The 144179-nt window shown below is 36.4% G+C and overlaps 1 protein-coding gene across 1 annotated transcript; it reads right to left on the bottom strand.

The window, feature by feature from the left end:
* Positions 1–31112: 31112 nt before the first annotated feature.
* LOC104259492 (heparan sulfate glucosamine 3-O-sulfotransferase 1) lies at positions 31113–32129 on the bottom strand. Its single transcript, XM_009814898.2, has one exon. The coding sequence runs from the start codon at positions 32040–32042 to the stop codon at positions 31113–31115; it is 930 nt and encodes a 309-aa protein (XP_009813200.1). The 5' UTR covers positions 32043–32129.
* Positions 32130–144179: the final 112050 nt, after the last annotated feature.

Raw genomic sequence — 144179 nt, 5'->3', positions numbered from 1 at the left:
AAGCACCTGTCTGATTTCCTTTGCTAGCTCTAGCAAGTTACAGGATTTGACAACAAGAATTCTCAGTATAAGCATGATTTCCACTTTCTATCCTTGCTTTGATTGCTGACACTAGCAGATGGCTTCTTAAAAAGATAATTCAAAATGCATTCTTTTCTATCACTTGAAGACATATCTTGCTTTAGATGTGATGTTTAACTCAGTGGCTCACGAAATAGTGTAACTTAGAATTGCTCGTGGTCCATCAACTTAAGTTACTTTGACAATGATCCGGTGAATGCAAAAAGTCATAGATGTGCTCAACAGCATAATATGTGTATTTAATTAACAATGCCAAAATCTCTCTGATTTCGGAAGCAGCATTTTCTTCCCGTTTACTTAAGTGGTTGGCAATATGTATATTGAATCTCTGACTGTAATATGGTAGACTGTATATTTATTAATAGTATCTAAATCTGAAGAGATTCCAGGAAGAATGGAAAACCACAGTACAGAATACAATGTCTGATTTGCATTTTCTTCTTTTGAATTTGCATAGTTAAATATTATCAGAGGTGCTTTTGCCTGATTGTATTGTTACAATGAGATTTATCTAGGACCAAAAAACTGAAAATCTAAGAATGAAGCTGTCTGGGATTTTGGAGCTGATTAGAATTAAGTGAGCTAGAACTGAGGTTGCTTCTATATGTGACAATAGGATTACCTTTGTGCTAAATTTTCAGGGTTTATTTTGTACAGAGAATTAAGTCCAAACTCAGAATTAAATGTACGTGTTTTTTTTAACATTGAGAACTGGAAAATACAGGAAGACATTTGGTATTTGGAAATATTCAAACAGACTATTCATCAGCTCATAATGATAGTCAAAGTGCTTATTATACAAGTTTCTGCTAGAATAAAGGACCCAAGCGTTATTAAAGAATGTCAACATTCCACAGGCTGTGTGCTTAACATATATAGGCTAAATACTCTGCTAAATCAATGTTCATGGACACAGGTTCTTCAAGAAAGTGCGTATATAATCTGTTCTGTGGCCTTGTTATTCAGGTCCCCGTATCACAGACTTTGAAGCAGATCATGTAGAGTTTGGTCAGCTGAGCTGAAGAAAGACTTGCAGAAAGGTTTTTCTGTGACAGAGCTAGGGAAAATACCAAGGAGAGATGCCAAAACGAGTATAAAGGCATGCCCTAGAGGCCTGTAGCACACTTGGAGAAACATAAAGATCAACCTGTGAAGAAGAAGTTAATAGAGCTCACTGTGACTGAACCATCAGCGTTTGGTCTGTGACCCAGGCACCTATGATAAACTATGGTGAAAGTCTGAACTGTCCCATGGTAGAATTGGGTGGGAAGGCTCTCCATGTGCAGTTCAGTTAACAATTGAAACCAAATTTGAATATGGTTGATGTGACTATGTCAAGTTGGAGATTCTTAGATATTGGGTTTGGTTTTTTGTGTTTGTATCTCTTTATGTTCAATCCATAAATGGATTTAAACTCAGGAGCACTATGAATTTGATGACCATGCAGGAAAGTGAGATAATATGACTAAAAAAAAAATATAAAATTTAAATGCATATAACGAAAGAAAATCACTAAGTAGTTTGCTATTTAGGAAGTAAACCCAGATGATTATAAAACCTCATCTTTTCATATGAATTAAATTGACAATTTTGAGCTCTAGCGAATTCTTCAGAATGATTTATCTTGATTTAAAGACATCAAATCACAGACAAATAATAAATGTTTCTAACAGGCAATTTACCTTCATGATTAAGATTGTGTGCCTTATTCTCATTTGAACTTCAGCCTCCAGTAATATCCTAGGAGTCAGTTTTCACTCTTAAGTGTTTTCTCACTTCATGGTCTCATGTTAGGTAGGTAAGAGATTTGGGAAGTGATTACTTCTAAAACAAAGATTGGACACTTCCTGCTCACTGAAAAGAGGAAGAGATTAGCTCCCTTTACTTGACCATAATTATTTTCATAATTTATATTCATATAAATCATTATGAATAATTTACTAACAACCACTGCAGCCATAAATAATAGGGCCTGTTCAAGGGAAATTTGCCAGAAAAGGAGCTGAATTACATTATAAACTACTACTATGGCTCTGAACAGTTTTCTTCTTAGGCAAGTATCTGGGTCTTCAAGTGCATGATTATAGGGAAGACAATAAAAATACTAACTTTCAAAACTGAATATATAAATAATTGCATACCAGCATGGGGCATTACATTAGCAAGTAAATGAAGCATAGATTTTAAAATATGTCCTGCACCTTTCCAAATACATCTGATGCAATATAATTTCTAAATGGAAATGTTTGAAGATTGTAAAATACATCACTAGATGGCAGTAATAGCCAAGTGAAATGAAATAGCCATCTAAAGCATCTCAGGGTTTTATTTTTAATTTAATCTTTTAATATCCAATCTAGATATAAACGTTAGGCATGACATTCTGCTATGTCCAAATCCAGGTCAGATGTAAATTATGATAATTCATAGTTCTGTTAACAGGATATAAGATACTACAAAAGGCCATTTGCAATGCTTTCTAGGGCTTTGAGGATCCTATTAGAATCTTCAAATTGTTCTATCTGGTTGGTGTTTTAAAAAAACCAACAAAACAAAACCCAAACCAAACAACGTAAACAGCCAGGAAGTTAGGTGCCCAATGTCCAAAGTGGCTGTTTCTGATGTAGTAAGACTCAGATCCTAGAAGACAGGAAATGAACCAGTGAATATAAACTGTTATAAGCAGGAGGCAGATGCTGTTCCAGAATCTTATTGGATAATATATAAATTGAAACATCTAAAATAGTGTCCATTTGTAGGATTCAAATAAGCTTAAACCAAGAAAATTTTAGAAAAAGTTTTGATGGCATGGAGGAAACAAATACAGTAATTATGAAATCAAGATCATAATTTAAGTCATTAGCTGATTTAACAGCAAGTCTAGTTTTCTGTGTATTTCTTGATCAATAACTGTGCTATGTCACCACTGTTACATGGCACAGATATGACATATAGCCACTGGAAAAGGAAAATAATCCATCACAAATATGCTGTATAGGTCCTTTGTGACACTGGAAAAGGAGAAATAATTTGGCCACAACTTCCTAGCGGAGTTCCCCTGGGTTAGACAAACCACTGGTTGCATGTAGGTTCAGAAGCATAGCCAGTACCTCAAAGGCAGTGATTATCCCCTCTCTACTCAGTAGACAGTTTTGTGGTCCCCCAGTACAAGACAGACATTGATAAACTGGAGCAAGTTCAGTAGATGGCCACTAAGATGGTCAGAAATGGGTTGGAGCTCATTCCCTATGAGGACAGGCTGAGAGAACTCAGCTTCTTCACTTCAGAAAAGAGAAAGCTTCATGGGGGCCTAACAGCAGCTTCCCAATACGAGGTTACCAAGCTGGACCCAGGCCCTTCACAGTGGTCCATGGTAGGTGGATGAGAGGCAATGGACATGAGTTGAAAGAAGAGAGGTTCTGACTTGATATAAGGAAAAGCTTTTGACCGTGAGGACTGCCAAGTGTTGGGAGATTGTGCAGCCTCATCCTTGGAGGTTTTAACAGCCCAACTGGATAAAGCCCTGAGTAACCTGGTCTGAGAGCCTCAGCTAGTCAAAGCTTACCTTGCTTTGAGCTGGAGATTGGTCTAGAGACCTCCTGAGAAGCTTTCCAACCTAAATTACCCTATAATCCTATATTAACCAGCCAGATGCAGGTTTATGAACATGGAGTGAAACAAGGTCAGAGAAGGCACACTGTCACACTATAGCAATAAGGTGAATAGCAGATGATATCCTAAAGTAGGATATATAAAATTGTTAAAAATTTACCATACTTGGTTTGTTTATTTGTTTCCAACTTTCAGTGTGTTAAATGCAATCCCATACATATTCTGGGTCTCTTTTCTAATGTTCTTTGGTCTCTTCTGCTCTCCTTTTGTTCTCACTTAAACACCCCCCAAAAAGCTTTCCTTATCTTCTCTACTTTGTCCACTACGCTGGTTTTTCTTCCAGTGAGAAGAGATGGTATCGCCTGAACAAGAAAATGGAAAAGCTGCATATCTTTATTTGGAAAGGAAAAAAAAAATCTAGATGATTTTAGCTATTCTGAGGCAGCCAAGAAGATACTGAATCTAAATCAACATCCTGATTTGTAACAACTTTTAATTGGATAGCCTACAGGCTGGAGAATTTTTAAAGCAAACGCTCCATTTCATCTCTTCATTTCCAGTCTCCATTAGACTGTGTGCTCAGCCACAGGCAACATCTCACTTTTTGTGTTATTTACAATGAATTAACACTGACATAGCACCCTTTCTTCCCAGATCTCAGGTGCTATGGACAGTATCTCTGCGTGCATGAGGGGTGAAATAATATTACCACTACCTTTTTCATATATACTTTAATAGCAGTAAAGATTATGTAATACTCAGCGTCTGTCTCCCTTGCTTGTATCTCAATAGTGCTTTCTTCCACAAGCAGCAATTTGAAAGGAATTAATCAGCCTGAGTACAGGTAGTAAAATCAGCCCTTGAACTTAAGAGGATGGCTCTTTTGCTGCCTCCAATGACTGCACCAGGAGCAGGTAAGTAAGAGCTGTTTTAACAGCCAAGCAGGACAGGGCTAAGATTCAGTCCCAAGTAAATCTAGAATCAACAAAGATAAATTCTGGGCTTTCCTGTGAGTTTTCTTTTAACAACATACAGACACCTGAGAGATCTACTGAGTTTTTTTGTTGTTGTTGGTGTTTTTTTTCCTTAAAAGAAGTCAGAAATACACTAACTAGTTCTGCTGGAAAATGTACATTCCCAGATCCAAGCTGAACTTCTTGAGAAGAGCTGAACTCAGGGAATGAACCTGCTTTCATATGAACATAATGACCTTAACAAAAATGAAAGTGCAGCAAAGTAAGCCTTTGAGTGGACTTTTAATAGCAGAAGGGAGGCATTCTGCCAAGTTTAGGTAAGAAGGCTCTATGCAGATATTCCTCCCCTCCCCCTATAAAAAACAGTACGTAATTACCAGCACTGAATCTAGCAGCAGGAAGTAACATTTCAGAGTTTCAAAATGCAACTTGATTAGCCTTTCAGTGTTAAAATTAAAGCTGTGAGAGCTCAGGAAGGTTTGCCAGCTCAGCAGACTCCCAGGTTTGTTTGCTTAAAAAAATGTTTTTGCTATTCCTTTTGCTATCATTAAGGTGGACTTAGTTAAAACAATGAAAAAATAGAACAGATTTAGGATGGCTTGAGGTCACTATAAATTAGAACAGCAAGAGATTACTGAGAATAAAAAACAGGCTGGAGGAGAGGTTCATTTGTTTTTGGTATTTAACATCTATAAACAAAACTGTCCTTACACAAGAAGCTGGATGTCTGAGCCCCAGAACCTGTACTGTAATTCTGATTTGCATTGACACTGCAATTTACTTTGAGAAGGAGATAATTTTGTTTATATTTAAATATTATAATCTTGTCATGCATCTGTCACCATAGGGTCTTCATTTCTTTTGCTCTTTACACAATCTTTGTTGTAAATTTTAAGGTTCACGCTTAAAGATGAATGGTCTGTTTCCTGTCTATCCTAATTTGAGTTATACCTTGCACTATCTTTTACTTTCCCATGACAGGGATATGAAGAGTTTTGCACTATTTGTTCAACTGTTGAATTTCCCCCTGGCATGGGTCTGATACTGCGAACCGTAATTAGTAAGATGAAGCCAGTCTGTATTACCTCTTATGTAGAAATTATCAGTATGCATGTGCATTAGTTCCAGAGAAGCTGTAGAAAAAATGATGGCATGGCATATTTTCGTGAATGTTTTCACCATCAACACTGCATGAGTGGTTCTAGTCCCTGACCTATTCCTATAATGAATTTGTAATTGCCTGAGATGGACAGTGTATATACACTGTTAGTATATATTGTCCAGAGAGAGAAAGAAGTATCTTTTGTAGTATCTTTTATCTTCATGCTAGATGTTACTTGTATACTGTATTAATTAGAAAAACTGAAACATGTATTGTTTTACTATAAGCACTGGCTCTCGAACCTAAAGTAATGGACAAAACCAGTATCTAGCATACAGTCAGAAGAAAATTTTTGTGTTGAGACTTTACTTTTTACATCCATTGATTACAGTTTTTTTGCATTGCTCAAAGACCCAAAACCCTGTAGCAACGAACTTCAGGGTTCAAAAGACATGGGCTATTTAAGATTGGCTGGGTGCTAAATTTTAGGGTAGAGAACTCACTCCTTCCTCCAGTGGCATTTCCTGGATACAGTCACATCTTTTACAGTCATATAAAAGACAAACTGAACATACAAATAAAGAAAAATGGTCATCCAAAATATAAGTTTCATTTGCAGTAAAATTAGATTGTACAATCTTTCTCCTAGCAGTCCTGTACAGCATGCAATCTGTGATAAATGACGGGGAAGTAGCAGAGAGGCTGTAAAATTTCCCCATCTATTGCCATTCAGCTGCAACCATTCATAGGCATACATACATAACTAAACTGAGATATTAGTTGTCGTAATCTTCCCATTTCTTTTCCTTTCTTCTCCTCAGTCATTTCTGGTGTGTGTTCAACCAATCAATTCTCGCTTATATTTTGGTCCAAACCGGAGAAGTCAGCCTAGAAGACTGACCTCCATATTTTCACATAAATTCAGCTATTGGCAAGTGTTGACATAGCACAATGCAGTACTACGTACTTGCTTAGATCTCAAAAGCACTATAGCTTTAGAAGTTCAATGTTTTCTTAGGCTAGTTGCTTTGCTGATAAAGCAGAGTAAGTTGCCCAGGGCAGAACAATGCAGTAATTAATCTCCAAATTGCATTTGGAACCTGAGTTAGCATGGATATATCAGCACAATCTTGCATTCTTCCATGTAGCCTGCCTCTCCTGATGTGGAAACAACTCCTGAGAATTTTCACGTTATTCTGCAATGAATAAGTGAAATCCTGGCAAGGAAGAAATCAATAGCAAAAATTCCTGGAGGTTGTTGCTGTCAGGGTGCTGCCTCTAGATGCCAATTCCATTTTGTTAGTGAGAAAAAATAAAGTGATGTCAGGTGCATGCCTTTTGAAGCAGAGGTATGGTCAAAAGCATAGCCTTCTGTTTTCTTTGCAGGAAAGCACAAAGGAAATTAACACTTGGGTGTTATATTCCAGGAAGATTCTGTGTTTCTGCGTAGAAACTTGGTTTCTTGGTTTAGGCACCCAAATTAGGTGTTTCATATTAGAGCATATAATCACTCCTGTTGGTGTGGAAACTGCAAATTAGTTTTATGTCTGTTTAGCTTTTTGCTGGCCTCATGATTACACACACCAGCTATTTGCTATCTATCCTGTTACTTTACACTGTCTTCTAGACTACGTAAAATGTTCTTTCCCTTTATGGAAAGGCCTTCACTTTTTCTGAGGTTAAAATTTCTTTAAATCAATCTAGCTGCAAGATAGCCTTTTAGCTCTGGTTCAGCATCCTACAGGATCTTCCTATAGCTTTCAGGTTTGAAGTCAAGTCCTTTATGACCCTGTTACCTTGGAATCTGCCTGCTGCGGCTCATACTGTGCTTGCAGCAAATTTGCATGACAACTTTTTTTCTAGGGACTTTACTGTTTCGGTACTTCAAAGAAGGCCAAAAAAATTGAGAAGCCTTGTGCCGATATAGTCTTCCCAGGAGAAAGCTTCCTTATTCCCTACAAGTACTGGTGTCTGGATGTTCCTGTAACACAAATGTCTTCCTGCTGTTATCTTTGTTCATTGTTCACGTGCCTCATTTTCCTGGCCCAGGAAATAGGTTGCAGAAAGAAACCATTACAAACTTGATGCCAACCTCCTGCACTGCCCGTCACCTCACTGAGGGAATTGGGATGGACAGAACATAAGCCATGGTGAAAATAAAGGAAGTTGGGACTTGCAAGTGGGAGAGGGTAGGAGTTTGGCTTGAGCTGAGCGTGGGGAAGGGAGAAGAAAGATGTTTCCATAAGTGTTTGTTTAATTACTTATGTTTTCTTTTTCCCAATTCCTGAATCAGTGATTAGAAGTTTGTGTTAATTGGCACTAAATTAAATTAAGCAAAAAAAATTCCCTGAGTGTTAAGAATGCTTTGCTTGTGACAGTATTTAATTTCTTCAGATCTGGAGGCAAAGTCCACAAGGAAACTTGGGCTCGTAAGTTTTGCTATACTTTGTTTTTGCTGCCTGGTTTCCCTAGGACATGTCAGTGGTACAGAGTTGGAGACAGCTGGGAACAGCTGTATCTGGACATTCATCCGGGAATAACTCCTATCTAGTTTACATCCTTGGGCTAACCCAAACCTCTGTCCTCTTGCCAGGTGACAAGACTAAGAGTTTCAAATATACTTCATGTGTACTCTTAGGAATTGCCTCAGATGAACTTTCATTCTGTAAGTGTATTATGAAATTTTAATCACCAGACAATAATTTTCTACCTTGAATCCTAATTCTCCCCTGTTTTGCACCTAGTGTATTAATTTGCACATATGCAGAGTGAAATTAGGTGTTAAATGAAACCAGTCCAGTTTGGTAACAAATTGCATAACCTTTAAACAGGTGTAAATTATTGTGATGAAATGTAAAGGAGTGGGGAATTGAACCCTTTGTGGCAAAATGAAGAGATTTTTTCAATTGCTTTCCCATGATGTGGAAAATATAAAACATGTTTTTGCCTGTCTTTATAACTATTAAAACATCTATGTGTATCAACAGACGATACCAGCCAATAATCAACATTTAGGGCCTGAAAATGTCATCTTTCTCTTTCTTAAGATATTAACAACCAGCACAGCAATAGTTCTTCAAAGAAAATATTTTCATTTAAATGACGATAGTTCAGTGTAAGCACCAAAATTTTGTCAAAATAACTTTTTTTCTGAGATAATGACTATTGATTCCTAAGTGGAAGTGGTATCCTGTGGCTTCCAAAACTAATATTGACTGTGTTCTGATGAGTAAATTGCACTAAAAACCAATCTTGGTATGTACTGCTTTTAATGTAACATTTAGTATCAGTTTAGAAATTGATACTTAGTGAAAATAAGTATTCACAGAATCATAGAAATATTGGTTAGAACGGACCTTTGAGGGTCATCTAGTCCAACCTCTTCCTCAAAACAAGACTATTGCCAACACTAGATAGTCAGCTATGGTGTCTTAATGCAAAAAGAGGGCATATAGGAAGAGGAAACTAGAATAGGTGCCAAAGGAAGATGCTATAAAAACATTGCTTGAGCACTTAGGGATGAGAGCTCTAAGGCCAGGCTTAGCTGGAGCTAAAACTAGGTAAGAACATAACGAGTAGCCATAAGTGATGCTACCAGTATGCCAGTAACAAAAGGAAAACTTAGGTCTGTTGATGAAAGGGTCTAGTCCTGTATTATGCTATTTTTGAAGCTTTTCTTTTGCCTGCAGTTGACTAAGCAACAGCATAAGCATTCTTGATGGCTAGATTCACAATGCAGGATTGTATTAATGAATCAAATACAACTACATTATTGTATTTAGTTGTTTTACAACCTGCTTTTAATTTGCAGTATCAAGTTCTGTGTATGTCACTAGGACCAGAAATGGATTTTAAAAGTTCTGCTTTTCCTTATTCCTTCTTCATGACTTATACCTCAAGTTATATTAGGACTCCACATCAGAGAAGAAAAAGTAATTTGTTATCATCATGGCAGGCATTGCAGTTATAAAAGTTGTATGTTTCCTGTTGACACTAGGCTATAGCTCATGAAACTTCAGCTGGTTACAGCTAAGTCAGTGGAACTATGTGAATTTCCATCAGGTAAGGATCTGACCCTCAAAAAATAAAATAAACCTAAGACAAGCCTCAAGTTGCTAGGTGATAATGCCTTAACAGATTTTTATTTAGACCTTTGGATGTTTTCTTATTAAAACAATTAAATCAAAACAAAGTAATTCTGATGTTGACAAAATACTTAGCATTCAAAATGATTGCTTCAGTAACTTATTTTTATCCCGTTGTCTCAACTTCTCTAATTTATTTCTTCTTCTTTTCTGCCAGTAAAGGTCCTTCCCCATGCTTAAAAAAGAAGGTATCCAAACATCTTGTTTGATACTCAGACCACATTCTCTTTCTCAGTATTTTCTGTGCCAAAAGAAAATGAGGAAGCAAATTCTCTTGGAATTGGAAAGAAACCATCTCTCTCTGGCTTTATGCTGAATGCTGCATTACAGTCCCTTTGTTCCTTTGTTCCTGTACTTGGAAAAGTTTGAATTTCCCAGTAATGTCAGTATTGGCAAACATGCTGAATTATTGTTAAAAAGGAACCCCAATAGAGATTCTTAAGTAGCTACAGTTTTTTATTGTGAGATTGTTTCTATCATTATAGCTCAAGCCTATGGGAAATGACTTTCAGCAGTTTTTGTGCTCACACGTGCTCTCGCTCTTTCTCTTCCTGTGCTTGCTCATGCTCTCTCTCTGACACTTACACACTATTAGCCTTAATTTAGAGAAAAAACCTGAAAGCTTTGAAAAATAAATTACGGAAATTGGAACACATATCTGACAACAATAAGAACAGGTTTCCTAATTGATTATATCTGTCGTTTATCAAGAAATAAGATGTCCTATCTATCTTTTAGGTTTTGTGGTGTGACTATTTAATGCTTATAGCTATTTATCAGATACTGTTTGAAGTACTGTGTATAAAGTGCTTTAGATGAGTGCCCCATGTTTCCATTCTCCAACAGTGTTCTATAGCCAATGACACAATGATGTCAGTTGGTTAGCGCTTAATTCTGTATTCTTTGTTTTCAGTCTATGACTCAAATAGGGGCATGATTTCTTATCTGTGCATCATGACAATCAAATATGCTTTCAAAGGTTATAGTTCACTCTCTAGTTTGTCCTAAAAGTGAAAGGCCAAAAATATTCTGAACAAAGAAAAGCAAAGAAGTCATGAACAAATATCCCTTTGATCTTGCAGCTAGGAAAGAAAATTAATTGGTAGAGCTACCAAAGGTGGCCATAAAAAGGGAATACCACTAGAAAAAGCCAACTGAACTAACTACTTCAGCTAAACACTTGGCCAGTTACTTGTAAAATTAAGCTGCTAGCAATAGTTTGAAGTCTTCAAAGGGATAATGGCCTGAACTTTACAGATGCTTGGATTTGCAGTGTTTTACTAAAAGTAAGTACTTTAAAAATTCAAAAATAAAGTATTAAAAATGTTAGGACCACAAGTTTATTCCTGTTAAGACTCATGCATTTTGCTGTGACTTTCAGTGAAAACAGAATCAAGCATTTGTGTTGCCTCTGGTTATTACTAAGTTGCTGGTACTGTAACACTGGTTAAAATAATCGTGATAATGCCTACAACCCTAGTGCTCTCATTGTTCTAAAACTACTTTCAATATGAATAAATAATTGGAGCAAAAAAATGCATAGATATTTAGAGGACAAATACTTTCAAAAAATGTGTATTATACCTAGTACCATAAAATTACAGATTAAATGCAGCAGGTTTTCTGTCATCTAAAAGAAGTATATTATTTCCAGAATAGGCCATGACTAAGAGCTGTCATTCCTCATCAAGTCCAGCTCTGAAACTCCAAAGCTCAGACAAAATAAGGTGACTGTCTTGTTAGAAAAGTCCCTGAGGGTGTTTGGGTGATTATCAGACTCTGAAGGGCAGCCTAGTTCTTCAAGACGAGTAGCTTCCTTAAGGCCTGCTTTTCTAGGAATTAGCACAGATCTGCTTACTGTGGGCTTCATAGCAGATAAAAACGTCTTTCCAAGAGTCAATCAGAGCTTTTAAATAAAAACATAACAACATAACTTAGAGGAACTCTTGGCAGAACTCGACAGCTTGGTGTCATTTAGTACTTGAATGAAGATGTTAGTTGACATGCAAGCAGAGTAGAAACTGCTGCCAAGACAAGGTTTGGACAAAACTCCTGTAGGTATATTTTGCAAGGCATCTTCAGAGTGGTTAATCTTTTCAAGAACATTTAGACTGGGAGAAAAGGAAAGAACAAAAGGAATGTGGAAGACTTTTAGCCATCAATAAAATCATGTGGGACATCGGGAGAGCAAGACAAAGAATGGAAATAGATACCTTGAAAATTGACATCTGTTTAGGACAATAGATAGTGGGGCGGGTTGAGATTTGGGGTTCTTTTTTTACTAACTCCTTGAGGAAAGAAGGCTTACTTGGTAATGCTGTCTCTTTGTTTCTCTCCATCTGGTCATTGCACCCATAATGTTTGAAATGATAGCTACTTTCAAGCAAATTTGAAATATACTTAAATTCCTATAAGATCTGTGGAAACTGGCACTTAGATGCAGGAGATTTATTCAAAATAATGTCCCACTAAAGGAAAAGCAGGCAGAAAACACCTGGTTCTTTGGGATAAAGGTGAGGTTCTTGTGGTGAGTAAAGCTTGGTAGGGGGATCAAAGGATACAAATTAACAGGAAGGTTCCATTACTTCTGCTATTTATAAATGTTTTTTTTTTCTTTGGGAAGACTTTCTTAAATTCTGTGCAACAGTTAGGAAAGAAACATGTAAACTTTTAAGATCACATTCTTCATGTTGGAAAGATATTTTCTTATAAATACTCTTAGATATTTGGTTGTCTGCAAATTGAGTTTTAGTCTATAGTCCTTACTGCCATGTTTGAAGATGGACATTTCTTGGAATAAAACTTTGAGAAATATAAACTGTAGTGAATCATATTATTAATAAAGTCAAAAGGTGCTTGAAATGTTTATCCATTAACTAGTTCTAAACTGGTTATTGTATTTTTATAGCCTTAATGCAAGCTTATCAGAAACTACAGCTGTTACTTGTCTAGAATATAGAACCATAGCATAGTCCAGGTTGGAAGGGACCTTGAAAGATCATCTGGTCCAACTTTTCATGGGAAAGGGGGCCTAGGTGAGATTATTTAGCACTCTGTCCAACCGCATCTTGAAAACCTCCAGTAATGGGCCTCTCCCATGTCACTGGGGAGGTTGTTCCAGTGAATGATTGTTCTCACTGTATTAAGCTGTGAAATTTCTTTCAATTATTAACAATCTGCCTTTCACACCAAGAAGATATTTCAAGGTATTAGATGCATTTCTTTCCCTTTAGTTAAAGTCTGACTAGCCAAACCTAATTATTCCAGTTATTACAAAGTTTAATAAACCTGTTATAGCCAAAGAAATCTCTATTTCTGATTTCCTGAATTGAAAGGTATTAGATGAAAAAGAGATTTATTTCATGAGTTGGAAGGTTTCTAGGTTTATTATTTCTGGAAAGAGGCTTGAGGAAAGCACAGAGGACTTGAAATTAAGACACGCAAAAATTGAATTTAAAATAGAGGCAGTTGTTGGTAATACAATTATGTTTACACAGTAGGAATAGTTTATTAAGGAGATGTCACAAAGATTGTTTCCAGCAAGTGTGGAGTAATTGGCTTGAGTAGCCACTTGACGTCATCCTGGTGCTATAAAATTTGTCTAAGAATCATTTAAAAACCTTTGGTTCAAAGAGAATCATTGTTTCAGAGAACTTGGCTCATCTATATTCCTAAAGTTTTTCTCAGTTCTGTGCAAACCTTGGCTTTTTTTTTTTCCTGCAGTCATGCAAAATCTGTTTAAGAAGCTTTCTGATGGAATGCTTAGTTTCTTTTTTCTTTGACTTGAAATAGCTGCAAATTTTTCAAGAAAATGTGACTCACACTTATCCCTTATGTAACTAGGTTGATATCAACAGTTAATTTTGCCCAAATACACTATCAATGCTACATGAAAAATGTGTAGGAAATCTTTGAAGAGTTTGAGTGATGGTTTTACTTCCAAGACCATTCAGCTGTGTTATGCCACCTCCATCCTTTTTTCTGACCAACAATAAAACTTTACAAAGGCAGTTAAATTTTTGTCCAGGAAAGGTTGTTCTTTAATGTTTTCTCCTTGGCATCCAACTTTTTATACAAAGAACTAAAAGGTCTTATTTGATCATTGTGCATTTCTTTGACAGGAAGGGGAGAGGGTGGAAACCATGTCTGTCTCTTAGACAAATTTCATGGGATTCAGAACAAAATTTTATATGGGCTTTGTGGGAATTAATTTTCTCTGATACTTTTGCCAGAGTAAAATATCCCTGATCTCTTGAAGTATCTTTCTCTTACCACTCTTCCTCCTTCCACCTGGGCAGATTCCCTAAATCAACTAATTTTCTACTGTTTTTTTTAATTTCCTATGACTTGTTCTTTTCTCTTAACTCATTCTGTTCTTTATACATGTTCTCGGTTCTGTGACTGTTTGGCCTGTATTTTCTATCATACGATTCGCAATATTTTCCCACAGTACTCCCCTGGAGTTGTAGAATGGTTGCTTTGGCAGACTGCCACTTTGTTTTCATGACTACATTATATTTACAAGAGATTACAAGTTCGTGTTGTCATTTGAAACTTTCACAAATTCTACCTCATATTATTGTGTAATCTAGAAGATCATTTACAGTCTATAAACTGATACACGAACATCTTTTTTTTTTTAAGTTCAAGGAATAAACAAGTAAGTGCACAGGCTCACTGGCAACCTGAGAAACCCTATGTAAGAAACTGGTACTCGTATTTCTGTACACGTTCGTGATCCCAGTGCCTTCTCTGACAGCTGCCTAAGACTGCTGCTGAGACTGAAAGAGTCCACATAGGTGTTAAGAAAGTGATTAAAGGTATAGTAGTACTTCTATAGGAACAAAGAGAGATTGAAAAGAACCAGGATAATTCAGTCTGAATAAGGTGAATAATAGAGATTTGACTGAGGTGAGATCAGTAAGAAATGACTAGTGTCTTCTTTTTAGCTCTATCTCAAAGTATGAAGTAAGGAGATAAAGTGAAATGAAAGGACAAAGGGACTTTTTTTCCTGGAGTATAATCATCCATTGGCATTTGCTGTTTCAGGACATCATTGAGACAAGTCAGGAGCTGATTGTAGCCACCTTTTAAGCGTTTATTAACAGCAATTAGCAGAAAATTCTACCTTTGAGTACTTTGCAGAACACTACTGAATAAATCAGATACAGGTTCAAAACCAAGGACCTAGAGCACAATGGCATATAAAAAATAGGAGGTATATGAATTAAAGAGAATATCTCTACTTGAACTCCCACAATTATTTATGACCACAACAGCTTTTTTGGTTGCCAGAGTAGGGATGAATATGGTTGTTTTCATCCAGGTTTATAGATAAATACTTTTCGTTTGCTCTTCTCATTGACAGCAATTTGGGTAAGATTCATCTGTTCAAACTTGAACACTTACAGTGTAAATATTTGCAAATGTTAAATCTTCTGAAGATTTCAGTGAATGGAAATAGATACTTTTAGGGCATAATTTGTATTATCTTGCATAGATGTCTAAAATAGGTCAGATGAACTGTGTTCTAGAAGTGACTATATCTTACCCTGCTGCATATTACTTCTTATTGAACAAATCTAGACAATAAACTTAGATGCTGGTAGCTACAATGTAAGCATCTAAAGTTAGGTGAGATGAATCTTATATTGATCATTGCTCACAGTTGCTCTCAACTGCCTTTTATAGTTGCAGTCTTACAAGATGTTGAGAGATTATCTACAGCCTCCTCTGCTTCTACTTGGTGTCTCTGTTCCATAAATTCTTCTCTATTGACTCCTGCAAAAGTGCTATTACAAAATCATATAGCTTTTATTATTCTCGGTGATGGGTTTCATCAGATATTTATGGAATCAGTCCTCTGTTTATATTACAAACTATTTTGGATCTGCTAAAACCATTGTGCACAAGAGTTGGCTTTTGTGATTTTCAAAATTCAGACAATAATATGTTTAACTGACATAAAGTCTTAATGACCTTCCAGTTGCTGCTAATCCACATGGAGTTCTCATCTATCTAATGATAGTCTGCATACTGTAACTGAATTTTGTAAAATATACTTCTGTTCCTGCAGGCAATATCTGGTGTCTTAAGATAGAATCTTATTTATGCAGTAGCTCTTTACTGTCACCCTAGCCCTTTTCAGGGAAAACTCAGAAAAGCTGTAGATGCAATTTATTACTATGTATTTTGCCTGAATGTAAGTGCAGATGAGAACCTGGCTTCTAACGGAGGCAGATGGCTAGCTACCAAAAGCATTTTTGCTATCACTTTGATCATATTATTTCAGACATGCATGGTTACTTATCTGTCTGTTTTAGCTTTTGTGTGTGTCTGATTGCCTTATAATCTTGAATGATTCATCTTTACTACACTTCCATGAAACAGGAACCCTGCATTTTCTAAGTGGGGGCAACCTGTAGTTTTTCCATAGTGCCTTATATATGTTGGAAGGAGAGTGTTTACTTAGGGCACTATTCCATTCTTCTGACTGATGTCCTACAGAAAAGCTCTGAGATTCAGAGAGGCTTAAGTAACTTGTCCAAGACTGCACAGAAAACAGAAGTCTTGCTATCTCAACACTGTTAGTGCTGTTAAAGCTAAATGGTTCGTAGCTGTGCGTAGATGGTAATTAATCTGTTATTGCAAGATTTTGCCAGCATTGAAGAATCTTAAATTTAACCTTTTCTATACTTCAATAGTTTAGAATATTTTTTATCTATCAAGCAAAAAGGGCTTAAAAATTTGGCATACGTAAACTTAGCTAATTTAAGCATTTAGATGACTTTAAATAGTTAAAATTTATGTGCCCTGGATTAATAGAAATTTGAAATGAGATAAGATTTTCTTAGTTCATACGAAGGAGAATGAAAGCAGAGAAATGACAAACTGATGTATGAGAAGCAATATATGAGATGTGACTGATAAATTATCTTCTGATATGTTAATGAATCCCAGATAGAGAAGTTGGCAATATGATGATTTATTGAGATTTTAATAAAGTAAATTAAAAATTGAAAGGTGATCTGAGTGAAAGAATCCCCAGGACTCTTTTGAAAAAATAATTAGGAGTTTGAACATTTAAGGTGGCTTTTTATAGACATAGACCTTGATATTCACATATACACACATTTGCATTTTAAATAGACACATCTGAAAAATCTACTGAGCCTCCAGTCAGTACCAGTTGTCCTTATACTTACATAGAAATAACGAATTTTAAAATAATTATTTAGAAATACGTACTGCAATCTTGCATGCACTAAAAAAATCCATATTTAGTGCCAGACTCTTTTTGGCCACCCAGAAAATCCTGAATGCCTGTTTGACACTGATGTGTAAAGATAATACACAGACAGACATGAAAATACTTGAACAAATTAGATACTTCTGATTAAAACTTAGCTTTAGTCAAAAGGTAACAGGTAGGACTTTTTCAAGGAAGTGCTATTTTTCCTGTTTTGCTTTCCCACAAGAAACATAAGCAACTACCTGTAGAAAAAAATAATAAACTGTTGCTGTGGCAGGAAAAAACGTAATTGTAGCCGTCAGCTCAGACTGCTAGTCATTCTAATTAACTGGGTGAAACTTAATACAGCGAAGATGTATCTTTAAAATCCAAGAACAGCCACCATGGCATTAGTTTGTCTGAAAAATGTTCTTATTGGCTCAGCATCTGATTCAACATGTTTGACTGTTAATGTTCATACTGTCATTTTCTATCATTAGACGCACATTATATAAAATAAGTTTAATTGAGAGATAATTCTCAGAATATTTCTAAAACCATCTGTATTCTATTTATGCTACAGTGAGTATTCAAACATCATGGATTAATCTTGAGAGGAAAAAAATTAATCTGATATATCTAAAATAACGACTTAATGGATGAGATTCAACACACTCAAATAACGTATTTACATAAAATAAATGAGAAACAGTACCCCACTTAATTTTATCTATCTAATGTTCTCCTTATACGATACATCAATTTTTTCTTTACTGTTTCACTCATTATTTCTTTTCTCTTTTAAAATAAAGATCTATTTAGCATTTGTTGACCCCCCCCACCATCTAAGTAAATATGCATCTTACCACAATAAATTTTAACTTTTTCCACATGAAATATGGGCACTGTTTTATATGCCCCATGTATGACAGGAGTGCTTTTAGTGTTGACTTCTACTGTGGGGTTTGAAATCTCTCTCAGTACAGAAGCTCTGTGGAATGTCTGCTTTTGGAGTAAATAAATGCATGTCTCTCTCTTTCTCTCTTCTCAGACATTCCCAGTAGTTTTATCCCCCCCCCCCCCTTATTGAAAGACATGGATCCATTGCATTTAAGACATTTGGAAGATAATTTATTTTCTGATCCATTTTTCTTTGTCAAGGTTTATCAGTATATCAGACTGAGAAACTACAACTGATAACACCACTACAGAGAACAGGCTACCTGTCCTGGGGATGTTTTGCCCATAGCAGAGGTATAGGCACAGTATGGCTGTGTTCTGTAATGTACGTAAAGGATGCTAAGAGTGATTCACATCAATAGAGGCATTTTCAGCAAAGGGAGTGTGGCTTTTTTATTTAAAATTCTATAGCATCACATAAAGAAATTGTCCCAACAGCACTTCCCTTTCCGTTTTGCAAAATTTTCCCTGGTTAAACACGCATCCAATTTAACTACTGCTGAAGGAAGTCACAATAAATTAACAGCTGGCCGGTAAGCCTGGAGCTTTGAAGAGAAAACTGCTCCTTCCTCTTTACAAAAAGCTTTGAAACAATTCAGTTTCTCTTCAGTTATTTTGTTACAGTGACTGAGGTATGAATAAACTGAAATAGATGTGAATTGGATGCAGGAGAGATTAGAATCTACCAGCATACACTGCTGGCTTCGAAAGACTAGAAGGAATTTTCATATTGTAATTTTTCACAAAGTTCCAGAGTACAGGTATTTGATTGAGGATAAACTAAAAGATTATTGTGAAATTGTTGCTTCCCAGCAATTTAAAAAAACCTGATTTTGCATTTGTTACTGGGTTTATAAATGCAAACTTGATGTCATTCCCATCCATAACAGACTTACTAACTTCTAGGTATAATTCATCAAGAAAACACAGGTATGTTAGCTATTAAATCAGACATTTATTAAATTATGTAATTTATACCTCATTCTCATAGGCAGAATGCCTGACAGTATTGGAGCGTGAATATAGCTCTAATCTGATTTAACTTCTTTCTTGCCTAAACATATAGAAAAGCTTCATGACTGAGTAATAGCAAAATCCACATGAAATATGGATAATCTAAGTAAGCTAAAGAATACTATAGGGCAGAGATTGAAAATGTGGAGTTTCTGTTTAAAACATGTTGCACAAATCTTTTTAAAGAATAGCACATCTCGCTGTAAGGAAAAAGAGAATGTAAAGAATATGTATCACTGATTATTATCAACAAAAGGATATATCCCCCAGATTAACAAAAGTGATTGTTCATAGAATTTGATCTAAATGTTACAAGTTCCTTCCACGAGGCAAATTCAGATTAAAGTAGCAGAAGAATTTGGCTTTGAATTATGCCATTTAGTGTAAAACTAAATGAGGATCTGATGAGTAGATATTGGCCCCTGCAATTCATAACTTTACCTTAGCACCTTTTTGCATTGTCTTCTCTCTGATACTGCAGATCCAGATAGTTTTCCAGCTAATCAGCTAGAAAGAGGAAGTGTGTGATGAATCTCTCTCCAACTTTGCCAGCTCCCATGTTTGAAGTGCAAGTCTCAAGGTAATTGTTCTTTTTTCCCCAAAAGTTTCAGCTATTGGAAATTTGGGAATATATTAGTGTAAGTATCTTGGCTTATTATTTTTTAATTAAAGAAAATGTTTATGTTTTCTGGTTGTAGAGAAAAGCATTCATATATGACACTAGAACACCCTGAAGGCTTAAAAATGGAAGGTAAAATCAAACTGAATAGTATAAAGAAACCTGTGATTTCTCTTTCAATCTTCCAGTTCTTTGGGACTGCCTTGTTTTTCTAAGCCACCTGGGATGGCAGATGGTGCCAGCATGCTTTTGAACCTAGTTATTTTCTTGCCTGTTTTTGCCTAGCACTGTGTCTCACAAAGGTCTGGTTTGGTTCCTACACTTATGTGTAAAGCATAATCTGATTTATCGAGAGTTTGAGAGCAAGATGGCCTGAGCTATCATTAGGATAATTTATATCTAGTTGCAACTAAAGAAGACATGCAATTGTTTTCCATTTATCTGACTGAAGTACATGATAAAAAGATGAGATTTGCTAAGACAGAGTCCCTGCAGATTTAAATTATCGTGATTGGTTCAGGCGGGAGGTCTGAAGAAAGTGTTATTTCCCTAGGCCTTTTGAATTGTGATGAGGTACCATTCCTGCAGGGCAGCAGGTTGTGCGGTCTACGTGCTGTTATTGACCAGAGGCTGCAATTCAAGGACCTGAAGCCACTGTTAACTTTATTGCCGTGAAAATGAGATCAAGCTCTGTTTGAATTCCCTGATGATAATCACGATGCATATCTTTGTGAAATGGCAGACAGGTTAAAGACATACATGGAGTACTTTGGGCAACTTGCATGGACGATCTGTTGCCAGCAGCTGGTTCACTATGTAGTTGTGTGTTATTGTTGCAAGAAGAGATTAGCAGAAGGGAGTGACTCTTCACAATGTTTCGCTATCTGTCTCAGCTGCCTGGTAGCCCAAGGTTTAAGATTTTTCATGTTAATATTTAAAGACTCAAGAGGATTTCATCCCAAGTGCATTTTTGAGCTTCTGATGCCCTGTATTCCATTTCAATCTTGATGGTTAGGAGAGAGAGATTTTGGGCCTGAGGGCTTTCTGAAATGGAATAAGCTGAGAGTGTACAGTATCTTTTCCTCTGGAGTACTGGGTGTGTGGAATGTTTTCCCTCCAGAGCTCAAATGTGTCACAAATTTAGTATATTTAAAAATATGTTTTCCACATATAACCAGAAAGCTTTGTGCAACAATACTTTTAGTTTAATTATTTCACTGTTGGTAGTTATGATTTAAAGTAGCAGACTAAGGAAGAAAGGCTGCGGAAATCTTCTAATCTTATTAAAGAGTCATCACTCTCTGCCATGGACATTGCTTATGAAAAATTATTAATTTTACTTTTTCAGCTTAATTCCCGGTGTTTTTGAGAATCATTGAGAGGCTATTATGCTTTCTTATTTTAAATCATAAGATATTAAATACTTCAGACAAATAAGATTTTTATGCTCTTCACTTGTAAAATGCACAAAGGGTAAGCTACTATAAACATGCCGAGACTCTTTTGCTAAAGGTATCTTTATTACTTTCTCTGTATTTCGTCTGCCTGTCATGACTACAAGGCAAGTAAATCCGAATTCATCCTCACATCCAGTGAAGTTCTGACAGGCTTACTTACGTTGAGTAGGATATAACTGTATCTGGGGTCCTACTTGAAGACACAGGTAGTGTGAATAAAATATCAGAATACAGCACATTCAAATCAATGGTCCAGATCTGCAGCCTTAGCTCAAGCATTATGTCTGTTACAGGTAGGATTTTTTTCTGGTCAAAGGCTACAGAATCAGTCTCCCATTTGTTTTGCTTATTTTGATCTTCCTATCAATAAGGTACTGTAAACGCCAAAATGTTTATTCAGACTTTTATATTGCTCTTATTTTTGGCACTGTATTATATTTTGTATAAATGGGTTAGATATAGTCTTACAAAATTTTTCAACCAGTACTACACTTAAGTCAATTATGAAAAGTTTGGCAGTTTTTCTTGCCCAGCCTATTAACACTTAAAAAAATACTGCTGCACTGTCATTCATTGATATTCAAAAAGATCTAAATGATCATCAGTGAAAAACAAAGAAATGGTCAGTGAACACAACTTTGAATCAGCAGCAATAAAAAAAAAAGTTCAGATAAAATGTTTTATAAAGTAAACCAAAACTAATTAAAATAATTTCTTTGTGTTACTGTAAGCATTGAAAATATTATATTTATATTTATTTTATGAACTGCTGGCTTAAGCAGCACTGAAGGCCTACTGGAAAGTGTTAGAATATATTCTGTCATTTGGCTCAGCTTTAGGCAATTATACATGTAAGCATAATTACTGTGGTACTCTTTTTTAAAACATATTGGTCTCAAGTTTGTGATGAATGAATCTGCAATGTGTTTTCCTGACACCTGAATTGAATTAATCCAATGTTAATTTATTTTAGATGTGCCAGAAGCATCATCCTATTACTAATAAGTTGAAATAGACAGCAGGAAATGCAGGTCCCTTCCTAGCATTGCCAGAATGCATCTCTGTGTGTATCCAGCAATCTGGGTGATATGTTGACAGAATGAGGCCAGCGATGCAAATAAAGGAATTTTTCCCCCTCTCTCCTTGCAGTAAATACACTCATCTATATATGAAGTTAGAGAATGTAGTTTATTGCTCGTCATTGACTAACTCACTGACTAGAATTTCTACAGAAAAATAAAATTAAGAGAGAAAGAGCTTCTATACTAGCATTAATACCAAATGTTTAATTTGTGTATTAAGTGATAAGTGTATTTATATTTCAGAAAGTACAGTTATATCATTTGACTTATCAGCCACCTAAGACTGAAGTAGCATTCTCTATGTATATACATTTTGGGCTAGATCCTTAGCTACGAATTAGAGTAGTTTTACTGCAGTCACTGTAGCTGACTGAAGTCAGTGCCACTTTACATTAGTGGAACACATGAATCCAAATGCTTCTGTTAAATATCAAACAAATACTTCTTTTTTAAAATGGAAAGTGAATTTTTTTCCTAACGTTCAAAAAGTATCCTCTATCATTATGCTTGCTATGTGTGTCAGGATTAGGTATTTTGTCTTAATTGCTTGCAAGTTTGTACTCTGATTCCCTGACATACTAACACAGCACAGAGACAAAATTTATTTATTTTTGAAAGCCATATATTTTTCTTAGATCAGGAAAGCTCTATTTAAGATCAAAACTATTTATTCCATGAAAGAGAAAAGCCAGAATTCATTAATAAATAAAAAAACACAGAGAAGAATTTATAAGTAGAGAAGAAAATCAAAGATAGTGGGTGACTGGCAGTGAAGTTGCGTTTATGTGAAATAAACATCCCGGGCTTTAGTATTTAAAATGAGCTAACATAATCCTGTTCCCTTTGATCACAATATACAGATGACCAGGATGGAGAGTCATACAAGTATATATAACTGTACCCAATACTTATTTGATAAAGAGGAATTATGGACAAAGGACCCTAAGAAGATAACAAGATTCTGTATTTTCTGGTTCATTGTATCTAGTAGCTACAGAAAGCTGGATAAGTGTATTTTATTCATACTTTTCTGGGTGGCTCTATTTGCCTAGAATAATTGCCATCTGTGACAACTGGGGTTTTGGACAAAAATAATGGAGGACCCAGCACCTAGTACAAGAAATTAAATGGGGCTTCCAAAGTCAGTTTGCTGTTACCAATGGAATACATACTGCAGTTTGGCAAAAATCTGTCCTGTGGGTAATCTGAGGGGAAAAAAGGCACCTAACCCCTCATTTCCACACAAGCACCCTAAGAACTGGAAAAAAGATTTTTCTCAGATTGAAGCCTGAATGTCTGCTTGATAGAAGGAGGAAACCACTCTTCCCAAACTCACAGAAGATGTTGCAAGCCATCATTTGGATGGCTGAAGCACCCCTGCTCTCTCTCTACATAATCTGGAGCACACAATACTCAGTATGATTCAGCAGGCACCTATTTTAAGTGACTATACTTTTACTTCATGTGCCATTTTTTTTACTCATGTGGAAATGTAAGACTTAGCAATCACCCTACCTAATCTTTGTATTTTTAACGCAAGTGATTAATATTATGAACTCTGCCCATATACCACTGAAATCAGCTGGCAAAAAGGACATTTGCTATGAAAATATTTTTTAGAGGGAGAGGCGGGAGGGTGCAACACAAGGAATAAAAGAACTAAAAAGAAAGTGAAGAGTTTTCTAATGCTACTAAAAATGTAGTTGCTTTTGAATGGTAATTTCTTATTTAAGACACTGAAACCAAAATATTTTTAACTTCTCAGATGAATTTGAATTTTAAAATCCCAAGTTTGTTATCAAACAATGTAGAGGAGACTTTCCCCCCATAAATTAAAGCAAATGAAAACACACAGAAAGTTTATTTTTGAAAAGTATGAAAGGCAGTTTACTTGAACCCTGTTCTGTTACGCTTACCGTACATAAAGAGACCCTAAGTATATGACCCATTAGACTTTTTTTCCCAGAGAATCTGTTCATCTATTTTATTAATTTTGTCGTATGTACACTTGACAAAGAACTTCAATCACATAAACATGGGTTGTCTGGCAAACACATAATGGATCTGAGAATACAATACCCATTGTCTGCAAGGTAAAAAATATTAGGAGCAGTATATGGTGCTAGCTCACAGAAGATGCCTAGAGCATGGCCTAAACAGACTCCAGTTTATCAATACAACAAATAATTAGTTACAGATAGCTCATACTGGAACTGTTGCCCCTGGTTCAGTATGCCTTCAACAGGATCACTTTAGTGCACAGCTGTAGATTCTGCTTGGTTTTGGTTTAGACTGAGTGTATTTTGCAAGCTGTGTATGATGCATGCGTGTGTGTGTAACTATAGCATATGTTGTTTATGAGCCTTTAATCTTTCTTCACTCAAGGCAGCAATGCACCCCCTGCAGTTTACAGTGTTCCATCTGTGTCACTTGTCGAGTTGCAGATTTGTGTCTTGGCAGAGTATAGAGAAGGTATCGTCAATCTTCTCATGACAGTTGCACAGCATTTTTCTAGGCTGACAGTCCTTGTCAAATCAACAACAAACCCACTGCATGTAGTGCTTCTAATTTTCCATAAGGAATTTAAAAATGCCCAACACTTAGTGTAGAGAATTGTTACTTCCCATCCTATTTGCCTTAGTAGCACTGCAGCATTTCACCCAAGGATAGACATAACGTATTCAACCTGTCCTACAGATGGTAGTATTCTCTCAGAAGATGAAATACAATGTTTTGAAGACGTATTTTCACATATGTCCCTAATAGCTTAATGATTGTAAAATTAATTCAGGCATGTAGAATACCTAGATAAATCCCTGGAGTAGCATGTTACGTAGTCCTTGCATTGTCTTATCAGGCCAATTGTAAATTTAATTTGTAACTGTGCCATGTTATGTCAACAAATACTTAACAGAAGAGGGCCTTCAGCTCAGGTTTTATTGTATTCTAGTTGCCCTTGCCTTATTTTTTCCTGTTGCAAGTTTGGCTGATATTCCTAATAGTAAGTTTACGATGGATCAAAATGTTCAAAACAAAAGAGTTAAAAAATAAGAAAATCTTAGCCCGTCCGAGTGGCAAAGGGGTTGGATTCTTAATTACCTGTGCTTCCCTTTTATTACTGCCATCTGATTTAAATCTGTAAGTCAGTGCTTTAGAGTAACAATGTAAGAGTTCAGAGTAACGTTCTTCAGAAAAAGAAAAACTATAACATAGTTGTATTATCTAATGAAGAGAGAGAAAATACAAAGAGATCGTTAAACTGTTATCAGTCCCTCTATAAAAATGTTCTTCACTGAGAACTGTAATGAACAGAAGTAATATTCTTAATTCTGGTATGATAACTCTCTCCTTTTATTGCAGTGTGACTCAAACCACCTTTTTATCTTAGAGGAAACAATCCAAGACCAGAGAAATGTCCTTTGAGAGAAAAACTGTACCACTGGTAAAGAGTTTACATTAAGATGTTTTTCTTTAAATGCTTACTGAGAGGTTATTGTAATGGAACTAAAAGAACATACAATGTCAAAGGGTAAGACCATTTTGCATCAGAAAATAGACTTCATAGTACTTGTTCCATGGGCTAATGCATGAGATACTGCACATTTTACATCACATCTATTTTACCAGGAAAGTATATGATTTATGTCAGTCTGTTTTAATCTGCTGTATTTTCCCTAAGTAGCAGATTCAACTTCAAGTGTTAATTTATACTTTGCAGTTCCATTAGTATCTTGGCTTCCAAAAGTTTTTCAGGAATTGTGGTAAGCTCATGTCACTGTTAATTAACCTTAAAGACATGACAATTCCTCTATAATCACAGAATGATACTACAGTCTTTTTACCCACTGTTGGTTCTAACTTTTAAATTTGTTTTATAAAATAGCAGAACAGTTTAGTAAGTCACATTGAAACTTGAAATAATTCAAGTGGAAATTATTTGGCCAATAACTAAATATTGGCCATTAATTGCTGGTAATAATTAAAGTGCTAGGCACATTATTACTGATTTTAATTCCAGTGTGTCTTGTTCATTTCCTCAATAAAATTCAAGCTTTTGAAGGAAATGAAGGATCAAATCCACAAGTATGGAAAATAGTAATCTCCAGGAGTGTAATCTTTACTTAAATAATTTAAATGTTCCTTTCTCTTCAAGGAAATGTTATTGTGAGTATTGTTATTGTACAACTCTTACTATGAATCAAGGTATTGTGGGGTGTGTCTCTTTCTTTTTCTTTTTAAACTGTGCTCCTATAAAGCAAAGTGATAACCCATATTTTTGTTTTTGACCACATAAATTAAACAAGAAATTGTAGGGATTATGACAGTATTAAAATTTTTGTCCAACTCATGAAAGCTTCTGAATTGACAAAGGCAATAAGCAGTCAAATTTGCTGGAAGCAACCCAATCTTTAAATCTACTTTTGATGCGCTCTTGAAATGTGCATGAAGACTGAAAACTCTGGATGTGGATGCGCTTTCCTACAGTAGTCAATGTAATCTTTCTTCAATGCATTTTATAGGATTATCTATTGGCTCTGTATCAAAAGGATACTGAAGGAGTTGATGTTGTGTAGCAGCATCCAATGCATGCCCTCTGTAAGTTCTCCACAATACTGCCTATGGATATTCCGAAAATGTCTCTTGCTTTAACAGGTATTCTTTAAGAGGAACTGTAAATGCTCTATCAAGGCTAAGCTGTGAAAGAAAAGACCAGAAGTCAGCCCAAGGCCTTTGAGAAGCTAGATACAGAGGATACAATGAAAAAATACAACCTTCTTCCTGGTAGAATAATGGGGGTGAGTGCAATAGAGGAACCTCTTTGTTTTCTTCCCATTAGCTAAGTACTAGGAGCTTTTTTGAGTAAAAACCTAGCTCTTAAGTTTCCCAATGCTTTTTCTTTAGGTACTATAGGTAATATATATAGCTCGTATAAAAAAAATACTAATATTAGACTCATCTAGGTACTAAGCGTGACTGTGCTCCTTATTGTGGCAAAGGCTAAACTGATCCAGTTATAGCTGCAGTTGCTTGATATTGCTAATTCTCAGTGATACCGGATCAAAGCAACTATAACTGTGGGATTTTAACTAAAAAAGGAAAGGAACAGTATTTAAAGTGAAAGCTTAATATTTGTGGAATGCAAAACAACATCAAAGGGCTGCTGAAATCATCATAAATTCTGCAGTAGTCTTATACATGTGACCATATCATCTGTTTCAGATGCTCCAAACAGCCTTTGAAACAAACTGCATGATGTCTTTAAGCAACCTTCCCACATGAAATTTACTTCTGCAAACACCTCTTGAACATCAGATAATGAGATAAAAGTCCTTTGATGACCAATTTTGAGAAGAATAGTTTGTGGTTTGCTATCAGTTGTGGAAATTTATAAGAGATATTTGTAATTTCTTAAATTGAGAACTGTCTTATTAATAACATCTTTAAACTGATTGTGAGCCTCTGATTCTTTACAAAATTTGACTAGCTTTGAATTCCAAGTGCTAAAAATTGAGTACTTTTTATTTCAGCATTACTAAAATATGGCTCAGTGGATCTTCTATTAAGTTGATCTGATCCCCCCCTCCTGAGGATGAAGGAAGGAGGGTTATCTTTTGAAGACAGTAAGAATGGAGAATGTCAGGACTGCATGAGATAGTATTTTTCAGATCACAAAATGAGAAACCCATTGAAACAGGTTGTAATGTTAAATTATAGACTACTATATTTATTGAATTCTGTTATGCAGAGGTTAAGTTGCATCTTTGTAGACCATTTACTGAAAAAAAACTTCAGATGAGAATCTTGATTTATGTAAAACCAAACCAACCAACCCCTCACCCAAATTATACTATGCATAATATATTTCTTCTGGTATTAGTAAACTCTAAAATGATCATTGAATTCATTCCATCAACTCTGTCCTTCCCAAAAATGCTGAGCAGGAATGAAGAGTGCTAACAAATCAAGTAGATATAAGCAACACTAATCCATACAGATCAGCTCTCCTTGAAATGTAAATTCCAGAAAGGGACATGCATTTTCAAAGATGCATACAGCTTCTGCCAACTGGTGATCCTGCATTCAACTCATTTAAAGATTAGCTGTAAACTTCAGAGAAGAAAGAGAAAGACTTGATGCCTGCAAGCATAAATACAGAAAAACATTAGAATTTTTTTCTTTTTTTTTCTTGGAAGCGTATGAAATTGAATGTGACATATAGACATGTGAACTCTTCAATTATTGGCAACTACCTGAAATCTTTGCTAAAGTATTTTTTTTTTTCAAATCAGCTTCTTGCCAAAAAAAAAAAAAAAAAAAAAAGAGAGAGAGAGAGAAAACAACCTTATTTAAAACTATTACATGGAATAATGATTTAAAAGAAGCAAAGCAAGAAGAATATAGGAAGTTTTGGAATGTGTAAGAAACAGAAATCAATGCTGAAAGAAAAACTACAATCTGTGATACAAACTGCTGGTATCTTGCTACCTTCAGTACTGTATTTCTGAAATTAGTGGGCTGGAATGAGTTTCGTTCATCACGGAGATTGCATTGGTCAGACAGAACAGGCTATGCTAAACAATATAGGGAATCTGGATTTGGGGCTTCTGTTATCAGATAAAAATGCTGTGCCCACAAAATACAAAGTGTTGGTCTAATATAAAATCACCCTGCTCATTCAGAGTTCAGAATTTTTCTGGGTTAACTTTTTACTTGACAAATGACAAAGAAGGTATTGTTAGACTACACAACTGTAATTATTACAGTTTGCCTGTCCAATGTCCTTGTAGAGTTGGTATAAGACCAGCATAAACATCCTGTTCTTTGGCTAGTTTGAAAGAAATACGTTTGTATTTCCACACCTGATTCAGATCAACTTTGTACTTTTGAGTAGTGCCCAGATCTGATCAATATTAATGACTAAGAAGCCACAATCTCAGAAAAGGTGGAAGAAGTAAATAACAATTCGGGCCATCTGTAAAAATCAGAAATGTAGTAAATAATCATACTTCAGAAAGATAACTTCAGAGGTTAATTATATGCTAATGACAAATGAATTTAATTTTCTCTCATATATACACATACAAGTAGCGGAAGAGATAAAGAATAATATTTATTATATTATTTTTACCATTTTACATTTATTGAGGGAATATCTGATGAAGCCTATTTCCACATAATCTGGCTGGGTCTGATTCTGTCCAGCTTCAGTGGAATACTGCTACCTGCCTAACATCTAAGTAGCCCCCTCATAGAGTATTAGAAGCCTAAAAATTAGCGCTGCAACACATACCTTTTAGCCTCTGGAGTGGAAGACTGAATCCCACATTAGGAACATATACTCACCAGGGTTAGGTGGAGTTTGATGCTGCAATGCTCAGAGTGGGCCCACACAACTACAGCTCACCAGTGTTTGGAGAAGCTTAAAAAGGAATGCACCTAATGAATGCTTCTACTAGGGGGGTGCACCAGCATTTCTGGATTGCAAGGTACAATGTCAAACAAGCACACCTGCATCTGTAGTTCTATCTGGCACCATATTTAACATTTCAAGTTGATTTTCTTCTTTGGTATTGATGTATAATAAAATGTTTACATGAAAAAGGAGAACAGACCAGCACAATACTGTCGAACAAAAAAAATACTAAAAAAAAAAATTCCTAATGCAGGAGTATAGATGGGTGTGTTTTTTGTATATAATCTGAGTATGTCACACTTAGCATATTGAACACTGTGTCTGAGATATACAGTATAACAAGGTGTTATTTTAACTTTGAGAACATCCCATGGTCTGCATTAGAAATGACAAAATAAAAATACTCCATGCTTTGGAGGGCAAGCAAATATATATATATATTTTTTTTTAAATGAGAATCAGTGTGCCAATGGAGTTATGTAAACTAAAGCCAGGAGAGCAACAGAATAACTAGTCACAGAATACAAAGATGATTAACATGATAGTACTATTCAAGAGCTTTTCCATTCAAGAGCAAAGTGACATAATTTATATAATCAAGTATTTGTACAGTTGCTGATATTAATAATTTTTTTGCATTAGGTGGGGTTTTTTTTGTTTTGTTGTGTAGAATAACGGTGTAATTTGAGGTTGCCTGGGATATTTTAATTTCTTTACATTCAGAACTCCCACTTAAAGCTTCTTCAAACAGTTCATATTCTTACTTTGGAGATTATTTTTTTTTTTGCAAACCCAAGATAGTAAGAGTGTGGTTTAATACTAATGATATACACACGGGGAGCTTCTAGTTCACCTATTCAAAATCATAGGTGAAATAGATTCCTTTTATTATTAATTGATTAAGAACTTCAGCATATTAACAGAGGATGAATTATTTATTGGCGCCACTACGTATGCCCTTGTTTTAACATACAATTTAACTTATTGTATGAAAAATTCTAAAATCAACGCCACTATCATTGTGCGTGATATAAAAAATACTAACAACAAAAAATACAGAACAGTTAGAATAATACCATTTCAAATATTTACATTTTTTACACTGTTAGAAGCAGTCATTTTTCCAGAACAGCACAAATATTGTAACAGATACATATCTGAAATAAGTCCACTGAAGTTAATATATTTGCAAGATGAGAGAAAGAAGAGCAGAATATGACTCACAGTAATCATACAAATACGTGAAACTTATTTTTCCCAACATAAAGAGTGCCATTTCAATGACTTAACAGATGTGTTATTCCAATGAAGCATATAACCAGTATGTTAAGTTCTCATAATACGAATCTCTACAGTTTAGAAAGCTATGTTTGAAAGAGTTTGTTTCAGGCCCTTTTTAAGAAACATTGATTCCAAATGCATTAATGCCAGTCAAAGGAATGATTAACCATTCTGTAAAATTTTGCATTGTGCTCTCTGAAGTAGGAATACAGTTGCTCTAAAACAGTGTTGTTAACAAGAGGATGGGGGCGCCCTTTAGATTCGTGTAAACATCTCTCCCTTCCATCACTTCTAATGCAGTAGAATCCCTTGGTTTGGTTAAAATAAAAATTAGAAGACATAATTCGGGAAGGAAGATTTAAAAATCTTTCAACTTTTTGTAATTCAGGAAGAGGGTCCTTGATTAAAGTATTGCCATCTACTATGTGAATCTGATCCAAACTGAAATGCTTAAGCCACTTTTCCATATGAACATCATATAGACTTCTCTGAATAGCTTTGTATTTGGTATTAAGCGCTCCATTCTTAATAACAATATCTTCAAAAAGCTGAACAGGCTTGTGGCTTTCTACTCTGTTGTAATATACTTGGGTATAGTCAGATATCACTCTCTCAGTGGGATCTCTCAGAATGAGCAGCAGTTTAATGGAGCTATTCATGTCATGAATTCTTTCTGGAGCCTGTGGTGATGTAAAATAGCCTGGTGTTTTCTCAATTGTAATTTGATTTCCATAAGAAAATGGCATCAGACTTCTATACCAGTCTATTCCTTTCACATAATTTTCATCCCAGTCAAAGAAGTGGACTTCTGTAGCTGCTACCACAATATTAGGATGAATATCCAACATTTCCAGCAAAGCCCTTGTCCCTCCTTTACGAACTCCTATGATGATTGTCTGAGGTATTTGTCGGCTTGTGCCAGGAGGTTTCACCTGTGCTGAATAGTGTTCACTTTTATTGCTGAATAATCCTACTTGTGACTTCATTTTTTCCAACAGTGCCCCGTTTTCAACAGGAGCACCCTGAGCATGAGTCAGCAGAAGACAAGCTGACACTAGTAGGAAGGCCATGTGGAGAGGAATAATTAGTTCAAGATAATGTTACGCTCGACTAATGAGAGAATAGGTAAGTCCCCTCTCGAGTTGGTTGGCAGAACCCGTGGTAAACGCACAGCCAGTTTCTGAAGCATCTACAAAATAAAATAAGACAAATCAGTATTTCTAAACCCATCACCATTTGGAGATTCAACTCACAATTCAATTCACAAATTTAATCTGTGATCACAACAGAGAATTTATACTGAAGTTATTTGTTTCCCCTGACTTTATTTCAGAAGAAAAAAAAAAAAAAAGCCATGTGTTTTTTTCTTAACCATAGCTGACCAATAATGGATACTAAGCCTTCAACAGCTTTTATTTCCTCTAAGCAGAACATTAGAATTGTTTACCTGATTTTAAATTCCTGACCATTATTTGTTTGCTTTGATTTTCCTAGTTTTCTTCCATATATACTGTATACTTCTCTTGCCATATGATATTAATAATAATTCCAAAGCATTTTTGAATGTCAATACCTTTCCCCATATTCCCTGCTAGGATAGTATATCCTAATCTGAATAACAGCACTGGATGGTCGTGCATGCATTTGGTTTCCAGTGAGCTATGGATCATATGAAAAAAAGTTCTGTTTACTTAGACACAGAAAACAAAGCACAGATATAGGCAAAATTTTGGAATCTGAGCCCTTTAGAGCAGTGTGGCAAAGCAAGAGTGAAGTGTCTGAGTTGGATCAGTGTGGAAAAAATAGATGAGACAGGGTGGATGCTTTGCAACTATCCAGGTGTTGTGAAGCATAGTCACTTAAGTTTTTGGACAATCTTGGCAAAATCAAATCTTCAGATAATATTCTGCAGTTCCTCCAAAGCTCCGTAGAGGAGATGCCTAGGTGCTTTCTGGGCACCTAAAGACTTTTGCAGGGAAGCAAGTCTGGTTGGCGTTGGATACCTCCTTTTTCTTAATCCACATAGCATATGATCATTTTAAGGAAGTGGTGAATGTTAAATATCTTAACAACTGAAAAAAGTTTTAGGCTTGCAGGTATCTGCATGTGCACATGTAAGTGAAAAAAAATGTGACTCTAACTGTGTTGCTAACATTTGAAATCTCTTGGGTAACTCTTGTATATACTATTTGAAACAGATTGCTAACAGATCTGTCATCACAATAGCAGTGATAAAAAAATTCAGATCAATGCAACATCTGCTCTGGAACCACTATGCTTCGATTGCCTTTTTATATGTCTGAAAATCTTACAGGACAAATCCTTATTGAGAGGACATCACATTTCTGAGCAATTATAACATTTTAAGGTTTGTAGGATAGATCTATATTCTTAACTTGTTTTGTTTTCAATGTAGAGTGTGGAGGCAAGTTAACGCAGTGAAGCAGCAGTCATTTTAAAAACAATAACTGTTTTTGGAATCTATTTGAATAATGGCTCATACGTTAAAGTAGTCTCAAAAATACTACAACTTTAGCTCCTTCTTCAGTTCCACTGTCAGTTAGTCTCTTTCTGTTTCTGAATATATTGGTCACAGTACTTTGCATCTTAGAAACAACCTTAGAAAACACAGCCAATTCCCATTTGTCATGGCTCTGAGCAGCACTCAGTATTTCTATTTAAAAATTGTTTACTTTGAGGCTTACTTTACAGACTTAAACATTTAACATAAGAACATTTTTGATAATAACAGTCTAGGCAATGTAGCGGATTCATTAAATCTATTTCTAAATTTTATTAAAACCTACTCCAGATTCTTGGATATCTAGGGAATGACTCTTGTTAGCCTGAATGAGCTCTAAACTCACAGATAGATAGCAAATATTAACCCTAAAATTGCTATTTAAAAAATAAACTATGACCTTTAGCAAGTAAATCTGTGGCGAGCATTCCCTGTTACATCCAAGCAAGACCTAAAGAGCAACTGCTTCTTCAAAAAGAGCACAGCTTCAACCAGGTGAAGTGCGTGAGCATATACCTATCAAATATTGGAAAAGTCCAAGCGCAAATTGGCCTTCTAGACAGAGACTGGAGAAAATACTGTTCTCCTTTACAAACCTGAAAGGAAGTTTCATTTTAAAGGTCACAACTTTTACTAACTTCATATGGAAGTTCTATTTAAAGTTCTAAAGAGCAGGGAATGCAAGCATTTCCATGCCAATTACAGGATGGAAGAACATATATGGTTATACCAAAACCATTTGTAGTTATGTTTTTCAGAATGACTACTCTTTGGATGACAAATTTGGGAAATGGTAAACATGCTATTTAGTACTGCTGAGGAACCAAAATGCATTCTGCTATAACGGTAGCTAATGCGTTTTGAAAGCTCCCTAGAATGTACAACACTGACCATGCAATTTGAGGCATCACACCCCAGATGACTCCTGAAATACTGGCCTTCAAATGTTAAGCATGTTTGTAGGCAGTGACTCTGCTTTAATAATTTCAAGCCAAATGTTTGGTGATTCACAAGGTTCCTAAACAGTCCATTCTCAGTAAAGATAGAGCTACACGTAAGAGGGTTTTGAAAACACTTCCTCTCTTCTCTGAGGTAGGAATATATGGCAGTATGGCTGCTTTTGACATCTGTGATGCCAGTAGGCTGGGATTTGGGAGGAGGGGGCAAGGGAGCAGGGGGCAGGGAGCAGTTAATATTTCTTTTAACCTCTTTTGAAACCCCAGTGTTAATTTACATCCTATTCATCTTTATTTTTAAATTAAAATTCTTTCAGGAAGATTGAGGAATTGTTTTTGTAAACAGCTTACAATTTTTTTCAATTTACTTTTTTGTGCTGAAAGACACAGCACATTATACATTATAATGCGTATACACGTGTACATTAGATTACAAGCACTTTAAAACTAAGGCAAGACCAGCCTGAATGTCTGCCAAGCAAGGAATGCCTTGCAAATACCAAGGTGGAGACATATAGTTCATTATCTAATTTAAATTCCGAAACTATCCCAACTTGAAACAGTTTTAGGAACTGGTTCATGACAGATATTTTGGGCATCTTTATTTAACCAGAAAGAGAATTATTTTTAGAGTTTTTGAGAAGAAGTATTCTTGAGAGTAACTAGGTTAATAGCTTAAAAAATAGAAGGGGGAGAGAAGAAAGAAGGAATTTCTCTGAAATAACCTAAAGCCAGTGTAAAAAAAAGATACAAAAATATTTGAGACTGGGGATGCTGCAGTAGTGTAGACAGAGGTGTGTTCTTCCTATGTCTGGCGATAGATGAAAAAAAAAAGTTAATTTGAGCATTTATTTTAAGAAACCCAACACACTAATATTGTTTTATCCCTAATTAACTGATAGTTATCTGGTTTCAGGCACCTAAGAATCAGGTGCAAATACTGTCATTCAAAGAAGCCTGGAAGGTGAATGAGAAATTAATACTTAGACCTAGGGAAAGATTGGTCTTCCAAAATATTCTCAGGTTCACATGTGATATGAGTGAGAGCCTGTTTAATTTACCATCTGAAATCAGCAGTTCTCTATAAAACACGCTTAGAAAGCAAGTAACAGAAGAGATTCTGCATTTTCTATGGACTAAAGTATTAGTAGCATTTTTGAAAACAATTATGGTAGTTTAACCAGTTTGCAATTGTTGTTTTATATAGTGGAAATTTCTTAGAGTCATTGCTAGGAAAAAACCTTACCCAAGAAATACAACCAGAAATAATCAAATTCAGAATGTGCTGTAAAACTGATGCCTAAATAGATCAAAATTGCCTTTGGGAGCAATTCCATCAGAACAACATTCCAGCTTTGGCCTAAGATATTTGATTGATTTTGATGAAGCTCTAAGATGTTAGATCCTGTGGCTAGGTTATAATTGCTACATAAATGTAAAGGTTTTAAGTACGATTTATCAAATATAATTAGAATGTTATTTGAATAATTTTTGTGTTGTTTTTCTGCCTTTATGCAATTAAATGTACATTTTTAGAAGATATGAACTGCTTTTTATAATGAAAACAATATATTTTACATTGCTGCACTGCACACTCTTTGAATCTCGGAGTATTCCTAAGAAATTAACCCCATGATACATGATCAGAATTATAGTGCCTTATTACATGTTTTTTTTTCCTATTATTTGGTAGTGTTGTTGTTTAGTAACACGAGGAACATCAACAGATATACTTATTAAGCAGAAATGAAGTTCAGAAAGAAATTAGTGCTGCAGAGAGGACTAATTAAGTAAATAATACCTTAGGCTTTTGTTTGTTTTACTTTTTTAAAGCCTTAGACTAGACTGAAGAAGCTAATAAGCTGGCTGAAAAGCCATTTTAATATTGCAGAAATGTTGTAAAGACCCTTAACTGCTGCACTCTAATGTAAAAAAAAAAACCCTTCTAAGCAGCTTATGATTTATCTTGCTTCAGGGTAAAGTACAACATCATAGGGTAAACCTAACTATAATATTATTACTAATTTATAATATTATTAATTCCTAATAATAGTTTCCACTGCCTGTAATGCTTTTAATTGGAGAATTTCACAACACTTTGTGTTAATGTACTGTCTGCACCCTATTAAGGCACCATTCTCACCTTACAGGAAATTGCAACTGACCAACCTATAGATCCAATTCAGGAGCGCAAATGCTTTGGAAAGCCAGGGTTAATGTGATCTGCTCAAGGTCATGTAACAGGTTTATAGTCCAACCAAGAATAAAAACCCCAGGGTTTCCAATTCCCCTTCCAATTCCAACTTTGTGCCATTTCATGGCAGCCACTCACATCTGTTATGGTAACTTTTACTTGGGTTACATGCTGAACTGAAAAGCAAAGAGATTCCTCAATGCTTCAGCAAGAGTCGAGTATTTTGTGGAATATGGCAGTTTCTTCCCACTTGCTCCTCCCAAAATTGAAACAAAGTATGAACTCAGGATTTTGTTGTTTCAAGTATTTGTGCAGAAATACTCCTGTTAGCTACTGAAAACTACAAAAAGGGGAGACGGTCAGAACAAGTATAACAAAGCACCAATATTTGTCTTGATTTTTAAAAATATATTTGGGTTGAAAAAAGTGTACTGCTTTTCCTGTTTATTCCTACTAGATATCAACTCATTCCAACACAGAGATCAGCCACTGAGAAGAGTACAATTTGAAGGTTTTAAGGCTTACTGGCACACAAATTTGTAACAGTTCAATTGTATCTCTGTAATTAAGAACATCTCTAATGCTGACAATATAAAAAAGTTATAGCAGCCCAACTATATTCATAATCAAAGGTCATATAAGGTGAACTGTTTCAGGAATTTTTTAAAATAAAATCATACTGTGATGACAGTTATGCCAGTGTAAAGTATCCACATACAGACTGGCTTTATGTAATAAATAATTCTAAATAACAACAACAATAATACAACTCTAAAAGTTTTCAAATACTTGAAATTAGGCTGTTTTTTTTCCTTTGGTAAAAGCAGAGCTAGTTACATAGCATAATACATGCAAATCTGCTCTCAGTATGGCTTATACCTTTTTGAAAAACAGGCAAATGAACAATCCAGTGCATATGGGACACATTGCTTAATACAATCCAGTATCAATTTATTCAAATCCAATAAAGCAATGACTAATTCTATTAATTCTTAGCATTACATGTTAGAAGTAATACAGCCATCAGAAGTCCTCTTCATAATACCTTAGTTCTGCTTTATAGAATCATTTGTGAAATAATGGATATTTAAAAATACTTGGCACATGTCCAACAGTTGACCAAAACCTATCCTCTTTAATATGAAGTGAAAGGGAACAAAATTCAGCTACTTCTATCCACACAGGTCAGATATGCCTAGACTGAGTTCAGGAGACAATGACAGCACATTTCCAAGTGTGAAAAATATTTAAAATTTTGAAAAATTTTCCTACATAGAAACAATTGTGAGTAGACCTTGATTTTATTACAAGCAGTGCAATTACTTTAGGTTTATGTTAGAACGAGATCAATCAGAAATAGGTGCAATTGAATATGTTTAAGAGCTGTGTCCTAAAAGTTTCAGTGAGATCTGATTCAGAAGAATCCCAAATTAGCTATTCCATGAAACTAAAGACTATGTGTGAAAGTACAGTTATCCCAGCACATTTCCCAGCCCTTTATCTACAGATAGGGCATGAAACTATTTTGCTGCACATTTACTCTACACTCTGTTGCCAGATTAAGTGTAATAACTAAATAACACTTCTGTGATGTCATTACTGGGCTTTATCAAAGTCTGTTAGGAGAGGTTAGTCACTTTCCATGAATATACATGGATTGGACATGAAGAATACCCCCCACCTGCAATCGTGGAAAATGTCTGATGCAAACTGGAGAAAGAAAGAACAGGTGAGTGTGAGTAAAATATGACATTGGAGTTTCCTAACAGAGCTTCAAGTTGAGTTCCTCTGGTTATACAAGGAGTAGAGGACTAAGAAAGTACAGAAAGGACCACAGATCCCAGAGTGAAGCAAATATCACAGCAGTTCATATTGCTGATAAAGAACATTAACATTCTTGTATGCACTTAAGAATTTTATTCACTTTCATTTTATTCAAACTATGGACATATTTTTAATAGGGAGATGTACTACGAATTCTTAAATGACACACTACGTAAAAAAACATGATCCTACAGATTGTCCCAAAATGTTGTCTTGTTATTGTAACAACTCTTCTGGAAATGAAAGAGTCTAAAGGTGTCTCTTTAAGCATCAATATAAAAACATATGTTATCCCAAAGAACAACAAAGTCATTAACATTTTAAAGTCCTTATATCAGCAGTGAATTTATTTGGATGAACCTTTGCTAATGATATTGCAGTTTTATAACAGCCAACAGTTACTACCTTACAGGAATAAAAAAGAGAATAAAAAAGAAAATAGCTATTTGGTGAGTAAAGATAGGAGCGGCAAAGTATCAGCAATCGGCTGCAGGCTTCCCTTCTACCAGGTACACAGACTATAATGGATAAAAAGGAAAGCTAAGAAAGGTTAGCATAAACTATAAACACATTAAATCATTGGCAGGTGATATTAGCAGATAGGAGTTTTGAAAAAAGTTTGCTTCCCTAAGGCTAGCATTATATTTTCTAATTCCCTTTTCTGATAACTCAAGACAGAAAACTGCCTGATGATAATATGACTGCGAATATATAGCAGTACCTTATAACGGTAATATATACAGTATAAATACACTAATATATTTCTGAGCTAAATAAACCTTCTACAGCTGTAGCCTACGTGTTTATATTTTATGGTATCTTTGAAAAATATCATACTCAAACCATCCACATAAAAGTTACTGAATTACTATTTCATAAAGGTCCTTAATACATTTAGTCCACAAAGCCAGGTACATTCTAAGCATACCTCTAAATAGATATAAAAAAAAATTTCTGCTCCTATTAAGATGTAAATCATAGAGAGTGGTCAGATTAATACAGATTACAAGGCCAATTTTATATGTCTAATCACTCTATATATCACATTGGCATATTTCAAATGGAATCACATTATCATTTTGTTGAATTAAACTCACCCCTCTAATTGTTAATTATGCATCAGGACTAATACAAATTGAAGTAACAGAGATGCCATGACAGATCTTCAGCCAAATAAGCAGTAACTGTGTAATTATAAAGGTGCAAGATGTAATGATGTGCGGCTGATAACTAGCTTTTGTGTTTATTTCTACAGATCTTACTAAGGTAAAATTTCAACCTCTGTGCCTCTGGTATAATTAATTGAATATTATACATTTGCCCACAATCATTGTCACAAAGAACACCTTAATACTCACAGATGTTTAGGAATTAACATTAGAATTTGCTGCAGAGGATTTACAAGAGACCTGCCTTTCAAAGGAAAAGATTTCTCAGAGGGTCAGAGATGGCAACAGAAGCATTCAATAGGGATGAGGACAGGTTAGCTCTCTGTTGTACAAAACAGCAAATTCCTACAGGACATCCATGTCAAATAGGTGACCCTACAACCTGCTATGCTCTCGTGTAAAGAGCACAGCTTCCTGGCATTAAAAAAAAAAACCCAACAAAAACATAAACCCCTGCTAATCTGAAGTGGTGGAGATTCTAAAGCATCACAACTTCAAAGACTCCAAAAAGGGAAGACTGTCTCACAGGAGAGTTTTTCTGGGCAGAACTTGTCAATATTATACCTTACGTTTTCAGCACTGCCCCAATGCAGGGTGAGAGCTCTCCAAGCAGAGCTCATCAGACATTGGCAGCTGCATAGGGAGCTACCTAAGACAGCCAGGAGTGACATGTGAGGAGCTGGCCAGAGAAAGAAGCCACCAAGCAGAAGTCTTGCAGGCAAAGAGGCTCCTTTGTCCCCCACCTTGAATGCTCTCCCACAGTTAGGCACTTCGGCCAAGTCTGCTGAGACAAGCTCAGTATCTTACATTCTGTTTATAATTTCTTTTCGGAGAACTTTTCCAAAGCTCTGGCATTAGTCTCTGGGAAGTAGTTACATGATGCTGACTGATGAGATTGCTGTATATCCCCATTATACAAGGCATGAAATCCTTCCTTTGGTAGTAAGTCCTACTATCCAACAATCAGCAGACTGGAGACCTTCTAATGTCAAATTCAGACACTAAGAGAAGGAGCCAACTTCTTGGCTCAGAAATACACTGAAAAGCACAGGCATAAAGTGAGCTGAGAATTCACCCACAATAAACCAAAGCAGCTGAAAAGCCCATTAGAGTTGAAATGATCTTGCCTTGTAAAGGATGACTGAACAGTTTAAGCAGTACTTCATTACTGGTTGCAATCAAAGGACATACTTATTTTTCTGACTACAGTTACTTCTTAAGTACTTGATATTTTTCATAGGTTTTAGTTAACTCAGGATTGTGAAAAATACTGCAGAGAAAAATAAAAAACAGCTCAGGAGCAATTTTTTTTTTTTTTTAAAGAGTGACTATAAAACAGAAGATGTGAGTGAATATAAAGAAGCTGAAAACATAAGTCATCTAGACAATTGATTTAAGGCTGAAAACCTAATTTTGAAATTTTGGATACTGGCATAGGCGCTGATAAGAGACAAGATCAAGATAAGGATCAGAAACAAAAGGCCTGAGTGAGTATGAGTGTTTGATGAAATAATAGGATTTGCAAAACTAAGAAACATACCCAGTTCACACTGAGTTTAGGCATGCTGAGAGATTTTGGGCATCAAAGAATCCAAAATTATACAAAAAACCCCTCATAGTGTACCTTTCCTCAGAGTAAATAGACATGCAGATCTTGAAGTCAGAGACCACAGAAAGCAACTGCCTAGCAATTCTTAAAACTGATTAATACAGAAAATAGTAAAAAAAAGGCAAAACTCTATCTTACACTGGTAAACAAATCCTTGCTAACAAAGAAGGTAAATATAATACTATAATACAGAACAGGCAAACACATTAGAATAGAAACAAATATATAATGCTCTTCTTGAATAAAAACTCAGTCAATGCCTTCAACACATATCCATTATCGAGTTACATGCGTGTTCAACCCAGCAGGCAGCTGCAGAGACCCAGGAATGAAAGCAATTGAGGAAACATTTGAAAATGCCTAATAACCAGAGTACAACACAGAAAATAGCCCAGTGTGCCAAACTCATGCCTCTTTGGCACTGCTCCTCGGGCTAAAACAGAGTCAAAGATGACATTCCAAAAACACAGAGTAAGTGAAAGACAGTTTATTTTCTGGATATCATAGAAAAAGTAGAAATCAGATCCTTTGCTCCCTACTAGTGTTCCTACTGCCAAAGTAATATGTTAAAGTACAGTGAAAGAATACTTACCACTCTGAAAAGTCTGAGAGCAGGCAGCTAATACCAAACACTTCTTACGCTTCTCTCCAGGATTTCTGAGATTTAGTAGGGGTCCTATCTGATTGTCTTTTGCACTACTTAGTTAGGAAAGACAGAACTTACTTAGAAAAGTTCTGCTGCAGTCCCAATCTTTCAAACTTTGATGTACAGCCTGAACCTGTAGGCATGTCAGTAGTCCAACCAAAGTCAAAGATATACAAACATACATCAAAACCTCTCAACCTTCATTGGAAAACAAAGCAACTCCTTCTCCTCTTTCCCCCAGTCCAGCCAGTTATTATGACAACTTCTCTGTGCAAAACCAATCTCTGCATCTACAAGCTTAAGGTCTCCCCACAAAACACTTTCTGTGGTTGTGCTCTAAACCTGAAAAGCCAGGGGCAAAATACCTGCAGTACCACTGCATCAAATAGCATGGTTAAATGAAGCAGAACATGTTCCCTGCCATACAGCATCACTTGTCCCCTGTAGCTCAGTGCTACTTTGCACCCAAATAAGCCTTCTGCACTATCCATTTAATGCCGCTTCACTTCAGTTACAACTTCTCAGAAAGGCTCTTTGACGGCTGAGAGTGCCTACAGCAATTCTTTGAAACCTTTAAGGTCTGTCTGTTAATTTTCACCTAGGTCTTTAAGGTAAAATCATATTTAGGAGCCATCACATACATTCAGGATCTGGAGGTTAAGACTTCAAATTTGTGAGACTTGTGACAAATTGTAAGGGTTTGTCACATTAGAAACTCTGACCAGGAGCAGCCACAATACATGTGGTCAGAGACTGAACCAGAGCGTGGTAAGATTCCTTCCCAGATTCAAATATTGTGTTTGCTTGCTATGATGATAAAATTTATAATTAGTACTTTTTTATTTGAAATTGTAGTATCAATTTGGAAAACGTCTGTTGCACCTAGATATCTTATAATGACCTTTGAATATTTTTCTCCTTATGTGTGAACAGTGTTATCAGTATTCCGGTAGTTGGCAAGGTGTTAGAAACTCCTGTAACAGAGGAGAAAGAGGCAGAGGTAGGGAGGTGTTCTGATATATTTTCATAATTAACTGCATATTAATTAAAGCAATAAAGCGTTAGAATGTTCAAAGTCATTCTCTTACCAGTGGGTAGGTTGTACAGCGCATGTACTTTGATTGTAAAACCCCTGATTTCAGCTACTCAAAAAGATACCGTCTGATGGCAGACAGGTCTTATATTGCCACAACTGGATATTTCCCCAAGGATCAATACATAGCATAAAGGCAAAAGGTACTTCCATTATCATGCATTCTCTGTCTCCCTCTCAGTCTCCTTCCCTCCCAAATAAAAGAGACAAAAAAACCCAAGCACAAAATTTTGTTATTTCAGTTCCAGGCTGGCAAAAGACCTTTACTTTCTGTAAGAGGAGGAGCTCGATTTTGTGATCTATCATTGCCATTGTCTAGCCACAATTAAATTTTTTTTCTTACTATATAGCTTACAACCCACACATTCCGTCCTGTTCTTGTCCATTTGATTTTTTCCTCAGGAAATTTAAAAAAAGAAAAGTTGAGGGTCAGCCCTCATTTCTCTTTTACCTGTTCTCCATTACCATTAAAGCACTGTTGTATAAAGCAAGGATGTAGGTGTTTGTATGTGATGGTTTTAAACACAAAATACCCATCTTGTGCATCCTGATCCTTGTTTCTCTTGCCCCATAATCACACTCAGCAGTCTCTATGCATGGTGCAATTTAAAAAAAAATATTATCTCACTGTACATTTTACTTCTAAGTACATTATTTTTTATATTTTCAATGCATTCTGAGTTTTTCTGGAGTGTTAACAGAAGTATTTTCAGCAGGTTTTCTGTGGCATCCTTCATCAGTAGCTTAGCAGTAACTTTAAACCTTTTGACGAACAAATGTCAACACCTGAATACCAGTTAATTTGCAAGTCCAGTGGGATTCATAGAAAAAAACAGAAAGTGAAGCACCAAACCAACACTTTCAAATCAGACTGCCTAAAAGCACATAAAATCAGAAAGACAGTCTGGTGACATTACTCACAGTGAATAGTATTTACTCCATTAATAAAATGAACTTGGATAGTGCTGAATGTAAGACTAGATAATCTTAATTCCCTACATAAATGGTGGTGTAATCTTTCAAGATGTTGAGCAACTGAAGCTTTTGTATCTCTAGGATGGTTGAGAACTCCACTGAAGGTCGCCTGTTCTCAGACACTGATAAAACCATTTTCCAATTCAGTAAGACAGAAGAAACATACTCAAGTATGTGTAACCATTTGCAGACTATTTGCAGCTGATGACATGTGTCCAACCCTTGCATCATTTCAGAAGAACTTTAAATTTAAAAAAAACCCTCACAAACACATAGTAATTCAGAAAGACTAACATGAAATTGAGCTAAGGAAAGAGGATCTCTGCTGCAATCCCAGAATTACTTGTCACAACCTATCCATCCTCCTACTCTCAGCTTTTAGTGTCTCACTGTTTGGTCATTGATACATAAAGTGGTTTGCAAAGCATAGTTATAATACTATTTCCTCCCACTCCAGTTTGTGAAAAATGTATACTTCTATTTAAAGCAACATCATATTTAATTTTGCATCAATAAAGAATTTTTTCTGCATTCTGATTATGAATGTTCAGTCCTCTTACCTTAAATATGTGCCCACAGGGGAAAATAAATCTGGATTTTAAATTTAATTTGTAACTATAAAATACGGAGTAGTTATTTGTGTTTATAGCATGCTAAAAAAGGTAATGCAGGTAAGCAGTGTAAGCTACCGGTTATTGATGCCAGCTCTGTTTTAAAGCAATGGTAATAGCTTCTTCTCTCAAGGGAGAACAGTATTTCTTCTAGAAACTATAAATTGTATACATTATTTTACATTTTCAATGCTGACTTTTCATCTCAGATTTGTAGTTTGACATTTCTTAGTGAAAATATTTTCACACTCATGTCCCACTTATTCTTTATGACATCTATCAATTTAAATATATTTCAAGCAAAAAGAACATTAATATTAAGGGCGGATTAAATTTCTTCCAGTGCCTTTCTTTCCAGAGCCTTTCTGTCCAGGGGGGAAAGTCTGACAAGGATGTGCTTGAAAGCTGTCACACCTACTGATGCCTTAAAGGGAATTATAATCAAAAGAAAAAGTCACTAACTCTGAGTTTATAGATAACAAACAGTTCAGAGCAAATTTCTGAGATCAGAATCAAGATATTACAATCAGTCAACTCTGAAGTGTCAGTGTGTGAGAAATAAGAGGTTCAATTATTGAGTGCGAAAGAGCCTTAATTCCTATACTATGAAGCTTACCAAAATTATATAAGAAATTACAGAGTAGCACATCAAAAACATTCATAAAATGAAGCTATTTCCCCTGACATTTAAAAAAAATAACAGATATAATTGTCATTCACAGTCTAAGAATGTTTCAGAAATGAAACTTCAGTCAAATTTAAAAGTAGCAGGAGAAATAAATCATTAAGTCCAACCTATTTCATAAAACATTTTGGATCTGCTGTGTTCTTAAGTATGCAAGAGAAATTGAATATGAAGTATTTTAAATTATAACATGTAACCAGCATCTACTAAAAATACCACAAAGCTGGTAGTGAAGAGGAAAGGTGTGAAGAAAGCAATGGAAGTTAAAAAAAGCAAAAAATTAAGCATCTGTAGGCAAAACCATGTTATTAATAATTTCAGTGACCAGAGTTAGGTTCTATATTTGTGCAAATACACACACACACATATATAGCACACAGAGAAGTAAAGAACAGGCAGTAATAGAAAATAATATAGTCAGATTCAAGAATTTAAATTACTTGGGTTCACGAGCAATGCAGCTGATGCTGATAAATGTAGATTATAAAAGTTTATTGCAAACAGATAAATGTGTCTACACTGGAAACATGAACAGCTGTTCAAACACAGAGGAAGTTAGATTTGTTATGACAAATCAAACCTTAGGAAAATTTAGATTCTACTATAGTGCAGGCATGTAGGAAGGCAAAAGTGGTAAGGATGGTATCATGGTTGTGATTGGAGTGGAGACTGAATGAACCTGAGTTCAATTTCCACATTTTCCTGTGGGGGGCTGGAGCAAACATACCTTGCGCAGTAATGCCGTAACAAAGTGAGATGGAGTTCGAATTTACGGTTGATTACATGCTCTCCAAGTAGATAAACCTCCTCAAATTCTAAGATTATTCACATAGAGAGCTAGAGCTCAGCAGCTAATGTGTTTCAAAGTTTACACCTCAGCTTTCTTACAGTAATTTCCCCTTGAAGACAAGCCTTGAGGGTGAAATTTTTCAGAAGCATTTACACTGGTCTAATTTTAGTCCCATAGAATTCAGTCATAGAGTAATTTACTTAGTAGCAAAGTTATGAAAGTTATGAAAATTATTAAATATTCCCCTCTCTTCCTTACCTTGTGCTCTTCAGAATTGTGTTTCTCACCTTGCAGTGATATTACAAAGGCAAATCCAAATACCTTGAATGTCCAGGTGATAGAAAGGTGGAGGCAACCATAAAATGGATTCCTCAAGATTGTAATGCTGAGTTGCATTGCTACAACTGAACAATAAAGGAAATGTTAAATTACCATGCATGTTTAGAAATATAGCTAGGTGTTCTGGAGGGATTTTAAATTGCAGGGTTGACAAACTATCAAGCAATATCAGCCCTCATGTTGAAAGATAACACTTTTAAAGCTATAAACAACACCAAAAAAAAAAAGTCACAGTCGTTGATGCAAGTTGGGAGAAATTACATTAAAAAATTAAGAAAATGGAAGGGAACCATAATATGCTAAAATTAAATAAATTTATTTAGATTACACCCTCCCCCATATAATCCAACACATATCCATTTTGCTAGGCAAAATTTTTACATGGCTTTTAGATTCCATTGACCATGCAAACTAAATAACATGCAGAAGAGAACAGGTTGACATAGTTTACTTGACATTTTGACAAAGTACTTAACTACTAGTTTCCAGGTAAAAAGCAAAGATTCAATGTGGATTAAAAAAAAAGCTCAGAAACTAAAGTGTAGGAATATGCAGGAAATCTTCAGCATCCGGTTAATTCAGAACCTTGCACTATGCATCTCTTCAGAAAAAGATACAGAGCGAGAGTTTCAAAGGAGTCTAAGGGAGCTTTAGTTACTTATTATTTTGAAATTTGAATTTCAAATTAGAGATGGACACCTAGATCCCTCAGACTTCCTGGAAAGCCCTCCCCTTAGAATTCTTTGTGAAAAACTCAAAAATCTCAATGAAAACTTCAGCTTGATGCACAGTAGTGACAAAGGCAAGCACACTATTAGCATGCAAAAGCAGCAAAAGAAAATGCCAGTACAATTTTAATGTATTCTGATAAACTAATGGTTCAGCGTGACTAGGAACAGTGTGTTCCATTCTGGTCAATGTCTCTCAAAAGAGAGAGGGAGTTCAGAGTGGCTGCCAACAGAAGATTGCAAGCATAAATAATTTGTTAATATAAGGAGATAGAAAAATACGCACACCTTTTGACTTTCTCAGGAGTTTGTATTTGGACTGCTACATTAGATAAATGAACTAGGATAACCTTGCTCATCCCCTTGCAAGTTCAGGAAAAACGTTACAGTGAAACAAAAAGATGACAAAATTAGAACTGACAAAGTTATATGCTCTGAACGATGCACAATTAATCTAGGAGTGTCATTGCCACTAAATATTACTGAAGACCTATGTAACGCAAATAAAAAAGAAAGAAAGAACAGCCAACAAAGAAAAAGGACATTTTAAGCTGCATTTCAAAATACCGTATTTAGTGTCTTAAATAAGCAATCTGCTATAAAAAAGATTTTACAAAAGCTCAAGGGGAAACAATTTAATTTGAGAAATCTGCGTTTCTGGGATCATCATAATAAATAGGAGGTAGATCATATAAAATATGTAACAACTTATTTTAATATATTTTCCAAAGAAATTTCATATAAGTGAAGACTAAATAATTTTTAATAGGTTTGGACGCATTTGTTTACTTTATTTGTTTCTGTGGAAAGAAGGGCAGAGAAAATCTCCATTTCTGACTAAATGACCACAGTTTCCACTGTCATAGCTCCAAGCACAATTTTTCGTGTTTCCCTAGCTTTAGTGAAGACGAGAAACTATACAATTAGAGCATACAGTTGGATGTTGATATTGAAAGTATAAGCAAAGTTGGATGACTTACAGAAGACAATAAAAAGGAGAGCAGCATGACAGTCTAGAGTCACACGCCAGAGGAGAAGAGGCTGTAAATATAAAAAATGAAGCAAGCTACCAGAGAAAGTTAGGAACTCAGATCCTTCTACATTTTATAGATGCCAGGGCACAAAGCAACATGATTAAGTGATGAATCCTAAACAGTTGTCTTGTAACAGCTTTTAATGAATTTGAAGATATTACACTGTACAAAGAAAAACCCAAGAGGGTATATGATAAGTCACAGTTCATTTAATTTCAGCTTGTAAGTCATGTTTTCTAGCCTTCTGACCAGTGTCACTGATCTCTAGAGTCTTTTTTGTTGCTTCATATCCACCTTGATCATGACACCAAATCCTAGGCCTCTTTCCTCAGATAAGACTTCACTAACACAGAGAACAACCAACCACCCCACTTGGCTTCCAGACTAGCGCCCGCATAAATAAATAATCCTTAGATTCTTCCTGCTTTTTTGCTTGGATGGCATTAATTCTTGGGCAGTTTCTAATCCATCAAATCACATGAAATTCTTCTGTGCAGCACCCTTAGCCAGTCAATAACTCCACACCTGGGATTTGTACAGTTAAACATTTATGTTTATTTCTACTTGTACTTGTCCCTCCCTATTAAACTGCAGCCTATTTTATTCAAACCATTTCTTGAATATAGCAACAACATTTTGACACCCAGTCCTGTACTCCAGTGTGCTTGCACCCTTCCTCCCTTAGTGTCACCTATGTCTGCTCCATCTTCCAGGTCATTAGTTAAAGGTACTGTATATTGTTTTTCTTATTCTTAAAAATGTGTAGCGCAATGTAGCCTTCTGCCAATGAACACTGAGCTCTACAGCACAACTTTCATTCAAGTTGTATTAAAAAGAAAGTATAGGAATTAAATACAAGGCAACAGTTGATATGTGATTAAATGCATTAAAAAAGATATGAATATATGCGGTGAGTAAATTAAAATATAATTAGCCATGAAAGTAAAGTACTTTCATGTAACAATAACAACAAAGATCTAGAAATGCTATCCCATTTATCTCAATGGAGATGTTAATTTCAGATTAAGTCAAATTAAAATAAACACACAAAAGAAACAAAGCCAGCTCTCCATCTCTGAAGCGACATGCAAATTGAAGCATGCTTGCATCTTGGCAGCAGTTTTAACTGAAACATTTGTTAAGCTTAATCTAAGAAATGCTATACTTGGTCAGCCCAAGCATTTCACTTGTCCTGTATCTCCTCTCTAGTAGTGACCCATCATGGACACATAAGAGAGTGTACAAAACCAAGGCAAACATACAGTGATTTTTCCAAGCATACTTTCCCAGCCTTCAGTGAGTCTGAGTTTCAGTGATTCTCTGAGACAGAATTATTAGCTTTATAGTCCTTAACAGATAATAACAGTAACCAGTCTTACTACTTTTCAAATCAATGTAAACTCAGCTTGTGGTGAGGCATTCCATGGCATAACTATATGAAACATGAAAAAACACTTCCTTTGGTTTAACTTAAACATACCACCTACTAGTTTCATCTCATGCCCAATGTCCTTGCAGTAGAAGAGTCAGTGAACAATCACTCATAATCTATTTAGTCACCACTCATGAGTTGATAAACTTGTCATAGCCTCCTTCAATTTGCTTCTTCCCAGACTGAAAACTTGTAGTTCTACTTGTTCCTTGTTTAAAAAGGATTTGAACATCCTTTACTCATCCTACTCATTTTTCTCTTTACCTTTTCAAGGTGCAGGTGCATCACTGTGACACTCCTTGTAACCATGATGTTCTCTACTTTGTTCTATTTCTTTCTAAAAATTTATAATATTAAATTTACTTTTTTTTTTGACTGCTACTATTTTCATAGCTCACAGTGAATACACATCTCTGCAAATATATAATCTCGCAGTGAAGTTCTTGAACAGTAATTGTCAGTTTGAAGTCCATTCTTGGGCACAAAAATGCCTTTTTTTTTTTTTTACCCTTTGAGAACTACTTTACATTTATTTACAATTAATTTCACTTGTCACTTTATGACTCAGTATCACTGAGGTACTTCTTTGCAGTCGGCTTTCATTTCTCCTATTCTGAATAACTTAATATCACCTGCAAATTTTGGTGTATAAAGTCAGGCTTCCTGTTCCTGGTGCATTTGAAGTAATGCTAGTCTTATGCCTTTAAAAAATTGTTTTGTAAGCTCTTTTTTAGTCTACCTTATTGTGGTTTTATGTTCTACTTGTGGTTTTTATGTTTCTATTATCCTTGAATAATGGAATAACGGGCATGTCTTCATTTCTTACATACTGATTTGTTGTTGCCTCCTTTGTAAGAAGGTTTAGTCAAAAATCTGAATTTTAGTACAGACTAAACATATACCTGTTAGAGATGTATCAAAAGTAGCTGAATAAATCCCTTTAAGTCATAGTCAAATGAATTAGAATAATTCAATGGAACCTTTTTGCATTCTAGAGGATTTTAAATTGGTACTTTAAGTCCAAGAGCAAAAACAAGCAGATGGTTCAAGATGCCAATACACTGCTTTGGAAGTGGCCTAGACGAAAGCATTCTGCACTTGTTGAGATTTGATGATGTTTTTGCAGTAAACATCCTCTACAGTAAGTATATGATACAAACCCCACCTGCCAGTAAGAATTATTTGCACTGAATTCAATAGTTTTGGAACAGTTAATAAGAATTGGTTAAATAATGTTAACAATCCCATAATGCCTTTACTTTTGACATTTTGTTATTTGATTAAGACTATGCAACTTCTCTAAAATCAAGCTATGACTCTATGCACTGCTTATTCCAAAACACTTAAGCAGACACCTGTTTACAGTAAAATGACACCTATCATCTACCTTTATCCAAGTACTGTATGCTCTCCATGATCTTTATCTCTCCCATTTAACTTGCTCTGCACTCTCAGCATTTACCTTCATGGCTTCACCTTTCTCCTTTTGTTCCCGCTCTTTATTCCTCCCTCCTCCTTTTTCAGTTCTCTCCCCACCCCATCCCACTTATCTTTGCCATTTTAATTACTGTTAGAATGACGTACACCAATGCCTCTCAACACAGTTTATTAACAAATCCAGTTTTCAGTTGCACACAAATTTGCCAAAAAACTGTCAGCTGAAATTCTCTGCACTTGGATGCCTGCCCAAGGTGATTTTTTTTTTTTTTTTAAAATAGCAACTTACTGAGCTGAGCTGCTTCCAAGAATGAAGCTGGGGAAAATCACATTGTTTGTTCACGTTACAAAAAATCTCTTCTTTGAGGAGATTTAGTGTTGTTTTGTTAAACAGGTGTTTGGAATATGACAAAGAATTGTCAGCATTTTACTCAGCCCATGAAAACTTCCCTCAAATTTGGCCAAGTTACAGAGTTTCTATTCATTTCTGTTTATACACCCCCCACCCCCCCCCCCCCATATTTTTTCAGACGTGGTTGTCAAAACTCTCTGAATCGCCCATCACACACAGCCTTCTCCACCTTCCCACGGCTTTTTTACCCCAAACCTGCCCCACCATTCCACACAGCAGCTGCCAGACCATATTTAAGTCTAAAAGTGCTTGCTTACATTATTTTGTTATCAAAGGTTTCATCCCCTAACAAAGACAACCAAGCAAAATATGTATATAATTATTTCCATATCAAGCTGCAATTTCAGCAACATCTTCTTCAGTTGATATATCTTCCAAATCAAGTCCTGGAATATTTTAACTAGGTTGTTGTATCTGACACTTGGACTTCACTTCTAACAAGTATAAACCTTTAGGCTCATGTTAATAGCTCACTTTCAAAATCCATTGGAATTGCTCACACATTCTTAAATACTTGATTAACTGTGACAAATGAGCAGCCAGAACCAAAAAGGCTCAAAATAGTCATGTTCTATAAAAATTATATTCAGAAACATATACACAACATTTCAAGACTCCACAGAGATGGAAACATCGGGCAACTTTTGCAGAAAATTCCAGTATATTTTAGTGTTTCCATTTTAAATAGACAACCTTTAATATCAAAGTCCAGGTTTTCACAAATGCAAGACTTCTACAAATACAGCCTGTATTAACAAGAGCCAGGTACACATTGCCTGATAATAACTATAATAACTATAACAAACAGCTAAGAACAGAGGCATATAAAATTATTAAGTATTTTTAAAAATATATGTTAAATATTTCTCAAGGCAACAGAAAATATTTTCTCATATTTTTTTCTTTGAAAGTGAACATTTGCTTATGTGCTTGCCACTATCAGCACTTATTATTTTAATACATCTACTTGGAATAAGAAAGTTAATCATGCATGTATATATCCGAGGTAACAAGCAGCTTATGTTACCTATGTGCTACCAGTTTTTAATCTTACTGATGGAAAATGGCATGTATTATGACAAATAAAAGCAAATGCTTTAGTCCCATGCTGCAGGGACTTTCATTGACCTCTTAACTATTCCTATACCAAATTGCTACTTCATTTTTAATGAGCGTTCTATAAATGGACTAGTTGTCTGTATTCTGAATCTGCAAATGTTGCAAAAATTTCTAAAAATGGGTCAGTTGTAAAAACCTAAATACTTTCAGTCCATTATTATACAGTAGTATTTAAAGAGCATTCTCAACAACCAATGTTTAATAGTAGACACGTATTTTAATGACAGAAATATTCAATAGTAGTCTCAAATAATAGTAACTTAATAAATCAGAACTCGGTAATATTCACGGGGGGGTTCCATCACCAAAATAATAGGTGTCTTCAATTAACCAAAAAACAACGAACATTGACATGCATATGCATAGATACAAATTTTTGCTGGGCTTGAAAGATGACTTATGGTTAAGGCACACTTCAGTAGTCAAGACACCAGAATTCTGTTCTACCAGTGAAACTACTTCTGTACTTTCATAAGAGGTTAATTCTAGCAAGCTTAGCCTAGTTTGGATGAAAGAAGCCACACTGTGTTTCTCATACCAACTAAGTCATATTAACTATAGTTACAACATGTACTGGAGATCACTGCTGCAAAGCCATATAGGTTCCAAAGTTTTCAAATTGATGTTCCTTCTGCAGAAAACCAAAACTGAAACATTTCAATGTTTAACAAAAATGATATTTCATTAAAATAGGTTTGATATGGCTCTTTTAGAACACTAACCTGGGCTCTGGGTGAACAGTCAAGTACCTGATTTGTCTGATTGAGAACTAATTTTCCATTATTAGACCACACCACTTCAGGAATAATGCTGTGTTTTCTCCTCCTTATCCCCCAGCTTTTCCATCCTTTTCTCAAAAGACAAACATCTTACAGAACAGTATACTTTTTCAACTCCAGTTTAATTACCACCTCCCTTGGGTATTCGGGTTTTGAGCTTGTGAATTTGATAATAAATTGCAGACACAGCTGCATAGGCATAACCATTGCTGCTGCCATCTGCTGCCATCTATAGTTCTGAAGAGTCCTAGAGAAAACTGTACCACCAGCAGGACAAGGCATACAGTAAGTGGCTGCAAAAGTACATTTTTATGAACTTCAGAGAAGAACAGTCTGAACAAGCATGTTATTTGTATCACCAATTAGTAAGGACCAATTAGTAAACTGCCAAACATACCGTCACTGTCTGGAAGAAACAAAAGCAACGTTCTTCAATAAATTTTATTTCCTTGCAGCAGTCTACCTTTTGAATTCTAGCTCTTTCATCCACAGTTATAAATGCACAAATGGAAAATCTGTGGCACAAGACGATCCACTAAGTAAAGCAGTACTTGTCATTGCAACTCTTTTATACTCCCTAAGATTGTGCTGAACTTAACAGGAATTGTGAATCCTCAGCACCCTGCTGGGTTGGGACTGCACACTAAACTCACCTCTCCACTGTCAGTTCTAACATTCCAGTCTCCTCTCAGGCAATGCCAGTGTTTCCTCCTCATAAACTTGTCATAAGAATACTATGTCCTGTCTTTACAGATGCATTCCATTTAAAACATATTTCAATAAGAAAGGTTGGTGTAGCAAACTTTCAAGTCTCCATCTATGATGCTTTGCTTTTTTCTCTTCCTTACACACTGTTCTTTATCAGTCTCAAGGTAGATCTTAAAATGCAGCATCCAATTAAATGGTACTTCAAATTTCCATAATTAATGAGGAACCATTCTCCTTCCTATTTATATACATGACTCCCCCAAGCTTAAGAAACAGGAGTGGGATAAAATAGTACAAATAAATTTTTATAACTGAGTAACTTTGATATACGTATCTACAATATGTGGCATCACAACGCCACAGAATCACAGAAAACTGGGCTGGAAGGGACCTTAAGAGGTCCCTTAGTCTGCCTCTCTGCCCCAAGGCAAGATCAACTATATTGAAAACATTCTTGACAAATGTTTGTATAAACTGATCTTAAAAAAATTCCAGTGATGGAAATTCCACAGCTTCCTTAAGCAATCTACAAAAATACTGTTACGAATTGCACCTACTAATAATTCAATGTAGCAAAACGTTCTTACTGACACTGGTCTGCAAGATTAATTCTTTGCCAGTTTTAGTGCACAGTATGGCACTCTTGAATTCATACAAATAATACCAAAGCACACAAATCTCTGTGATTAGGCATAAAAAATGCATGTTGGTTTTCAATTTTATAAAGAGAGAAATTCTGCATAACTGATCTTAATTAAGTGCTCTTAAATTAGTAAGTTACAGAGGACTTAATAATTAGTCAAGATAGAAATACACTGCAATCTCCAATACAGTGTAATTTGTGTGCTAAACACATTTAGGTATCTTACTTTCCTATTATTTTTATACAGAAGTATTGAGATGCTTTCATGTACACATAGATATGTATACACACATCCCCCATGGGTGAGCTGTGGTTTAATACAAATTTATAATGCAAAGTATTCCCAGTGGGTCTAGGTCCATTGAAGCCAAAGGATCTAATGTGAATCACAGAATCACAGAATCAGTACGGTTGGAAAAGACCTGTAAGATCATCGAGTCCAACCTGGAAACAAATTAGCATCTTCACAAATGAGGATTCTATGGTCAAGCCAGCCAGCTCTTGACACGTATCTGCATCCTGACTTGCACTGAAGGGTCAACATAACAGTTTATTCGCAAGCATGATTTGGGAATCCCAGTTGCTTGTAATGAGGATGTAGAATTAATTCTCTACTAACATCGTAACAAACAGCAGGATTTTACTTGCAAAGGCATCAATTCTTTCCAGAATTTAATACAGATTAACTAAGGCTTCTAACTATTTTTCTTTTTTTTTTTCCTGCTTTATGAGAATAATTTTACTAGACAAATTAAAATTTTCATGGTGGTAGAGAGAGAAGGATCTTGCCATTACAGGAAAAGGACTGCTTTATGGCTTTGGTCCTGATACCTGGAAGAAAAAGGTACCAAAAATAGATCAAAAACTATTCTGAAAAGTGGAAAAATGAAGAATCTCTTTTTTGTTTTTGTATCCCCTAGAAAAAAGTTTTGAACTCACTGAGTTAAATGTTGACAACACTCTACCATTAAGTGCGTATGGGCTTTTTCAAACAGCTGGAATATTATCTATAGAATTTTGCAGGTTCACAAGCCCTGTGCTCACATTGCCAGTAAAAGCTGCTGTCTAATATATAAAGCTAAACGCCCCAGGGACATTGAAGTGAACATATTTTTCTGCTGTTTTAAGCACACCACCAGTCATTTGTAGAGTTTACATGGCCTTCTTGTCAATACCTGCTGGTCACAGTTGGTGAAGAAGCAGTTTCTCTTATGATCTGCTTGCTAATTAAGCATGGCAGTAGCCATTCAGAGTGAAATTTTCAACAAGCTGATACACAAAAGGAAAAAATCAGGTGTATTCTCAGAAGACTTCGATCTTTAAATTATTTCGATTCTATAGTTACTGCAACTTAAAGATAACAGAAAATATTGTGTCAGATTAACATGCAATTTTTCTGATAAACTGTAACATACTCTGTAGGATGGATGCTTTAACCCTAATGTTCCACAACATAATTCTTTAAAAGAAGAAAAGTTAAAAGGATTTGAAGCTATCATAATATAGGCCAAAAATCTGCATTGTCTTCTGCTGCTCCTCATTTTCTTCAGTGCTTCATAATCTACCCTTGTCTGTTGCCATCTTTCACTTATCATCATCCAACTGTAACTTGTCTCTGTTGTCCATTCCTTTACTTGCAGAAGGATTGCAGAGTTTTCTCCTATGGTGCCCTTCTGCACACAAAACATCCTAGAAAGTATCAGCAAAGCTACTTCATTGCCCTATTTTAAATTCTTTGCTTTCTTGGCCTTCAAAAGCCAGTTGCTCCTTTGCTGAACAACTGCCTTCTAAGATCTCATCATTGTTTCTTCATATTACTCCTCCTTCTTGGTTTGCATCTATCTGTTGCCTCTTAGTTCACAGAATCACGGAATCGCTAAGGTTGGAAAAGACCTGTAAGATCGTCAAGTCCAACCATCAACTAACACCACCATGCCCATTAAACCACGTCCCACAATGTCTCGTCCACACGTTCCTTGAACACCTCCAGGGATGGTGACTCCACCACTTCCCTGGGCAGTTTATTCCAGTGTCTCACCACTCTCTCAGTAAAGAAGTTTTTCCTAATATCCAGTCTGAACCTCCCCTGGTGCAACTTGAGGCCATTTCCTCTTGTTCTGTCACTCGTCACTTGGGAGAAGAGGCCAACACCCACCTCTCTGCAACCCCCTTTCAGGTAATTGTAGAGAGCAATGAGGTCTCCCCTCAGCCTCCTCTTCTCCAGGCTGAACAACCCCAGCTCCCTCAGCTGCTCCTCATAAGACTTGTGCTCCAGACCCCTCACCAGCTTCGTCGCCCTTCTCTGGACACGCTCCAGAACCTCAGTGTCCTTCTTGTAGTGAGGGGCCCAAAACTGAACACAGTATTTGAGGTGTGGCCTCACCAGCGCCGAGTACAGGGGCACGATCACTTCCCTGGTCCTGCTGGCCACACTATTTCTGGTACAGGCCAGGATGCTGTTGGCCTTCTTGGCCACCTGGGCACACTGCTGGCTCATCTTCAGCCAGCTGTCGACCAACACCCCAAGGTCCTTTTCTGCAGGGCAGCTTTCCAGCCACTCTTCCCCAAGCCTGTAGCGTTGCATAGGGTTGTTGTGGCCAAAGTGCAGGATTTGGCACTTGGCGTTGTTGAACCTCATACAATTGGCCTCGGCCCATCGATCTGGACAGGCCCAGATCCCTCTGCAGAGCCTTCCTACCTTCAAGCAGATCAACACCCTCACCCAACTTGGTGTCATCTGCAAACTTGCTGAGGGTGCACTCAATCCCGTCATCCAGATCATCGATAAAGATATTAAACAAGACTGGTTGGTCAAGCAGGACCTGCCTTTCATGAACCTGTGCTGGCTGGGCCTGATCCCTTGGTTGTCCTGCACATGCTCTGTGAGCGCCCTCAGGATGAACCTCTCCATAATCTTCCCGGGCACCGAGGTCAGGCTGACAGGCCTGTAGTTCCCCGAATCCTCCTTCCGGCCCTTCTTGTGGATGGGCGTCACATTGGCAAGCCTCCAGTCATCCGGGACCTCCCCCGTTAACCAGGACTGTTGATAAATGATGGAGAGTGGCTTGGCAAGCTCCTCCGTCAGCTCCCTCAGTACCCTTGGGTGGATGCCATTGGGCCTCATAGACTTGTGGGTGTCCAGGTGGCATAGCAGGTTGTTAACTGCTTCCTCCTGGATCACGGGGAATTTATTTTGCTCTCCATCCTTGTCTTCCAGCTCAGGGAGCTGAATACCCTGAGGATACCTGGTATGGCTGTTAAAGACTGAGACAAAGAAGGCATTAAGTACCTCTGCCTTTTCCTCATCCTTCGTGACAATGTTCCCCCCTGCATCCAGTAAAGGATGGAGATTCTCCTTGGCTCTCTTTTTGTTGTTAATGTATTTATAGAAGCATTTTTTGTTATCCCTTATGACCGTGGCCAGGTTGAGCTCTAGCTGGGCTTTCACCTTTCTAATTCCCTCTCTGCATGACCTAATGAGGTCCTTGTACTCTTCTTCAGCTGCCTGCCCCTTCTTCCAAAGGCGATAAATTCTCCTTTTTTTCCCTGAGTCTCAGCAAAAGCTCCTTGTTCAGCCAGGCCGGTCGTCTTCCCCGCCGGCTCTTCTTACAGCACATGGGGACTGCCTGCTCCTGCGCCTTCAAGATTTCCTTCTTGAAGAACGTCCACCCTTCCTGGGCCCCTTTGCCCTTCAGGACCGTCTCTCAACCAGCGCCCTGAAGAGGCCGAAGTCTGCCCTCTGGAAGTCCATTGTAGTGGTATTGCTGACCCCCCTCCTTACTTGGCCAAGAATTGAGAATTCAATCATTTCATGGTCGCTAAGCCCAAGACGGCCTCCAACCTTCACTTCTCCCACCAGACCCTCTCTGTTTGTAAACAGCAGGTCCAGCAGGGCACCTCCCCTGGTAGGCTCACTTACCAACTGTGTCAGGTAGTTATCTTCCACACACTCCAGGAACCTCCGGGACTGTTTCCTCTCTGCTGTGTAATATTTCCAGCAGACATCTGGTAAATTCATGCTTAGATTATGCTTAGTTCATGCTTAGATTATAAACTCTCATAGGCAGAAGTCTTTGGCATTTGTACAGCCCCACCCAGTGGTCCCAGGCTTGAATTCCAAGACACATTGTAGTACAGTCAATAAAAAAACCCATTCATTTTCCTCCAACAGTTGAGATTTCACTATTTTGTTAAGCCCCTTGAGTGGCTGGGAACCAAATCTTACTAATAATTAAGAACAGGCTGTTAATCTTAGTAGGTAAGGAAATAGAATACATCAGTAGAAGTGAGTCTTTTTTGAGAGAAATCTTCAGATGGCAAAGGCATTAGTAGAACTACCAGAGGGGACTGAAAAGCCTCTTCCCACTCAGAGCAAAAACTCAGTCCACAAGGAACAGTATCACATCCAAGCATGTTTTTGATCATTTACAAGCCATGCCCAAATTCTTTAAATAAAATATAATAAATGTTTATTTATTTCTAGTTTGTGGTTGCAACTTTTAAGTTCTTGTCTACCTATGCCTTTATATTCATCTTCTCCTCTAAAAATGGACATTTGACATAATTGTAAAAAAATATATCTTTTACAATTTTGGACAAGAAATATAGCAATAAAATATAATTTTTAAAATATCCTAAGGACAAGAATGCAATAGGAGATGCTGCTTGTAAAGGCAACTGGCATTAAAAAGCTTAGAAAATCTAGTACTTTAAAAATCTGAAAAGTGGAGGACTTTCCCACACTTCTGGTAATAGAGATTAGATATGAAACAGTAAGCTTCTAGCTACTGAATTGCCTTATCTACCATAGTAAGGTAATAAAAGTATCCACAGCTGCTATTGGCAGCAAAGGGTCGTGTTCCAAAAGGAGAGTGTTACTGGGTGACAAGTCAATGCACACAAAGAAGACCTCAATCTACCACAGCAGACTGTTTTTAAGAAGTAACTGTGGTGCACTCCTTCCCACTATAAATAGTCTTGATTTTAGTTTGGATATTGCAGGTGGTGAGGTAGCTCTCCTGTCCAGACACTGTCTAATGCTATTAATGTCTATTCTGCTCAGCATAAGTTCTATAAGATACTTCTGCTGGGAAAAAGCTCTGATTGTGTTATTGTAAACTTGCTTTTGAAGAAAATAATACCTCAAAAATTATATAGACTTTATTTTGAAGCCTAAATACATTTTTTTCCATTAGTGACAAACTCAAGATCCCCTGGACAGATAATAGAACAAAAAGACTTTGGGCAAAAGTATATAAGATTTCATTTTAAAAACTGATATTCTTTCCCTGTCCTTTGGCCATTTTTTTTTTTAGTTTCTTAATAGTAAATGAGGTTGAGCTACTAAGCTGTCTGGACAGAATACATGGTAGAGTTAAATAAAGAATCAAAATCCAGACACAGTGAAAAATACATTAAAAAGAAAAACTACCAAAACTTTTTAAGTTTTCCAAAGAATTGGAAAGCCTTTAAATTTCAATTTGATGATGTTGTACTGAAAGACAGCTCCCCCTGTCTGGTTCTGATAATTTTATTTCACCTTTCTGCTGTAAAATTTTTTTTGTAATACCTTGTCACTTCATTGTTATTTATTCTTTGAAATGCACCTCTTGACTGAGATTTTGCCTGCACCTATAATGAAATATTTTCTGCTGTGGAATACTTGCAGCATGCTGCCAATAATCACCCATGCTGAGAGTCAATCTTCAAGTTTTCACCTGTCTGCAAGTAAAATGACTTGAAACATCCACAGACAAGTTGCCTTGCTAGTCCTTTCCCCCAAATATTTGCCACTGCAAAGGAAAACATGAGCAGAGAAATAAATGTTGGGATAGGTGAGGAGGAGATCCAGGAATTGTCTTTTAAGATTAAAGAAATCAAATTCAAATAGACTGTCAGAGGGTAAATGGTGCTTTAAGAGGTGCTTACTTTAGGAGGACTACTTTTCAGAACCTGTCTGATACAAATTAGTTAGTGTTAGAAGCCTGATATTCCTCTCCATGAAATTCCTTCCTCTTTGTTCAGACCTGACTCTTATTAAACCCACTGAATAACACAGTAAAAGCAATAGCTTAATGAAATCTCTGGGACTTGCCTTACCCTGTAGCCCAGGTCTCAGAAATCAGGAGAATTTTATCTGGCCAGATAAGAACAGAAAAGGCCATGGTCCCTTTTACAAAATGTATCATTCATCTCTCCTTCTCCCATTGAGCATTTCCTTCTCTTGTGATCTTGGGATTTCACAGCGATTATCAAGAGATGAAGCTGAAGAAAACCTATTGCCTCCATGTATTTAATGGACAGTCAGTGAGTCTCTCTGCCAGGACATGTGAGAGGGAAGGAGCAACTTGCACAACAAAAGCAAGGTGGTATCAGCTTCAGTCCCTTTGTGTTTAAAGCACTATCTGCTCTGTTTGAATGGTAGCAAGACTGCCACTAAGCCCTTATCAACTTGTAGTATTTGTATTTTTAATGAGCATTTGTAATAAATGGAAAATGGTAAAGTTCAACTAACAATTGCATTACACGAGTTTCTAGTATAATGTGATTTCTGTTTGATTATAAAGCTGGTACCTATAGGACATGTAGAACATCACGTCACATATGGTCGGTTAATTAGTTTCTCAAGTAAAGCATGATTAATCAAGATCAAATGTCATGAAAAATTGTAACTATGCCATTTAGTCTCCAAGAAGTACTTTGCTAACTTTATGCCACATTTTTGGCTTCCAGTGAGTGCTTCTTAAATTATCATACTTTGTTGACTGTAACTGCTGTTTTCTGTGAAATATATGGTGGAACAGGTAAACATAAAATGGCACAAAAATAACAAATGGAAGAAGCTAATTTCCATAAAACAAAGCATTTTGGCTGCACCCTGCTGAAATATCTAGAGATCCACCTAAACTACACCACAGGCAGAAGTAAGATAGGAAATGTTACAGCAAGCAGTGCTGTCAAACAGTAGCCACACACATGAAATCCTATATCAGAGAACAAAGAACAAAAAGCCTTTGAGCTCCTTGCAACAACAACTGCCACTTATTAAATATCAGTATATTACTAACCATGTTTTTAAAAAATTTGTTAAAAAAAAGGTCACAAGAAAGCCACTAGTTAAATTTAACTTTTTTTTTTTCTGTTTGAGACTGTTGCGCAAAGGTATGTTATCCTTGTATAAAAATCCAACACCTTTTTATGAGGATGTAAGAAGCACACAGTGTTTTGCATAAAGCTAGTTTCACCCTGAGTAAGAACTTTCTGGCATGAAACTAAATTAAAAAGACCAGATGGTTGCAGGAACATAGTAAAAAAAAAAAAAAAAGAAAAAAGAACCAGATATCAAAGCATCACCTTCTCTTTTCCTAAATTTTCCCTGAAAGAAGTAGAACAGGAAGCTTTAAGAAGTTTAGATCATCTAATCCCCATCAGATTCAATCAAATAACTAATATACCAAACACTTTATAAATAAAAAGTGCCAGATGCTCAACATGGGCTAACTTGGACACTGCAAAATGGTCACTATAGGTGTTCTCAAATATTCAGGAACTGAATATACTTAAATGAAAAAAGTCTTTACTGGAAGTTATTATTTAACATAGAATTCATCAAACACAGCTTGGTTGTAAGTCTTACCTTGTTTTCTACCTGCCCTGAAGATATGGCATTGCAGGTATTTGTTTACCTATGGAACATTTCTAGAGCATTTAAAAAAAAATTTTTTTTAAAAAATAATACTGCTAGGTAAAAACCAAGAAGAATTAATAATGTGCATAAAAGGAAATGTATTTTTTTTAAAATATCAAATTCCTCACTTTCAGTCATTCGAGAGTTGTTTTTGTACAGCTCTCAGATGTGTTATCTCTGGAGAGAGCATGGGATTAAACTTCCAGTCTACATCTGGGCTTGTTGAAAATTGACATCTTCTACTAGCATAAGATATAGTTTGTAAACAAAACAATGCCCTAAGAGCTAACGTAAAAGCTACAATCATGGCAACATTAGCAGATGTACATGAAGTTGCCATGTGTGCTCACATCAAGCTGCAAAGTGCACCAGCAACAGTTTCAATGCATCCTACATTAGAGCTACTACACCTGTGTGAACTCATTAGTGCATGCACAGGAAGTTGTCTCTTCCCTCAGGGGAGCAAACTGTATTTACATCTTTATAATCTATATAAAAGCTTAATGACTTCCATGGCCTATGTTCAGACTCAGGGATTTACTTGATTTGACCTCAGTCCAGGATGAGATGAAGTATACCTATCCATGAATACTGTGAATATTTCACATTAAAACTGACACATTTGTGAATATTGTATGGAAAAGTCATCAAATGTCAAGACATTTGAGCAAACAGATAAGCTTAAGGAAAGAAGTTGTAAATTCAAGTGTGAAGTTAAGTCTGGCTTGAATCTTTTATTTGTATTTAAATGAGTTTAGATTCTTTTCTGCAGTTTAATAATGAGTCGTTTCATATGCATAGTCTGATCATGAAGGTTATGCTTAGTATTCTGCAGTAAAACAACATTTTAATTAAGATATAAGAATATCAATTTCATTCTAGTCTTTGATGCTCTTAGCAACAATTATAAAGCAGCAAGAATTTCAGAAAACAACTGTTAGTATTATTTAATTTTAATCAGAGATCAAAGTTATGAGAAGTGGTAAAAGCATCAGAAGTTTCTCAGAATAGCTGAAAAACCTATATATCTGACCAATTAAAAGTACAGTAATCTATAATTCTAACAATGTACAATATGGATAGCTCCAGTAATAATGACTATAATATATAATCTATTCTGTGGCACATTTTCAGGGCTTCAAAATTACAAAAAAGGTGTGAGTTAGGATGCTATTAAAAATATTGACTCGTGTTACTTTATAGAATCTATAACTATCTTAAAAGCTCTGTTGTGCCACAGCAATATCTGTACAGGTCACCATAGATGGGAGGAAACTAAAAAAAAAAAGAAAACTTGAAGACTGGGATCGAAGAATGTGCAGTTAAAGGGTACTTGGTATCATTTTGTGTCTAAAATGTATAATCTTCTAGCTACCCCTGGCACTGGGACATTGAAAAATACTTCAGTCTGTAGTAAAAGTGATATATTCATCAAGCTTCATCAACTATATTTTAATTTGAAAGTTGGTAAGTGAAGGTGTATATATAAATATAAATAAAAAGTTATTGTGGAGTATTTAGAGGGTAGCCTTGTTTACTGAAACAATAAGCACTTTTCTTTACCACCGCTGATACTGCTACATCACTTTAGCAGTAATGTTTCTATGCAAAATTAGTTGCTTGCCTGAAGTTATAAACCGTTGCCCTTGCGTATGTATCATGTTTCAAAACAGATCACTAAGTGAAGCAGCTCAGAATACTCTGATGTGCTTGTAACACCTTTAATATAGCTCATTTTTCTGAAGAATAGATTAGCGAAGAAAAAGCAAAATTTCAAAAACATCACATAATTTTAAATTTATTTTTATCAGTTAAGGAAAAAGAGCCTAACTATATTACATTTAGGCCATTAAAAGGTGCATAACAGGAAGTTTATATATTTATTTACCTGTAGAACTGGTAGGGATCACTGTCTGTCACAATTACAGCCACAGCACTTCATTCCAACTAGACTTTACCAGTGTCTCTGTTAGCCCACAGCATGGACTGTGGGACTCATTGTTATCAAACTGATGAATCTCAATGTGCCATGTCAGTTTTAAGTACCACCAACTGCTCAAGCACATAAACATCAGCAACTAGCAGGTGCTCTGTAATAATGTATGCTATACATCATATCTGTGCCCTACACCGTCCTTCCTGATTTTCATTTTAAGATATGCATTTTCAGTTTCATTGCTGCGTACCAATTAGCAAACGCTAAAAAGGTGTTGCCTGAAGTGTCCCAAAGTGTCCCTCCAGTGTCCCAAAAGGATAATCTGAGGAAAAGAGAGGCAAACTAAAAGCAAGCCAATATAAAATGTAAAAAAATATTTTTTACAATCCATTTGAAACAGAAAGCAATCTGGTAAAATTTTACACAGTGTCAATAGGAAGAAGTATATACCTGTAATATTATCGTATATGTATATTTTGCTTCAGTTTTCCTGAAAACAAATCCTAAAATTTAAAAAAAGAAATTATGGCATCTGGAGAGAGTTTAAATGTGTTATTTTTAAAGTGATAGGTGAGATAAATAGATAGATAGATAGATAGATAGATAGATAGATAGATAGATAGACAGATAGAAAGAATTAAAGCATTCTTTAAAACAGAGTTGCAAGTATAACAATAAATAACCAGGATGGTAAGAGACAGGGAAAACTGTGAATTAATGATTTTTCAACTCATGAAATTTTTTTTGTTGTTTCTAAAAATATTTTTACAAAACACAATTGAAAGAAAAATATGTGAACAGTGCTTCTATGACAGTGGCTTTGGGGGCGCAGAGAGTATATTTTCTTCTCTCTTTGAAGAAACAATTAGAATAATCACATTTCAAAAAACGTTTTAGAAACCCAAAAATTCAAGTTTAGTTTAAAGACATTTCCTCAAGAACATCTACCTCTATATAGACCTGTCTCTAAAGCTGAGTACATTGATCTGCATTTTCTGGGAAATGCATCAAAACCAAAAAGCCTGAATAAAACCTCATTTACATTTAATGCCCAAGATATCAAAGCTTTAAAACTTACTAAAGGAAATGATCAGCAAGTAAGTTCCTAGCAAAGCTTATCAATACAGGAAAACACTTTACCTAACATAGATTCACCATAGATAAATAGTAAGAGAACAAGGAAAATTCACTTTCACCTAAAAATACGTTTCTAAAATCCAAAGTCAATCTTCTTCTATCTCAGAACATGATTATCTCTTTCATGGCTGAAAGAGGAAACTTGATAGTACCAGAAATGCTTCTGCACCAGATTTGTTCTTATTCAAGGATTGCTTATACCTTTTTTTTTTTACAAAAACACCTTTATCAAATCACTCCACTACAGATACAGATTCTGATGCCTCTTTAAGTGACTAAATCCCAAAAGTTAGACCCTTCTAACCATGAGTTTCATACCTGAAATATAATCTAGGCTGTTGATACATATAATACCTAATTTTCAGAAGTTCCAGTAAAACTGAGGAGTGTTTCTCTAAGCAGTTGTCTTAATTTTGTGCATGAGTGCAAAAAAAAACCCCTAATTGTGGAAGATATCGCTTACTCCCAGTCAAGACAATGTGCAGTCCACCCAGATATCTTTGGGTGCTAAACATACACAGGAGTTCATCTCAAAAAAAACCCCACATCAAAAAAACTAAAGAATACTATGGCTACTGAGAGCTTTTGAATCTATGTAAAAGATTTGGCAGAACAGTATACTACCATGGGAGCAGTCTTAACATTACTGCTTTGGCACGGGAGGGATATATGACAAGCATACTAAATTCTTTGGGTTTTGTTACCCAAGGAGGAAATGAAAATCAGAACAGAGATATAATTCTTAATGGTACCAGTGGATTAACTGTCACTTTCCTAGCCAAGTAATCAAGGATTAGAGGTTTAGCTTCTGAAAGGAAGTTTTTGTTTCTAGTTTTCACTATTCCCACAAATAAAGTCCTCATAAAACCCTGCCATCCAATCTACTGCAGACATATTTCCTAATGTAAAAGTAGAAGCTTGACAATCTTTGTGTGAAAACTTGCATGGCAGACATGCTATGATAGGACAATCTCAGTGTAAGGTTTTCTCTCTGCTGTCCCTGCATTTATATTGATTTGCTTAGTTTCCCTACGACTACTTCACAGGTGGGGAAGTGACCTCCAGGCAGAGAAAGTCTGGTCCCAAGGAGCAGTTCTTCCACAGAGCTTTGCCTTAGGACATGTCACTACTGACACGCAACATATTTTCTATATACATCAATTAGGCAGACAATAATATGGAATGGCTGCAGGTTAAAAAAAAAAAAAAAGAAGAAAAGAAGTATTCACAGTGATTCTCTCTTTCCATTTTGATCCGTTAAAACATTTTAGACTTGTTAGTTGATAATAGCTAAGATCACCTCTGTGGGTGGCACAGGGCTGAAAGCTTTTCAGTCTCATACTCAAAAGTTCTATCTACTAGGACAAGAGGCAGGAGCACTTGCCCAGTCTTCAACTAAGTTTGTGAGGGGAAAAAAAAAAATGCATTTAAAAAAAAAAAACATTAAAAAAAAACCCCCAACAAAACCAAAAAACAGAAGCACAATCTGTTGAAAATTGCTTCCCTTCCCAGGTTCTGGTAGGGCGGAGAGCTCCTTTGTAAGGAGGAGGCAGGCACAGATGGGGACAGAAGGAATGTTCCCTTCTCCCTAGATCCATAATTTAAGGTATTTAAAGTATAATCTTCAGGTATTTAAGTTTGCATGAAATGAGGATCCTCTGTGCAATCAATGCAGACAGTGTTCCTATCTTAGACAGTTTAATCAGTTTATGAAGCCCCTACTGACTTTGGAGAGCCTAGACTCCTAATTTTAGCTTTATTACGTGCAAAGTTATAGGGCACAAGGAGGGATGTTTGTGTAATCACATGATGGAAACAGTTAACTCTGACTTGTTGGCTTCAACATTCTGAATTCAAATGGATCAGCATTACCTAAATATGGCCCTTGGCATCATCAGCTCCAAATGATTCCAATATGAGATACAACTCCCCAAGTTTATTTTCCCAAATAAACTTTGAGACATAGAGAAATAACCCATAATTAAACAGTCTTCAGTTCACCTCTGAGGTACTGATGGATTTAAGATACCAGTATTATTTCATTAAGGCAGCAAAAAGTTGATTATTTTTCTGAATCCTACCTTGGGCCTAGAAATCTCAGCCTACTGTGGTTGCTGCCAAGACTTCCTAGTGTTGCCTGTGTCTCATGCAACTATTAGTCCCTCTTGCAACATCACTGTGTTTCCCACTCTGAAAAGCACTACTTCATTTTGGTAGAGCCTATTGTGATAGGACAAGGGGTAATGGTTTTAAACTAAAAGAGTGTAGATTCAGACTAGATATAAGAAAGAAATTTTTTATGATAAGGGTGGTGAGACACTGGAACAGGTTGTCTAGAGAGGTGGTAGATGCCCCATCCCTGGAAACATTCCAGGTCAGGTTGGACGGGGCTTTAAGCAACCTGATCTAGTTGAAGATGTCCCCGCTCATTGCAGGGGGGCTGGACTAGATAACCTTGAAAGGTCCCTTCCAACCCAAACTATTCTATGATTCTATGGTTTTCATCAATTATTATCTTGAGTTCTCTGTCACATCTGCTGTATCACAGGACTTTTTCTTCCTAAGCTTCTGAGCGAGTTCCTTAGGTTGACAAAATAATTAGGGTTTGTGCCAATGGTGAATTTTGGGTCTTGTAGTAATGTCAGGATTTTGCCCAAGACCCTAATCTCAATTATGACTGGAGACTCTGTTAACAATGGCAAAATAGGCTTTTCCAATTGACATTTGCAACGAACTCTTCTTTTTGAGTGCAGGCAACACTGGACACGAGTAAAAAAGCACAAAGTTGATTCAATTTCTGTATAAGATATCCACAATAAATGCTGATGATCAGGTGAACTAAGAAACAACTAAAACCACCAAATGCAATAGAAACAACTTTTTTGGGGAAAAAACCCCTAACTTCCATACACCTTACTCTCTGCTGGCATCTGCTACTTGTGTACAGAGTGAAACAGTACAAACATCTTCCCTGTGGTCAGGAATTTTAATTCTGATGCTTACTTCTACACTGTAGTTTATTTCCTTTACATCTCATGCTTTGTGTTGTGCTGGACACTAACACGGGTGACACATTCTGTGCTTGAGTTCTGGCTGATCAAGGTAGCATGGAAGGATGATCTATGAGCAACAAAAGCACTGGCTCCAGTCAGACCATCTTCCAGAAATGCTCCTTCTAGATGAATTAGTGCTGTAGTGCTGAATAACAGTAGTAATAGTAGCACAGAATATTGATACTTCAGGATACATGCTTGTCTGGAAATAAGGGACTTAAATATAAGCTTGGAAATGTTTGGCAATCCCTCAATATACACTATTTTTGAAATTTAGCAATTAATATGCAATTCTGAATATATTCAGTTATAAACCATAAATCTTAAAATGCTTCTAAAAAACTGAGTGCATTTTCAAATTACTTTATTCTGTGGAAATTTTTTTCAGGCTGAAATTTAATAGTTATCTTAAAAAAAGAAAAGTCTGTTTTGGTTTGTACACCTAACAGAATAAACTTCTACTTGCCTTACTTGCTTTATAAAATCTGAGAGATACATAATCAAAAAACAAGAATAATTTTTGGTTATATGATGACTTGGAATACTTTACTTTTTCTCCTGTTGGAACAATAGGAACTGATTGGAGACATAACCACAAGTTTTACTGAAATGCTTAATGTTACTGAAGTATTCAGACCTAGTGCATTCACAGAGGGAAACAAGAACATCAAGACCTTTTATTCTCATTTCAACAGAGATATGCTTCTGAATAGAAGGCAATTAATTAAGCACATATGGTTAAAAAATTGTTTTATTCCAACATTATTTCAGCTATTGTTCAGTCAGTTTCCATTGACTTGCATCTCATCTCTTTATCAGCATGTAAAATTAACTTATCTATATGAGATTATTTGAGATTATTTCCAAATAATAAAAAAACCCAAATCCACACCCAAAAACTCCCACTCCAGATCTCCCTCACAGTAAAAAACTGTTTTCTTATGTTCAGATGGAATTCATGTGTTTCAGTTTATGCCTGTTGTCTCTCTCTCTTATTCTGCCAGTAGGCACCACTGAGAAGAGTATGGGTTCATCTTCTTTTGCACTCTGCAATCAGATATTTATAAACACTGACAAGGTCTCCCTGAGCCTTCTCTTCAAGCACCCACATCTATGAAAGAGAAGATTAGACACATAGGATGAATTGCCTCCAATACCTTTTTGGTACCAGAACCACAAAAAGGAAGCCCATCTTCTAAATGAGGCAGAGTACTTAAACATCTATAATGTAACTATTAACAACAAAAGATCTTGCCTACAAGGAGGTCATTACAACAGTGGAGCCAGGCTCTTCATAGTGTCGCATAGTGGGAGAACACAAGACAACAGATGTAAGCTGATACAGAAGAGACTCTGACTGCATATAAGGAAAAGCCATTTTACTATAAGGACAGTCAGGCATTTGAACAGGGTGTCCCAAGTGGTGGTACAGTCTCTGCCCTCAGACATTTTCAAGACCAGACTGGGAAAACCCTGAGTAACCTGGCCTGACTTCAACACTGAGCCTGTTTTGAGCAGAGGGCTGGACCAAGACAACCTCCTGAGGTGTCTTCCAACCTGAATTTTTGTATGAGCCTATAATCTATGACAGAAGTATTCACAATTCATTTTTAAGGAACTGAATAAGGTCTGAGCTAGCTCTACCACTGTTAAACAAAAAAAAATCCAACCAAAACACCCAATATCTATGTTCTGGAAATACACACAATATGAACACAAATACTGTATGGGAATAGGAAAACAGTCTTAAAGTAGAGGTAAGTAGGAGAAATAGATGTTAAATGCTAATTCTGTAACAAGTTTTAAGCACCTATACATACAGTAAGAGTCAAAATGGTACAGGAAACAACACTTTTAGTAGACACACATCATTATCTTGCACATTACCTATGCTGTAGATTACAGACTCTCATACTTTTAAACCAGCCTAGATAAAAGACCGTATTACCCACAGCTTCAAAAGTACCTACGTTTATAAAACAGCATAAAAACCAACATCCCATTCAGGAAGAATTAATCTCTTCCCAGTTTCAACTTGACTAAGGTTTTTTTTGACAATTATAGTTCTTGTTACTGAGCAGTTGTGTAACAAGTCAGATGCAAGAGGCACGTTCAGTCTTTTCCTCATCCAATACCTAGGCTGGCTTCTCTGACATTTCAATGCAAGCAGGTGCAAGACTTTCAAAAGTCAGTTAGAGTGCACTGTGCAGATTTAATAACTGCTTCCCCAACAGACTAAAGTGCTCCTGATGCTCTTAAAAAATAAATGAGAAAACTGAAGTTCTCTAGAGATCCCTTGGGACAATTACTCAGATCAGAGATGGAATGCTTCAAAGCATGATGAACTTGTTTTTTTCCATTCTTATCCTGATTATTTCAGCAGGAAAAGAGTTGGTTCTTGCTAAAGGTGGGATCAGCTCGACTACAGCTGACCTAAACAACTACATAAAATTACAGTGTTCTCAAGGTTTCTTCCGATTAAGGAAAGAAACAGATGATGGAACTTGGTGTCTGATGCAATCTTGTTTATTTACAGAGAGTGTTTAAGTTCTACTTTTCTTAGCACAACAAAACACAAGCAGGCAATTGTTTTCTGTTCCTTACTACTCACCTTCATCTACCATTCCCTCTAAAGAGCTCTCACAAAGCAGTGTCTGAATTCACACTTCAAGTAGTCATTTACACAAGGTCACGAGCATTTGGTTCAATTTCACCTTTGTGTCATTTCCTCATTTCTCCTAAGAATTATTCAGCAAAACCCCTCAGCTACATGTACTGTTATTTTACTGAGTGACATACCTTTGTTTTGGTGCTTCTTAAATGAAAAGCAGTGGCTCAGCAACTTCAGGTAGCATTGTTACAAATAGAGTTTAAATTATTCTGTCATCCTACCTAAGTGTGAAAAATTGTGACCCCGTGCTTCTTTGGGGAAGAATTCAAACAGTACATACTCTTAAATGCTAAAGTGCTTTTACTATTTTCCTGTTTGTCCACTTACGCAACTACTCTCAACTACTGTGATTGCAGTATCCAAGAATCACACTAAATGACTGGATCCATTTCTGCTTTTTACTCTAAAGGTGCAAGCAATGAAAACTAGGACCACCTTTCTGTGACACTTCTGTTATATGGAATTGTTCCTTTCTTAGCTTTCCAAAGAGACTTTTTTTTTCCTTTAGTGGGATCCTGCTCTTACTGTCAACAAATCCAAAGAAAACAAAATAAAGTAATAGGAGTTCTTTCTAGAGAGACAAGAACTAGCTAATACAATCCTGTGCTGTGCTATGCTAATAGTCTACTCTCACATTATTCCTTCTGACAAATAGGGGGGAAAGACAACATATATGCTGAGATGATAAACAAAAGCCTAAAAATAAAGGTTTCAATTTAAGAATTAGAATGGCAGGGTGATGTTTAGGGCATGCAGGCTGTCTTCCACAAAAAAAACCATTTACCATGCTTGGGAAAGAAAAAACCAAAAAGAGAGAGAGGGATAAAAGGAAACTGGCTACTTTACTTAAAAGCAAATAGCAAGAATTTCAAGCCAAACAGATGTTGTTTCCTTACCCTAGCCTCAGAAATGACTGAACAAGAATTTATTTAAAATGACCACAAATGAAGAGCAGGGAAAAAGATGAGCATCTGCCACAGTCAAAACCCCCCACTTTCTAATGTTAAAGAACTGAGTATGGGGAGCGTGCAAGATAAACCTCATAAGGTTAATTTTTGGTGTCTCAGAATTTATAATGCCAGAGTTAGAATTGCTCCTTTGCACCATGGACATTTTACAATTTCTTTTCTTCATCCTACACCATCCTCAAAGTAAGACAGTCAGGGTAGGCAGACAGCATATATTTAACCTAGAATTTGCCAAGGTTCTGGGAATAAAACTTTGGCTTAGGGCTCTGTCCTTCCCCCGACTTCTAACGCTGGTTCAACATCAGCACTATAGCATTATCACATTCTTATAGCATCTATGTTTTTCTCCAGGAATTGGCTATCACTGCTAGAGACTGTTAATTGCTAACCTCAGCTATCTGTTGACACATGGCTGCAGATGGATTTCAGACACCAATTATATGGATGATAAAACACTAGCTTTCCACAACAAGGCTCTGCAGTTGAGCCCTTCCACAGCTGCTTGCCAACTGTTGATTATTCACGGCAGAAAGCTCAGCTTTTTCACTGACAGCCAATCTGAGCTCCATCTTTTTGATTTACCAATAAAGTCAAGCCCAATAGATGCAAAACAGACTTTCAGTTCTTGCGTTTTCTGCGCCAAATGCAGAATCTGATGCAGGGCAAAGAATGCCATACAATGTACAATCACTTTTTGGTCTGTAAGAGAGGTGGGCAGGAAAATGGATGGCACTGGGCTCTGCAGGCAAAGACAGCCTTCTTTTATACTGGTGTTATGTGGAGAAACTGGATTACCGCATAATAACAAGTCCAATGAGCACAGACTATGAAAGTAGGATAGAACCTAATTTATCACCAAATTAATCCCAGACATTCCTCTTACCTAGACTCCATTAAAACACGGACATCTACCTTTCCACCCTATTGTTCAACATGTTTCATATTCTTTGCTCCCCCCCAAAAGAATAGTACATCAAATTTTTTATTATATTCTATTTACTGTCTACTATGCTCTTCAAAATAACAGTTTCACATGCAGCAGGTTAAGTCTGCTATTTGGCAAGAAGGTACAACAGTATTTTTAACCTGTCTGCGTTTTCACTGGGAGATAATGTGAATCTATGACTTGAGCACACAAAGTAACTATTCTCAGACAAATGCACACAGTACACCTTAATTTGCCAGACAGGATCTGAGGTCACATCAATGTAAGAGAATTCAGGAATATTAAACCAAATTAAATCTAAAATATATTGATCCATGTGTACACATATTTCTTAAGAAATAAAATGGCCATTCAGTGAAATACACTGAATGGAGACAAGGAAGAAGTGTTACATATTTATTGACTTAATATGTTTTAAATAAAAATGTTTAGTTCCGTTTAACTTTGAATGCTGCCATGTATATATGAGTCAACAAACCTCCATGACTTCAACTTATTTATGTATACAACTCTTCCTTTTCTTTTTCCCCAGCTACAGTACAGCTGTACTGAAACAGTGCTTTATACACCAGATATTCTTTTAACAGGTCCTTCTGTCCCTCTGCTGGTCAGCACGGTCCAAGATTTTTCCATTCAGTAGATACCCTCCATTTTAATCTAGCCTCAGGGTAATATTACATATCTGCATTTAACGACTTCTGACAGTTATTAGCCTGAATACTTAACTAATTTATTTTGTACAAAAAGTGACTGCATTGTTTCTCCCAATTTAGCATAATTTGCAAAGGTGGAAGCCTTTCTTTCAATACCCCAATCCAAGTATCACCTAAAAGTAATTAAAAGTTTTCCCTATGCCAGCTCCTTAAAACATTTTTAATCTGAAAAATTAAATTTCAATATATTGCTTTTCTTCTGCTGAGGTCCTTTTCAAAATTTTATATGCTATGGGCTTTTTTTAAAAAATGTTTGTCTCATTTAACTATTAATTGAATATATGGAATATATTCCAATATTAAACAAACACCCATCTCAAAAGTACTCAATGCAAGCTCAATTTAAGCAACTGTAATTTTAACCACATACAGCTCTATGGATTTCAGCAGAACTAATGTCATGCTAAACTGTCTGGTGAAATCTGACAATTAAAACCCACTGTGTTTCAATTACTAATGTAAAGGTCTATTACCTGCCTTAAGTGAAAAACAAGGGGAAAAACATCATTAGAGTAAAGCAGTTTATTATGTTTACTTGTAAGCAAGCCTATGAAAAAGCATCATGAACTTATGTTAAAGTACATGAATATATAGGACTAGATTCTTCAAGCATGAAGCCAGAATTTGAAAAATTGATTCCTTTAAAGTCAATCTAACTTTCAGAAACATTAAATATCAGTTCTCCTTAAATAATTTTTTAAAAGTATACCATTTGTTAGCACAAAACTGAGAGCATCCAAAGTCATCAGCCAGTTCCAAGACTATGCTGGTAGTAGCACTATTGGACATTCAGATCTCTACTTCTTTACTTCACTCAAGTGTACTCTACCAAATAGACAGCATTATTGCCATCTAAATACTTCCCATGTCTTTTCCCCAAATAGCACACTAGAGCAAATTAGATAATTTCCAGCTCTCCCATTGCAACCTCATTTGTCCAGGAACTCACAGAAACCAGACACGACACAGCCTTCTCTCTTGGATGCTCTTGGCACATATTGCACAGCTCTCCTTGCTTTTTGGGTAATGCCAATGTCACCATTCTTCTCCAACTGTCAAAGGAGACAATTCAGGAGACAGTGGGAAACCAAAACCAATTGTCTTTCCTGGAGGGATCTGAACATAAACCTTCCATTATACCTGCCCATCCATTTTCAGATGCTGGAGGAAAATCAGGAAAACAAGGTCCATTTCTCACTCATTTTGTGTAACTATTTAATTTCGCAGGCATTAATTAACTAACCCAAGATCAAAAGTGAAATTGTCTTTGAGGCAACTGCCCTTAAAGACAGGAAGATCTGAGGTGCAGTCCACTTCTTCAGGGGAGGGATATGGGCACTATGGCTGTATTCTCCATCTCACTAATATTTAAAATAATAAAACAGTTTGAGTGTAAAGGTCCAAATCCAACATTCTACCACAAAATGTTCTAACAGTGTGGATGCTCTCCAGCAGGTAGAAGATGTGGATTCAAAAGCATGTAGGAGACAACCCAGGTTTCAAATCCTGAATGAGTCCTATGTTTGCATATGCTCTGCTACTAAATTATATACTCAGTGTCATAGCCAGTAGCTACTGCACAGAAGTGAATGATGACATACTGAAGATCCCTTCAGAAAAAATTAACTACCGGCATCTATGTCTTTTGGCATCTAGTTACTTCCAAAATTTTTTACTTTAAGATGTGACAAAAATGTCCCAAATCCAAAGTTCATTTACATGTAAAGCTGGTCAGCCAAACATTTGTTCACCAAGAAATACGATGCTATACTCTACAGACAGTTTCTGCTGCATCATAATAAAGACAAGTTTCTCAACATTAAATGAGGGGGGAAAAAAAGAAAAAAAAGATATCTTTACCCAGTGCAACCTATAAGCAAACTGTGGCTAGACAAAGCCCTGATTCTGCCCAGTTTACTGCAATCCAAATACCAGGTGAGTACCAGAAACACTGAATTATTGATTTTGTCAAAATACAGGTGAACAGGTAGAGTTTTGACAAACTGGTGTCATCTACTGAGAAACACTTCAGAAGAAAATTCCATCCCAAGCAGCACTAATCAAAACCTGCAGTTCAACAGGGTTTGAGATTTCATTTCAAAACTCATAAAACCAGATCTGGGAGATTGGAAGATGGTGAAGAATGACAAGCAGAGAGCAAAAACAGAACTGGAAAGCAAGTGTGAGGAAAATAATATATAAAAAATTAAAACAAAAAACCCCACATAAAAAAAACAGAGCAGCCAGAAAACTAAAGCATAAATACATGTCAAGAGAACCATGGACATAAATGAAAAAAATCTGAAAAAATAGACTGCATAAAAAGAAGTCTGCACTAGATATTGATTACACTTAATGACAGACAACAAGAAACAGACAAATGAACAAGAAATCAGAACTCATAGGGAATGTAAAAACTGTAACTAAAAAGAAAATGTGACTATATTACATTGAATGTTCCTCCCTCTTCAACACAGAATAAAGCATCTTCTAAAAAAATAGCTGCATTATATATTAAAGCGATGAAGAAAAACCTTATAATCAGCGAAGAGGTGGATGGGACCTTCTGCTGTACCTGTCTGAGTAACACTGAATGGGCCTTAGAAAGTCTAGTCATTTTGGGGGAAAACCACTTATAGCCCTTCCCATCTTACTCAGCCTTCCTAAATTCATTTGCTTGACGTTAAATAAAAAGGGACCAATTTATAAAACTTCAAATAGGCAAAATGTTTTCCTTATGAATTTACAAATTAGATTGCAATATTCAATATTCACTTTTCAGAGCCATCCCACATTAAAGCTAAGTAGGTATTCACTCAGCATCAAAATTAGAGTAAGTCAGACGTTAAGAGGTCAAGATGAAGGTATTTTATACTTGGATACTTAGCTAACTGGAAGGTAGAATTTCTGTTCTGAGGAATTTTGAAGCTTCAATAGTACATGAAATTATTCCACTTAAGAAGAAAATTTCTTAGATAATTTGGAGAACAAGAAAGAAGTTTTCCCCAAGCTCTTTGTTAAAAGAACAAAGAGATTTTCCATTAAGTTAGGTGAAATAAACTCCCCTACATATACAGATTTCCTGCTGCCAGCGTGGTAAGCTCTGCCTTACAACTGGGGTTCCTGGGCCATGTAGTTCCCTTAAAGTCAGGAAAGACAGTAATTCTATTAGACATAATTAATATTTTCTTATTAAATATTAAGCTGAAGTAGTATGTCAACAGATAACATTCCCTCCAGAAGTTTCTGACAAACCCTACACCTAATATACACCTAAAATTCCTTCATGCCTTATGTAAGTACATTTTTAAGTGGTAAAACCAAGCTCACCTCAATTGCACACTACAGTAGATTTAAATCACTGTACATGAGGCATACTATTCAGTGAATATCCATATTGAACATCTCTCATTCAACAGCTACAAAACCAAAACTTAATTCTGAGTCTTACCCAAAGCTTCCTATATAACAACTCACTGTATATGCTTTGGTTGCTCCACCTGTTTTTAAAAAAATAAGATTATAATAAGATTGTAAAAATAAACATTGTTATAATCTTATTATCCTCATTAAAATCTACAAATGAAAGATTATAAAGTATCTGTTGCTATTGTTAACTGTGAACAATGGGACCAGGATCAACAGCACATGACTGCACAGGCAGAGACTGTGTCAAAATACTAATGCACATATAATAAGCTATATGCAGAGACAATTGGTATTTTTAGATTCATAAATTTTTTAAAATAATAATTCATAATTTTTTAAAAATTACTCTGCAATCCTAACAGTCTTCTTTCTCTGAAGTTTTTTGACAAGGAATCTTTTATAGATAAATGCAAAATCATCTCCATCAAAACAAATACTTGCAATTTAAGACCTAGAGAGTTATTTCCTTCCTCACATATATATACACAAATTATTATTTCCATTTAATAAATGAGAATACCGTAGGATCACAAAAAGTAAATTAGAAACAACACAGCAGCCCATATTTCTTTATCTACAGTGTAAAGGAATATGATCAGCTTATACAGGAATAACATGTCAAAACACGTATAGTATTATTCTACAATTGGCCAAACAGTTAATTGCCTTAATCAGTATATATGATATTATTTGATTTTTTTTTTAAATGGAAATTTTACACATTGACTAGTAGAGTTTTTACAGAAACAAAACAAACCAAAATGCTTTAACAGCATTTCCTTCTAGTGAAAGCTAGCACAAATTTAAATATCTCCCTGCGGGCAATATAGAGCTACATTCAATGCTTGTGTATTTCTATTGGCTTCCGTTTGATTAAAGGAAACTGCTTCATTATAGAAGCAAAGTAGAACAATTCCTTGGAGTATTAAAGCACAATATTCTGTGCATATGACCACACAAGGTTTCAAAAGAAAAGAGATACAATGGTATTTTCTGAATACCTGATTATCTGACTTTGAGGAACAACTCTTTAGTGAAGATTTATATTATTTCAATTTTCTAAAACTCCATATGTAATTATTGTAACAGTCCTCTTTTCAAGATAAATTTAGTTTTGAAATTTCTGTTTTCTATCACTGGCACTATTTATACTACCAGGATACAAGAGATAAAGTACAAGCATAAAAAGCCAGCCATCAAACATTTAAATAAAAGTCTTAAACTTCCATAATTTTGTTGAGGGGAGATTAAAAAAGGGTGAAAACAACAAAAACATTCAGCTCTCTAACCTGCTAAAGAGGCCTAATCTCTCAGGATTTTTTCCAGTGTACAGACACGGATTTTACTTTAGGATCCAGAAACTTGGAGCTAACGTAAGAATGCAGTAGAGTATGAAAATAACAAGCCTTTTCTTTTTCTTCATTCTCCAGTGCACATGTCAGATTTTGAATTCAGAAAACCCTAGAAGCACAAAAAAGTCTACGCATTGTAGGGATATTTCATTAATCTACTATAGGAGGGGAGGGAAAAATATCACAGCCAGAAAATCAGTGATGCACAGGTTACCAAAACTACTGAAAGACTCAACATTTAATGGTATAGAACAAAATCAAAGCTGTAACATCAAAGTCTGTAAATTAAGTAAAGAGATTAAAAAAACACCAACAAAACACCATCTAACTAAATTGAGCTATTTATTTACAGAATAATGTAATGTTTGGTGATTAGGTCTAAAAGCTGTCCAACTGTTGTAAACGAGGGAAAAAAAAATCTTAAATGCTTATTTTCATACTGCATCTTAGGAATCTATCACTAGAAAGTGTCAAAGATGACAATTGCAAATGATTTTTCCATCTTAAACTTGACAGTACTTTCCTTTATAAATGGTACAATGGGAAACACAGCGATGTGGGAATTAATGTGAGGCACGTCTGGAAGATGCTCGAGAATCTGGCTGTTATAAGACATGAACTTTTATATCCTGAGAATTATCTATGTTTCCTTCATGTATGACAAGGTCACAAGATAAAATATTTCATTACAATATCTGTGTAAGGCTTATTTTAAAGAATTCATTTATCTAGAAACAATAAATAACAAATTCTGAAGTTCCAGTCAAAATTTATTTTTTTGTATTTTGTGTTACAAACTATTGCTTGCAAGGCTTGACTGCCTTTCATTTAATAAGGTCTGCTTACTGCATAAAATGCACAGAACAGCTTAGTTGAGTAATATGGCATTTTTATGGCCATGATTTTAACTAGTTAAGCCAAGGAAATAGATGACAGCTACTTTCTTTTTAATCTTACTGTTGAAGTAAAGCTGTAAACCTTTTCCTTCCAGAAATAATCCTCAAACTGATTGCTGTCAACTGATTGCTGGAGGGAAAGTCTGTCAACCAAGGAGGGTGGAGACAGGAAAGACGAGCTCCCTCTCTCCATGTGTAACTACCTTTCCATAAAAACGGAAGCTAAATCTGACATAATCTTTGTAAATTAAAGATCTATTCTGTATGAACCTTTAAAAAATTGTTCTGTACAGTAGCCAACACATTAATTCAGGAAAAACTACATCTGACTAGACTCCATTATCAAAGAGACATGATGTTATACAAGTGTTCAGAATGAAATCCTATACCTTTGTTCCTTAAAAATGAAAGCGTATCTTGTAAGAGCTGATTTTGGATACTGAGGGATATAGTCTGCCCTTTATACACTTCAAAAAAATTTATCTAAAAATTCAAACTCCTATCAAATTTTTAGGTCTTTATACCTACAGTTTTGTACCTAGTAAGCACTATATAAATGCCAAATTATGACAAGGACAGAAGTAGCCCAGTTTCTTCGCATCCAGAAACTAAAAATTTACTCTCAGTATTTGGATTACTTTATTTACACATGTCTAAAAAACAGTATCTCTACCAACTGATATTTTGCCATTTATCAACACAATCTATCTCTTTACTATCTTGCTTTTGGACTTTCAATTTTTTTCAGATATCCACTAAGATCCCGTTGTAAATAAATACAATCTTAGAACACATTTTCTATGATCGATCCCTGAAAAAAAAGGAAAGTCTTCTGTTTGCAGTTTATACAAAGTTTAATTAGGCATCTTATTTTCCTTTTGAACACTTTTTAAGATGACAAAAAGGTACGACTTCACTTGCAGAGACTTAAATGTAATACACAAAATGGTTGGTTAGCACTCTGAAGAATCATAGTAGGGAAAAATATTAAATAATTTTCTCTATTGTTCTGCAGGTAATGTGTAACATTTTGCCTAATAATTATATCTGCACCTTTTATAGCACCAGCTGAAAACGATTTGCTCTGCCTTTCCAAGTTCACAGAATCACAGAATCACTAAGGTTGGAAAAGACCTGTAAGATCATCAAGTCCAACCATCAACTAACACCACCATGCCCATTAAACCACGTCCCACAATGTCTCGTCCACACATTCCTTGAACACCTCCAGGGATGGTGACTCCACCACTTCCCTGGGCAGTTTATTCCAGTGTCTCACCACTCTCTCAGTAAAGAAATTTTTCCTAATATCCAGCCTAAAGTTAAACAGATGTACAGCATGAACAGGATATTTTAGACAACAGCAAAAAGAAGAAAAAACAAAAGCAATTATTTTTCTGAAATTCAGATGATGAGCATATGCATTTATATTGATTTTTGGAAATAAAGGTAAAGGCTAGAGCTGCGTACTTGCACAGGTGCCCATTAGCACTTTTTTTGATTCCCACCTGTTCATTGCAGCTTAGATGCCAAGAGACATTTCTCTCCAAATTCTGGAAGCATCGTGAGATGCCTCAGCATCACACAGAAAAGTAAAATTCTTCCATTTTTCTGATAGAGTTCCTACAGGACATGAATTCAGAATCAAATTGCAAAGACCAGAGTGCTTCTCGAAATCAGTGTCAGGGTATTAATATGAAAGTATAGTTAGCTCATCACAGTGTTCCTAGGACATTGTATCTTCATTTCAAGGAGAAGAAAAAAGAGAATCAGCAGTTTCAGTATTTTAAATACTACCTTTTGCAGTATTGTGTAAATGGAAAGCCTTCATCTGATGAAAAGGTTCCTTTTTCTCACTCTTCTATGCACACCCGCACAAAGAAAATACAGTTTTTTAGCTAAAAGCAAATGCACCAGTGACTTGATAAGCCAACAGAAAACTCCTCCTGTTCAAGTAATATTGAATAAATTTTCCTGAGACAAAACAGCTTGATCCTAGACCAAGCTTAAACAGAGCACTGAGTATCACTGTAGAAATCTTAAGCTTTGTTTACAATGAGGGTAGCCCAATGTCTCTTCTGCTCGCTGCTGCTGTCAAAGCAGGTGAGTGTGGCATCGCAAGAGGACATGTGGAATACAGATGCAATTTTTCTCAAGTTTTTTTTGCCATCTGAAGCAAGCATATATTTAAAAGCCCTTGCTTTTTTCTAACATAAGATACACAATGGCTTCACAGCTGCATGAAAGACCATTTATGCTTCATGAACTTCAGCCATAGCCTTATTAATTCACCCCCATTTCACAACCGATTTCAAGACTACACATTTCAAAATCTCCACACTTATATGAAGCCTAGAGGGTCCTTCTCCCTTAAAAATGAGGAGGGAAATTAAATTTAAAGCAAAAAAATGCAGTGCCTGTGTGACATATAAAATAACACTATCTTCCCTGTGTCAAACACATGGTATAGGTAATTCACATTCATACATTACAACATCGACAAAGGGATAACTGTCAATCAGTATGTGTGTGTACACACATCGGCCACTGCTATTAAATCAGAACATGGAAAGGTGGTGAAAAGACATTTTAATCTGTTAATTATCCTGACCACACAGCAGTAGTAATCTACATTATTGCTGATGAAGAATGGAAGTTAGGTGAAATGAAAACTGGTGGAACTGCTGGGCTCAGAGGATTGTGATCAGTGCCACAAAATTCAGTGGGAGGCCAGTTACTAATGGTGCACCCCAAAGGGTTGATACTGGGGCCAATGCTGTTGCTAACATTTTCGTTAGTGACCTGAATAATGGCACTGAGTGCGCCCTCAGCAAGTTGGCAGACCATACAAAATTGGGAGTAGTTGTGCTGCCATTCAGAGGGACCTCAACAGGCTGGAGAAAGAAAGTTCAGCAAAAGTAAATGCACATTCCTCACCCAGAGAGGAATAACCCCATGCACTAGCAAAAGGCTAGAGACCAATCAGATGGAAAGCAACTGGGCAGAAAAGGACATGGGGGGGTCCTGGTGGACAAGAAATTGAACATGAGCCAGCAAAGTGCCCTTGCGGCAATGAAGGCCAACACGCTCCTGAGCTGAATTAGGAAAAGCACTGCCAGCAGGCTGAGAGAGGTGATCCTTCCCCTCAGCACCAGTGAGATCACATCTGGCGTACTGTGTCCAGTTCTGGGCTCCCCAGTACAAGAAGGACATGGACATACTGGTGTGCATCCATTAAAGGGCCACAGAGATGATACCGGGATTGGAATATCTGTCATTATGCAGAGAGGCTGGAAAAGCTGGAATTGTTTAGCCTGGAGAAGGCTCAGGAGGGATCTTAGCAGTACATATAAATAGCTGATGAGAGGGAGAATAGAAGACACAGACAGACTCTTCTCAGTAGCATCCAGTGAAAGGACAAGAGGCAGAAGGCATAAACAGAAACACAAGAAATTCCATTTGAACTCAAAACCCCCTATTTTTCATGTGAGCGTTGTCCAACACTAAAACAGGTTGCCTAACGAGGCATAATATCCATCCTTGGAGATATTCAAAACCCAACTGGAGATAGCCCTTGGCAACGTGCTCTATGTGACCCTGTTTTGTGCAAGTGGGTTGGACTAGATGATCTCCAGATGTCCCCTCCACTTTCTCCAGTTCTGTGATTCTGTGGTTATTTATCTATTTGATCTTTTGTGTAAGCAGCTCCATTACATACATAAAGGCAAACTACAGCTATTTAGCATGATAATGTTAATGTCCTATCCTGAATTTTCAATGTATCACTTACATTACATTCTCTGCTCTCTTATCTACAATTTAAAATTTTAAGTATGAAGTAAGAGTAATACTACACTATCCCATTTCCATGGAAATCTTGTTATACTTTGGGGATTAAGCAAAACCAACATAAGTGAAAGGTTTAAAATAAAAGTTGTAATGTTAAAATGCAATAAAAGTAAGATTAATGCAAAATACTATTTATGTTTGAAAAGAAGAAAACATTTTAAAAATACAGCTGTTTCAAAACCACACTTTAACTTAATTAGTGAAAAGTACCCATATTCTTATTCCAGCTCAAGTTATTCAAGCCATTGCAGCACATATGTCCCTTTAGTATCTTTTCCACTTACTTCACATTTCAGTTACAAACATCTAGTTCATTAATATGAAGGGCTTACCTCTCTTCTCTAGGCTTAAAAACTTCCTAATCTATTTGTTAGTTTTAGCCAAAAGGGCTTAACTGCATTTTTTTTTTTTCTTATAGAAATTGATCTTCAATATTTGAACAGAATAGATTCTTATATTAATAATTATAAAAGCTAAACTTCTAAATATGCATGAAAGGGTAATGGCTTTTTGAGGCTACAGATGGAGGTACAGTCCTGCAGCAACATTAGCAAGAGATTCTGGTCAATTCCAGTGTTTCCATTCAAAACTACTGATAAAGTTCTGGTAGCTGTCACTTTTTTCACAGATACCAGTATAAATAAGGACTAGATTGAAAATAGGAACCTGCTTTAACAGACAAGAAAGGTCTACAAAAGAAAGAAAGACACCTCAGCAAAAAACAGAATCCTGGAGAGATTATTCACTTTTGAGGTCAAGGAAACTTGGACGTAAAACTGAGAAAAGGGCTTCAAAGCCCTTTCAGCAGCAAGACATAATTTTCTTCTGTGGAGCCACATAAACTAGCTGTCTTCCTAAAGTGATACCTAGAGAATTACAGTATCTTTAAATCATTTCAACAGATTTAATCATCACAAACAGTCTGTTATTTAACAGAATAACCAAAGTAAATTTTAAATTATGCAATCACAATTACTACTTTCCACTTCTAGAATACATTTTCAGCAATAATTCAATGACTCAATTTTCAAGTGTTGCCCATGTCATCATGAAAATCCCATCATATTCCACCTCTATCCTGCTTTTTTGTTAAGTCTCAAGAGAACACCTCCTAAGCAGGTGAACAGAATGGACAGTAATTGTAAGGGGAATTATAAGGGGAATGGGGAAAGAAAGAAGCAGTAGGGACACAAAGCTGACCTAGGAAATTAAACCGAGTATTGGAAAAAAAAAGGGGGTGGGGTGGGGTTGGATCAGTCCCTTGTTCTCAACAAACTAAGGCACAATTGCTTTTGAGCTATTAGATTATTCCTCCCTGGATTATTAATGGATTGGCAACAAGTTAGGGAATTTACAAAGGACCTAGTATCATCAGCAGAAATCTGTAGGGTACTACTCCTTTTAAACAGTGAGTAGCAAAAAAAAGCTAGATCAAAGTAGAGAGTACATTGGAAAGTAGAAAATGTGGTGCTTAGGTGTAAGAAGAGACAAGCAAGTGACCCAGGCAATTGTTATCTTCACCTCAGTGTATGAAAAGTTGGGGGGTTCTTTTTTCAATTAAAAGGTAATTAACAATAAGGAGGACAATTAAAAAAAAAATCAGGATGATTTCAACATAACTTTAAAAAAACATATTAGTCTGGAACAAAGGAAATCCGGAGTCCAATCTCTCCAGATTTCAGTAAAGAATTTGATATGGCATCACCCAGAAATTATCTACTGGAAAAAACAGGGTGTAAGACAAAAATGAAGTGGACATAAAACTGACTAATGGTGACATATTGAATGGAAGTTATTTAAAATCCTTCTTCAGACTCAACTTATTTCATGTCTGTGAACCTGGCAAAAAGTAGAGGTGTTTTGATAAAAACTGGTTACAGGAAGCACTCTTGATACAGTGGAGTTCTCTCGCTAACTTACAGAAGAAATTGGAGGACCATTGGGATAGGCATATTAGAAATGGGAAAACATTTAGCAACTCTTCAAAGCCACGTGATTACAAATAGTAGAATTTCTGTGATGACATGGTGTCTTATCATTTGAGAGCAACAGAAAAAGAGAAATCACACACCCATGTCTAGTTTACTGCAAGAAGATTAAGCCAACCTGGCATACCTGTAAAACAAACTTGATCTTCACCAATACCTGATAAAGTATTTTCGGTAGACCAGGTGGAGCATTAGCACTATTATTCAAGACTTTGTGGAAACACTTCAGGTACAAGATATGTGATGCAGGTGAGGTACGTTCAGAATTTGGAGAATCAAGTTATTAGGGTCTGTATCTTCTTATTTATTCTGTTTTACTAGACAGACTAAAAGGTGCTTGCTCTGCCTGTTGGATCCTAGCACATAAAAGCTGAGGAAGACACATGATGAATGTTTATAATTTATGGAGGGCTAAACACCAAGGAAGGAGTTGTTTTTAAATAACAATATTGAGATATTAAAAATTAGGAATCAAAGAATATATTTAAACTGGAATTTCAAAGAAAGTTCTAAGCATTAGAAGAAAGGTGTTGAAAAATCTTTCCAGAAAGAGCAACAGGGCAAAGTACTTAACTGGCTTTAAGGTAGACTGTGGTGACTTTATGACTGGGATTAGATAAGATTGTTGCCTAACTCAGAAAGGCCTTTTCTTCAGCCCTGAATTAGTACAGTGAAGAACTGCTCCCTATTCTGCCCCCCCCTTCCCAGTCTTTTTGTTTCTACTGTTCCCACTAAAGTACAACTGGGGCTGTGAGAGGACTACATGCAATTTTTTATCTTTAAGAGAAAAAAGTCTTCAGACTTAAATCCGTACCCCTCCAGTTTACATGTTTTTATAGAATATTGCATCAAAGCAGATGACTAGAAACTCTCCTTGAGATGAAAAGACTTAATCGGCCACCAAACAGAGCAGTGCATTGCAAACATACTGAAATTATATTGTTTCTTTAGGTCTTCATTAAGTATTTGTCCTCCTTGCCAGTTTAATGGATTCCTGTTTACTATATAAACAGCCAAAAAAGGAATTTGATTGTACTTTATGTATATATGCCTCAAATGCTGGCACTAAACTTTTTGTATTGATGTTGCTATGCGAAAACTTCACATAAGATTCTGATAGGACACACAGCTACCCATGCCCCTTGTAACACGCTACTTTTGTGTTAATCATTGAACAACCCGTTCAAAACTTTTCTTATGGCAGTGTGTAATTCAAAAACAGCTACAGAAAACAGAGAGGGCATATTCACATGACTATAGATACGGACCAGTTGCCATATAGTTATTTGTATAGCATTAAGAGAACATTAAGCAATGTTTCAGACAGCTAACTCTCCTCCATTCAGCTCCTTTCAAAGTTTTGTCCATCAAGAAACATGCAGCACTATGGTTTCATGACACAAAAAGCATGCTCAACCTGTTGCAGATGTTGAAAAGGTAGGCAGGTCTGTCATTCACTGAAGTCACCAAGTCCACAATGCATTGTATCAAAAACAATCAAGTCATTATTGTATACACAATAAAGTCTGGTGACTGGAAACACATTTCCCTACATCCTTCTGGCTGACAAATGATTTTTTCTTTTTAGATTAGAAAATAAGCAAATGCTTTTCCAATGTAACTTGATCCACACTTTGGCAGCCAAACATAAATTTCACTTAAAATATATACACTGGACTGAAACTTAAGCAATGACAGAAATTGTTCAAACCCCTAATTTTTCAGAACTTTCATGTTATCCACATATGACCTACATAGCCAAAACACTGGCCAGAACAACGCTGGTTACACAGAAGAAGTGTCTCTATTAAAGTGCTATCTCAGACCAATAAAAGTCCACCACTTAGTATACTTTGGCCACTTTGGGGACTGTTGCTGTTCATGATAGCATTTCCAGTTAGAGACAGAAGATTCAGAGAAGAAAACAAATTGCTCTCCTGTTCCAAGTTCAAAGATTAAGTCCACGTTTATTGACTGTCAATTGACCTCTACCATCTCTTTTTCTGTGATAAACCAAATCCTCAACAACAGAATCTTTTAATTGGTTTGTTATAGACTAGAACGAGGCTTCCACCTTAAATGTCATAACCTGCTGTATATGAGAGCATGATTTAATTCAACAATGACGTGCAGTCTTGGATTTGACAGAAAGACTCCATTTCAAGAGGTTTTTTCCCCTCTGACTGGTGTCCTTCTAAATTTTTTGTCTTTTTATTTCCAACTTGTGCTTATTTTTGGCTCCCTTATTTTGTTGTTGTAGAACAGTGCTATGAAAACTACTGCATACATGTCTTGTTTTCAAAGTAAGCATATTGAGAGGTTAGCCTAGCTCATATGTTCTTGCTTACCTCATAGATTTCTGGGTTATTACTAGTTTATTTTACTAGTATAGCCTCTTTTGCCACACACATACAGACACTTTTACAATAAGCTTACAACTTATGAAACTCGCAAATCACATGTGCTGTTGAAGAACATAAACTCATTAATTCCCTCATTCTGATGACATCACTTAATGCAGTGTCCAGGCTCCATCTATAATACACATTATCTTTGTAATCAGAAAACAATATTTTTACATAATTGGTATGAAATAACTTAATAAAATTTGCCATTTACAGTATTATCAAAAATATGTTAGGCTACTAAAGCAATTAACCCCAATCTAAATTGGTTCCATCTGAAATGACAAAGCCTCAGTCTCATTTTGCCAGCAACAAAACTAGTCAAATATATGAAAATTCACTGATGTCATAAAACTAAATTATTAATAATTTCTACAATATGAAACCATGATCTTATCAGCCTAAACCCCTCATTTCCTATTGTATGAAGAAATACCTGCCACAGGAATAAACATCCCTAAATACAAACATCTTACTGAACAGTAGTTCTCCCCAGTTCAGCTCATTTAACAGGCAAGTGTCAAGAACTATTACAGTATTGCCTTAAAGGCAGTAAGTGAAATTCTTGGAAGCAGCTTATCACATTTTAAAAGTTTTTTTTCAAAGGATGGAAATAATCAAAGCAGACATGACACAGATTTTAGTTCCTGTAGTTGAGAAAGTCAGCCTCTTCAATGGAAGTTGTGGTCTCCCTAGTCCAAGTTTTCTCCATTCTGTATCTCAGAAAATATGGTTTTGTACAGACTAAAAACTGAAAGTAAAATTTAACTGCCTGTTTTTTCTCAGTCTTTCCATGTGTACCAAAAATAATAGGACATATGTGATTCTAAAGCACCATCCTTATCCTGTCAACCACTTCCAACTCTGCAAGATATTTCAGGCTATAATGTGTAAAACATTACTACACGCTCTAATAGTACTTTCTATTTAATCAGGAAAGAAGAAAAATCCCCTCTAGAATTACAATAAATAACTACAGTTTAGTTTTAAATGAAATGATGTAGTTTATATCTGACCTGAGTTTCAGTCTTTTCCTAGTGGGAAATATAAATTCAGCATTTGGATACATAATCCTACAGCTCTCAGAAGCCGACTCCACCGCGAACACTTTACATGATTTATAGCTCTCCTCCAGATTCAGATGACAAGTCTCGGCGGAGCAGGTGCAACGGGGTATTTTTTCCTTCCTTCAGAGATCATTCCCTCGTATGTAAATTAATTAGCAAGTCTTCATCTCTCTCGCATAAGCGGGGAAGATGAAGCTAATGGATTATCGGCGTTTAATGTCTCACACGGAGCTGGTGACCCGGCAGCCCGGCGGAGGGAGGGGGCTGGCTGTTGTTACTGCTGAAGCCACAGCCGTTTTGACAGCGTCAGCGGCGATAAAAGTGAGCCTGGCTCCCGCACAGTTACGCCAAGAGAGCAATTTTGAAACCACGGGCAGGATTTGGGGGGAACCTCGGAGACGCGAGGCGAACCTCCCCCGAGCTAACACGCGCATTTCTCTCCCCCCTCCCGGCAAGTTAAAACTGCCCTGCCAGCGCCGCCGTGCCCCCTCCTCACCCCCGCACCCGCCAGCCCTGCCCCCTTCCCTGCCTGCCGGGGAAAGGGGGAGCGACTCCCGACTCCCATTACCTCCTCCGGAGCCATGGAGAGCGGTGCGGCAGCGGCCTGGGCTCCCCGCGGCTGGCGGCGACGGCTCCACGCCGGAGCGGAGCGGAGCGGAGCGGAGCGAAGGGGCCGAGGCTCTCCTCGCTCTCTCACCCCACCGCGCTACGCCTCGAGCCGGTGGCACAGCCCGCTCCACATAAATGCAGTAACAGCCGCCACATCATGATTAATTCATCAGTCCCAGTGACCGGAGGAGGAGGCACGCGGAGGGGAGCGGGGGCTGGGGAGAGGCAGGGCGCACGGGAGCGTCCCTTCTGCCGGAGTTCACTCCCCCGGCGCAGGGCTCCGCCGGCGCGGAGAGAGGGGAATCTGCGCCGAGTGCCCGGCTCGCCGCGGCTGCCTGTGCCCTGCCGGGTCTGAGGGAGGGGGGAGTCCTCTGGGCAGGTGACCGGGCGATCTCGCCCCCGCCCCACCGGCACACCTGCCTCCCCGGCCGGCGCGAGCCGCCTCCCGCGCGGGGAACCGTTAGGGCTCAACGAGCGCGGCACGCGCGCCTGCAGCCCGCTGGCCGCGGTACCTGGCCCGAGACCCCGCGGGCGGCGGGCGGGGAAGGCTGAAGTAAGCGTGGGAAGTTGCAAAGGCTCCACGCCACGAAGCGGCTTTCAGTCCCCGCTCAGCTGAACGCCGGGGGATTCCCCAGTTCAGCGGGAAACAGGCCGCGGTCGGGAGGTGCACCCCTCGCTTGTCTTCGGGCTGCCGGGTGCCTTGGCCGTGGAGAAAGGCCCCAGAGCCCCGACTGCCCGCTGCCACGCACCGAGGGGATGAGCCGGGCAGTGCAAGAAGCCCTGACGGCAGAAAGGCCACTGAGCATCCATGTGGCCGTGATCACATTAGCAGGACGGGGCTCATTTGCACAGAAGTATCCAACCCCCCCAGCCTTGGTAAAAACAACTGTTAGGCCGCTTGCCAGTTGCTAGAACCAGGTTTCTCCATGCAACACACCACTGGTGTGCGTGTGAGCTTGCTTTGGTCTGCTGAAGCAGCAACACTGACTCCTTTCTCGGTCCTCGGGCGCCGATCTTGGCACGGGGATTTACCCCTCTCTTCTGAGGGGCAGTGCTGATTTCCTCAAATACCATTTGTTTAAACTTGCGGTACGCTGGAGTTTCTTCACAGCAGGGGTAAGTAACTACTCAGATTTTAAGGGTTTCAGACCAGCTGTTAAAGGCAGGAGCCCCTTTGCGTTTCTCTGCCTTCATTTTCCACTCCAAATGTAAGTAGAAGTCCTGCAAGCCTGCCATCCCCCTCCAATACTTACTACCAGAGGTACTTAGTCTACAACATCAAGCAAGAGACACTTGCTTTTACAGCCACCTTATCTTCTTAGTCAGGTAGCTCCCTTATCGGGTGATGAAATTTGTGTAGAACAGATGATTTATCACCTATTTATTACCTCCTCACCTCATCTATAAAACCAGGTTTGCCTACCTGGTAGCACCATCATGCTTCAAGGGACTATATTTGAATAGGATACTATCAAGGTTTAACAATTCTTTATTGATCATGTGTCAGGAGCAAAAACTTCTCCTGTCACCTCTTGCAGATTTTAGATTAGCAAAGGCTTTTCAACCTGACACAGATATATATAGAGATTCCCAAGCATCAAACAGAATTCATGAGCTTTACATAGAGAGATCCCCCAAATTGTCACAAGCCCTTAGTTAGATAATCATAGGCAATGAGGATTAAAGCTGTGTAAGGAGGAAGAAGAAAATAAAATGAAAAGGTAGAGCGCTTTTGTGGGAAAATTTCATTTACATGACACATTATTGTTATTTTTCCTTTCCCATTATGCTGTAGATTTTGTGTTACTTCTATACAAAAGAGTAATTACTTGTAACTCCACAGCTGAGGTTGCATTGTCGTTTGCACTTATAGCAGGACTAAAATCTCTACATTTAATACTTGAGTGCTTGCATTTAGACTACACACTTGGCACAATAACACTTGAGAATTACAGCTGAATCTTCTTTTTAAAATAATATTTATTTGCCTTCTGCAGAGAAAAATCTTAATTGCCCTCTTTTTCAAAATTTTCACATTTTCTTCACATTTGTGAATTCTATGGGTACCCATGTATTGCATGCCATTCTTACTGTAGGATAAGAACACAGGTAAAGCCAATGTTGAACTTTTAAAATTAGGCATATAAAGTCATCCCAATATTTGTCACAGGCCAATTAAATTTGACAGAGATTTGTCAGAGAGAGCTGTTTCTGATTTTGTTTTTAAAAGTGTGTGTCCTGGAGTAATATTCTGATGAAATAAAATTTTATTTTAATTCTGGTGTCTGTTTTTCACGTGGATTTAATTTTCTTCATTGTCTTCTGACTGCTTCTGGCTAGAGCCACTATAATACTTCATTGCACTTAGTACTGGTGTTCCAACATAATTACATAATATTAGATGGAACTATACTAGCTAGTTTTTATTGAAAAAAAAATCAGTTTGTCAGAATGGAAAGTTTCACCTGAGTACATCAGTTTTAGTGGGAAAAAATAAAAAAAACATGGGATTCGAGTAAAACCTCTGAAGCACCAATCCAAAACTCTTTGCTTTTCAGCAGACTACATTATTTAATATCTTCTGTAATTCATTGCTTCATCTTAAAATCAGTTTCACTGTTCCTACTGAAGGCAGTGCCTGAACATCACTCCTCTGATTAGAAATTGTCTCATTTGTTTCTCTCTCAATGATGTTCTTAAGTGTTATTCGCTTTGGTTCACCATTTGATGCATTTATGTACAACACTCAGTTTTTATTTAATTGAACCAGATCCTCTTTTAATCTCTTTTCATAAACAAGTTCTGTATTTCCCTGATGACATCTATGACCTATTACAGTTTGAATTAGTCTGTCTTAAACACTGATGGACAGAGTTTTATAAATGGCATTCTAGTAAACTCTTACTAGCAATGTGCATGATAGCATTAAGTCTCTCATCTCCATTTAAACATTGATAAAGACAGGATTGGCCTTACTTTCTTTCATGACTTTCCTATTTTGATAGCTTATAGCTTGTCCTGTGCGCAGTACTAACAACAAATTTTCCTCCTGCTGTACAACTTTTGACCCTCAAAATACTAGATTATACCAAAAGTTTTTCTTAGACTCTAGTGCATAATCTTGAATTTTGTTATCCTCCAATATAACACCATTTCTTAGCTCCAGTATCTTGTGTGTGCTGTTAACAAGTTGGGAATCAACAGTAAATTTCACATTTTCTTTTTTTCTTAAGATTACTAGTGAAATCATTAAGAGACACTGAAATAATAAGACTGATTCTTAAAGAATCTAGCAAAGTCCACGTTATTCCTTGATCTCTTTTTGACATAAGCCCTCTTCCTGTTGCAGTTCCTTATCTGCTTCACAATTTTGGTACTAGTTTTCATCTCTTCCATTTAAATAGTTGCCCATATACAGACACCTGCTTCCAGGCAGCTAGCATTAAACTCTGGAAAAAGCAAAGGCGTTAAATCAGATGATGGATGAGGTGTCATATGTTTGTGATAGAGGGTTTAAGGTACAGTATAATTAAAAGGATAGAGGAGAAAAACATGTATGGCTAGCCTGGTAAAAGTCCAGTCTATCTCCTGTCCTAGATTTCCTACTTATAAATGGCCTAGGCCTATGACTTAAAGAAAAATCACCGTGGCTAGAGAGGGGAGAGAAAGGACCTATTTTAATGCTTTTCACTTGTTTCTTCTGAGTATTTTTGGAAATTTGTCAGATTCCTTATCACAGAATTCAATTGCATGGGCAATTTTATTCATGAGTCATCTCAGTGACTTTTGTAGAGCCAGGTACCTACAAAAGTATTCAAAATTTAAAAGTCTGGATTTCTTTTATTGTTTTTATTTATTGAAGTACAACTTTATGATTCTACTAAATGACTAACAACCTTGCTGATGCCTTATTGGTATTAAAAGATGGACAGATTCATTACATATGGATGCATAGTTCCACTACTGCAACGCCTGAATTCATATTGGACACAGATTCATTGGAAGTATTTGAAGTAGTATGTGTGTTCACATTGTGGAACACTTCAGGTTTTAGTGCTGTCACATCTAGACATTTAGTCTTGGTGCATCTCTATCAAAGACTTTAGACGAAATCTTGATCACACAAAAATCAAAGAAATTCTGCTAGTTCCTTCGAGAGGGCTAGGATTTCATTCACTGAATTTTCTCTGAGGGTTCACTGTACTTGACATGAAATTCCTAATTACAGTAGCTTATATAAAATATAAACATGGAAGTTTTCTAGACTTTTTTTCCTCGAAAATTAATTACATTGAAGGAATAATATTTTATGATAGGCTCAATCCTGATTTAGTAAGATTAAAAGCAAATGGTAGTAGTAGAGCTCTATGAAATATCCCTGGCCTGAAGGCCATATAACATTTGCTTGATTCAAGGCTTAATACTCAAAGTTTGGTCACAATTATTCATCCATGAAGGTTCATGAGGTTGGTCTGATTTATGACTAATTCTGGCCACCACACAGAAACTGTGGTTTCAGTTGAATTATGATAGAGTATTTGTTTCAGTCTGAAGCACAGGCTAAAACTCAAGGCATAAAGGGTGTCTTTTGCCTTGATTTTCAATTAATTTTTAACTGAATTAAACATCTGACAAATAACAGGGCAAATCTACCTTTCCGTACTCAAGTCACTAGAGTTCATTAAGAGGGAATTTGACTCAACATTTCCTCATTCTCCAAAGACCTTTTCTTCGCAGCTTTATAACAAAGTGAGATCATCTAGACAAACGTGAATTTCAATCTGCATAAAACTTGCAGGAACTTTCTCATATGAAACCTCAGGGCTTGACATAGGCAGCATCTGGTATTCAATACAGTACCAACCTTTGAAAGACTCCAGAGAAGTGCATCTTCTCTCATGTTTATTTAGTAATTGAGTATTCCTGACATCTTAATTATAATGAAATTACTTTTTCTCAATGAAGTCATAAAGACTGTTAGAAATCCTTATTAACAGTAAAGCGATAAACACAAGTTACTGAGAGGACATCAGTGGTGTTGAAAGATGACAAATTTATTTTCCAAAAATGGGGCAATTCTGTCATTCCTGAAGGGTTACTGAGGGCATTCCAAACAAGTGTAGATAATGTTTGAAGCTGAAACACTTTGCCATATACCCTATTTCTGATTTTAAAAATTGCCCTTGATTTTAAATACCCTCACTCATGTCCATTGCACTGCTCTAAATTGTGTCTCCAGAGGCAGTGAACTGAAGGAAGAAAAGAGAGAAAATAGGAAGGGTGAATGAACAATCACAGCAAGGAATAAGATGATCCAAAAAAAGAGATTACTCCGAATTGCTGGTCCAGCTGAGTTGTAACTTCTGCAGACTCAGAGCAGTCTGTAACTAAAAATAAAATTGCTTTTGTAGTTCTCTCACCCTGAAAACAGTCCAAAATTATCTATACACAGCTAGGGTAAGTTGCAGACAGGGGTGGTGTCTACAGTACACCATCTCTGAACATCCTCCTGAAGCTGTGCGATTAGCCAAAGAGTAAAGGGTGTTGTAGACTTGCCCTTCAGAGCCTCGATGCATTTCCAGCTTCTGGAGGAACAGACATATGAGATCACTGGAAGGAAAACTCACGACACCACAATGCTGAACCAAGACCTTTATTGTTTTGCTAGCCTTGAAGTTTCAGCTGAAATGTGGTTTATAATGCTGTAAAATTATAGGTCAGGTAAACCCCATTGCAGCTCTTGGGTATAGCTATCCCTCTTCATTTAAGATAGATGTAAGAAGTCATTATGCTCCTTTGCACAAACAAGTAGCTGGAATGACTGTAGTCTCTAAACCCCAAACACAATTACATGTCTCTGTACAAAACAAAAGCTTGAAAGAGCCAGCTCAGAATGTGAATGAAGTGGGTGGAGTGGTTTTGCTGTTTTAAGCAGGAAATAAATACAAGTGAAGCAAATAGGGGCTATGTATGTGGGACATAAGTAAACATGCAGAAACAGCCAATACATAGAAGGAGCGAATGTCAAATTACTACTAAAGAACAGGTACCAAGGAGAAAACCTAGACAGGTTTTGGACTGCTGGCACAGACTGACATGGGTTGAATGTCTGAAAAAAAGAAGCTTTTTCAGTATGTATAATTTCTGCTAAGCTCGAGGAAACAGGATTTTTTTTATGTTGCTTTTTAGAAACAGGACTGCACTGAAAAAAGATCAATCTCTACTAACAGTTCCTCCTTCTGGTGGGAATAGTCTATAAACCCCCAAATCTTGACCAGCCGTTGGGCACAATAACAAAGCTGTATGACAGAGCAATAAATCTCGGATGTAAATATACATGCTGTTATTAAAGTGATAAATCTAAGGTATAAACATACATACCATTATTAATTGATTTACAGAATTCCCACCACACATTTTCAGAGGTACACCTTCCTTTAAGGTGTTCATACAAATTATTTGTGCTTTGGGAGCTGAAACTGGTATATCTAGCTATCATTCAAATACCCCGAAGACCTGATAAATCAAAAAGACATTCCAATACAGGCGAAAAAGTTTTTAATTCTCAACTTTTATGTGAAGATTTAGGTGCCTGTAACCTCCTCAACACACCTATGTCCCCTCTCCAGCAAGTCTAAGAAAAAATAAGAGAATGTAGGCAGGTATCTTTTGAATTTGCCTCCTGGAGCCTTGAAAAAAGCTTAGAAAAGGAAGGAGTCTTTGGGGTAGTGGGCTGACAGTGGCTTGGACCAAGCGGTGATGGAATACTTTATTGCCTTGTTCAGGGAAATAGGATTTTATAGTTTCTTGTAAACAAGCAGGATCAGCTCAAAGAAACAGCCATACAAGAGGACAACCTGTCCAGCTTTGACCCACTGTTCAACTCTCTAAAGTATGAGTACATTCCTGACTTATACAGACCAGAAAACAGTTATCTCAAATTGTCTTTCCCAAATCAAACCTTGAGGATAATCCAGATAGTGAAAATGATTAATTTTCTCAGTGCACACATAACTGGTGACTTCATTATTAAGCAGTGGGATTTTTTTTTCTATACCTGTAAATAAATGAAACAACTTATGTGGAAGATGCAACACACTCATGAATGAAACATTCCCAGTGTGAAAGAACGAAACATAAATATTTAAAATGGACACCTCTGAGCTTTCTAAATCTCACAGTATCAGTAAGGGCTCCCAAACTCTTTAAAGTTAACATCCAAGTATGGAATGTATTTTTTTCTACTTTGCCACATAAATGTACAGCATATTGTATAATGGTCACGTTAGGGCAGTTGGTCATTACTGTAAATAAGGAAAGTACAGAAGTTTAAAATAAACACATGTATATGTATTTTATTCAACAGCAAAAATAATGATCTTGAAGAAACCAGTGATTGCTCAAGTGCTCAATACACAAAAAAATTCTGGCTATTAACAAAGCATATGAATGCCATGCTGGAACTGATCAAAGGTCCAGTATTCTGTTTCCAATATATAGTTCATCTACTTTCCTATCCTTGGCCACTAGCAGATGGTTAAAGACTATAAAAAGAGTGGGTGTACAAAGTGGTCCTTTCAGAATAACATCCTCCTACCTTCTGGCAATAAACACTGTAAAGGTTTTCTGAAGCAGAGGTTCTGTACAGACTTGTCATGTTTAATAGCCACTGATGGACTGAATGAATAAAGAACAACATAGCAATGATTTAACACTTACTGAAAAGGAACAGTGGCAGCTACTGAATCTTCAGTGCCACCACATACAGCACCCTGGGTTTTCCTCAGAGGTCTCCTATCTAATTACTCACCAAGTTCGACCTGCTTAGCTCACGAGATCTGACAAAATCACAGCCTGAGGTGGAGCAGCTGGGATTTAACTTTTATTTATAAAACTTAATTAGGAGATTTTTTTCTTTCAATTTTTTCCAGCTCTTCACCGTTAAAATCACATAACACCCTACATATGCACATACAAACACATAAAACAAAGAGTAAAAGCAAAACACAACCGTCAGTGAAGTTACTTGCTATAGAAATAGCAGTGCTGGCATTAGCACTTCAAAGGGAAAAGCTATTTTAAAATTTAACTGCCTGGCAGATGCAGCAGATATAGAACAGGAACCAGAGAGGTAAGGCAGGAGGGAGAGTAGGAAGAGGAGAAAATGAGTGGGGAGATGTACAGATGAACTGTACATGAATTCAAGGTAAAAATAGCCAAACTCTGTGTACTGACAGTGAAATGTTGGCAACATGGAACCCAGTAGCGAAATTCCCATTGACTTCAGGGAAATCTATCTCTCACTCTGCATCAGTAGTTTTATATACTACAGTGTGTCAACGCAATTCCTCCATGTATTTATTTCCTTTTAGTTCATAGTTGCCAACAATTTATTCTGCAGTAATTCTACAAATATTGTGAAGTCAAGAAGGAAACTGACCCTCACTACTGTTTTCAGTACAAGTTTGGAAAATCAGGATAGAAACCTGCCAGTTTTTATGGTGTAAATTGCTATTCACAGCGATGGTATTATACAAACCATAAATAGTGATTCATCATATATTAAACTCCTGTATTTTGAAGCAACTGCTATAGAGTTTCAGCTCCCTGATTCCTGGGATTTGTTATGATCTACCACACTGCTGAACTCCAGAATCAATAATGATTTAAAAGGGAGGGATTTAAAACAGTATGTTTAGTCTGTAATGCAAAATATATGGAATGGTTAGACAGTCTACATCGATGCATAACTGATTATTCTTCAGGCTGAAAAAATATTCATGGAAAAGTATTTTATATACAGTCCGTCTGATTGCTGTGGTAACACTGAATAACCTTAGCCGGCTCATTAAATCCATATACGATAGAATTTTTTTCTTTTTCTGTTCTTTGCCAACAGTAGTAATAATCATGTAGATAAGTCATTAGACTATTACAACTTCGTCATTTACTCTTAGATCTGTTCTGAACAGAGTTCAGATAGCATGGTTAAAAAGTTACTATCCTTGCCACTGTTGTTCCAGAAGATTTTTCAGGTAAAGTGCATTACAGCAGATATGAAGAAATACACCCATGTCAAAATAATTTACAGGACAACCTTTGCCTTGATATCAGTGGTCCATTTTGTAAGCACTACATGACATTTCACATGAAGCTTTGAAGGAAAGGAGATGTATTCTTCTCAGTGCTCCTAAAACCACTACGGCAGATGCATACACTTTTACAATGGGGGATCAAACTCCATGAATCGGGTAAACTTTTCTGAGTGGCATATGGGAAGCGGATACAAACTCATAGAAGCTTGGAATGCAGGAAATGGCAAAGGGTGACCCCCATGAACTTATGGGATCATAGTTGAAGGACTGTACTTGGTCCTTCATAAGGATTGTAAAGAGATGATGGAACTTTGCAACTTAACTGAAGAGGGCACAATTCCAGTTTAGGCTTTTTTGGCAAATGATTTTCTCTCTTTTTTGTAAGCAGAAAATGAGAACAAAGTAGTCTGTTTGTTTCCCTCAAAGTCACATTTAAACTTAGCTTTGTTCATGTAGGTGCTCAGAAAATGTTAGATGGGGATTTCATTTATCCAGGTATTACAGCATGATCATCATCCTCTTACCTGGATAAAAACTCATGATGATTTAAGAGATGACAGTAAAAGATACAGACGAGACTAATGCAAAGAACAGGGTAAATCCACTGTTTTCAAATGAAAATGTGAAGTTTTACCAATCAGCCTAGTGAAACAGAGACTAACTAATAAATGATTATGTTAAAAATAATCATATCCCATACCTTTATTTTATTGACTCCATCTTTTATGTGTTTCCTCCTGCTTACTTCTCCATGTCTGTAAAGTCCAGGCCATTTAAAGTTCCTTTATCTGTATGGTTGGGTTGACAGCTATTTAATTAAATTTTTAAAAATCAGTGAGTTTGCTCCATGGCCTCAAACATTGAAGTCCTTGGCTGGAAAAAAGGCTTGTTAGCAGATAAGTCTCAAGGAAAAAAATATTTAAAAGGAAATGCCCAGGGTTAAAAATAAAGAAATACATCTAAATCATAAATGATTTAATTCAATGTATAAAACCATTTGGCCTTCATTTTCACATATGTAGCTATAATCATTCTGGGTTAAAGGAATCTAAGAAAATGTGGAAGGTTCTAAACATAAAATTATGGAAAAATTATGCTTGTAATACTTCTAAGCGAGCTAGTTACACTTTGTTCAGCTCCCAAACTACTTTATAGGCTGACTCCATTTTACAGTAGCCTGGAGACTGAATCTGCTACAGCTCCCTTAATACATTGCAGATTTCAAAGTTAAGAGTTCTCAGCTCCTTGAAGTGCTGCTTTCCCGCTGAAAATAGTTTTAGCTGTTTACACATGCATTATGAAATGGACCTCTCACATCTGCACCTACATTTGTAGAAGTCAAATGGGACTTTGCCGTTGACCCATGACAGAGGAAGTTGAAAACATTCAACTGAATTGTCTAAGATTTGCATTAGAAAATCGAGATCGATATCTCTTTGTATGAGGCAAACTGTCCTTGTCTTGAAACAGCCTAACTACGAAATACCAGAAAAGAGGTCAACAAGGAAATACACACTTTTTATAGGTGGGGAATTGAGGAAATTACGGTAATTAAAACAAAAAAGGGTGGCCCTTGACTTCATTTAGTTTTTGATATTTCAGTTAGATTTTTTTCTTAGTAAGTATATACAATAATTGTGTCATTTTAACACATCAGAGCACTATGGGATATTTTAACTAAATAGAATCCACTCTAACCCATCAAAGAAGCTTACTTAGTAATGATTATAGTCTTTAAAAGAACAGGTTGACATTAAAAGAACAACTTACCACACCTGTCAAAAAAAGAAATCACCTAAAACAAGAAAATAATGGCAACTATATTCTTCTGATTTTAATTATCTCTTTTGTTGTGGATTCTACTCTCAAATAATAAACCTAATCTTCTATTGAGCAACCTTGCCTTCAGTTTGGGATACATAACTCATGTCACAGCAATTCTTTCACAGCTGTGCCTGTAACAGTGGAGACCTGCTTAATTAGACCTACCTCCCAAAAAACGAAGAATAATTGTATTCCTGTGGTTTTAGGTACAGCATAATGTTCTAAAAACAAAACAAAAGGCAGATGAGCAAAATAAACCCTCCACTATTAAGACACGATGTTTCGTAGGCAAAGGCTACCATGCAGGTTAACACAGAAGATAATGGATCTGTTTGCCCCAGAAATTTTTGTAGATAGACTTAATTGCTTATTGACTCTACAGGTAGAAATAATTACAAAGATTTAAAAATAGGCCTTCAATTTTGACATGTCCAACCTATGCAAAACTGGGGCCTGTCTTTTCAGAGTGGTTTGCGCTTTCAAAATCCAGCTGATGTTGACATGGTAACTGTGGGTATTCATCCCCTAAAAATACTCTTATACTAAGTGTAAGTATATGTATATATATACACTAAATATAATATTCATATACTAAGTATGCAGTATTTGAGACATCAAAACTGTAGGCACCTTTTCAAAATTTTGTTTGGTACAGCAAACCTCTTTTCGTGAACTCTTTTTTACATAATCTGGGTCTTCTGGTGCCATTATACAAGCAAGATATAATAAGCACAAAAAACCCCCCAACCTGATTGCGTTCAGTCATTCCCTAGCTCACTTTTGCTGCTTTTAAATAAATTGTTCTTTTTAACTTTTTTGAGTTCGCTTCCAAGAAACGGTTCCCACACTCTTACTCAGATCAATCCTTCACAGAAAGCATTCTGGAGATTTCAAAATGTATGTGCAGTCAGTTGTCATTGGCGATCCAAGATTGTCACTGGGGATCAAAGGTGGTTTGGGAAGCAGAATGGTGGTGCATCCTCTGTAACTTTAGTGAAGGTTTATGTCATAGCATTTTTTAAAGAGTAACTGTTCTAAAATAATTTCAAAGCAAGCCAACAAAAATCTACAAGTGTTCTATGCTGTATCATTTATTCATCAGATCTGCCAATAACGGCAATGATAGCTTTGCATGTACGTCATTTGTTAACTACTTGTTAATATAGGTGTTTTAACTATATTGAACATACTTAAAAAACATAAATATAAGAAGTAAAGTTTTAACTTTACGGTTTTTTTCTCTGGATGTTTGAGAGTTTTAGGTATGCAGGATTGTCCTTTGTATCCAGAGAACTCTGTATGAAAAATCCCCACAGGGGAAATAGAAATCTTCTGATTAGAACTAACTAAAAGATTGAGCCCAGGCCTACTGAATGACACACTAAATCAGATGATGTTAACAGAGGATATATCTACACTGTATTTTACAACCAGATGCAAATTCAGCCTGCCTACGTTTTGAACTGATTAGAGGAAATAATTTTCAAAACAGAAGCCATGGATTGCTGTGCTATGGTTGGTGTGTGCTACTAAAGCTATATAGCTGCTGGATGGCTCATATTTGGTGAGAACTGGCGCATGTTGCTTCAGAGAAGGGGCAGGCAGAAATCATCTTTGTCTTTAAAAGCTCATATAAATATACCTAACAGTGGAAGAAGAACTAACATCAGAATTTTTGCTGAGTATGACCAAAGTTAATTTTTCTTATTATGTTTTTTTCAAATTATTATTATGCACCTTATTCTTCTATCTGCTGTGGAAGCAGGCATCAAAGTTGAATGTATATATACTCACATGACATTTTGGTCAAGTTCTAATTTGGGTCATTTTGCTCAATTTATTCACAGATGTTAATTTCATTATGTGTGCAAAACCATGATCTAAAGCAATACTTAGATACTTAAAATCAATACTTAGATACTTAAAATAGATTTTTTTTTTTTTAAGTAGATCTTTTTTTCCCAAGAATTAGCCAAGTTAGCAAAGGATAAAGTAATATTTTTCTTGATATGATATATAATTAATGATGCCAAGCACATATGCCATCTGTTGACTAGAAATATGACATTTTCAGGAATATAACAGCAATTAGAATATTACTAAAATGCATTGAATACAATGGGCAATTATGGTAATTACATAGATAATCACAGAAAACAAGGTATACTGAAGATGCATTGGTTATTTGATTTATGTCTTTAAAATCTGCATAATTTGCAAGAACTCTTGTATATTTAGAGAATGAGAAGGAACATTTTATCACTGTGATTCTCAATGCAGATTTTACAACAGTGTTTCAAATGTGTTTGAGCATGAAGGAAAAAGGGAGGTACTTCCAAATATGTGCACCCCAGGTCTTTCTTATAAATGAATGTCTCTTAAGTTCTCATTGCTTCCTTATAAGTGCAATATTTTTAATAGCATAGAATTTGATCTATGGGACTGCAATTCACATACATAAGACAAAGGGAACCAAGATACAGGATGCTGGAGTGAAGTGTCTAAGGTACATGCACAAGGCCACTGAAGCCATAACAAAAATTGCTTCTTGTTAGTGGGAGCACCGTGGCTACTTCTGGACCAAGTGGCCTATCAATAATAGATTAATGGTCTTGAGTTTCCACATCCTACTAGCAGCTGTATTATATAGCATGCTTGAATTCTCAAGAAAGCAACATCTGATTCTGGGTAGAATTACTGTATGGGTGTAGAGATGTTTGGATTCAAGGTATTAGGGCAGGTACATAACTAGCAAGGATGTATCTCAAACCCTGAACAGTCAGCAAAGTTCTATGCTGGAAAACCTTTCATTTCTTTTCAAAGATTAACACATTAATAACATTTGTGGTGAACCAAATGGCTGAAATTCTATTCTTATTGCAGAGAATGATAAAACTCCCTTTGACTATGCCAGGAAACATAGGGTACAAGTGCCAAGTTGTACATTCTGCTAAAGAATACTGACACCTCATACCTGTTGTTAAGGCTTTGAGTGATTTTCATTGAGTAAACAACTGAAGTGACTCAACATTTAGAGAAGACAGACCATGTGAAAAATGTTTATTTATTATTTTGGCTAGAAAGCCATGTGGCCTTACAAAGGACATTTATTCTATCTGGCCCTCACTTCTTCATCTGTAATCCCTAAATAAACTTTTCTTCGTTGCTCTTGTCTACCTGAAGTATCAGCTCTTCACGGCATCCAACAGCTCATACTATGCAATTGCACAGTCTCCAGCACAATAGAAACAGTGTTAGATGGGCCTCCCAGGCACTGAGGTCCTGAAAATTTACATTCGGTTTTAAGCATGCAGAGATATGGATCAAAAAAAATTATTAAAATGTAGGCTTTAAACAGTTATGCACATGTACTCCATATATTTTTCATAGCGTTGTTGCTTTCTAAATTTGTAATAAACTTACAGTAACTCCCTCTTATGCATATTTGATGTGAAACAATACCTCTAATAAATAGATGAAATGAACTGTCACTTTTAGGTATTTTTCTGTTTTGTAAAGTGACCAGAAGTTGCAAACTACAGAATAAGTTCATTTAGATGAGAAGAATTTACATCTCAAGGCAAAAATAATCAGTCCTAAAGTTTAGGGGAAAGAATGAGAGTTATTTTTTTATTTATTTCCATTTCTATCTTTGTGGTTCAGCTAACTAAAGCATTCAAGTTCCAAGGCTGAACTTTAATCTGGGATTTTTTCTTAGGACTCCTGGGATCTCTGGGAGGGACCTCCACAAAGAAACCTTGCTGTTTCTTCAAGGATAGCTTCAAGAAGTCAGCGTTCTCAAATATTGGCCACACTATTCTGTGGTCAAGAAACACAAGGAAAAGCCCTGATTACGAGCCAAGTTCCTCTTTTTGATGGTCTACCCCTGTAGCAAGACCTCATTGTCAGCCCACTTCTCTGGAACAGCTGGTGTCAGGGAACACTTTCCCTGTCTTCCTTTTTTCCTGGCTTGAGTATCTTGTCAAACTCTAGTTTTTACAGCTGGGGCTAGGTTGGCAAGACAGCACCTTGGCCTGATGATGGTGAAGGAAGTGAGATAAAGGTTCATGAAGAAGCCCAAGAAAATCCTAAACAACTTTTATGATGTATCATGTCAAAGCTCTGTTCGTATGATGTTTCAGGAGCCTGTCACAAAGCACTCAACCTTAGCAGGTTGTGATGTACCTTCAGACATTGTCCTTGCACAAAAGCTTACAGTGAAATAGAACTTCCTTGCAGAAATGATTTTCTGCTTTGTAGAAACAACACCTCAAAATGACTCCCCAGATTGAGACAATGATTGTGCAGCCTTTTTCTTGTTAAAGTCAGAGTCTTAACATTTTAAAGTTTTTAATAAGCATTTTAGTATAGTTTGCCAGCATGGAAGCTGCTCATTGTGAGCTAATTGTTTCAAAGAGTTGCTGAAAGTGCTTAAATGTTAAACACATGCTACTGTAAGCAAATATTCGCAAGTCTTTCAAAACAGATGTTTGAGAAATGGTAGGCTGTCTGCTCATGGTAGCAGTACACAAAGGACATGGAGGAGTAGGATTTAACAATAAATATTCTCACAACTACATGGATGCTAATCCACAATGTTTCTTTTTTTATTTTTAATTAAATGCATAAGGCAGCAATAACCCTAATAGTTTTTGTAAGGCCAAGCTCAATGCAGACACCAGTAATTCCTGGCTTTCCTCTGTTCTGCCACTCACCTCTCTCTGCAGCTTTCCTACCCGCTCTCTCATGCCTGGGCAGGGCCCTCCCAGCCCCGACACCTACTCACACCCTTCGTTTTCTTCTGTCAGCTAGGGCTCTGCGTGCACTGCATCCACAACAGACCACTCCATCACAGCATGTCTCACACCCTTCGGGGGGTCTGTGCACTCACATATTCCCTTTCCACTCACAGAAGGGCCCACCACTTTCTACGCTATTTGCTTGGTGGGAGCTACCATGCCCAGGAGTCCCTTTGCTCCACTTTACTCCATGGTAGGTCTATGTTTCCACACCTTCCTTCAGTCCCTCTGCTTCCCTGCTGAAGTTATGAACACGGTATTTTCAGCCTTTGTGCACACACTCTTTTTTTTTCCCCCTTTCTGTTATTATTTGTTTGGGAGGTAATAATTTTGGTGTCAAGATATCTTAAACTCTGTAAGGCAGAGTAGCAAGGTTGGATAGGAAGGCATTAAGGGTGCCATCCACTACAGACAACTGCAGAAATACTAAAGCTGAGATTCTGCCAAACGTGGCAAAAGCTCCATTGTCCTCCCTTTCATCTTTTGTTGTTGTTTTTCCTGATACGTCCCCAAATTAGTAGCATTCTGTTGATTGATTCCTAGCCTATTGCCTGGTATTGACTGGCTAGGGCATTCAGCAGATACTGTATTACAAACGGATGGACAGATGTTATTACATTGTTAATCTGGCCTTACAAACGATAAGAACTGGTATTTTTTACTTTCTTATTTTTACTTTTTATTCTTGTGGTTTTTGGTGGGTTTTTTTGTGCTGCCTTGTTTACAGCCAGTTTTCTTTGGCAATCTGATATCTGAATACCATATAGTTTTATTTACGTTTGCTAGTATTTAAGTATGTAGCACATAATACTACTTTGTGGTCATTAAGGCACCTGGGGGAGAGATCTCTGCACTACTGAGCTCAAAACCTAGGTAACAGGCAGACCCTTATAACTGTACAGATTACCATTACAGCAAAAACAATCAACTGCTAAATGAGTGTCACATTTTTCTCATTAAATTAAATAGGTGGGATTTCTGATCTTAAAGCATTGAACACAAGATTGAAACAGAACTAATCACTGTAGTTCAAATCCACTGTTAATTTGTATCACAAAGTTCCAAGATAGTAAATACATTATTACAACATTATACTTAGCCTGAGCTTATTTTTCTACTTACTGAACCTGGAGGGTTGGGGTTTTTTTTGTTTGTCGTTAGCTTTTTTTTTTTTTTTTAAATAGTTTATTTCTTATCCATCTCTCTTCCCTCAGAAAGTCTCTCAGCCTTTTATTATACCGAATTGCAGCTAAAAAGACCCTTCTGATCTGGTTCCAAGAGTGAATTAGAAGAGCAGCTCTGCACAGACAAGCAAAACCTGACATCCAGGCTCTCTTAGCTACATTTTTCTGTACGTCTACATTTTAACCATTGTCACTCATTTATTGTAACCTCCTGTGGCTTTTGATATACCCAGAGCTTCTTAGCTTGTCTCCACAGATTTCTCATGACCCTCTACTTCTGTTCACAGCTGTGCCCCATCCCTCTTTCTATTATTATGCCTTTTCTTTTCATGGTGAACTACCCACAGACTATGTCAGAAGCTCAAAATAAGAAATGGAATTTGCTGAATCAGCAAGCGTCTTGAAAAACATAATTGAAAAATACTTTGCTGCTAGGGCAACAAAGAAGGAAGAAGTTTCTTCCTTGCCCAAGTGTCCAAGTTACACTCCTTAGGCTCCTTGTAATGTGAGTACATTCATGCACTAGTTTTCTCTGTTTAACATTTGTTTTGAAGTACACATTGATTAAATATCCCTTCAGTTAACTCTTGCTGGTGTCTCTAGAAGACAGGACTGAACTGTTATAGCTTATTCCCGTATTTGATGTTTTGTCTGCTGTAAACAGGGTATACCAGGATATTTACAATGACAAACTGGCTTGGTTAGTCTCAGTAGAGAAACTGCAGAATGTCTGAGCAATCTTGTGCAAGCAGAGCACCCATCACCATGGCACAGGGACTCCTTTTTTTTTAATTTGAAAATTCCTGTGTTCAAAGTGGAATTTGAATGGCAGAGCTGAATCAGAAAGGCCAGTCATTTTCTCCCCATGGGCCTTGCTCCATTAGAAAACTATAAGAGTAGGTGAAGATTTCAGTGCTTGCAGAACCGAACCCTTAAAACTTTTTATCATTTTATAGAAACACTGTTGAAGTTAAAGGAAATATTCTCTCATCATTAGCTTACTTCACCAACCTGATTTGCCACAAGGGGGCAGAAGCTTATGTCACTCAGCTTCATCTACTGTCTTATAAGAATGTCAGGGATCTTTAATGGGTTTAAATGGTTTAAAAACCATCTATAATGGTTTAAATACCAGGGAAAATGAAATTCCATTAACTATTTTAAAATGGCTTTAGGCTAAAAAGCCAAGTGCAGCAACACAACTCTGTCATCTCTGCTGCAATGAATACAGCTGCCATAGTTTGTTTATAAGGCATTAATTACTATGCAATTATGCAAAATGGGGGCTATATAGAAAAATAATGTGTACGGAGCAAGGCTTTCTTAGTTTGAAAAACGTGTCAAGCCAAGATACTGAAACTTTTTTGCAAAAGGGTCAATTGTTTCATCGCAATAAATGGGTAGATTTTGGAGTGGGAAGGTGTTAGGAATCCAAAACGATTATGCTAATTTTATGGCAAGTCACACTGGGTGTAAACTACTTCATGGCCGCTTTCTCTTTGTTTTGGGTTGGTTGTTTTTTTTTCCCTAAAGTCTAAAGATAGACCTAGAATGGTTCAAATTATCTGCATTTGATTAGCAAATGCCTCACAGTGAAATAAACTTTGTTAAGATATTTAGCAAGTGGTACTCAGTACTTCACACATGTATGCTCCCCTTAATTATTCCTGGTACTTTACTGGAAAAAGAACAATGACTGGAGTTTGTATTCCTAAATCAGCAAAAAGATGAGAAAACATTTATCTGAAACTTGATCTAGTCTTAAATGGTGTTCCAGGGTTTTTGTCAGTAAGGAATTTGAAAAACGCTAGTTTAACAATACAGTTTAGCTGGCAAAAATGAGTGAATCTGCTGCTATAGGCATAAATAGGCTGCCTCTTAGAAGAGACAGTTTAGAAACAATGGATACATGATACTCTGACCTGCTGTCATTACAACATGCTGCTGGCTTGTGGCTGATTAGGTAGTAGAGAAACTCAAATCAATATAATAACATTTTATACTTATATTCTGCACTGGTACAATGGTTTTGATGAAAAATGAGGAAATGAAAAAAATCAAGCTCACTGTTTTCACACTGGGGTAATTTCCATTGCATACACTGACTTTCACTGCTTCAAAACTTGTTATAAATGGAAGTTGATGGAACTATGACTTAACGATTTGTGGGTTTAGATCCCCCCCCATTTTCTACTGTTGCTTCATGAAAGAACAAAATAACACAGAGTATTTTCTCAACATATTGTATACCTTGGTTATAATTACATTCAAATTTTTAAAAAAGGGTTTCCATAGTTTATCAGCTGATTTAACTACTGAAATTAAACTATTGGTATTGGTAAGTGATGCATTTGTCATTAACACACATTGCTTAAAAAGAGCAAGAATATCTTGCAGATATTGCAGCTGTAAAGCAAGAGCAGTTCTTGACTGTTTCAGTTTTTTTACTAAGCATCAGAAGCAAGCAAGAGGGACAAGTTAATGGTCTTTGCAATTTAGTTAAAGTGTATTCTAACAAAGTACAGATTTGTGTATAGTGAGATTGCTACCACATCCTTTCTCCAATGCCTTCTTAAAGGTACCGTTAGACACAATTAGTGGGAGGTGATACAACACAAATCACTGCATATTTACAAGCTCACAAAACTGATGGTGATAATTGTAATTATCAAGGACAGCATAAAGGAGGTAGTTATAAAATTCTGTTAAGATAACTGAGTTAGCACATTGCTCTGTCAAAAATGAAAATCTACCCTTAAGAGGGGAAAAAAGCCCAACAGCCTTTTCTTCACCTTAAAGAATTTGGAAAACAAATTGGAAAAAAACCCACGTTTTTCTCTTAGGTAAGCAGATTTCATATTCCAGAAGCTGGAATACACCCATTTCAAAAGATTTTAGTTGAGAATTCTGTTGCACAATTCCATGGCCACTTACTGTTCACCCCGGCCTTTAGATTACACCTTGCAATCTCTTGTCCGAGACATTGATAAAATGGCTCCAAAAAGTACTCTCCATTAAAGCTACTGGGGATTTTAAAAAAAGAGGTGGTTTGTGCTTTTATGATTGGAAAACAGACTCGTCTGCCATCTGGGAATCTGGATAACCCATAGTCCCTGGTTCCTCCACAGTTCCTGGCTCTGCAATTGCCCACAGGCTACCAAGGAGCCAGTGAGGTCAGGTGAGCTGTTGGGAAACTAAACAGGATTTTATCAGAAACTTGTCTGGTTTCACTCAAAAGATTGACTACAATTACCACATTTCCATTTTTTTCCTGATAAACCAATAATGCCCGACGGAAATGTTCCATCAGAAATTTTCCAATCAGGCCCAGTCTCTGTTATAAATTAACTTGTGACAGCACTACCATGGTTAATGCAGCAGGGACAACTATCAAAGGACTGATTCCAGCTCATTGTCCCATTCTTAGACGAGGCCTTGGACAACTGTTACTAGCACATCCGCTGTGGTTATCACAGTTGATCTGAATCATTGCCAGCACTTGCAAGAATACCAGTACCTGAAAGACCGTTTTTTCTGGGGACAACAAATGCAGTAATAAACAGTGACAAAACAGTTTCCTTAAAGCAAAGGTATTATTTTAGGATGAAAAGAAAGGGACAAAGTATTTCCAACTTAGGCAGCAACAAAAACTTAGGTGGCTGATTCTAAAAGGAGGACCCAGGGAGTCACCGTTAGGTACCCAGGTTCCCCTCAGTAGTAAATAAAGACAGACAAGAAACTCAGTAGGCTGGCACACAAAAACCCTTCTGTGAGTGGGGGAGATAGCCAGTTCCAGCCAATAAACCACTGTGAGCATAGCAATGAGTCTAAAACCCCACCAAATGCACCAGTGGCAGTGGCATATTAAGGACCTCCATGCATGCAGGCTCTACAGACTGGAATAATTTTTGGAAGACAGGCACTTAATCACTTTCTGGAACTTAGCTGGCTGACAATACCTGCCTTTTTCAAAACAACTCACCAATTAGGCTAATCTGTTCAAAAGCATAAAAAATGTGGTTTTGTTTTCCTTAGCCTGTGCAAATTCAAATCTATGCCTCCCACTTCCCAAGTGTACATCCTAGCCACCAGAGGGAAAGCTACTTACAGCAATCATGAGAATCAGGCCCAGTATATGTTAGTTTTGGATTAGAATACATCAGGAACTCTATTTGCATAGTTTCCTAAAATAAAACTGTACAATAGACACCTTAAGCTCTTCAGTCAGTCTTTCTCTGATGTTAGGAAAATGGCACATTTTGCTGAGTTAAAATCAATTGTAAATTCCCACAGATTTCAACTGAGACAGGTTATCACTGCAAAACAGTAATACCAAAGACAAAGAAATTATATAATGTATTTTCCTTTTATAACTGCATTAATTTGTACTTTATTCATATTTTTAAATGTCATTTTTATATCCAGAAGGTCAGCTATCATTCTTATACCTTTTGAATAAGACAGCTGTGAAGGGGACTGATTAAAAAACCCCTGTAATTTTAATGAAGTTTCCATTCTCGATTGGTTTTCTCTAAGAACCTTGCACATGCATAATACCTTACAGCCAGGCCTGACTCCCAGCCATTAGTTCTGCCAAGTATAGAAGACATCCATAACTCTTCACAACAATGTAAAAGACATCTTTCTGCTGAATAAAGTCTGCCAGTTTTATTAATCTTTTTGCCACTTAATATACCTTTATATTAGCCATCTACTCCTCACACTACTCTCTTCAGACTTTCTAATTTCTTTGGACCATTTTCAAAAACCTGAATTGGAATATTCCTTCCCCAAAGATTTAGTATCAGTGAAGCTGTAAACAGCAAAGGAGGATCTGAAAGGACTCACCTGTTGCAAATCCAGGACAGTACCACAGCAATTAGAACATCACGGTGAATTATGAAAGAAAGTGCTGAAAAAAATTAAAATGTTCTGAAGCAGTGATTTAAATGAGAGTCAAATGAAATTCACAAGATGAAGTTGTCCAAAATCATTGTTGGGAAAGGAGGAAAATGTGATTAGTAGAGGTACATCTGTGATTAGGCTGCATTCACATTTTCAAAAATATTTAAGTGACACTGGCAATTAATGGTATGATAAGAAAATCACAAGTGACTCAGTTAAAGAAACTAAGGAAGCTATTACCCTTTCTCAGGTGAGATGCAGGAAATAACAGTGTAACTTGTCCTCATTGGTTTCACTGCAAAGTGAAATGGGTTCACTTTAAGTAAACCTGCTCAAATTTCCATTGAAAGGATATGGAAAACACACACTTTATTGCTGAATGTTAGCTGAGCCACCAATAATTCCCAGCAAAGGGAGTGAGAAGTTTTAAAAATGCAACACTTGTACCATTTCCATTCATCAAGCAATACACTAAACTCCTGTTTAAAAAAAGACCTTGAGATGTCTATATCACACAGTGAAAAATTATGTAGAGATATTTGAAGTAGCCCTTAACAGCTCACTTTTTCACTGGAAGTTGCATGTTACCACAGTGCCATGCTGGCTACTGTCATATGGTTGCATTGATCTTCCACAACAGGTAGGCTCTGAAATCTCATAGATAAACTGTGTCTACAATGGCTGTGATCTTCCTTTTGCAGGTGGGTCTACAATTGACCGATATGAGCTCAAGACTGGTCAGAGTTGACTGAGGCTGGAAATGTCAGAGAACATTCTCCTACAGTACTTCTGGTTAGCTTTCTCCGTTTGCTGCTTCTTCTGCAGTGTGAGAAAACATATCGTGTCAAGGCTGTCTCTGTCTCACTAAAACTAACTATGCCAGTATTACAATTTAGCTCATTTGAAAATATGTAACTCAAATAGTGTTAGAGAACCCAAATCATTATTCTGATACCCATAAATGTAAGCATTTTCAAGTAATAAATTGAATTAATAAAGTATCTTATAAAATATTATCCATTGCAGAGCTTCTCTTTAAGGGACATGGTGATGTTAGACATTGTTTGCTATATCACAGTAAGCTGAAACAGTTGAAATGATTGAATTTTGAGAAGATCCTTTCAAAGTTGCTAGGTCTGTGCACTTGCAAGTTCTGACCTGATACAATTTTTCATCTTTTCCTGTCATGCTGTTGGTTCCATTGAGAGGACCAAATTTTTACTCTTCTGTGTTGGATGAATTTTAACAATGAATTTAGGGTTGTTGTCTTAACTCTTTCATGGCTTCATAACACAAGTATTTCAGCCTGTTGTACTAAAAATTTTTTTCTATCTGATGCACTGAACTATTTCAATAATTGCTCCTTTGTGAGCCACTGTGAAAATTATATATTAATTAGCACAGCACATACATTTCACCAAGGACATTGTTTTTTCTATTTGTAGTAGTAGGATCAATGTCCTCAAGTAAACAACATTTAAATGCAGAATAAAATTAAGGCAAAATAAACTATTTAAATCCATACTGCTCTGTGTAATAGCATAGAAACCTATACAACTAGAACAATAATTAAGAAACCTTCTTAAGATTTTTCAGACTTGATCTTACCTAACTTATGGGAACAGTTTCAAAGGAAATTATATCTAATATGTTAATTGATGTTCAGTACAGGCAAAAGAATTTACATTTTGTATCTGGAATATATTTAATTTCAAAATATACAATTAGAAATAACACAAGAATGAGGTATCAATGGCTAGCACACCAAGCATTTTAGAGACCATTGAGATGATTCCAAGTAGTTTCCACTTTCAAGAATTTTTAGAACCAAAAATTAACCAGAAATATAATTTGATAAATATTCTTCAAACTTACATAAACAAACAAAGGTTCTTGCCTGAGAATAATAAAAATTCATTGATACTCAGAGTACTACTCTTTTTAAACATCTGATGAAGGGAGCAATTTCCGATTGCAATACAACTCCAGTTACAAATCCTTAATTTACAAGACTTTCCCTTGAAAACCTGGGAAATGCTGATCTATTACAGCTTTGAGTTTTGGGCATTAGGAGTCTGTGCTGCAATACTATGACCTAATTTTTTTAAAGAATCAATCATAATGCTATAGACCAACAATGAAAATAATTTTACTGAGAACAGAAGATAGTTGGGGGATCCTATGAAACATTAAAAGATGATAATTACATGGCAAATGTCACAAAGAGACAATAAAAGCAAGACAAGAGATTTCACCCATCGCTGAATTAATTAAAAACCCCCACAAAACCAATGAATCATTACTACAACTTCTATACAGTACAGTTCAGAGGGTTATGTTTCAGCAGCATGTGTACTTGTCACCCTCATTATAAATCTCCTTGTAAGGATATGACCTTCATTTAAGGTTACTATGCTTGTGTTCCTAATTACAGAAATTCACATTTTTATTCACAGTGTAATATAAGCTTTTAGCTTTCTAGATGTTGTTATTCCAAGCAAATAATTTGGTGATAATGCCTGAACTCTGATGGTAGTTGAGGCCACAGTATCCCTAGTTTTACAAAGAAAGGTATACAGGAGTGATTTTATCAAAGCAAAATTCACCATGAATGAATGAACTGGCACCAAATCTATATTGTCCTGCCATATTTAAGAATCATTTACCTCTGTGCAAAGTCAGTGTAATGCACCATCAAGAGACAAGTTTTAATATTCCACAGGGCATCTGTGATTTTAGACTATGCCTGACAGTAGAGACTCGGGCTCAGTGAACTATGTTACTGCATTTAGAGTCTACTTAAGTACACACATAGTAGCCTGTGTTTTACAAACAGCATAATCACAATTGTGTGCTGCTTTACTCAGTGTACTTAGCTTGGCTGAGGACAGTATATTATAATGCTGCCTTCTTCTTGGAATACAAATGATATTTAAGAAACTTCTACCACCTATGATTTACTGGTTCAGAACAAGCACAGATATATCTACACAGACTTGCATTGTGTTGTGTGGCTCATCCAAAATTACTCAGTCATCTATACATTGCCAAGAAAGAAGCTTTCAACTAACCACCAGAAACCCCTATGTGGAATGCTGCTTTACAGAATTAAAACAAAATACAATTGAATAGAAACCATAAGAACCCCTCAGGGACACACCCCCCAAAAAAGCCAAACAAAACAAAACACCCCAAAAAACACCAAAACACCCCAAAACCACCACAACAACAACAAAACCCAACCCACAACAGGGCATCATATTTTAGAAGAGAAAGTGATGGGAACAAAAGCTGGCTAATATATTACCCCACACTTGGGCTTTCTGCACATTCTTTTAACAACTGTGATTTCTGCTATATTATTATATATATTACAGGATCTGTAATACCCTGACAACTCAATCTTTATTCAAAACTCTCTGTACCTCTTGCTTTAAGAATTCTAGCCAATTCCTCCTGTAAAGTTTTCTCTTACGGAAAACAAAAGTTACTGAATTATCCCACACTTTGAGAGTGCTTTGTCAGCCCAGTCTCATTATCAAAAATCCACAGACATGGTGTGGGTGCCCAGGAAGGATGTGGGGCAAGGATCCTAGGGCTGCCTGAACTCCATATAGGAAAAGACCCCAAATAATCTAAGTAGTCTCATTCTCCTGATCTTTGACTAGACCTGCCTCTAGCACAAAGCTGCTTGAAAATTTATTCCCTAATCTCACCACCAGCTGGGTGTTGCCAGAACAATTATATCTCCAGCACCTCTTGGCAAAACTCTGGCCAACCAAGGATATGACCTGTTAGTTCAGCTCTCTATTTCTTTTCTGCTGCCAGAACAATGCAAAAGGTAGACAATCAATCCTGTTCTTTTCTTGGAGTTGGTTTCTTCTAGGAATGCTTCTAGGAATGATCAGAAAACTGATCATTCAGGAGATTCTGTTAAACCAATGGGAGAAGGATGGAAAGCAAATGGTTAGTTCTGTAACTTCCAAATTACCTGTAGCCCTCTGTTTTGGAACAGTGAGTGGCCAGAGGCTTCATCCAGCATCTCAACTTCCTGTTTCATCTTTGATTTGGTTAAAAGTGATCAGGGAAGAAAACATAAGTGAACTCTGTTCTCTCCCTCCAGCATCATTTTTCTCCCTTTGCAGGCTAAAGACGCAGCTCCAGCAAACAAAGTGGAATTTATTATTGTTTTGTGACCAAAAATGCTCCCCAGTGAAAGTGCAAATGGGATTAAAAAAACTAGTTCAGATTAAACATAACATTCATAAATAATCTAAACCCAGCTCTATGTAAAATATTAAGTCACATTACTTTTACCATTCATATAACATAGTCACTAGTGTTTTCATTTTCAAGATGAGATTTAACTCTCAAAATAGTGACAAATGCTATCATCATGCTTGTAAATGAATATGGTAGACAATGCTGAGATAAATGTGCTCTTGCCTCTTTGCATTTCCCCACTTTACCCAAAGCATTTATGATCACAAATTCTACTTTTTCCCTCATCTTATTTAGGCTTCTTCTATAATTATAACTATATAGACGAAGGTAAGCTTTCAGTGTGAAAACATTTTTACAGCAGTTACAGCATTGCATTCATTAGAAACATGGGCTCATATTAGAAAATAAAACCAAAATAAATTTATTTGCATTTTCCTTATGGAAAAACAAGTGTTTATCAATTTCTATAACAAAATTCTTGTAGTTTTCTCAGTTGAGTTAGATCCCTAATTTTCATTTCTACCTTTGAAAATCTTCCTGTAAATCCTTAAGTAATCTGCCTAAAACCAAGGTATCATATGTAAACAGGTGGAGAAGGTAATTTAGTTATCCGTCTCTGTATGAAAAGCAAAGCACATTAGCATCTCTAGAGAAAGAAAAAAAATAAAGACATTGGAATAAAATTTGGCTTAGTTTCCTTTGTGGACACAAAAGTATAGCACACTTCATAAAATATAAACAGATCTCTGGAAACAGTAAGTGCCTCCTTTTGTAGGAATTTAATGTAACAAAACTCAGCATAAAACCTTCTGGAAGGGGAAAGTGATATTTTTTTTGAACAAAACTGATTCTGGTCATTCACACTCATTCTCTTGGATTTCACTCATTCACATTCTTGTATTTCCATACTCACAAGCACCAAGATGTGTGTCTTTCTGGTCTGGCCAAGATCTCTGTGGTCTGGTCAAGACCCCTTGTATAAGCATGGAGGACAAGTGATGGCTGGTATCACGACCTTGTTAGATCTTCTAGGTTTCTTTTGAGTGCTGACAATGAACTGGTTTTTGGACTGTCTTTTTAACCCTTTTACAAGTCAAACAATCATAGCACAGGCTTTTGCCTCAGCATCTTGCTTACTTCAACCTCTATCGTTCTGAGGCCAGCTTATGGTCCACTGTTTCTGTTTCTTCATTATGGGTATCTGTATGGGTAGTCTGTCTTCCTGTTGGGATAACAAGGAGGAAGTGCTTATACAATGGGCTGTTACTATGTTGCCGTCTTTCTATTCTCAGAGTGAAGGTTACCTGCCAACAATTCATCCATGGTGTGACCCTATTGAAAACATAACACTTCTAGTCTTGCTGCAAAAACCCAAATTCCTCAGTGTTTGCTGGTTTTAATGCTATTAGTCAGCTCCTTGTTTATTGACACAGGCCTTTTTTTTTTTTAACCTTTACTCTAAATTGTTTCTTGTGATGCTTTCAAACTCAGACGTTTTCATTCATACTAAAGGCTTAAGTCCTAATATTTTTGTTACTAATCTTTCTACTGGGCTACTTGAACTAAATAGGTGATAATAATTTTCAAAATCTTGAATCTCAGTCTATGTAGTTTGCAAACACAGATAAGTATTTAGATGAAAAAGGAGTAATCTTCATCTTAACAGACACCTTCACAGCATGTGTGCAGTAGTTACCTTTCTGCAAGTGCACATCAAAACCCAAACCTGACTGCCTTTAGAATCAAATAGACAAAAAGACACACATCTCTGACTCAAGCTCATGCCATCATGTAAAACATCACATGGTTCCCTCATGCCTCTTCTCAGAATGTGAAAGGAAAGAGCAAACAAGGGAAAAGGATCAGCATACAGACGTGCTCCCCAGGACAGAATGACAGAATATTCTGCTCTGTGTAAAATTTGAACTGCCACTAACCGATAAGAGAGAAGCATTCTCCTAATGAAACTCCTAATGAAGTTACTTAAAGATATGATCAACCAGCTTCCTGACTTAAAAAACCCAACACTTTAGATAATTGGCTAGTGCTGTGGGCAAAGCTTCACTGATTTCTATGGTTTAGCGGGCCTAAATAATTCAGAATCTGAAACATATTACTGTTTAATACCTAAATACTGCCCCCTTTATACCACTGTCCAGGGCCAAGCTAATGGAACAACGTCAGTATGACTACTGTTTTATTAACAATTTCAATTTTAAAATTTAGATTTCTCCAAATTGTTTTAATATTGTAGACTAGAGCTTTTTATCTTTGATGTGTCATTTAGGAATCTTGGGACTGATGTTAAGTTTCTTCTAACTGTATCAATTGTCTGTATGTATGTTTGATTAATTATACAAAGAAAAAACATTAAAAGGCAGCATATCAGGTCAAACATTGTGTATGAATCTATAACAAGGTATTAGCCAGTGATTACTTATTGGGGATTTCTTGTTCACTACCACAGAACAAGTGAAATGGAAACCATTATTTCTCAAATTTCATACAAGACTATATATACACACACAAGAGATACCTATCTACCTATCTAGTGCAAAGAAAATCTCAGTAATGAAATAACAAAGAGCAATATTATATGCATCATGTGGTCCTGCACGTCACTTCCTCTTTGGAAGGGTGCTTGGGGAGAAAGGGAACTTTCTCTTCATTTCCTGTTGCTGTAAGGTCTAATACACAGTGCTGCGGATGGCAGAGATTGCTGCAGGGTGCTTCATTCTTTGTGCTGCTTATGCTTTTTCATAATTGTCAAGGATGCCTAGGGCTCAGCACAGGCACCTCTTCATCTATTTGTATTAATCTAAATAAATACACAGATCTCACAAGTCTGTGACTTTGTGCTCTCTTGAGACTTTCTCCCTATTGTTCTTTATGAAATATGTATTCTTGTAAGCTGTAATTCAGAATTATTTTGCTTGTGTGCATTTGTTTGCATTCTGCAGCAGTATGTCAATTTAGCTTAGTTCTGAAGATGTCTCCACTTTAGAGAACATGGGATATTATAAAGAGTATTATTTACATAATGTCTCCATGGCCTATTTTGGCTTACATACTCTGAGGTAAATGGAGAATCTGTGAGGGACATTAAAGAGAATGGAATGAGAAGATAGTGCCTCTGGTTTTCTCTATATACATATAATTTCCTATGGTGAAACTGTTGAAAACAGGTTCCTCCAAAGCTTCTTATGTCCCTACAGAAATGCAGAAAACCCAAGGATGTGATATTTTCCTGAGCAAAACACATATTTTTTCTTTCAATCTATTTTAAAATAGACACACAGATGTTCAAATTATAAAAGGGATCCTGACAACTTGTTGTGCGGTGCTCAGAGAAGCAAAGTCCTGTTGCAAAGCATATTTGATCACAGCCCAGAAGATCCTATCCTATGAACCTATCCGATATGTCAAGATAAACAAAACTCTGAAATGAACATTGTAGAAGGAGGAGTTATCATTAGGCTACCTCTGCCACCACCAGGAAGTTCTACTTTACTCAAAGGTGCTGAAGGATTGGTCGTGGGAGATAATAGGAGATGCACCATTCCTTAGTGCTCCTGTAACGCAGTGGACACTATTCCTGCTGGGTCAGCAGCACAGATTGCCTCCTCTGAGTTAACTGCATTGAAACAAGGCATCGCACCCCAAAGACTTAATGGTGGCTCAGTGTTGAAACAGAGTGGTTGGGAAATTCACACACATTTCCTTCTTTTGCATTCACATTTCATTTTTATTCAACTATCAGTCTCCCACAAGCCTTATTGGTACATTTACTGGTTCCAAAGTTTCAGACTAGTTCAGTGCAATGAATCTGTTGCACATCTAACACGTTTATAGAAAAGGAAAATAATATAGAGCAGGCCTCTACCAAGACAGTAAACACTGAATGAACAATCAGAACAAATCACTTTCTGTAGAATTATACAGCAATGAGAAGAGCTTAAATATAAGTATAAAAAGCTTAGGACATTGTTCAATAGAAATTAATATCTATTATCAGCTTAGATTTTGTTTCTGTTTAATTTTAATATAGGTCAAGTAAATGAGCTAGAAAAGATAATTAGATAGTGTGGCAGTTTACTTAAAGAAAAAAAAACAACAAAAATTAAAATTCAGGCAGCCTGTGGTTTTGAAGTTGGGTATTTCATAATGATTGCCTTTCTTTTGGGGGCACATGCCCATGAGTATCACCTTAGTGTTGTGCAGTAAGGCCTAAAGCAATAAATGAAAAGAAAAAATCGTTGTAAGAAGAGACTGCAGCTAATAAATATTTGATCAGATACAGAAATTCACACAGTTTGATAATGCCTTGAGGAATTTGCCATAATTTATTAACTCCTGCAATGTAAATGTATGGTATTATGTTTCTTAAGTAACAGCAAGCCAATAAACAGCTATTAATCTTTTTAATCAATTATTTTCCAGAAGTGTATACATCTGAAATACTATTGGATTTATATTTGTGTGAAAAAAAAAGAAAAAAAAATACAGATAGGTGTTCCTACAGTACAGAAGCTGTAGTCGTTCATGCTTTTCTGAAGAATTATACAGTTTTAATATGGGAATAAAAGATGTTTTCAACAATTAAATTACTTCTCAAAAAAAAAAATCTGTCCTAAAGTAGAAAATATCAGCTGTCTGGAACAGAAACACCTCTGGACACTGTTATCTGGATTATTTAGATGTTAAATTCTACTTTAACAAAACACACATGGGATAGCACCCATTGAACACAGGAGCAGCTGGAAGAGTAACATCACTCAGAATCAGACTGTACACCACAAAATATGTTTTTCGTAGTTATCTTCACAACACTGCGGAGTACTAAGATATTCCTGTGGTGACGGAATCTTTTTACAGTTTCTGAGTTACTGTAGGTCAGATAGTGCTCCTGCATATCTTACCTTGCTGCAAAGTAGTGATGACACTGAAATGTATGGGCCTGATAAGAGACAAAAGTACTACTTAGACTGGTCTTAAGAGAAAGAGCAACTCAGTGTTTGTGATACAGCACACATGATTACAGTGCTATGGAAAGTGAAAAAACTGAAGGTGTTAGGCAGCATATTTGTTATCCATATCATGTCACCCTTTACCCTTATAGTTACTCCTTTATGGGGGGCTTTAAAAAGGAAAGATCCTTCTTTTTAGTAATTCTAAAATGTAATCATGAACTTAAATGCATTCCAGTCTGAATAAACTCACTGTAAAATGAGCATGAACAGCACATAAAAAACATTCCTCATCTTCACATTTCTGAACAGTACACTTTTCTGCCTATGAGCCCTGTATAGTCCATGTCTGCAGGAAGCAACATGGCAAATGCTCCACTTCTGCAAAACTAAAATTGCTGTAGATGGCTGGAGTTCTCCTTACAAAACAGGTAACACTGGGAGATCCTAAATGGTGTTAGGAAGAACTTACTGTATGAATTGGTGTATGTTCTAGAGAGTTTTCAGATGTTTCAAATTACAGTTTGTGCTGTTCAATCCTAGTTAACCACATGACATTTTTTAGGAAAAAGAATGGTTAGCATTTTCTCCACAGTGTCTTAGTCACTGAAGCTGTTGGGTAGAGTATTGTAGTTTGTTAATTCATAGCCTATGAAATTACATGAATACATCGAGTCCCACACTGAATTACACACAGTTTTTTCTCCAGATTGCACCTCTATCAAAACAGGTATTAGCACAGGGGACCATAAAATTATTTTGTTTCACTGTATGGAGGGCAAGTATTTTAGGGATTAATATTAACAAAAGCAAACTGCAAACACTTAGAAATATTTCTACTCCTGGTAAACTTGCACTAAAAAAAATACCTCTACCCATGACAGAATAAAACCCCCACGAATCCGGTTCTATTGATTGTTATGCACAAAGGTAAGGAAGAATTGATGTAGATGACACATTCTTACTTGAGCTGTGCAAGCTTCTTAGACTCTAATTCTCACAGATTCCTGCAGATATTTATGTTGGTCTGTTTGGGGTACAGGTAACAAATGATACATTCAAAACCATTTTTCCTTTGTTTTAAATATAAAGTCATCATATTATGTCTGGGATCAAAACTTTTGCAATCACATTCCATGTAAACTTTGCTTGGCTTCATGAATTTGGAGGAGTCCACAATTTTTGATAGGCAAGTATTATGTTAAGGAATCTGTCTTGATCAGTAACCTCAAGTATGAAGAGGAATGATTTGATGTTTGAAATGTACAATGTACAGCAATTTTTGTTTTGCAGAAGCTGGGCAAAAAGGGAGTCAATTTAAACTGGTTAGAAAAATATAGTAGTTTATCAACTCCCTGTGAATATTTTATACATATAAAAAATACATATGCACATTTAATTTTCCTAAAAGTATAAACTGTGTAATAAATACCTTGTCACATGTTGAAGTTTAATTCCTAAATTTCTCAAAAGCACAGGAAAGATACTGGCAGAGACTTACAGATAATTCTGTGAGTGAAGAACTCAGCTGCCATTGAAATTCAATATCCACTATGTACTCCTTTTAATCCCAGTGAAAATTCCTTCAGAACTAAATGTATATTTCAGCACTTTTACACAAAGACAAAATCAATATGATAGTTTGAATACCCATGCAAAACATGGTCCTGCAAGTTAATATTTAGCAGTACAAGGAAGTTAATATTTAGCAGTACAAGAGTACAAGAACTCACTGAGGCCATGCAAGAGAATCTTTGAAGGAAATACTACACGAAGGGACTAATAGCTTTGAACTTCATGTGAAAGATGGCACTGTAATTAAGCCATAGGTGTGCCTTGTATGAGCCATAACAATGTGATTGTTTAGAGAGGGGATCCTTTCACCTGAATGGATGGTGCAAATTTTTCTGTGCTTATGCACAAAGAAATCAGTCGAGCTGCTTGGTTTTTTTGTTTTGTTTTGTTTTCTACCTTAACAGTCATACAAGACAAAAATTAAACAGGTGATAGGAGGTGGCGCAACAAATGGATCAAGCACTTTTTAAAGGTTAGTAGCAGTCTCGGGGCCTAAAAATGCTCTTTAAAAGTCACTGTACATGATGTGCAATTAGATGGATGAGATTCTGCATAATTTGGCACATGTCAGAGACAAGATTCCCTGCAGAGCTGCTTTGACTGCAGAATATAATAGATGTGACCTTTTAGGGTCGTAAAGACAGTAGTACAGTTAAAAATCATGCATTTCCAAGTATTAAAAAAAAAAAGCTCTAAACACTTCAAAATACAAAAATGTGTTGTCCCAATAGCTAATCAAGTTTAGTCCAGAAAAAAAAGCAGAATTAAACTCAGCTTGGTGATCTTGGTCTTGCAAGGTCCCTAGGGCCCTGGATCTAGCTTTTAAATAGCACGGGGCAAGACAATCCAATACTTTCTTGTGATTGAGCTTTATTTCAATAACACCTTTCACTGTGGCCTGCTGGAACTCAAAAAAGCAACAGATAATATAAGAAAGGAGTAATCACTATCCTGCAAAATTCTTGATTGCTTCTCTGTACTTGAGCAAAGAGCACCAATAATGTGGCTTTAAATTAACATAAACTATTGTACAAATATTAAGCTAAGTCACTGCCTTCATTTGCCTGCCTGGTAAACCGGTAGGTCTTCAGAGTGAAAAGAGTTTTTTGATTGAGAATACTGGGTACCAACTGGTCAAATAAGATTTTGTAGAATTTGATCACAGACATTTCTCTGGTTTGCTTCCGGGGAATTTCTTTGTATTAGTAACAACAGTGCTTACATAACTTGGTGAAAAACCCATAGTGACAGGAGACACTGGCTATGGATGATGAAAGCCCACTGAAGCTGATTACAGCCCTTCCACTGGTTTTAACAGGTTTTGGATCAGACATCTGGGCGGGGGAAAAATGACGGCACTGACTGCAAATATGATAGTGAACATGGACTGCCTTATAACGGGACGCTGCAGACTATGCAAGAGCAATTGCAGCTGAGACTCTCAACTCTACCTGAAGATAAACTATAAGACTTACTATGTAAGGCTGGAGGGTTGATAGGAAGATACTGAAGTTTTCAGGACTATGTAGTACTAATGAAATAGTTACACGAGTGGAGAATATCCAGTTCCGTTTGAAATCAGTTTTCATTTGCTATCCTGTATGGTCTTAATTGTATAACGCAGTAAACAGAACATACCAAACATTATTTTTATGGTTACTGTCAGACTATGAGAGTTTCTTTTGCATTGTTTCACTTACTCTTGGCATCAGACTGGGTTGATAATTATTTTAACTACACTAACATAAATTCACTGCCTTTACCACCATACTAATGAACTAACAGTGAAAAGGATTGCCATGAGATTGACGCATTGATCATCTGTCTAACAAATGTGGCACTCAGTAAAGGTAGTGGAAAGCAAAGGATGTGAGGACCTTTGAAAAATGCATTAACAACTTCTCTGCTGCAGCTTCTGCAAAGGTATCATTCTCTCAAAAAGCACGTTAAAGCAAAAGAAGTGTCAAGACATGGAAGGTATGTTTGGTGTGAGGGCAAGTGCCATCTGGCACTCATGTTTAGAATGAGTGTGAAGCAATTAGAGTTCTGGAAGTGAATGTTGTAACAGGAAAAATTGTGATGCATTTCAAGAGAAAGTCTAAGAGTGAGAGACACTAGATTTTTTTTTTGTTTGTTTTAAACACTGTGTACATTTTTTAAAAGGTTAGTGCATGATTTTCAAATATCACTGCACATCCGTGCATCAGTGCATTGTTTCATAAGCCCTGGTCTCTTTCACTGTCTTAGTGACCTACCAGTGCTGGGAATCTCCTTCATCTTCAGAGGTTTCTGAACTGATCTGAACTATCACTAATTGAAATGTCTTTGAAGAAGACATCATGATGGGGAGAGGATATGTGTTCTGCATTGTGAAAGATTGCCTAGCAGTGAAAATACAGAAACTTTACTGTTGATAGTGGAACTGGTGTGAAGCAGAGAGTATAAGTTTGTGGGTCACATTCTTGTGAGATGTCATACAACCAGTTGGAGACTGGTTCAAGCAGCTGGGAGGGCACCCAATCAATGCCATGAAGTAAGGAGGCAAACAGAATACAATCCCAGTTTCAGGTGAGCTCTCAAATAATATCTGAGTATATTAGCCTAAGCTGAATTTTATGCTGTTGCAACTTGAAAGCTTCTGATATCTAAGCTAGCTCATTTATAGCTAGGTTGGTTATCACTGTAATAGATTTAAATCTGTACCCTCATGAATAAACTGAACTGATATGACCAAAAAAATACAAAGAAAAAGAGTTGCGTATATGCAAGTCCTATGAGACTCCATAAGAACCAAAAGGAACTGGAAATTCTCATTGTGGAAAAGGAATTGAACATAACTAGCGTTCCTGAGACTTGATGTGATGATTCACGACTTGAATACTAGTATAATAGGTTATTGCACATTCAAAAAAGGTAGACTATGTAAAAGAAGAGTAGACAGGAGAAACAGTCTACATATTCGGCATTCTACATTTATCTTTTAGAACTACTGGTAAATCAGAAACATAGATTTTAAATTCACCTAAAGGAATATGATAACAATGCCAAGGCAGAAATCTGTTACAGACTATCAGATCAGAAAGTGAGATGAGTTCCTTTCAAAATGCCTGTCAGTAATGTGTGCAAATAAAAAAACCCCAACCTTTGGTTGGACTTGATGATCTTACAGGTCTTTTCCAACCTTAGTGATTCTGTGATTCTGTGATTCTATACATTGAAAGTTTTGTGTATACGGTGGTAAAGCAATATTTACTGAATAAAAAGAACTTTACCCAAATCAAAATAACTATTTTGGCCCTCAAAATAATGGATTAAAATGGATTACTCTCAAGATAGGAGGTTGGTGATTGCCTGGGAAACAGTGATCATCACCTGATTTCTTTAAAAGCAAGACAAAGAACAGGATGCAGCTTCTCGCACATCATGGGATAGAGAAACCATCCTGTGTTGGGCAGGGTTAATGTAAGAAAGAAGGCTGCCTGATCGATGCGTTTACATTCTTGGTCTTTACTGGTGGCAACTTTCCTAAGCTGCTGGAAATTTTGCATGAAGTGACTACAAGGAAAATGTCAATGAAAAATGATTCAGTTGTAAGATCCATAAAATGTGATGGTGGAAGACCAAAATAATCAGTACAACACAAAACTAGTTGCTTTAACTATGGCTTCAACATTGATGAAAGCCCATCCTGGCCAAAGGCAACAATTTTTAATACAAGGCAATATATCAAAAATAGGAAAAGAAAACTATCAATAGCACTAGAAATCAATTTGGAGTTTACTGATAAGACATTAGGAAATTGTATGGCTGACAACTTAAAAGGAAATCAGGAAGGATCTTTTAATCTATATTAGGAGGAAAAAAAAAGACACATTTTCAGACAGAAACTGTGGATTTGTTAGAGATTAGGTAGAAAATGTAGGAACATTCAGTAAACATGTTTGTACTGTATTTTGGAAAAAGTTTGACAATGTGCTTAAATCATCTAAGCAGGATGTAGGAAGAGATGTTACGTTTACTTAGAATAGATATTTTATAATCAAGATGCCCAGAGTATCCCTGCCCAAAAGACTTACAAGAACATACTAAAGAGTACAAAAGATCACTGTGTTCTTACTGCTACCAGAAAATTTCAGGTGCCTGGAAGAGTGCTAATTCTGTATCAGTATGGAAAAAATAAATAAAAAATTGGAGGGGATGACAACATATTTTTTCAGGATGGTTAGCCTGGCATGAATCCCATGGAAAATATGAAAACACTAATATGGGAGTCAACTGACAAAAAACACAGGTAGAAAACAATGTCAGCCATATTTACAGAAGTGGCAGGATTGAATTTACACCTATTCTGTCTTGTCAAAATACCTGATTTCATTCTTCAACAAAATTTCTGATTTAGTTGATAAAAGTAACTGAACAGATGCAATAGCCTTTGTACAGTATTTGAATCAGTACTGCAAGATAATCTGACAGTAAATTAGTACAATACAATATCTATAGATCTTACACTAAATAGAACAAAAACTTACTAATTGAAGGACTAGAAAAATATTTCTGGTGGAATTCTTCAGATATCAGCATAAAGCCTGAAGCTCTTCTGTACTTTCACCAATGAGGTAAAAGTGAATAAAAAAACTTATAATAAAATCTGTGGGTGATGGAAAGGCTAGAGAAGGTAACTAATGTTAAAGGCATGGCAATCACACATACCAATGCCAAATATTCTGTATATGATAACACTATAACCTCCAAAGCTGAGCTAGTCACATAAACACATAGGACTGGAATAAGACTGGGACTATGCAGATATAACAAATCAATTTTCTATCAATTCTGGAAAAAAACTGATGAAAATGTTTGCATTTTCATCCTGCCCCAAGTGTGCTCTTTTCAGAGACAAAAATGTCAGTTGCATTTTGATATGCATAGCATTTCAAATACTTAGCTGTTTTGATTTTACATGGTTTTGTTGAATTGAAAATTCAAAATATAAAATGCAAAAGTATGGATATAAAATCTGGAGTATTTTGAATGAGAAAAATCCAGTGTTGTAATTTTTTAAAAGGTTAGTTATGGAACAGCTATGTTACTTTCCACAAAATGCTCTAGAATTTCCCAAAACTGTACAGTTAAGAAACTGCAAATCTCAAAGTTCAAGATTCTTACTTGCAGCATTTCTGTTTCACACAAGACTATGTGAGGACCATTAGTTCTGCCTGGGATTTTTATCTTCTCTTGCTATTCATCAGTTTCCAGCAAACTCTTTTCTGACACTGGTTGCTGCTTAGCAGCATATCTATATTGTTAGATACGTTGACTTCATTTAGTTGACTTCAGAGTGAAGGATGGAAGCTCAAGTAAATATGTGACTTTGAAGTTTCTAACATCTTTTCCACTGGGGGCAGAAGCATCATTTATCTTTAAATTTGTGTGCATAACATACAAATCAGCTTCCCCATCCAACACATCTCTCAAAAACTACAAACATCTTGTATTTCAATAGTGCCCATGGATAACTATACCTTATAACCTCATCCTAGATGCGGCATCCAGAGATGCCACATTTCCATTCTCCTCTTTCCCCTTCTAGGAACTGTCAAACAGAAAAGACAGAGGAGTCCCATACTTAGGGGGGAGAAGCAAGTGCCTTTCTGCTTCTAGTTACCTGCCAACTTCCCAGTAAACTGCAAGGATACCTGAGAAAACCACAGACAGTGTCTACTTGCGACCCCAACTTTTGTAGCCTGTACCCTTGTTCTTGGTATGCATCACATCTATCTCTGTGGCATGATATAAAGGCACACCTTGTTAGGAAACGCTTCCTTTTGAGATTCTTCATCTGAGTTCGCATCATTTGCAGTATTCTACCATCTGGAGCTGTGGAATCAGTAGACTGATACAGATCTTCCTCATTCTTTTTTTCCTTCTACACGTAAGTTTCTTTGCAACTGCATATAAAGATATACAGATAAAATCATCATCTTTAAGCAAAGAGAATTCTGTACTTCCTATAATGAAAATAAACATAGGTCTTGCACTTGTATTTTATATGAAGCAGAGAGTTCAGAAGGACTAAGATTAACTATTTCAAAAAAACTCACAAAAACCTTAAGCAGAGGATTACCTGTGCACAAGGACTGATGTGGAAATAAATTAAACAGACGTTTTTCTCTCTCTTTACAAGAACTATCAGAATTGTATTCCTAAAGACACTGTCAAAACCCAGAAAATTACTTTGATAGCCTGTCAGCTTCTTTCTATTACTTTGGACTTATTTTCCCAAAAGTCTGCTGGGAAAATCCCTCACCTACCATACTTCTTCAGATACTCTGCCTTATCTCCTTTTAATATCCTGGGTCCTGCTATGTGATCAAAAAAATGCAATGAAGGTGCTAGTCATCTGCCTAATGGTCTCTACTGCCAAAAGTTGACTGACAGCTTTGGAACAGAAAAACAAATTAAAGTGACCATATGTACTTGTTCCTGCCTACAAAAAGTCCAAAGGGACTGGTAAAACACTTTGGTCTCAGGAAATGTTTGGGTCCAATTTTCATCAACATTCTCTACAAAAAACTGTTAAGAGAAAAAGTAATTTTCTCAGTCTTTTAAATCACTCTGACTCCATAATACCATTGTTTAGATAAATTTAAATGAATATGAACTGTTGATGCCCCAATTGCCTTGCAAATTAAGTGTCCTTGGTTTAAAATGTCCAAGTAAAAACCAATATTAAGTGTCTAAGTACTGTCGGTGTCTCTAGTGTCCTGACAGAAACAATAACAAAATAAGCTGCTGTCTGGTCAACAGCTTACTCTTTAAGGATGCCCTATTTATTTTTGTTCATCACACAACAATTTGCAGTTAGTTACATAGAACAGATACTATATAAATGCTATGTATATATATGGGTGCATATATATACATGGGTATATATACATGGGTGCATCTGCATAATGTCTTTGGGATATATTTTGTTCATCTATGGCACCATGCTTTCAAAATCCCGCTTCCCTTTGATATTGCCTTTCAGCTTTTAAAGGTTAAAACAAACCTCCACAGTTTATGAAAAATTCCTCATAGTGGTGAAATATCCACCCCTCATGGGTTTGGTTGTTTGCCAGTTACTTTATAGTCAAACGCAACAGACATTGCTTTGTACTGCAGATTCTGCACCTGAAATACAACACCTGCAGGAAAGGGCAGGAACAACCCTAACTAACCAAGGAGTTAGCTACCTGGTGCAAAATACCATTTTTCACTGTCTTTGACAGATCAAAGGTCAAAGTAAAGAGAGGAATCGTATGCACCTTTCACTGTATTTTGCAGTGTACAGGTCTCTGTACAAGCCTATAAATGAACTGTAAAAAAAAAAATTACATAATGTGGCTGTGTGGTGTCTAAGGTCGTCTTCACAGTTCTTTTTTTCCAACAAACCGCTGGATAACCTTTCATGTTAAAGAATAAAGTCTTACATACAAGTTTCATCATATGAGATCTTATCATTTTATCAGCCTGTACAGAATTCTGACTTACGTTGCATTCTTCCTTGATCTTCTCATATATTTCTGTCTTCAGTCCTTCTTTTATCCAGCTATATGGAAAACACTGGGAATAAAAAAACCATACATTGACTTTTTTTTGAAACGAAGTCCTGAATATTTATTATGTATTTGCAGATAATGGACTGTCCATGGCTGAGCATGACAGTACTGGCATGCTTGACTTGCATACTTAAAAGTAATTTTATGGGTCATAATAGCCAGTCTGAGAGTTAGCAGTAGGTGGTACCTATGGACCGTGTTGCACTAATAGCTACTAATGGCCACTGTTAACCCTTGTCATCAGTGTGAGCTACACAGGATAAAATACCTACTAAAGGGCAACCAACTTGAAGTACAAACAATAAGAATGTAATCTATATTACAAGAATCATCTCCTTTAATTTTCGGACATTGAGCTAAATTATGTTTTGACTTTATACCAATGCAGCCTGAGTTGACCAATATTAAGTGACAGGAGAACTTGGCTGATTGAATTACTTTAAGGTGATTCATGTCATGCTAATAGTGTAGGTACCAACAACAAATGATGGTGAATAATGAAATGGAAAGAGACAAATAACAGTCAGTTAGCTGAGGCTAATTTTGATAGCAAGTGCTGAATACAGTCCATAGTTATTACAGTGCTGAATGAAATACATACAGTAAATGTCTCTAATGCTATAAGTTACAGACTGCATATTACTTAAATTGTATGCAGGTATCCTGTATTCTGAGATGTCAGCAGCAACCTAATTGCTATCCATTTGCTGTAATAATATTTACTTTGAGAGACGTTTCTGAAAAAAAGTAGAACGTATTATGCTTGGATGCACAACAGAGAGGTCACAGGTACTTGGGAGTATTTACCACCTGCTGACTTTAGTTTCCATCTGTGTGTCTTATTGGCATTAAAATTCTTGAACCATCATGATCAAATTGATTCAAAATTGATGAAATTAATACCTCTCTAAAATCCTGATATCATCTGATGGTAGCTAAACTCTACACATGGGCAACTGGTATTTTGACTCTGGATGTATGCAGGACTAGCTCAGCCTCTGAGAATACAGGGTTTGAATCCCCTCAGGCAGAGTAGGACCTTGATTTTAGGTCTTAAACATTCTGAGCAGTGTTCTGACTTCTAGGGATCATATTAACAAAAGTAATTAGGTACATAATTCTCCTGGGTTTCAGTGGGATTTAAGATAACTGAAGAATTGGACCAAAGCTTGTTATATAAAAGCAGCATTGACACTACCATGTTGTCTTTTTGTTCTACTCCAGCGGATAAATTTTAGACAGAGTAAACCTACCTAAAATTTTCAAAAGAAAGATTAAATGGCTATATGCTGGAGAGCGATACTGGTTGTTGATCCTCAGTGGACGGTTATGAAAGGTTAGAAATTATTTTCACTTTCTCAGCATTTCCTTCTTGGATAATTTACTCATCACATTGGGATTCCAGCTGGAGGCTCATAGCTTGCCTTTTAACTCTTGCAGATATCCATGGCATTTCACTTACATTCCTGGATTCCACTCTGGGGTCCAGGCATCTAAATGCCTGCATCGAAATTGCAACTATAAGCATCTACGCTCTTTCTTGTACCTAGCCTGGGATTTGTTGGAGTGAGACTGTTTACAGTAAATACATCTTTTTTACCTCATTTTCTTTCTTCATCTTCTTATCTTCTGTTCTTTGTCTGATGGAAAGAAAAACTTTTTCCCTTGTTTTATGGGTGTAATGCCAAATGTTGATTATTCTACTCAGTCAAACCCCAACAAAGTTGCCTAGAATACATGGCTATCACCTGATCATATTTCATAGGATAATTAGTATGTTAATACCCAAAAACATTGGCATTTTATTTTGTATTTGTAGATATTAAATTTCTGTCTTATAAATAAATGTGGTATTTTCTACAAAGTCTTATTCTCAACATTCTGTATATTTTCTGATGCCATTATTGTTCTGTAAGATTTTGGGTAATAATGCCAGTTCGCTGTTGATGGTGGCAACAAAGTTTATCAATTATGAATTCACCATTTCAGCTGTCATGGGTAATCCAGTGAAAAAAATTCACTGCTTTAAAGGCAATTTTGTATTCTCATTGCAATTAATTGAAAACTAGGTCAACAGCCACTCCAGACAGACAGTGATATTAAATGGGGGGGAAATGTTATACAGAAATAATTAAGCACTTGCTATATTAAATGGTGATAGCATTCTTTCAACTGTACTCACTGACATAAATTTGAAAGCAAATTCTTTTGCCTCATGTTATATCGAGTTTCAGGACCGCAACACAATGAAAACATCACTTTGCTTTGGAGCCTCAGAAATTGCTATGTGATAAACATGCAGGCATACTGCATGATAACAAGTGGGCTTATATATAGAAACTAGTAATTAACTTTTTTTTTTTGTAACTACCTTAATTGGTAGTTAATTTATGCACCTGATTTTTCAGGTGCTTGTACATACTCATTAAAAATGACCTCCAAGAAAAGCAGGAAGGCTGAAAAAGGAGGCAGAATGACAGGTTGGCTGCTACTAAGTTTAGCCCTTTTCTGTGTTGGGAAATGCTTTTGTAAGTACTGTAATTATATATGATGGAAACTTTCAGAAACTTTTCATACTCAACAATATTACAATGCTAGCAATAGACCTGTCAGTATTTCTCTTCCAAATCCCTGTTTACCACTTTGTTACAAAATTCACTACGGGCTGAAATCTGGTGTGTAGCATATTAGCCTGGAAAAGAACAGTTTTATATTGTTTTGTTATATAAAATCTGCCCTTTTTTGGTCAGAAAACAAGAAATTGTTTATTATATTCTAATTTCAAGAAGGAAGCTAGGAAATGAAAGAGTAAATTTGTTTTAGTCAGTGCAGAATAAGTGGACTAAAAATTTGGTTTTAACATAAAACTTTGAGGCTATATAAAATTAGTTGCAGCACACGTACAATGACCTCAACTCATTACTTTAATACAAATGTCCTTAAAGCTTCACCACAGACTGGCAAGCTGTGAAGCATTGGCTGCCTCCTTCAACTAATAAGTACCTTACAGTGGGGAGAAGTGCATAAATGTAGGTCTTCATTTTATGCAATAAGTGCATTGATAATATTTGAGATTTAAAAATACCGACGTACAAAGTAGCCATGATGGCTTTATAGACACAGGAATCCAAAGGGTACATTTATTGTCTTCTGGGAATAAGTCTGCCTCACAATACTTTCAGAGACACATTAAAAATTCCATGTGCATCTGGTGTCAGGGACAACAACTTTCCTCACTGGTAACCCCACTAAAGTTACATAAATGCACTAACAGAACTCTCACCTGCACTCTTTGGTCAAGCCAAAACGTGTCCAGGATTTTCAAAATCTTAAATGACGTTCTCCAATCATTGACTTACTCTTCCTTTGCCTCTTATACGCTTTGGAATACACTTTTCACGTCAAAGACATCTATGGGGGCAGATTTTGTGCTTGGTAAAAGGCCAACACACCCACTAGTATTTTAGTTTTCACCCAGCTGTGACTGAATTCCTCACTGCTGAAGTAAAGGGCTGAACTTTGCAGAGTATTATGAAGACGATATTTTTAAGCTATGTAAAGTCCAATACTCTATTGTGCAGTGTCAAAGGTCTTTAGAATCACTTAAAAACATTAATTCCAACAGAATGATTTCTTAGGTATTCTGCTATATGAACTGATACGAGAATGCCAAGATGGTGGAGTGATCTCTATCTCTGAATGTTCAGGGGTAACATATGAAGAGCCATTAATAACCAGGCCACTCTAATGTGTTTTACCTGTCTTTTTCTAAGCTTGCCAAAGCTTCATAATTCAGACATGCTGAACTTTAGATTAGGGACCACATTTTCCTAAGTATTTGTATGATATCTAATACAATGGACCATAATCAAGGCTTTATTGAAAACTAAATATTAAATATCAATAGCAATTCAAATAATACCACCATCTCTCTAGAGCACAGTACATTGATTGTCTTGTACTTTTCATAGGATAATTTTAAAAGCAAAATAAAATGTGGATTGATTGCACATCAAATATGGAATGGCATTATGTATAGTACAAGCGTGGCAAAATGTTCTCTAAAGGAAAATGCATGCTAATACCTAAAGCCCACTCTGTTCTGCTTCCTTTTCCATTATAGCTGATGTTTCATTTTAACATATACATTTGAAACTCACTTTGTGTTTTAATGGAATGCTCTGGGCCAAATTGATCCCCAGTGTAATGTTGCATGTGCGTGTCAGACAATTATTACGATTTTTAATGGCATGGGTTTGGGGTGGCTGCATTATTCATGTGGGGCATATTGATGAGAAGGTCATATGGGTCACTACAAGAATTTACAATACTTCTGCAGTTCAGGAATGTACTTTTTACATACATACTTTTAAAATGCGTGCTTACTGGTTTTGCTTTTTTAATTGGTGAGTACTAATATTATTTATTTCACCCTCTGTCTATAAGGTCAAATTTCATTAGCTACTACTATTTGCAGGCTCAGAATGAAATGAAGACTACAATAAGCTTTAAATTAGAAAATCCCAAAAGAAAATTCCAGTGTTGTAACAGATTCTCACTCTCTTAGAAAATTAATGGAGCAGACTTCTAGAACATTTTCTGTATCCTTTGGCTATTCATTTAACGTATTCATTATGCTGGACATCATGTTACGTTTGAGCATTTGCACGAACCTGCTCTATTTTTTAGCAACAAAGCTCCTGAATTTACTTCATTAAGAAAATATTGTTAGGTTCTGCAGGGCGATCTGTAAGAAATACTTGAAAGAGTTCATTATATTTCTGACATCATTATAACAATATCCTGGAGGTATGTTTTATCTGTTGTGGCAACTCTGTGCCCTTTCTTCTTGCAGCTCCTGCAATAGGGGATGCAGCCAAGGAAAAACGGCATCATATCTATATTGCTTATACGTTATTCCTGTTCCCCTTGGAGCTATGGTTTTCAGCCATGAACTGGAGGAACCCGAATAAGTCTTGTAATTTACATCATGGACTATGCCATCCACAGGCAGCTCCAGTATTTGGGATGCAGAAACATGATATAGAAAACCAACCCAGAGTTTCATAAACTACCATCTGACAGGAATAAATGATTACTTTGAGTGGAGGTATGTAGAAAATAGCCTTCATTTGACATGGTAGCATCATGGCTTTGCCTTTACGGAGGACTGAGAGACTGAGTATAATGAGCCATGGCCAAGAGGACACTGCAAACAAGGCCTGAGCATAATAAGCCATGGCTGACATGACAATGCAAAGATGATCTCGGTGTAATGAGCCTTGGTGTGGGTCCTGGATTGACAACTGAGAGGGGAATGGTACTTGAAACTGCTGGAAGGGTGTACTGTGATCTGACTGGCACCTTGTGTCAACATCTGGCTCTAAAGACACTTGGCAGTAGAGGCCAAAGTTGGGAGAGAACACTGTTATGTGGACACTCGACACAGTGTAGAAGCAGAGTGCCTGAGGTGGGACTGCTATGCGTTGGTGCTGATCCTCTGCCCAAAAACCTTGACACAGAGACTGGTCAGAGGGAGCGTCACATGTCCCTGGGCTTCACTGTGCTGCCTCACTGGGCTGGTAATTGGGGTGGGTTTCAGTTAATTGCGTGTATGTGTGTGAAAATCTGTTACTGACACAACCTATTTGTTGCTTGGTCCACTTAAATTGAACTTATCAGTGTCACAATGTTTAGTGTTCCATTTCCCTTGGTGACATCATTCCATTCCTTTTTGCAGTATTCGAGGATAGAACATATAATTTATGTTTCAATCACTTTCTAGAAGCATTGACCATCACTTGCCTTCAGTCTCTCAAACCATGTTCAAGAAAAACACCATGGCCTACAGAGGGTAGGTACAAATGCCTCAAGAAGAGCTGGAGAAACCTGTGTGATTTCTATATGTTGAGAGCATTTTGTGACACGTACAAACGCCTCAAGAAGAGCTGGAGAAAGCTGAGTGATTTCTGTATGTTGAGAGCATTTTGTGACATTTACATAGAACTGTGTTTGGAAAATATAACATCAGTCAGAAACAAAGTTTTGAAAAATCCTAGTAACAGATATGAGGCTGTGGTTTAGAGGACTGGAGCAAGTAGTAGTAAAACTGTATTGCCAAAGAGCAAACATCACTTAGATTCTACTTTGAAAATTCTCCTTGTTTTGAGAGTATCCAGAGGTAGTTAACCAAATCCTTTGCAATCAGGATCTTGCTTTTCAAGAAATTATCCTGTGTAAATTATTGAAAAGATGAGTCACTATTTACACAATTTCCTGTAAACACACACATATTTCATGAGATCCTGTGGGAGAGGAATATTTTAGAAGCATAAAACCATAAACTTATAATTAACTTCTCTACTTTGGAAATGCCTGACACACGTGGCCCAAACATTCATTTTTTAACTCAAGATTTACATTCTCACTAGAATGATCAACTAATTTTTTATTTCATAGCATTGTGTTTTAACCATCACTTCTTTAGCTGTGCTTCCTGTCATCAGATCAGTGTATGCTTGCAAACAGAATAGGGTATACAAAGACCAATTTGTTAATCAAATCCTTTCTCACTTCTTTACTGTTTCCTCTTATGATCCCTGCATGTTCTTGGTATTAATAATGAAAAAACTTAAGAGTGGTTCTTGCTAAAAATGTAACTCAAGAATTCAGCATGACCTTTTACATCTAGACCCTGATTTAAGAGCCAACACAGCTAAAAGCATAAGATAGTGTGCTGCTGTAGCACATTAAAAGGTCAAATTTAAATGAGTTCAGGTTGAGAAACTGTTCTTTATCTTAGGGAGGAATCAATTATGAACTCCAGTTAAATATATAACTCTCATGTCTTTTTCTCAAATGGCATATATTGAGGAATTTAAGCCATAATTATGCTAGTATTAACAAATAATTAACATCTGACTCCTAATCAGTCATACCAGAATCAAGATGTATTTAATATTTGCAAAATTAAGTATACGTATTGGTGTTTGGAGGACTGATGTCTTCTACATAAAGATCTGCTATGTTTGCAACAGTATTTCCCAAACTATTTAGTCCAAAGGGAAATTCCTGTCCTCAGCATACAGAGTAACTTCTACCTTGCACTGATTACTTGGGATGTTTTTAACATTAATATACTGAAGGAAGGACTGGCAGTTACCTTCAGTGTTTCTGTTGTGGACAAGGTCTGACTCTGAATGCTGGGTGCAGAAACTCTTTCCTTTTTCTCCATTTCTTCATATGAGGTATCTGTGTTAGCTGTGAGGCCACCAGAGTACAGGAGCCAGGTGGAGACTTTTCAAGAGTTTTTTTTCCCCACTGTTACTAAGATCATCCATCTGTTCTGTTCAGATCTTGTAATGGGATCCATTTAGCCCATGGAGGTTCCCAGCAAGGTCAGTGGGTCTCTTTAGAAGTGCTCTTTATGAAGGAAAGCGTTCCATATACCTAAAGTCCCAAATTAAAGAAACATATCTTACTCATCTGCAAACCACTATCTCTGTGTGTGTACATATATATATATACACTATGTATGTGCGTGTGAGTGTATGTATGTGTATATATGTATATACACACACACACACTAAGTATAACAAAATGTAAATAACGTGGACAGGGGCTCTAACCATTGTTTCAACCTGTTTATTTTGAACAGCTCTATCTAGCTCCAGTGGAATCTGTTGGACTTTTGCCATTGACTTCAAAGGAATCAGGTTCAGGCCACTAAAAAAGCAAATTTTTGAAACCAATAATATTTAAAAAGCTTGGCTTTGAAAGTCATGATATGAAGTTCAGAGTTTACTCTCCCCTATGTAGAAATAACCTGTAGGGGGGAGAATGGGACCTTTAGATAATTAACTATTCGGTAAGTCTTAAGCAGCTCTGTAGTGCTTTTTATCTTCAAAGTGCTTTTTAAACATTAACTAAGTAATCCTCTCAATCCTCTGAAGTAAATAATTTGGTATTTATTATCCTGGTGAAAAACTGCTATAAATTAAAAAGACATGCTGAAAATAGTACTTTTCATTTACATTTTTTTAAATAGGAAAAGGAAAAAGATGTAAAAAACTCAGGCTGTGAATCTGCATTCCCTTGGTACTTACTCCATTTCAAGAGTTACCGCTCCAAAGGAAAAATATAATCTGTATGACTGCCCACTGCCAGAGATGGAAAACCTTCTGCAGAAAGTAGCTGCCTCTGAACTCTACTTCTCTTCCAGACAATTATACACTTAAGTCAACTTTTTTGGCACATACTTGAGAGAGCTTTCACTGTCATGAATTGCCCTGATTTGTGGAAGGATGATTTGACTGTAAACTCTCACAGTCAATGAAATTTAGTATAGATAAATGTAAATTAGTGTATCTGGGGAAAAACCCCATAGGATATCTAGAAGAAAAATGTTACCGAACAGGAGTAAGATCCTGTGGTTGTGACATGTAGTTCTATAAAAACATCAGCTTGATGCCCAACATAATTAAAAAAAAATAAATTAAATGCTAAGAATTGTTAGGAAATGTTCAGTGGGGTTCCCTTTTAAGTATATATTTCAGTGGATAATCTTGCCATTCCTGTAGATTTACATTTACATACACAAATGGACTAGAGAATAGGTCTCATACAGGATTTCAGGTTTTGGTGTTATTTCTTAGCAGTGGAATGAAGCATATTTCCAACAATGTTTTTCAAGCAAGTGGTGTTTCTCTAACAATTATTTGACAGACTACCACATACACTTGAGCCTCTCAGATTTACCATTGTATTAAAGACTGAGAAAGAATGTAAGCCCAGATCACATCATCCAACAGGTATGTTTGCATTAGAGAACATCAGCATCCCTTTAACTTAACTAACTTTAATGTCTCCTACAAAATGCTGAATGCACAATACCAAAATACTAGCTAATGGACTTCTGATTGATATTAGTGGTCATGTTAGTATTGCTATTCTCTGTTTAGGGGGAAATGAAATACAAAAAGTGATATGGAATATTACAGAATTAATTTGTATCATATTTTTATTAACACGTCCCTAATATTAATGTACGTGTTAAATCTGAATATTAGCTTTACACCTGTATGCATGGTAGGAAAAAGACAGGCACTTCATCTTTTTCCATTTAATCTTCTATTCTTGCAAAATCATACCTTTCCCCATCTATACTGAAATTAGAAAAAGAAATTACTCAAGAGAACTTCTTTTCCATGTTGAGTTTGCAATTGAGTTTATGGGTGAGCTGAGCATCGGGTTTATGCTTCTGTTCTATGCCCTTACCTGTCCTCCTGAATGATGGCAAATGGCACAGTAGAATTTTAGGATGAAGAAATGAAAGTCTGAATGAGATACTGGAAACACTTCTGATAATCACATCAGGAAAAATGTGAATTTACTTCATTTCAGGAATCCAATTTTTACATGGTGTAAATTATGTGTTAATTCTGATAAGGAGATGGTTTATTTTTCCCATCCGCTGATTACTGAGGAAAAATATGTCAGAGAATACCTTTTCCCATGATAATATGACTGATTATCTGGTTCAGGATTTTCCCCTGTTTTGAAAAAAATAGCGTCTTGATCAGAAATAATCTAAAAGAAGGTGGATGGATAGGAATGCCATGGTCTCAGCCCAATCCCTGCTCTTCAGGGACTCAGAATCCTTCCAATCTTTGTTTCACCATATTTCAGTAAGAGCTTCAGGCAGCAGCAGAATCTACACTCTAGGTTAGTGATACTAGTCCTGCTTTGTCCTAAATGTCCACAATGAACGTGCCATAAAGATGGTTATAGGAACCTTCTACACAAAGTAGAACAGTGTCATGTAGTATAATAATGTGAAGCAACCTCACAAGCAGATCCAGCCTCTATGTAACTTGAGGATGCCCTTCACTTTGTGTTCATGTTTTTGGGGCAGCACTCCCAGCATACTCATAGCTCTCAACTCCCTCCTTGACATAACATTTGGACAAGTATCAGTACTGATTCTGTTTGAGTTCTTGAGATGCTCTAGGCATTACTGTCAAATCTTTTTTTTAATCTAAGGATAATATAAAACTTCAAAAAGATCTAAGAATTATATAAAACTTTTTGGAAAAAAGTTCACCTTTTTCATGGACTATCATGGTTCTTATTTATGAACTTATATAAAAAGGTGAACTTAGAATATTTCAAAATTGTAATTTTTCTTTCTATCTCTATTGCCACTATATATGTAAGGGTTTTCACGGTCTACATTCTAATACTAATTTTTTCCCGATAATTAGTTAAAACTGCCCATGTTTCCAGTATTTTCTTTTATGTATACAGTTTTCTTTAACATTGTCATTTTTAATTCAACCTTTATTGCTATTTCCACAAAGACTTTTTCACCAAAACCTATTTCCCCCAACATCTTAGTAAATCAAGTTAGTTTGATTAAAATGTCAAAAAACTGTAGACATTTTAGTAAAAATGAAAAGCACCCCACTATCTAAAGTCCTGCAAAATGAAAGCAGTTTAAATTTTAATGGTAGGAAAATTATGTCTTTTTCCCCCACAGATTCAAGTGTTAGGAATTGTAATTGATAACAAGCAAGATTCTAATTGTTAGCCATTAAAAGAAAACCACAATGGGTTCAGCTCACATCTGAAGTTTAACTATGGTTTATTTTCTACTCCAGTTGGTTTACAAGCTAAAATTTCCTTCAATTACAAGCATTCTAAAAGAAGGACCAGAATAAAAAATTTCTTAGAGACTGTCATTCCTCTCAGTCTGCTGGTCCAAATCTTACTCCAGAACCAAACTGCCATGCTGTTAAAGGTTTTACTATTTGAAAGCTTTAGCTATTATATTTTTCATCCCTAATACACATTTAGTAACAAATTTGCCAATTGATAGAAGTGTTAAAAGTATACATAACCTAAAACTTCAGAGAATCAAGGCTTTGAAATCATTCAGCTGCAGAGAAGAGAATAAATAGAATTAAATCTTCTACAATTTTAAATAACTGAGTTTTGCAGCAAGAAGAAATCAGCAAAAACTATCAAACACGCCTCATGTCATACAGAATAATTTGATGTTGTGAGAAAGGTACACCTCCTAAACTGCTGCAGACAGGAAATAATTTTAATATACTTGGGTTTGGGATATGCATGTCAGTTCACACCTTCCACATACACATTAAAGATGAATACAACTAATGAAATACTCTTTTCTAAAAGGCATCAGGGGATGTTAGAGAGTGGCCCAAAAATTAAAAAAAAAATATTAATGTATAAATAGTAGATCTGCTTCATGTCAAGAAGAAAGCCAGTTTGTGCTTTACGTGTTTTAAAAAAAAACCAACTTTACCTTTGAACAACAGTTTCACTCTCCAGTCAAGCATCTGACAATGCCTGTTATCAAAGTTATAGGACTCACTAGTTCAGTCAGTTACCAAAATTCCCACTGTCCTTTAGAAAGTTCGGATCCTGACCAAAACAGTGACAATAAGGCCCCCTTTTTTAGAGATACTCTCACAAGAAGGAAAAGAGTGTGTAATTATTTATACTGGAGCAATGAGGGCTGAGGCTTAGAACTAGTAACAAATAACCAGTGATAATAGTTAAAAAGAACTTACACAACAATGGGACGATTGATTCACCATGAAACTAAGCTATAAAATACACTTTAGGAGAATCTTCCATGAGCAGAGTTATAAAATATTCATGGGGTGCCTCTACATCCAGTGTGTAACTAGAATACTGTTTCTGGAGATGCCATTACAGAAATATGATATTCAAAATATGAACATCTGGTAATCAAATGCACGGCAGTGTAGTACTTACATGAGAAACATGATTTATTCCCAAGGAAGGATATTAATTCTAAACACAGGCCTTCCAGACTTTCTGGAAGACAAAAACATGAAAGAGACGGGGGGAAAGTAGAGCTGTATGTATCAGGAGAAAAATCAGAAATGAAAAATTGCTATAGTGAGCCTCGGAGAAATATAATGAATCAATCTGGGATTAAGCTACTAGATAGGAAGAAGAATAAGGATAGCACTAGGGAGGTTGTACAGACCTGCAGGGCAAGAAGAGACATGAGAATAAAATTCTGCTTAAAGATGAGGTGAGAAAAAGAAGGTAAAAATAACCCCACAAGACTATGAGAATTCGTAATTCCAACCCTCTAATTACCAAAAAACCTCAAAGACACAGAGGAGGAGAAATATGAGAATGAAGATGTAGTGAATGATTACATCTGAATCAATTAGGGACACAAACATGTGAGTGCAAACACCCTATTGCCAAGCATACTTGTTTGGCGTTAGCTAGTGATGAGGATGGCATTAATGATTTTAGAAAATTGAAATACTTTTGCAAAACAAATTTAATGTGAGGAGTTGACAGGCCTTCTGTATTTCAGTACAGTAATACATGGAATAAAACCTTTAAAGGAAAGCCAGTTCTACATGAATTTACACAGGCCAGCTGAAAAAAAAAATAGGAAAAAAGTGCTGAGTAATGGACATGAAAGACAAATTCTTTGTCTCTGTAAAATGGTGCAGCTCCATTAACTTTTTCATACAGTTCAAGACAGGAAGGATCCATTAGATCATCTATTCTGACCCTGTATATGATAGGTCATTAAATTTCATTTTCTTTTGTACTCAGCCCAGTAGTTTATGTTTAACATATTACAGAAAAACATCTAGTCTTGATTTGAAGGCAGAGAGATGCAGAATCAAACACTGCCCTTGGCTTTTTGCTCTGAAGGTTAAATACCACTGCTGCTGTGAAATTGTGCCTTATTTCTCATTTCAATTTGTTTGGCTTCAGCTTCCAGCCAGGAGTTCTTATTATATGATTTTTTTTTCTTCTGCTAGCTTAAATAGTCTTTTAACACTTAGTATAATTTTTCTTGTACTTCTAGATCATAAGCAAGTCACTTCTTTTTTGGGAAGCGATACAGAACAAGTTTTTTTTGTCATGCCTCTCTATAAGGCAGCTTTCTCCAGCTTTAATAACTTTTCCCTTTTTTAACCCTCCCACTTTCAGCAATCAGCACCCACAATTCTTGTATTGGTCAAAGTTCTTGTATTGGTCAAAGTAAAGCTACCCCTCTACTTACAGTTGTTCACCCTTTGTGTATACTTTGCAGTAGTCATTTTCACAGAGCATCATACTGAAGTTCAGTTTGAGCTGCACATCTATTCTGTCTTTTGAGGCACTGAAGCTCAGTTAAGTCATCTGCATTTCCTATATAATCAAGATACAAAGATAGGTTCCTTTAGATGATGACCTATATTTCAGGTGAGTTATCTCCATTTACCTCATAGACAAGACAGAGTGATTGAGCTTCTCATTTGGAAACTCTTTGGTATTAATAAAACACTGTAGGAGTAGGAGATATACATAAAGATAATTCAGCTCTCTACAACGGTCCTGGAATTTTATTATCTTCCCTGGTAATTTCTACAGCCAGTAGGATGAAAGCAAATTCTTCTAAACTTGTTACCCATTTCTCCTCTGGCTCCACCTGCTCTCCACCGTTTCCTCTGTATTTGATACAGGGCTGTCTGCAAATTCTGGGAAACAGCATCCCTGTACTGTTTGGTGAGGAATTTATCAAAAGTTATGAACAATTTGTTAACCTCCTCCTCCTTGTCTATCTGTAATTATTTCCTCTTTGCCTGTGTTAGTAATAATAGTTTCAGGAGCAAGGGTAAAAAATGCAACACAACCCTTTACATATCTTTATATGCATGCTTATTACTTACTTCCAAACCACTGGCAATACCACCAGCCACTTACACTTCAACCAAGGCACTAATCTTGCTTCAGCACTTAATATAAAATATCACAGTCCGTCAATACACAGTCTACAATGAAAATTTGTGTTCCATAAAGAGAACTTGTAGAGCAGGCTGATTCTGTATACACCATTTATTTCTACTGATGATTTTTCCTAACTCACTTTCAGCTCTGTTTTGCTCCATCATTCATGAGTTATGAGGTCATCTATAACTCATGGAAAGAAATTATATATCATGAGTTATCCTTTTGTAAAATGTTGTATTAATATATTTAACTTGTATCATTTTGATTTTTCCTCAGGAGAGGATATAAACTTTTTAATAACATATCAACACATTTAGTTCTTGTACTGCGTGTTAAAGTAACATAAGGCAGCTCTACTCATACCTATTTCTATCACCAAACATGACTACGTAAATAAATATTAAACTGATTTTTTTTTTTTTTTTTTTGTAACATTAAACTCCAAAACAATGTGCATCAAGAAATCTCTCATAGAGCTGGAAAAACTTGCTACCCTAGGCATTTCCCCAAATGACCTTCCCTTTATTCTTTGAGTCTTACATTCTAATTTTGTCATCTTGAATATTTTCATTCTTTTCAAACAATTCCCTTCTCTTACACACTGAACTAAATGGTGCCTGGAAGTGAATAAAGAAGTCAGTGCATTTTGTGATTTTCTGTGTTGTTGTTGTTTTGGTTTTTTTTTCCCCCCCCCTTGGCTGATCAGAAGCTATTTGTTTATTTACTTAGAGACCTTACTAAACCTGCCAAACACTATTAAGTTGCCATCTCATAAATTAAACAATATGGTGTTCACATGCCCTGCAACCAGCCTTTGGTC

The sequence above is a fragment of the Gavia stellata genome, chromosome 9 (assembly GCF_030936135.1).
Source record: "Gavia stellata isolate bGavSte3 chromosome 9, bGavSte3.hap2, whole genome shotgun sequence".
Classification (NCBI taxonomy): Eukaryota; Metazoa; Chordata; class Aves; order Gaviiformes; family Gaviidae; genus Gavia; species Gavia stellata.
This window is presented reverse-complemented; position numbering and strand designations above follow the sequence as displayed.

What these genes read in the sequence shown, in the direction of transcription:
- LOC104259492 (XM_009814898.2), bottom strand. Translation starts at nt 32,042, where the DNA reads ATGGCCTTCCTACTAGTGTCAGCTTGTCTTCTGCTGACTCATGCTCAG.